A 144,179-nucleotide genomic window follows, 5' to 3' on the forward strand; every position below is an offset into this window, starting at 1 on the left:
AGGGCATAGCAGAAGGAAATGGTTGCAGCTGAAAAGAGAGCTCGAGAGCCCGTTTTCACTGGCAGGGCACTCGGGCCCCCACAGATGCCGTCAACATGAGTGAAATCAACCTGGCCACACCCATCCTAGCCTTAGCCACCCTAGCCCGCCCCCTCCCAAGATCAAACACAACCCTGATGCGGCCCTCAATGAAATCGAGTTAGACACCCTATGATTGATTAGTGTCAGGTTCTGCTACAGAAGAGACTTGTAGAGGACTTGTAGAGGTAACTAACAACTCTTTATTGTAGAAGTCATGAATGCAGCAAAGGAACCAGCCGGGAAGCTCTCTCCTTAGATAGAGGGCTTCCGGCTGGTTGAACCAATCAACTTTCTTAGTTTTCCCGCTTCACAGAGTGGATCTTGGAGTGAACAGGTTCATTCAATTCAAACCAGAATGACTGAAGTTAGCACACACACACACACACACACACACACACACACACACACTGTGAAAGAAGGAATTGTTTTGCTTGAAATTTTAAGCAATTATGATTAGGATTATTGTAGTTTCCTATTCAAAATACCAAATATCTACTTCCAATTCCCTTTATGGACTGTCACCTTGTGGTCACCTTGGAACTTGTATATCTCAATGATACTATGAGTTAAATCATTGGGAGCATATACTCCTGGAAGTGTCACATAGAATAGGCAAATCATAGAAGATGGTTAGACTAAATATGATTGACTGGAATGGGGGAAAATAGACCCCACTCTAACATTCAGCCAAGGAAACAAAATTAGCATTTACAACAAGGAAGATACTGAAACATGAGCCTTGCAAATAAGAAGGTATGAAATGGGCTACTAGGGAAGATCAAGGATCTAAAAGGGGTAGCATTGATGTTTATGATGTGGTTGAATTAAAGCTGAAAGTGTCCCAGAAGCCAAATAAGTTTAATACTGCAAAGATAGGGATACCATTGGTACCCAGAATGTCCGAATTTTGAGCCAAGGCAAATTTGATGTTGACAGAACAGAAATGTCAAAACTGATCATTGACATTCTGGAAATCAGTGAACTGGAATGGATCACTTCACTTCATGGTAATGTCAACATTTCTGTGGATAAGAGTATTATAAAAGAATAGAGTAACTATCAAACTTTGGGGCATGTGAAATTTCAAAATCTGAGCAAAAGATTGCAAAGAATGAGTTGTCTTATGAATATTTAGGCTCCATTGTTCTTCGATTATTTCTTGAATGTTTGATAAAAATGAATGATACTGAAACATTACCACCAGAATAATGGAAAACCACATTAATGAGACTAATATTACTTGTACATCTCACACGACGTAGTGCATTAATTCTACTGCTAAATTATTCAACTCGAAAGTCTTGAAAAACCTGCAGAATTGTCAGCACATTCTTCACATACTTTAGTCAGCCTTTTTGAAGTCTGAAAAGACATTGAAAACACCAGGGAAAATCTATCTACCTACCTCCTATCACCTATCTATCTATCTATCTATCTATCTATCTATCTATCTATCTATCTATCTATCTATCTATCTATCTCTCTCTCTCTCTCTCTCTCTCTCTCTCTCTCTCTCTATCTATCTATCTATCATCGTTCCATCCATCCATCCATCCATCCACCCATGCAGAGCAAAGCCCAGGATGATGAATGTGATCTGATCGAAATGTCGTAAAAACACTCTTGATACTTGGGGGAAAAAAACCCTGAACACACCATATATGGAGAGAGACTTACGTTGTGTTGTTTAAGTTTCCCTTTATTTTTTTTGAGCAGTGTGTGTGTGTGTGTTTGTGTGTATATACATATACATACATGGTGTGTTCGGGTTTTTTATATATAACCTGATACCCATGCTTCGCTAAGAAACTATATCATAGGACTTGATAAATTGAAACTTAAAACTTGAAAATGAACGAATAGTTATAAAAGGGACTGTATTATTTCATTAGAGATGGTAAGCTAAGTTTCTGTTACAGATGAAGACATTATTTGCATAGCATATACTTTAAATTCATCCTTCAGATGAATTGCTCAGGACCTTGGTGTAAACAACATTCCTGGTTTTGCTGTCTGGCTGGAGGATGACCAGGCTGTCAGGTGAACTGACTCTGGAGTGTGCCATATAGAACTGGCCATGGGAGAAACAGGCAGCTCCCCCTACTTGTGTTTTCCTAATGCCATATGTAAATCTTTTCCTGTGTTTTTTGCCTCTTTTCCCTTTTGGTGTTGCAGTAAAAGGAAGAGATTCATCTGAACTGAGGAGGAAAATAAAGGGGAGGGGGAATCTATCTCTGTCATCAGCATCCACTGGTATTCATCAGGCTAGCATCCTGTTACTGTATGAGAGAGTTGAAGAGTGTTTGGAAACTCAAACAGTATTTGCTGAGTGAGTCTGTGTTTAGCTCAACTGTTCTGTAGTAAAGCTGCTTGCTGTTGTGAAAGCAAAAGCGAAACTAAAACTTCTCAACTTATGTTTTGCATTTGGATCAGATTTCTTTTCAGGCGAGGAGGGGAGAGTAGAACTCCTTAGCATCAGAGCTTATTAATAATAATATAAGAAATACTCATGCTCTGATGATCATTTTGAAAAATCCTTTCTTAGTGAGCAACTAGAAGGCAAGATGAACATATATGGCAAATTTCAAGTTTGCAGGGTTTAAGTTTCTGGAGAGTTTGTGATTAATGTATGACACACACACACACACACACACACATAGAGAGAGAGAGAAGGAGGAGGAGGAGATGGAGGAGGAGGAGAAATTGAAGTAATAGCATAGTGTAACCTTACTAGAAATCGTAGCATTAGCCTGGAGTAGTTTTTTGTTTATCCTTGCCTGATTTGGTGAGAACTCTGTATTATACAATTGAATTGTCTCACATATCTGCAGCAAAAGTATAGCTTTTCCCAATGGTTTTGCTCAATAGGCAGAAATGTGAAAAGATTGCTTGGCAATATCTCTCTGGAACTGATAGGTAGTTTAAATGGCCAGTTTAAAGTCCCTTGACAATCAAGCAGTTGAAAGAAACTACTTTACTTTCATAATCTCCTGCCAAATTTATCTTGTTTAGTTGTAAATCTCTTACATATTTTAAAGGATTAAAGTTAAAGATGAGATTAAAACTTTCCTCTTGGCTTCAAAACGAGAGCAGAGTTCTCCATACATGCATTAGCAAAATTTCCCTCGAAGGCTAGTAAAGTCAGTCCAAAATGTCTTCCCTTTCCCTTAACTATTTACTTCCATTTCAATATTTGGAGCCAGCTGAAATGACTCTATTGTAGACGCAGTTAGATTTTTATACAAAAATTGCCTTTCACATTTTGACACTTAAGCATTCCTTTCTTTTGAACTGCCGTTTCAATCTTTCTTTCCAAAAAGAGCATTTTGTTTGACAAGTTGTGGCAGTTAATGATTGTTACCACAACATCAGTTCGTCCTAATACATTTTCTTCTGAGTGGGTTTCGAGGCTTCAAAGATGATACCATACATATTTGGATAACCAGACGATAAGGTTTCACGGATGCAACAGGAGCCCAATGATTATTTCTGAATCAAGCTATAATTACGAAACTTTCAGTTAGAAAACTTTTGATCCACACAGAAGTTGCAGAATGAAATTCAAGAAAAACATGACGCGATGAGGTTCAAAGTTAGCAGCCCATTTTTGACTTCACAGCTGCTATAATTACCAAACTCTGTAACTGGAAAGCATTTATCCTCTGCCAACTGAGATAATTAATTTTCTCTTCAGTTAGCTGTGGAGGACAACTTGATCTTCCTTTTTTTAAAAAAGAAAATTTTCTCACACAAACTCTAAATAATGCATTTATTTATTTACTGGTAGATGGATACCCTTGCTTCACTAGGAAACTATTTGATTGGGCTTTATAAATCGACAGTTAAAGCTTGAACATAATGAGTAGTTACAATCAGCCTTTCCCCTTCTCTCCCTCAGGCTTGCCCCACAGAAACCTCTCCTATCTTCTCTCCTTCTCTCCCTTTCAGGTGGGGAGTAGAACATCTAACTCCTTAGCATGGATTAGAATGTCTAAACTCCCATATACAGTTGGATGAGGCATGTTCTGGCCATACCACTGGCAGTTGGAACAGAGCTCTTTTTAGGTGGGGAGGGGGAGTAGAATGTCTAGCTTCTTAGCATCAGAACATGTTAATAATAATATAAGAAATAACTAAAGAAGCACCTTCTTGCATTCAAAATTATACAGTGAGTTGGTTTATAATCTTAGTGTTGCAATATTAAGTTGCATAAGCAGAAGCATTTCTCCTAAATACTGAAATTTAACCATCTGAATAAGCTGTTGGCCAGCGTATTCAAAAGCTTTCTTCCAAAAGGCCTTTCAATGATTCAGAGTTTCCAGTTAGATAATTTCTGTCAAACAATATGGAAATATTACCACAAATTAATACGATAAAATAGTCTTGGTAGAACTGACAGATAAAATACAGTGATACCTTGTCTTACAAACTTAATTGGTTCCGGGATGAGGTTCTTAAGGTGAAACGTTTGTAAGACAAAACAATGTTTCCCATAGGAATCAATGGAAAAGCGATTAATGTGTGCAAGCCCAAAATTCACCCCTTTTGCCAGCCGAAGCACCCGTTTTTGCACTGCTGGGATTCCCTTGAGGCTCCCCTCCATGGGAAACTCCACCTCCGGACTTCTGTGTTTTTGCAATGCTGCAGGGAAATCCCAGCAGGAGAATCCCAGCAGTGAAATCGCAGCATCACAAAAACACCAAAGTCCTTGAAACCTGTGATGCTGCGATTTCACTGAGGCTCCCCTCGCTGGGAAACCCCACCTCCGGACTTCCGTTGCCAGCGAAGCGCCCAGTTTGCGCTGCTGGGATTCCCCTGCAGCATCAAAAAAACACGGAAGTCCGGAGGTGGGGTTTCCCATGGAGGGGAGCCTCAGGGGAATCCCAACAGTGCAAAAATGGGTGCTTCGCTGGCAACAGAAGTCCAGAGGTGGGGCATCCCAGCGACAGCGGTGGGTTTGTAAGGTGAAAATAGTTTGTAAGAAGAGGCAAAAAAATCTTAAACCCCGGGTTTGTATCTAGAAAAGTTTGTATGACGAGGCATTTGTAAGACGAGGTATCACTGTAACAAAAATCAAGGGACTATGGTTAGGATCCTGTTCATAAAATCAGCTATGTTTGTCAGACACCTATACAGTCAATGTACATGTTCATCATCTTTGCTCAAAATGTATCATTTTGTTGGAACAAAAGTGGGGGGAAGCAATCAGAATCCTTAAATTAATGATCTGTATAACTGAGTATCTGTGGGAGGAACAAAGGAATTTGAAAAAAGAGCTAATTGTTTAATTAGTAAATGTCTGCTTGGTTAATGACATATTAATGAGTTTTTAAGACAGTCATATCATTTACCATAAAAGACCCATGTGCATATCCCTGAATGTACTTTATAATTAAGTAATGTGTCCCAAAAGAGTTCATAATTTAAAAACCTGTCAACTGGTTTAAACTTGCAAGTAGATGACTTACCTCAGGAGAGATTGACTTCGTGGAACTTATTGGATAGTTTTGTCTCTAAATGTCCCCCTCTTAAAATCCCCCTAATCTTTTAGAAATGAAACATATATGCACACAGGCAAAAGAAGGTATTGGCTGGGATGAAGTGTTAGATATTCTGGTTCTTTATCACTTAGAAAAATGCTTGACATTTTCATTCTAACTACGAGACAGTTTCATTCTCACTCTTAATGACTTGCAATAATGGTGAAGACAGGATAAAGGATCCTGGATTCATCTAGTGAATTAAAAAAAAAGCCAGATTAAGTCCAAATGATTTATTGTTACTATTATTGATTTCAGCCTAGCTGGAAGCTTCCTACTGTTTCTGGTGGTTGTTTTAGCTCTTCTTACAAAAAATAGATTCATTTCATTCATTGTTCATTTCTTTGCTCATGCTGTAGTAACTTCAAATGATCATTGAAGTCAGGGACTACCCATATATGAAAAAGGGCCAACGGTGACAAGGAAGACATTGAAACAAGATGTAACGTTTACAATAAAGGTTAAACCAAGAAGGGTGATGATTCTATAATTTGTGATATTTATAAACATACTGGGAGCAATCAAACAACTTGAAACATTAACACGGGGAAGAAACGGTGTTTTACACAGCTTGGCTTCCAAACTGTGATTCAATGTTCAATGTTCTTTCAATGTCATTTGTGTTTGCAAGCATCCTGCTGGTTATAGATTTTGTGTTAAATCTGTTTAGGATTATAACCTACCTGCATCTTGGCATTTTCTTATACTAACACACTTGTCGCTGTTTTTAACAGCTAAGAAAAATGTGCAATGGTTTTTTTTGGTTTGTTTTTGCTTGTTTATAAAATACACTTTCAGTCTTTTAAAGAAACTCACTTTTTTTCCTCATACCTGAAAGACAGAGGAGAAATCCTGGATATTTGTCATTTAGGTCTATCATAACTGCTTTGTGGGATTCTATCCATTCGTCTCATGTTGTTTAACCATTAAAATGAATTGTGATACAGCATTACAGTAATAGCTGATTGTTTGCTTTGCGTCTATAATGAATTTAGTAAGTATGAATAAACAAAGTTTTAATACTAATTTGATCCAGTTTTAGATAGAACTATATTTTTCTTAAGAGATTACATTTGCATCTTTACAAAACTATTTTAAAGTAGCCACTTGAACAGTAAAATGACTAAAATGCCAATAAATTGTCATTATTACTACTTCTACATCAATTGGCATGGCACCTGACACTGTGTTGATTGCATTTGACAAAATATGTGCATTACAACCTATTCCTAGAATTTTCTTTTGGAGTAAATCTTGTAATTTTACATAGAGTTGGAAGGAGTTGGAAGCCAGCTAAAATAAAGTTGGAAGGAGTTGGAAACCAGCTAAAATAAAGTTGGAAGGAGTTGGAAGCCAGCTAAAATAAAGTTGGAACTGAAACTGAAAAAGTACAAGGAACTAAGGTGACCAATTTTTTTTACAATGAAAAGGAGGATGAAAAAAATTAAGAAAAAAGTACAACATAAATAAAGGAAACATTTTATTAATTCAAACAAAAATACACTAATTATGTTTACATTTATTTATTTATTTATTAGATTTGTATGCCGCCCCTCTCCGTAGACTCGGGGCGGCTAACAGCAGTAAAAAAGGCAAATATAACAAATTTAATATAAAAAGTAATTTTAAAAACCCCAATTTAAGAGACCAATCATACAAACAGACATACCATGCATAAATTTTATAAGCGTAGGGGGAAAGGAATATCTCAATTCCCCCATGCCTGACGACAGAGGTGGGTTTTAAGGAGCTTACGAAAGGCAAGGAGGGTGGGGACAACCCTGATATCCGGGGGGAGTTGGTTCCAGAGCGTCGGGGCCGCCACAGAGAAGGCTCTTCCCCTGAGTCCCGCCAAACGACATTGTTTAGTTGACTGGACCCGGAGAAGGCCAACTCTGTGGGACCTAACCGGTCGCTGGGATTAGTGCGGCAGAAGATGGTCCCAGAGATATTCTTTTAATTATTTAATTAAATGAGTATTTTTCCATTGAATGAATTTTTTTTGTCAATATAGCGTTTCCTAACAATATATTGGAAATTTCGGAACAAGAAATATCCTTCATACTGAATTTTACAGTAAGTGCTGCAGCTAGAGTATCAACATTCAACCTTGATTTTTCACTTGTCCAAAAATCATTACCAATTGAAAGAACTCTTTCAACTGCTGCATCAGTTCCAGGGTAGCACAACGTAAATTCAACAAGAATAACTAAATGTTCATATGGAATGTGTTCATTTTTGAAATGGTTAAATATTTCCAGCCATCTTTTATCAATTTCAACATTGATAATAACATGTTGATTTCCCCATCGTTCTAATTTATCAGAATTTAAATATACATTCAGTCTTCTAATTTCTTCAAACAGACAATTGTCATCAATTTTAATATCAGGCATTTCTTTTGATAAAAACTCGACACAATTTTAAATATCTGCCCAATTTACTTGCGATGAAGTCAAAAAACACCATTGAAAACTGTTATTTCCTGTGATATTTGTTTCAGACCATTTTTCGACACACTGGAAACATGTTTGGTAAAAATTCTGCACTTCTTTGGTAAACTTTTCCATTATGCCAGCATTCGATTCCTCTAAGTTTGACAATTTTCTTTTTATTATTAAAGGAATAAATTTTCTTTAAATCTAATTAAATATAATTGAAGAACAAAATCATTCAAAATAAGACTAACTTCTGTAGCTGAAATATGTTCACCTTCAATCTTTTGAATTGTCTTGTGGAAAATAGACGCCTGATTATGTACAAAATACATTAATATCTCCAATAATTCATAATTGAAAAAAGATTCCAGAACCTTCTCTATCTCTATGGAACTCATTACCGGACTCCATAGTGTCATCCCCAAACCCCCAACACTTTACCCTTAGATTATCTACAGTTGACCTATCCAGATTCCTAAGAGGTCAGTAAGGGGCGAGTACAAGTGCACTAGAGTGCCTTCCGTCCCCTGTCCTATTGCTCTCCTATATCTCCTATACCTTTCTTCTATTCCTATATCTCTTCTTCCACTCTTTCATTGATATGTTCTATTACTATATCTTCTTTTCTATTATTTCTTAGATATATTTTACTATGAGTATCTCCTCTATAACCTTCATCATGTATTTTACTATGTGTATATAGATATATACCCACTAAAACCCTCATTGTGTATTGGACAAAATAAATAAATAAATAAAATAAAAATTTAAATTTTTTTTGGACATTTGTCTAAACTTAAAAAATATAAACGTAGAGGCTCAAATAATTGGAAAACACACTCTATAACAGGTGTTAGAGTGAGCAATCTAACTTTTGAATATCCTAAACGTTTTTTGTATTCAACATTTGCATCTTTACAAAACTGTTTTAAAGTAGCCACTTGAACAGTAAAATGACTAAAATGCAAATAAATTGTCATTATTATTACGTCTATATCAATTGGCATGGCACCTGACACTGTGTTGATTGCATTTGACAAAATATGTGCATTACAACCTATTCCTAGTATTTTCTTTTGGAGTAAATCTTGTAATTTTACATAGACATTATTCACTCCTTTGAATCTTCGTCCACCAAAATTTGTGTTTGTATTATCAGTTGTGCAACAACTTTAGATTTCAAATAGTTTTCATTTATTACTCTGTATAGCTGGCTTGACAAAATATCAGATTGAGCAGACTATCTCAACCGCAGAGGGACCAGTAGGATTCAACAGACTCACCTGTCCTTGTTAAATTGTTTTCCCTGGGGCTCATCTTATAGATTTATATTTTTAAAATTCTTGTTTGAAATCTGCTATTGTTAGTTGGAAATCCTTTTTGGATTTGGTTTCTTTTCTTTTCTTCCTGTTTAAATAGCTAATAAATGGTTACCACTATTTATTTTCTAACTAATTAGCTTGGTTTAATTCAAGTGGTGTTTATACCTTGCACATCTAATCATTCAACTGATGCTATGTGATCATTGCTTTTGATATTTTAACTTTATTTTTTAAATTTTGTAATACTGTACTTCTATTTTTAGATAATCTGCATTGGCAACACATCTGCAATAACTGAACTGCTGCTAAATCAAATAAGACTACTAAATTTTTACTTGTTCCAATACATGACATCTGACATCCTTCCCTGATTTTTGATGTTCTCACCTGTTTAGAGCAGCAGCCAAATTCTTGTACTACAGAAATCTGTGTTCTAAAGGATCAGCAAACTGAATTGATATATAATACTGCAGTTACATTTGCTTGGCAGCCTTATAAAGAGATGGGGACAGAACCTTTCTTCTCGTGCTAAAAAAAAGGATGTTTTAACATCAATTATAGGTCTAAAGTTAATTTATTGAAGTCTGACAGTGAAAAATGACCTAGTTGCATAGTTTATTTTGCTGTTCCATCTAGATTGTTGAAACAACTATGAATCAGAAGTTATTGGATTGCTTATTGAATTTATTGGATGTTGCTCCACATTTGATTAATTGATGAATTTCTTAAATGACAAAAAGTATGCCTGGACATTACTAATTTCCTAGTATGTTTTATTATTCTGAGTAATATATATTATTTTCTTCCCTCAGTTCTTAATGTTGATTGACACAGGATATGGTGGATAATTGCTCAGAAAACCATGTGAGTTGTGTGTTGAAAATATTATGTTGTTGATTTTAGGTTCAAGCTTTATTTTTTGGTGATGATAGATGTTTCACAAAACGAAGTTGACACATACAGAGCTGGAGTTTAAAAATAATTGATGTACTAGTTGTGAGTATATAAGAACCTTCTTCCTCTCTCAAAAGTGCATTATAATATTACAATGCGTATACAGATGGCATTGATTGAAGAGGAATTATCTTAGGCCTCATATAAACTATATAATATGATTAATGTATTTAAGTAATAAACTTCCTTTATATTTTTATTATCAGGCACAAAAAAGCAAGGTGGTTCAAGCAACTACATGTTTTTTGCACACTGATGTTCTTTTATAAGAAACTGTACTAGATTGTCAAAAAGATTGGTGGTAGATAAGAGCCAATGGAATTTAAGGAGGGCTGGACTTAAATCTCTTGGGGATACAAAGTGTTAAATCAGTTTCATCTTGGTCATATGGAACGCTCTCTACAACAATCAACTCCCAACAAGGGCAACAGCTAATCCATTGCCCTATTTATACATTCCTTTTAGGCGGGAATATTTTTAGACAACCGTTTAATTTTGGCGGTTCTTTTAATTCAAGCCGCGTCTTAACCAATCAGCGATTTTACTGCTTATTTCTTTTTTGGACATAACACAAAGGGTCTCAAGAATGAAGATATGCTTAGCCTGATTATCTCCTACATTTTTAAAAATATGAACTTGTGGGCCTATATTACTAGCTGTCCAAGACTGCATGGGGCCCATGGGCCATGGATTGGACAGGCCTGGTTTACATGATGTGAACATCTGGAAAGAGAAAGAAAATAAAAGGCTCATATTTTTATGCCTGCAAATAATACTTTCTGCACTGATTTGCTTGCTGAAGCTGAACTAACTCCTCTGCCCAGCCCTGCAAAAACCACCCACCTAGGAGGGAATGGGTAACCCAAAACAGGGCCTCTGGCAGCACTCTGAGCATCTCTGACATCACAATTCATTTCTCTTCTAAATACCAGCTGGCATTAGAGTTAAACCTTAACAGCATAAAAAATGGTGTTTTAATTCTGGTACTGAAGAAACTCACAGACAGAAGTAACTGATAGCCAGTGGTGGGCTACTAGCCGGAACGCTAAATGCACTCGCCGCTGCAGCTCGTAAGTGTTTGCGGGGCCAGCGTGATTTTGCTTCTGCACCTGTGGAGGTAGCAAAATCGCACATGGAGCCGCAGGTGTGCCCCTGTTTCGGTGAGGGATTTTTGCTTCTGCGCATGCCGAAACACGGGCACACCTGTGGCTCTGTGCGCAATTTTGCTACCTAGGTGCAGAAGCAAAATTGCGCTGGCTTTGCAAGCACTTACGAGCCACAGCAGCGAACACAATTTAGAAACATAGAAGATTGACGGCAGAAAAAGACCTCATGGTCCATCTAGTCTGCCCTTATACTATTTCCCCTATTTTATCTTAGGATGGATATATGTTTATCCCAGGCATGTTTAAATTCAGTTACGGTGGATTTACCAGCCACGTTGTTTTAGCATTAGATATTCTTTGGTGTTCATAGAAGGCCTCAGGATAATAATGTAGCACTTGGGGATAAAGATGCAGCCAAGTAAACCCAAGCAGGAGGCCAGGATGGAGAAGATCTGTACAGCTACCATGTATTTCCCCTTGGTACTCAGATATGTGGGAACAAAGGAGATCCAAACACTACAAAAAACCAACATGCTGAAGGTGATCAGTTTGGTTTCATTAAAGGCCCCTGGCAGATTTCAAGCCAGAAATGCTACCAAGAAACAGATGCCAGCCAAAAAGCCCATTCTGGCTAGTAGCCCACAGCTGCTGGAAAGCTCTGTCTTTAAATAGAGGGCTGCTGGCTGGTTCAACCAATCAGCATTCTTTGCTTTCCCACATCGCAGAGCAGACCTTGGAGTAAACAGGTTCATTCAGTTCAAACCAGAGATGGGTTCCTACTGCTGTGCCCCAGTGCGGTAATCCAGTAGTGGCCTGTCAATTGAACAATTTGCATGCGACACCTCTGGTGCTGTCTTTCCCAGTCCGTGCACAGCGCCATTTTTAAAATCTAATTTTGAGTTATTTTCTGCTTCTGTGCATGCATGCGCCCATATCCTCTCGCAAGATTTTGCTTCCGTGCACACGCAGAGGATGCGGGCATATGCCAATTTCAGCAATTCTTTGCTTCTGCACATGCGCAAAATCTCTCAAGAGGATGTGCACATGTGTGAGAGTAACAAGCATGTAAACACATGAAACATTGAGATGCGTGTGCAGTGCACTGATATGGACAAAAAAGCAACCCGCTTCTAGTTCAAACCTTTCAGACCTTAATACATAACAGAAAGCCTTTCAACCTAGATAGAAACATATTTTAACCAGCAATAAATTCTGAGCTTCAAAGTGATGAAGAATCAGGCGCTTCAGTCTAGTTTAAAGAGCAGAACTACGATAAATATGAACTTAGAATGAACTTTTAATTTTTGAACTGAATGTCAGACAGACAATTATCCTGTGAGATAACTTTCTCCTGCCATTTGGAAGCCTGGGAACCTTAAGCACATTATTGTCGAACCATAATTCTTATAATCATTTAGATTTCCCCTCCACCTTGCTGCCATTTTGACACTGACCGGAGCCGGAGGAACCATATAAGTGATGTGATGATACTTGCAGCCCTATTTTTCAAGTCATACTTTGGCAGCCAGCAGTATAAGAAATAGGAGCAGAAACCAAGCACGTGAAACTGGCAATTGGATGGAAGTCTTAGAAACATAGAAGACTGACGGCAGAAAAAGACCTCATGGTCCATCTAGTCTGCCCTTATACTATTTCCTGTATTTTATCTTACAATGGATATATGTTTATCCCAGGCATGTTTAAATTCAATTACTGTAGATTTACCAACCACGTCTGCTGGAAGTTTGTTACAAGGATCTACTACTCTTTCAGTAAAATAATATTTTCTCATGTTGCTTCTAATCTTTCCCCCAACTAACTTCAGATTGTGTCCCCTTGTTCTTGTGTTCACTTTCCTATTAAAAACACTTCCCTCCTGAACCTTATTTAACCCTTTAACATATTTAAATGTTTCAATCATGTCCCCCCTTTTCCTTCTGTCCTCCAGACTATACAGATTGAGTTCATTAAGTCTTTCCTGATACGTTTTATGCTTAAGACCTTCCACCATTCTTGTAGCCCGTCTTTGGACCCGTTCAATTTTGTCAATATCTTTTTGTAGGTGAGGTCTCCAGAACTGAACACAGTATTCCAAATGTGGTCTCACCAGCGCTCTATATAAGGGGATCACAATCTCCCTCTTACTGCTTGTTATACCTCTAGCTATGCAGCCAAGCATCCTACTTGCTTTCCCTACCGCCTGACTGCACTGTTCACCCATTCTGAGACTGTCAGAAATCACTACCCCTAAATCCTTCTCTTCTGAAGTTTTTGCTAACACAGAACTGCCAATGCAATACTCAGATTGAGGATTCCTTTTCCCCAAGTGCATTATGTTACATTTGGAAACATTAAACTGCAGTTTCCATTGCTTTGACCATTTATCTAGTAAAGCTAAATCATTTACCATATTACAGATCCCTCCAGGAATATCAACCCTATTGCACACTTTAGAGTCATCGGCAAATAGGCAAACCTTCCCTACCACACCTTCCCCTATGTCACTCACAAACATATTAAAAAGAATAGGACCCAGAACAGACCCTTGTGACCCTTGTGTCTTCTATTCTAATCTTGCAAGAGACTTAATTAAGTAGCATTCTTATATTCATTACATAAATGATTAGGATTATTAATGGACTGGCATGCAGTTATATAAAAGCAATAAATGTTATATATATATAATTTTATGTAGCTTATCCACTGTTATGAATTATGCATATAGGTAAACTTAGAGATTTCATATTAAACCTTGTCTGTCATGCCAGATTACTGAGTTAAGGTTTTGGAAGTGTGAATAGAAAATGCCTTCGCTCAGTAATAAATGTTCAGATTTATGGGTTTGGGGGGTTTTGTTTTTTGCTTTTTACTTTTCCCGATGAAAAAAAAAAGATAACACAAAGATCAGATTCATGCAGTAGGTTCTCAATAACTTCAAATAAGGGATGAGTATCAGATTATACAGAGGCTTACCTGAAAACTGAATGGTGCTGAATTTACATAATACAGTATTCCCTCGCTTTTCACCGGGGATGCGTTCCGAGACCGCCCGCGAAAGTCGAATTTCCGTGAAGTAGAGATGCGGAAGTAAATACACTACTTTTGGCTATGAACAGTATCACAAGCCTTCCCTTAACACTTTAAACCCCTAAATTGCAATTTTCCATTCCCTTAGCAACCATTTAGATTATTATTCGCCATGTTTATTTATTAAAGTTTATTTTAAAAAATATTTATTAAAGGCAGACGAAAGTTTGGCGATGACATATGACGTCATCGGGTGGGAAAAACCGTAGTACAGGGAAAAAACCTGCGAAGTATTTTTTTAATTAATATTTTTGAAAAACCATGGTATAGACTTTTCGCGAAGTTCGAACCCGCGAAAATCGAGGGAACACTGTAGTAAATAAATATTAACAGATTTTACTGAATTAAAAGGGCAGGAGAACACGGCTGAGAAAACCAATCAGAGCCTGGTATTGGGATCACATCATACATAGTCAAAGTGATTGTGTGCATCCTCATGAAGGGAACAGAAGTTTTTTTTAAAAAAAAAATACTTTGGGAAGACGTTCTTTGGGTGCAATGAAATCTTGATTTTGGAGGAAAAAATTTGGATTTCAAATCAGGACATCCAGACTCTCTATTTTATAACGAACAAGCTTTGTTTGAAGAAAGCTATAAGAATTATTGATCCATTTGATAATTTATAGTTTCCTACTCCTAGTGAGTATGATAAGCATCAGCTTTATATTTTTATATTAAAATATTTTGTGGTTTCTCATTCAATACTTTATGCATTGTAATTTATCCATGGACCAGTGTTCAATTTAGAAATCCCTAAGTTTTTAAATTACATTTTATAATGACTAAATTTCTATACCTGTTCAAATTCCAATGTCAGAGCACATCATACCTGGTTGGTTTCTTGTAAAGTTGAGACGTACTTCCTCCTATTGTATTGTGAATGTTGCAAGAATACATTCACACTGTGGATTCTATTCCATCTTTTCATTAATCTGTGATTTCTTATGACATGCATTAAAATCATTTCCCCCCCCAAAATTAACCTCTGGTGAAATACACAATTAGCTTTTTTCAATGAATGCATTTTAATTTTGTAAATAACTTTCACTGGCAGAATACTCAGGCCACTACACTTAGCCTCGATGCTGCAGAGATTAGAGTGCAGTAGTGCAAGCTACTTCAGCTGGTCATTGGCTGCCAGCAGTTTATCAGATCGAATCCCAGTAGCTCAAGTTTGACTCAGCCTTCTATCCTTCCAAGGTCGGTAAAATGAGGACCCTGATTGTTGGGAGCAATATGCTTACTCTCTGTAAACTGCTTGCAGAGGGCTGTAAAGCACTGTATATAAGCTTATGAGATCATAGCCCCCAGAGTATATAAGCTTACGAGATCATAGCCCCCCAGAGTATATAAGCTTATGAGATCATAGCCCCCTGATCAATGAATGTTTAGCATGTTTGGTTGAGTGAATGGTGATGAATGTTTTTTCTTTCTTTCTTAAATTATATTAGAGTTTTTAAGTCTGTTTAGCTATATTAACTGGATTTTTAGATGTATTGTTATGTTGTTCTGATATGTTATGAGCCGTCCCAAGTCCTTGGGCGACCGGTTTAATGGCTGCCTGAAATTGCGCCAGGGCCAGTGTTCTGTCGGGCTCTCTGGTACACTCCTCCCAAAAATTTACAGATACAAATTTCAGACACACACACGTTTGAAAATTCCAAACAATGTTCTTTATAATGAAAATTCACATAAACTAAGCCCTCTTTTGGTATAGCACTGGTCTCCAAACAAACTGGTAATTTGTACAAGTCCCTTATCAGTTCTGTGATACTTAGCTTGCAGCTGTGAGGTAATTCACAGTCCTTCTTCTTTCACAAAGTGAAACACACTTTGCTCTGGTTTAGTTTCAAAGCGGGGAAAAATCAGCACACAAAAGGTCAAAGTCAGTAAAGCAGTCAGGAAACACAACAATCAGATAATTCTCCACAATGGCCAAACCCACAGGCTGCTATTTATAGCAGCCTCACTAATTACCACAGTCCCACCCAACCACAGGTGGCCTCATTTTCTTTGATAATAATCTCTCAGTTGTTGTTGCCTATGCATCGCTCTCTGCATGCGTGGCTGTATCATTAACTCTTGTTCCGAATCCAAGGAGGAGCTAGATAATTGATCTCCTTCTGAGCTGTCTGCCACACTCTCCTCCTCCCTGTCACTCATGTCTTCTTGGTCAGAGGAGCCTTAATCATCAGATTCCACCGGGGGCAAAACAGGCCTGCAGCATGTGGATGTCTCCCCCACATCCACAGTCCTTGGGGCAGGAGCTGGGCCAGAGCTAACCACAACAGCCAGGAAGAACTCAGCCCAGCATTGTCCCAGCCAGCGTGTAGCCTTCTCCAGCCAGGGGCGTGCCTAGGCGAGCCCTATAAAGAGGGCTGCACACAGGCATTTCTTCCTCTTGCCCCTGGCTCCAGAAGAAGCGGACACCCTCCCGCCCTCCCTATCTTATAGTGTGCCTTGAAGGGGTCATCCAAGGAGGCCAAATATGAGTTTTTTGCAGTCTCAGCATTTTAGCGGTGACCGTTCTTTTGCCTATTCCACACTGGAGAGTGAGGATGGACTGGTTAGGGGGTGTGGCACATTTAGTCACAATTTGGTAATTGGCTTCCCCTTTGGTCACTGGGGTTGGCAGGTTAGGGGCGGAAATGGGCAGTGGTAGGAACTGCGTGTTCTCCTTTAGGGCATCTTTTGGAAGATGATGGGCAATCTCTCGCCAGGAGCTCAAGGTACCATGCGGTTGGGGCAATTGGATAGGGAGTGCCATTGGGACTCACCTATCCCAATAACCGGACGGGGATTGGACGGTGAGCCCTCCCACACGCCAAGGCATGGCCAGGAACCATGTGAAGGCATGGTACCTTCACCTTGTTCAGCAAGGAGCTTCTCCCATAGTTGCCCAGGAAGGTTATTCATGAATTATTTCTGCCCCAAAAAGTTTTAGTGGCCTCTGCAGGTTCTGGTTATTAGTCAATAATCATTTAATGTTCATTTATGGTAATAAAGTGACCCATTTAAACCCAGCTCTTAGTGTCCGTGTTCTTATTCCGCCTCTGGTGCAAATATAACAAATAAGTCTAAATGATATTGCTACTAAGGTGCCTCCCACATTAATGACATGAAGCTGGCCATGACCCCTTCGTCATCCCAAGGCCAAACACCACCTTGATGCAGCCCTTAATGAAATTGAGTTTGAGAGCCCTGGTCTAGAACTTTATATCCTTCTTCAATAAAACACAGTTTTGCTTCTATTTTGTGATCCTTGCTAAAGGAAATGGTAGAATCCCCACCCCTTCTAATGCTATTCTGGGATTAATTACTAAATGATATGTGTGTGAGAGTGTCTATGTATAGCTGCAGAGAGAGACAATGTTCCTAAGTCAAAATAAGTGTAATAAATGATAATTGCTGCTTTTTCCTTGACTGTGACATGGCATGGATGAATTATATCCATTATCCTAAGGTTGCTTTAGTGACATGACAATTAACTCATCTCAATAACAAATTCTGGTGGCTCAACGAACACAAGTAATTTGTGAAAAAAGGTCACTGGATCTGGGTTACTGAGTGCATGGGGCTGTCTAAATTATCATTCGAAAACTAATTTTGATGCAAAATGTGCATTGATTTGTCTGTTAACTAGTTTCAATTGCTTGTTGAATTTGTTCCAATTGGCCTCAGAATAGACCGTGAACACCCATGATAACTGTAATGTTCTAATATTCCTCCCATCTCTCAGCTGTTTTCATCTGCAAGGAATATAGAAGCTCTCATAGCTTTATTGTCATCAGATAGTACAATATATATGTATTGATGATAACTGTATCTACAGTGACACAGAAATTTGGAAATGGATGCTTCTGGAACACATATATAGTTTCAAACTAAGCCTTACTTTTTTTTATGAGTCCACAAGTGAAGAATACTCACCATAGATTTTAGAGTACCTGAACCAGGGAATGGGGATTTTGCAGTATCCTTCTTCTGGAGTGGGGTGGTAATGGGGATTTTGCAGTATCCTTCCTCTGGAGTGGGGTGGGAATGGAGATTTTGCAGTATCCTTCCTCTGGAGTGGGGTGGGAATGGAGATTTTGCAGTATCCTTCCTCTGGAGTGGGGTGGGAATGGGGATTTTGCAGTATCCTTCCTCTGGAGTGGGGTGGGAATGGGGATTTTGCAGTATCCTTCCTCTGGAGTGGGGTGGGAATGGGGATTTTGCAGTATCCTTCCTCTGGAGTGGGGTGGGAATGGGGATTTTGCAGTATCCTTCCTCTGGAGTGGGGTGGGAATGGGGATTTTGCAGTATCCTTCCTCTGGAGTGGGGTGGGAATGGGGATTTTGCAGTATCCTTCCCCTGGAGTGGGGTGGGAATGGGGATTTTGCAGTATCCTTCCTCTGGAGTGGGGTGGGAATGGGGATTTTGCAGTATCCTTCCTCTGGAGTGGGGTGGGAATGGAGATTTTGCAGTATCCTTCCTCTGGAGTGGGGTGGGAATGGGGATTTTGCAATATCCTTCCTCTGGAGTGGGGTGGGAATGGGGATTTTGCCGTATCCTTCCTCTGGAGTGGGGTGGGAATGGGGATTTTGCCGTATCCTTCCTCTGGAGTGGGGTGGGAATGGGGATTTTGCAGTATCCTTCCTCTGGAGTGGGGTGGGAATGGGGATTTTGCAGTATCCTTCCTCTGGAGTGGGGTGGGAATGGGGATTTTGCAGTATCCTTCCTCTGGAGTGGGGTGGGAATGGAGATTTTGCAGTATCCTTCCTCTGGAGTGGGGTGGGAATGGAGATTTTGCAGTATCCTTCCTCTGGAGTGGGGTGGGAATGGGGATTTTGCAGTATCCTTCCTCTGGAGTGGGGTGGGAATGGGGATTTTGCAGTATCCTTCCTCTGGAGTGGGGTGGGAATGGAGATTTTGCAGTATCCTTCCTCTGGAGTGGGGTGGGAATGGAGATTTTGCAGTATCCTTCCTCTGGAATGGGGTGGGAATGGAGATTTTGCAGTATCCTTCCTCTGGAGTGGGGTGGGAATGGAGATTTTGCAGTATCCTTCCTCTGGAGTGGGGTGGGAATGGAGATTTTGCAGTATCCTTCCTCTGGAGTGGGGTGGAAATGGGGATTTTGCAGTATCCTTCCTCTGGAGTGGGGTGGGAATGGGGATTTTGCAGTACTCTTCTCCTGCCCTGCCCACTAAGCCACACCCACAGAACCGGTAGTGAAAATATTTGAATTTCCCCCCAGTCTGAACTAGCTTGCAAAGGGCTATCCACATAGCATATATATTTTAGAATATATGGCAACTTATACATTACCATGATGTGAGTGACCCTTAAATCAAAAAAGGTCCTATTTAACAAATAAATAGAAAAGCAGGGCAAGCAAGCCACCTTCCCCTAGCAAACCTGGACATTAAAAATGACAAACTGAGCTTTCTAACCCCAATAGTAGTGGTCTCACTAGGATAAACTAAATCATCTGTACAAGCTGGTTTCAATAAGCCATTGAACATGACAAAGAGGTACTATTATATTATAAAGCCCAGAAGCTCTGGCACTTCAACTGAATAGATTAAAAATATTTTAATGGGACTGTCATTGCTTTGACGATGAAAACAAGACTACAGGCAGAAAATAATCTTTTATTAATATTATGCAGCAGGTCACCTGAACAAATGATCAGGAGATAATCTCATGATTCTTTTCATCTTGAGCTATTGCTGTTTATCTAAAAAAAAAAAACACCCCAAAAGTTTGTGCTCTTAATTTTATGATAACCTCAGTAAGCTTATGGTCAGTGCTATTCTAAAGCAAGATTGAACATTCAACTATAGTTTAAGAGTGTCCAGATTGGCTAGGAATTTGGAAGATTGTAGTTTATGCATTTGGCAATAATTTCATAGGGATATGATATAAAATTATGTACAGTGATCCCTCGATTATCGCAAGGGTTCCGTTCCAAGACCCCTCGCGATAATCGATTTTTCACGATGTAGGGTTGCGGAAGTAAAAACACCATCTGTGCATGTGCGCCCTTTTTTTCATGGCCGCGCATGTGCAGATGGTGGAGTTTGTGTGGGCGGCGGGGAAGACCCAGGGAAGGTTCCTTCGGCCGCCCAGCAGCTGATCTGCTCGGCAGCGCAGCAGCAGCGAGCAGACGAAGATCGGGGTTTCCCCGCCGCCCACGCAAAGGGGAAACCCCGATTCGGCTCCTCGCTGCGCTGCCGAGCAGATCAGCTGCTGGGCGGCTGAAGGAACCTTCCCTGGGTTTTCCTCGCTGATGCCCCCGCTCGCCCGCCCGCCCGCCGCCCGCCGCCCGCCAGCAAGAGGGGGAGAGATAGAGAAAGAGAGAGAAGGAAAGAAAGAGATGAGAGAGGGAGGAAGAGAGTGTGAGAGAGGAAGAAGCAAGATAGAGAAAGAGAGAGAGAAAGAAAGATGAGAAAGGAAGGAAGAGAGTGACGTCATCGGGTGGGAAAAATCGCGATATAGCGTTTCGCGAAGAACGAGATCGCGAAAATCGAGGGATCACTGTACTTCCATTTTTTCCAATGAAAAATCCAACAGGAACACAAAACCTCTGATCTACAGGGGCAAATGTAGCTAGTTAGTATCTCTTTTGCATCTCCACTGCTCTACTAAAATAAGCGGAGCCAAGCGATGTTTATTTTTTATCAATTTTGGGAAGGTAGTGAGTGGGGTGGATTATGGGGAATATACCCATTTCCCTCTCAAAACATTTTAATTATGAAGCCTCCAATGTATTTCATAAAACCTGGGTGGTTCTTTTTTTAAAAAAAATATTTTATTGGTTTTTGCACATACATAACACAATACAAACAACATACAACAGTGCTCTGTGCATGTGTTCCCATCACCCGACTAAACATACATTCCCCACCACCAATTGGGGGGGGGGTTTCAAATATTTACAAGTATATATTCTGTTATTTCCTCAGGTCTGATTTGCATTTATTTACAATTCAAAGAGTGATTGGAGTTTATTTTTCACCTTTTCGTCACAAATTTTACTTAGCATATAATCTTTCACCTTGTCCCATCGTTCCATCAGTTTCTCCAGTTTGTTTTTATTAAAGTTGTTTAATCTTATTTCCATAATTTCAAAGTGAATGTGATCCACCATGTACCAGTACCAATTCTGTAATGTCCATTTTTTAGCCTCTTACCAACCCAATACCACTACTGCTTGAACACTTTCCAATGCTGCAGTTTTTATTTCTTTAAAATCTCTCAGTTCTCTTTGTTTAACTAATACTGCTATTTCTTTTGTAATTATCCACTTCATGTTTAACATCTTGTTTATTTCATTCTGCACTTCCTTCCAGAATTTCTGAACTTCAGCACACTCCAGAACATATGCATGAAAACTCCTTTCTTTTGACATCCATGCCAACAATTACCTTTCCCTTTCCTCTGGAAGTGTGCAAGTTGTGATGGTGTATAATACCATTTATATAAGATTTTCCTTCTCATCTCTCTAACTCTTTATTCTTTATTTTTTGTATGTTTTCTACTATATCTTTCATCTCTCCTTCATCAATTTGTAAAAACCTGGGTGGTTCTTGAATTGATGCAAATTGTGTCTCTCTGACTTAGAACTGTGTCTAACTATGTCTAAATATGTCGACGCCGTGGGCGGCTTAGCAAACACACCAAATATGTATGGCACATGATCCGAGAAGTGTGCAGTTTTGTACCATAAGAGAGACGAGCCATGGAGTTGCTCAAGGTGTCCAAAGACAAGAGAGCTCTAAAGTTCATAAAGAAAAGGGTAGGGACTCACATTCATGCCGAGAGGAAGGGTGAAGAACTCAGCAATGTCCTGGCTGCAATGAGTAAAGCAGCACCAAGAATGACTGAATTCTGCATCCTGGTTCCTAATAAAGCTTATTTCAGAAGCCCCCCCCCCAAAAGAACTATGTCTAAGGAGAAATTTCCTGACAGAAAAATTAATCAGTGGAACAGCTTGCCTCCAGAAGTTGTGAATGTTCCAACACTGGAAGTTTTAAAGATGTTGGATAACCATTTGTCTGAAGTAGTGTAAGCGTTCCTGCCTAAGCAGGAGGCTGGACTAGAAGACTTCCAAGGTCCCTTCCAACTCTGTTGTTGTTGTTGTTGTTGTTGTTGCTGCTGCTGCTGCTCTTCTTCTTCTTCTTCTTCTTCTTCTTCTTCTTCTTCTTCCTCTTCCTCTTCCTCTTCCTCCTCCTTCTCCTCCTCTTATTATTACTATTACTATTACTATTACTATTACTGTTACTGTTACTGTTACTGTTACTGTTACTGTTACTATTACCGTGTTTCCCCAAAAGTAAGACAGTGTCTTACTTTCTTTTTATCCCCAAAAGCCCCACTATGTCTTACTTTCGGGGTATGTCTTATATTGTCCCGGGCACCGGGGCCGGCTCGTCTTCGGGCTTCGGCCCGGGCGAGGCCTCTTCGGGCGCCGGAGCCGGCGGCGACTTCCTGATGCGCTACCGGCTGGTGTCGTCTAAGCTCCGCTGCGCCCAGAGCTTGGGCCACCCGGCGGGCGAGGCGGCGGCCCTGGCCGAAGCGTCGGAGCAGTTCACGGCGCTGGCGAGGGAGCTGCGCGCCCAGGAGAGTCTCCCTTACACAGCCTGGTGCCAGCTGGCGGTGGCGCGCTGCACCCAGAGCTTGGGCCACCCAGCGGGCGAGGCGGTGGCCCTGGCCGAAGCGGCGGAGCAGTTCACGGCGCTGGCGAGAGAGCTGCACGCCCAGGAGAGTCTCCATTACGCAGCCTGGTGCCAGCTGGTGGTGGCGCGCTGCGTAAGGGAGACTCTCCTAGGCGCGCAGCTCCCTCGCCAGCGCCGCGAATTGTTTCGACGCTTCGGCCAGGGCCACCGCCTCGCCCGCCGGGTGGCCCAAGCTCTGGGCGCAGCGCGCCACCGTCAGCTTGAGCCACCCGGCGGGCGAGGCGGCGGCCCTGGCCGAAGCGGTGGAGCAGTTCGCGGCGCTGGCGAGGGAGCTGCGCGCCCAGGAGAATCTCCCTTATGCAGCCTGGTGCCAGCTGGCAGTGGCGTGCTGCGTAAGGGAGACTCTCCTGGGCGCGCAGCTCCCTCGCCAGTCCCGCGAACTGCTCCGCCGCTTCGGCCAGGGCCGCCGCCTCGCCCGCCAGGTGGCCCAAGCTCTGGGCGCAGCGTGCCACCGCCAGCTTGGTGCCAGCTGGCGGTGGCGCGCTGCGTAAGGGAGACTCAAGCGAAGGACGGCGCTGGTCCGAAGCGAGCCAAGTGGGCAGCGGCTTGCAGCGAAGGTGCTCATCCCAGCAACCGAGTCCTGCCGAGGCTCGGCTGCAAGTGGCCAGCGAGGCCGACCGGCTCCTGCTGGAAAGGAGGCGGGCGAAGGAGGGCGCAGCTCCGGCCGCTCGCCTCGGAGCCGGTCGGCCTCGCAGGCCACTTGCAGCCGAGCCTCGGCAGGACTCGGTTGCTGGGACGAGTGCCTTCGCTGCAAGCCGCCGCCCGCTCGGCTCGCTTCGGACCAGCGCCGTCAAAGCGAAGGACAGATAAATGCCTCCCGGGCGGATAAATGCTTCCCGAGCACTCCGCATCCACTTGAGTTTCTCCTTCTTCCCTCTCGCCTCGCCGAGTCAGGCGCAGAAGGCTTAGCGGGGGTCCCTGGGCGGCGGGACGACTCCCTTTCCCTGCCCCCGCCGTCCCGAGGCCATGTCCACGGGCTCGCTGAGCGATGCCGAAGACCTCCCCGAGGCAGAGATCCTGGGCAGCCTGAAAATGGACCGCTGCTGCTCGCTGTCCGCTCCACGCCACAGCCCCGCGCAAGGCTCGGCCGGCGAGCGGGGCTCCCCGGGCAAAGGCCGGGGCGCGGCGTCGGGCAAGGCACATAAGAAAACCCCAGGCAAGAAGAGCCCTCCGGGAACGGCTCCCCCCGGCAATACCCCCATGTTTCCCCGAAAGTAAGACATATGTCTTACTTTCGGGGTACGGCTTATATTAGCCGACCCCCCTGAAACCCCCGATACGTCTTACAATCGGGGGTGTCTTACTATCGGGGAAACACGGTACTATTACTATTACTATTACTATTACAAAATGAGTCCAAATTAGGTGAACCCTTTGAGGCAAACCGGCTGCTAGTATTGCCTTCTTTCTTTCTTTATGGTGATATGATGATAATAAGGATGTTATAAGACATGCACACATTTGGCATATTAGGAGTGTCATATGAATGATTTTTTCCTACCGTTGACTGATATCCTGAAGCAAGATTTCATATTAGTCTAGTTGTGTAAAGAATTTACCTCCGAGTGTGCTTTTATTATGACAATAGCTTCTATGGCATCGATCATAAAGTTTTTCTCCCTGCCGCCTTCATTGGTTTTCATCAGCTGCACTGATGTAAGGTCTTGGCAATTAAGAAAAAGAGCAATAGAAAGTAGTTATGTTTTAAATTATACCACTAAGTAATCACACAAAATTTAATGGTGAACTATTCCCAAGATGCTTGACCAATTGTTTAATGAATTAATTTCAGTATTATGGGTATAAAAATGACACTGAGAGTATTCAATATGATTTGGAAGAAGTTTTAAATAACTTTTACTTTCCACTTTTCCATCCCAATCCTACATCATTTCTGGCAACGTGCCAATAAATATTTTATTTTTCATGGTGAAATTTTGTTACATTTTTAAAAATGGAGTCCCATGTAACCAGTGGTGGGCTATCAGCCGGAACACTAAATTGCACTTGCCATGGCGGCTTGTAAGTGCTTGTGGGGACAGCGTGATTTTGATTTTGCACCTGTGGAGGTAGCAAAATCGCACATGAAACCGCAGGTGTGCCCGTGTTTCGGCATGTGCAGAAGCAAAAAAATCTCACCAAAACATGAGCACACCTGCGGCTCCATGCATGATTTTGCTACCTCCACAGGTGCAGAAGCAAAATCGTGCTGGCCCTGCAAGCACTTATGAACCGTGGCAGCGAGCACAATTTAGCGTTCCGGCTAGAAGCCCTCACTGCATGTAACCTTTTTGGGGATTGGTGGATTGAAAATTCTGCCACCCTTAAACATATTTCTTGGGAAAATAGTCAACATTTTAAAAATATTTTGTTTCATACTTATTATTTATAAAGTTGTTTTTTTTCTCTCAAAAAACAATTACAGTAAGTGCCACATATTAAATGAATTGACAAATATTAGGTACAGTAAAAGGTACCTTCTTTTATCTATAACAGAGGTATCAAACTGGTGGCCCGTGGGCCACATGTATCTCACACATAGGCCACACCCACCCCAGCTCTGGGAATTGAGGGAAATGTCACGAAAAATCATATGACAGCAACATGACATGGCAAGTTTGATACCCATGATCTATAAAGAGAAATTAAATTTTAAAAAGCAAGTTTTAGATTGGAAAGGTCAGATTTATGATCATGAATGTTAAATGTTTTAATTGAAGTGTGAAAAACCATGTTTTCCTTTTTCCTTTTCCAAATTTGATATGCTAATCAGCAATCACAAGCCATATACATTGTTTATACATTATGTCAATTTCAAACTGAAGCTGATAAGAGAAATGGAGCATAAACTTGAATTACAGTCATATTAAAAGATGTCCACAAAGCATAATCAATATTATTCAATCATCGATTGCAATGTAGCCAGGTACTTTCTATACCCTTATTAACTATAAAAGCAACACCTGAGTAATAAATTGTGTCATCTACTGATTGAATATATTTGATCCCAGTCCATCTCAATTCACTGATGCCTAAATATTAATTTGTGATTGTTTCACTTCATTTTTTTTACTGTGTTAAGTTCTCCCATATTAAGGCACCTTCCTACATCCCACCTTCCTATTGTAATTCTATCTTTGCAGTTTCAGATTTTCTTTTTCTGATATTACTGAATAGCAATATCGCAATTAGGCATCTTGAAGGCTTTACTCTAGATAAGCCATAAACACCATTAGTATTCCAAAAGATATATGTGGTTTTCTTGGAGTGGTTTACAGTTGCCTTCTCATGCATAGTATGAATTGATGCTCTTTGCCCAAGGAGCTGCTGATACAGTTCTACAGAGGAATCATTGAGTCTGTCATCTGCACCTCTATAACTGTCTGGTTTGGTGCTGCAACCCAACAAGACCGACACAGACTTCAGAGGATAATCGGAACTGCATAAAAAACAATTGCTGCCAACCTGCCTTCCATTGAGGACCTGTATACTGCACAAGTCAAAAAGAGGGCGGGGAAAATATTTACGGACCCCTCGCATCCTGAACACAAACTGTTTCAAATCCTACCCTCAAAACATCGCTACAGAGCACTGCACACCAAGACAACTAGACACAAGAACAGTTTTTTTCCCGAACGCCATCACTCTACTAAACAAATAATTCCCTCAACATTGTCAGACTTTCTACTCAATCTGCACTTCTATTCTACTAATTTTTCTCATCAGTCCTATCATCCATTTCCTCCCATGTTGACTATATGACTGTAACTTGTTGCTTATATCCTAAGATTTTTATTAATATTGCTTCTTCATTGCTTATTTGATCCCTATGACAATCATTAAGTGTCGTACCACATGATTCTTGACAAATGTATATTTTATTTTATTTACGCTGAGAGCATATGCACCAAGACAAATTCCTTGTGTGTCCAATCACACTTGGCCAATAAATTCTATTCTATTAAAGTGACCATCTGCCTCTAGCATCTTTTTATCTCACTGCTGCCCAATATAGATGCCTGCTAACTTTAAGTTGCCCCTCATATCTTCGCTGACCTTGCTGGATATATATCCTTCAGCAAACACTCCCCATTCATCACACTCACTCACCCATCCCACCATGATGAGGCAAGACAGCAGTACCTGGCAGGGGAGACGTGCATTTAGTGCAACATAATTTTTACACTAATATAAAACTGGCTAGTTCCTTTCCAAATGGCTTATTTCTTGGGTTTCTTTATGACTTCCTTCTATAAAATAGGACAGAACCAAACAATAGCTGTATATCCTGCTCAGTGAAGTGATCAATGAGCATTATAATTGAAAGATCTTCCAAATTAGGAGCCTAATTGCAACCAAGCTCTGTACAATATCACTAGAAAGACACCGTTCCGAAGCCCAAAGGCAGAGCTTAAACACAGGAACAATCTATTTTGTCAGTGAATGAGTATATTGTTCATTCTTTGGAAAGCTGACAGAAATGCTTGTTGCTGGCTTTTCCTATAGACCGAAGGAAATTATTAAGTATATCCTGCAAATGTTATTTCAAACAGTAATGTAAAACAAAGTTAAATCAAAGAACATTAAAAAAAAACCCTTTACTGCAGGCAATGTCCTGCAGTTTCAACTGACTCAATTCCTTTTTATTTTATTTTATGTTGTGCCATTCAAAAGCATTTCACTTCAGGTGAGATAAAATTATGTACAATGTGAAAAAAGAAATTAAAATGTAAAAAAATATAGAAGGAAATCTTGTTGGTGTAAGGTAGCCCAAAATTAGAAGGATTTGAGTAGCATCTTTTTCAATAAATAAATAACAAATACAAATATTTATTTGTAAAACAAAATAATACTCATACAGCTGCTGAATTATTGCTCTTTTATTTTTTTCACTGAAAGAGTTGAATGGCACACATATAATTGTGCCAGTGACTTTAAAATAAAGTGCAATTTTCACCTGACAACATTGCATTATGAATTTGCATAAATAGAAATGTGGAATGTTATTATTTTTGACTTTATTATTGGCCTTGCTGGTAAAACTAATTCAACTTTTTTTAAACTTTGCGACCTGAAAAAAAATTAAGTGTACAGTACATCCTATTTATTAAAACCAACTGAAATATTCAAACTATTTATTCATTAGTTTTATATTTTGCTTTTATGTTCAGGAATTTAAAGCAGTGTATGCAATGTCTTCTAGTCTGTTAGATGTCTTCTAGTCCAACTCCCTGCTCAGGCAGGAACCCCTGCATCATTTCAGACAACTGGTTGTCTAATTATTTTTTTAAAACTTCCAGTGTGGGGGCATTCAAAACCTCTGGAGGCAAGTTGTTCCATTGGTTAATTCTTCCAACTGTCAGGAAATTTCTCCTTAGTCCCAAGTTGCTTCTCTCCTTGATTAGATTCCATCCATTGCTTCTTGTCCTACCCTTGTTGTGAGCACTCCTCATGCACCTCTGGTAATATTAGATTTGGAGGAAGATGAGCCAGACCCCTCTGGATACCCTGGGCCAGTGGGTTTGCCAGCTGATGCAAAGAGTGAGAGTGGGGGAGAAATAGACTCGGATAAACCTGAGGAACCACCAGAGGTGGCAGATATGTCAAAGGGGGATTGGTCCCAGTCAGAGGATGAAGCCACTCTTAGATGCTAGATTCAGGAGGTTACAAAGCAGACAACAACACTTGTATGGTAAAAGGAAGTAATTTGTAGCTTTACCTCTATGGAGTTTGCTGACCACTCCCAGCAGGTATATAAAAAAGGATCTTGGGAAATTCTGAGTGGAGTGTCAACGTTGATTTCATGGACGCTGTGTTAGATTTGGGGCTCTAGGAAACCCCCCCCTAAAGACCTGATTCCTGCTTTACAAAAGTCCTTGGCTAGAAGCTGCGTGCCTATCAAAATCTGGTGAACTGATTTTTATACTCTATGATTCATTGTCTGCCTTATCTTGTTGGAATGCCAGAAGTTCTGAGCTTATCTGATAACTTCATAGCAGAGAAGAATATTCCCTGAACTTTTAAAAGACTGAATCCTGATCGTAATGTTGCTTTTTCAAATGAGGAGTGTAATTCAAAGCTTAATTTGTGGGGTTTAGCTATTTGTTTTAATCTGAAAAGCCTGGGATAGAACAACCCTCAGGTGCTTTGGAGAATAGCTTGACTCCCTCTTCTTCGTGGAAATTGGAACACTGCTATCACGTCACCCTTCATCTTCCTTTTAATCAAAAACTTATTGAGTTAGGCTTGTGTGGGGAAGAAGAACTAGAAGAAGGACAAAACCACCCAGTGAGCATCAGTGACTGAAAGCAAACTAAAACCTGAGTTTCTCTGTCCTAATTCAGTAATTCACTATATTACATTCTCTCTCTCTCTCTCTCTCTCTGTGTGTGTATGTGTGTAGTGGGTTTCTCTTACCTTCCCTATCAGTTCAGAAGTGCACTCATTATATTTTATTTATTTATTTATTTTGTCCACTACAAATTGAAAGTTAAGGAGAATAAAAATGTGTAGTAGTAAATATCAGGGAAGGGATAGAAGGAGAGATATAAGAATAGAATACATCAATGAAGAGTAGAGGAAGGATATATGAATGGGAGAAAAGATATATAAAATATAGGAGAGACAATTGGACAGGGGACGGAAGGCACACTAGTGCACTTATGCTCGCCCCTTACTGACCTCTAAGGAATCTGGAGAAGTCAACCGTGGAAAGTCTAAGGGAAAAATGTTGGTGGTTGACACCATGGTAATGAGTTCCATGCTTCAACAACTCGATTGCTAAAGTCATATTTTTTACAGTCAAGTTTGGAGCGGTTGATATTAAGTTTGAACCTGTTGCATGCTCTTGTGTTATTGCAGTTGAAGTTGAAGTAATTGTTGACAGGCAGGCATATGATCTTGTGGGTATTAACCCTCTGCATATGCGCAGAAGCCATTGCACATACAAAGGATGTTATTTGCCACCTGCTTTCAAGCAGCGGCAACTGAGGGACCTGTTTGGGGCCATGGCAACCAGTTTGCATGAATCGGTCCAAACTGGTAGCAACCCACCACTGGTGTGTGTGCCTTCTTCAGTGGTGAATCCTGGTGACTACCTGGACCAACTGCTTGCAGTTCTCTTGGCAAGATTTCAGTAGTGATTTGCCAATGCCTCCTTCCTTGGCTGAGAAAGTGATTGACCCAAGGACACTGAACTGACGTTGTGCCAAAGGTGGGACTGGAACTCGCAATCTCCTGGTTTCTAGCCTGATGTCTTAACCACTAGACCACATTAGCTCTTTTTGTAAAAGATAACCCTCTTCATTTCTTTTGCATATCTTTATCTCTTTGTTTCCTGAACGTGATCACAGCAGCTGTTAATAGTAAGTTGAAAGTGTTATTAAGTATGCACAACTAATATTCCAGTGATGTGTTCAACAATTTCAACATGCTGATCTTAGCTATTCTCATTTAATATCCATTTGTTTCAGTTTGCCTTCATGAGCTAGAGACTTAATTTTAAAACCTAAGAGCTCCAGTGTTAATAAAAAATAGTTTGGGCACTGCATCTGTCAACAGTATATCACTATGTGATTTATCAAGTCTCCAAATATGATATAATAAAGAATTTACAGGAATATACAAAAAAAAAATCAGTCACAGGAATATCAGTATTGCAGAACATATTTTTAACTAAAGAAATATTCTGATTTCAGGACTGCCTCATTTATTTTGAATTTAAAAAATATATGTTTCTGGCTAAAGAAATAAGAGCTGGTGTCATGACATAGTTGGACAGATATTTACTCCTTTCTTCTCACTCCCCTATTTATAGTTTCTCCTCCAGCTATGTTCCTGCCAGCTCCTTGCATTACATCTAGTGATGGGCGAACCCAACAATGTTCGGGTTCGGCAAGTTCGGACAAACTTTACGCAAAATTCGGCCGAACCCGAACTGAACCCGAACCTGAACGGGGAATCCCACCCACAAAGAGATTCTGGGGGCAGAACTTTGATGTCACCGGCAGGTTGCTAAGGATGCCAAGATGATCACTTCCTGGATTCCATGGAATCCAGGAAGTGATCACCTTGGCATCCTTAGCAACCTGCCGGTGACATCAAAGCTCCGAACACCGAACACAACCCTGAACTTTGCCCGAAGTTTGAAAAAATTTCGGGTTCGTGTTCAGCATACTGAACACCGCAAAATTCGGTATGGACCCGAATTGTGCGGGTTCGGTTCGCCCATCACTAATTACATCCCATTTTTTTTCAATGAAATGAGAGTACATGAAAATAGAAAGATGAGGGAGGACTTAGTGCTACCTAGGGAAGGACGAGGGTGGCCCACTGGCATGGGGGTTAAAAGCTCTTGAAAGCATCCTTGTAAAGAAATATTATACAATATACAATACAATACAATAAGGTTGTGTATGTCAACCAGGACTTGGGCATGTCTTGCTCTCCTAAATATGCACAAAAAACCTACCATTGCAAAATGTATTATTAATTACTAACAGGTAATAAACAGTAAATATATATTTATGTATAGTGATGGTTCCTATATAACCACTGCTTCTTTCCTTCATATTATTTTATTGTAATTTTTTTGCCACATAAAGAAAAGTTGAATCCAGTCTCAAACTAAGCAGCGGGCTGCTGCAGGGTCCCATGAATGGTTAAATTACTGTGTCTGGTTGTGACATAATATGTGATATAGAAGCAGGGGTGGGTTCCAGTGAAGGGCTGCAAATTTTTTTTCTACCACACTGTGGGCATGGCTTATTTTGTGGGTGCGGTTTGCCATCCATGTGACCAGGTGGGAGTGGCTGGATGATCATGTGACCGGGGGTGGCTTAAAGGTGGTCACTACGTCAAGGGTTAGGGTGCCTGGCCTCTCCTCGCCTCAAAGAGATACAATTTCCCTATCTATTTACTATTACTGAACATCCAAAATATGCTAGTTAATTCTATGTATGTATGCCATATGTGTACATACATATTACATGCAGGCACACAAAATATACATTATCTAATATATAAACTGTATGTGTGTATATATATATATATATATACACATATGTTGTGGTTGGCTCTGGCCCAGCTCCTGCCCCAAGGAATGTGGAGGTGGATGTGGGGGAAACATCCACATGCCACAGGCCTGTTTTGTTTCCGATAGAATCTCCCGACGAAGGCTCCTCTGACGAAGGAAGTATGAGTAGCAGGGAAGAGGGGAGTTTGGCAGACAGCACAGGAGGAGATCAATCATCCTTATCATCCCTGGATTCTGAACAAGAACGTATGACAGATAAACGCATACATAGAGTGATGCTTAGGAGAGAACAACTGAAGGATTATTACAGGAGATAAGTGCGGCCACCTGTGGTTGGGTGGGGCTGCTATAATTAGTGCTACAGATAAAAAGAACAGCACGCTGGTTTAGCCTTGTGGAAGTTTATCTGATTCATAGTTTCGTCAAGATCATGGTTTTTGCTGTTTTCCTGTTCAAGGCTGTGTGTGGACTTTCTGGACTTTGGAATTGGACTCAGTTTTCCCAGTTACTGGGTGAGAAATTTGATTGCATTTAATCCCTTTGACATTTAAAAAGGGAGTTTTTCCTGCTTTTCTGTTGATAAAGACTTTTGGTTTTCTTTCTATCATGTGGTGTGTGTCTTTCTGGACTAATTACGCTGTAATTATGGGTGGTTGGGATACGCCGGCAGAACACACATACAAGCAAGCATAGATCTTCTAAAATTATACACATTCAACCTCATTTACTGCAATAGGAAAAACATACCCAGAGCCCAGAAGGGGGGGGGGGATCATTTTTTCCCTACCAGTTCTGTGTATCTGACCAGATTTTTTCTTCTGGTTCTGCGTATCTGGCCGTACCCATAGGAGCCCATCACTGGTGGGTTCCTACAGTGCAGTCTGGTGCAGGTGCTCCAGTAGCAACCTGCTGATGATGCAATTTAGGCTGATGGCTCCTGTGCAGTGTTGCCTTTCCTGTGGGCCGCCATCTTTTTTTGGCTTGAAAAGTCCTTCTGCACATACGCGGAAGTGGAATCTGTACTTTTTTCCTGGTTTGGATGGCTTCCCAGCTGTGTTTCGACTTGAAATTTCCTTCTGCGCATGCACAGAAATAGAATCATGCAGCGATGCTTACTGGTAATGAAAGGTAAGTGGAACCTACCCCTGCATAGATGGAATATGCAAACAAAATGTTCTCCTCAAGGAAATAGGCTTTTGTTTGGTGATGCAAATAGTTCTTACCAGAAAACCCCATCAAAACAAAAAAACAACAACTCCCTCACCTCCTATGAGTGCACTAGACTGAAAGTATAAATGACTCTACAAGGCACAAGTCACTACTTGTGTGTGGTTCTGGATGTTTCAAGTGACAGTCTATTGATTCAGGTGAAGCATTGTTGCCATTAACTGACATTGCAAGATTGCAACGTGGCCCAAATAGCAGCCGAAGGGTTAAGGAAAACCTTGTGAGCCTGGCAACAGTCCAGGTGATCTAATCCACAGAGGAAGGAATATAGTCTTGTGAAAATGATCTAAGAGGCATCTGAGGAAGTGTAAGTCATAATGGAATGGCTGCAATGGATCAATAGTTGTCTTTAAAAAATAAATACAAGTTCAGACTGTGCTTGACGGTGAACTGAAAATGATCTTCGCACAGCCATTTATTTACTTAAACCTGGTAGAAACTGTCAAGCTCTATTACAGTTATATATAAATACTAGCACCACACTATTATAATCAGGTGCAGTCAGCTAAGGACTTTTCTATAAAAAAAATGTTATTTTACAGTTCCCACATTTTGGCCATAACCCTTGGCTATCTTCACAGGAATGATTTCTGTTCTTCTGGATGTAATTAAATGATTATGCTTATTTCAAAGCCATCACAGCAACTTTGTTTTCCTTTTAACTTCCTTCCTTCCTTCCTTCCTTCCTTCCTTCCTTCCTTCCTTCCTTCCTTCCTTCCTTCCTTCCTTCCTTCCTTCCTTCCTTCCTTCCTTCCTTCCTTCGTCTTTCTTTCTTTCTTTGTCTCTTTCTTTCTCTCTCTCTCTCTTTCTTTCTTTTTTTTCTTTTATAAGTTCAAGCAACATGGATGGTTCCTCATGCATTTCCTATGACATTAGAAAATAAGCATATTGAATTTGGCTCGTGCATGCTTTGAAATCAACCATCTTTATTAATAGAGAAATCAAAGATGCAGGAACGAGAGCCCAAATTATCTCAAGAAGGTGTGATTGGCTATCTTCTGACCATAGTTCCCTCTAAGCTGAGCAGTGAGCAATCGCTCACTTAAAAATCATCATCAACTCAGAGTTTTCCAAACCTGCCCAGAAGCCGAGAGGGAAATTTTATTATTATTTCTGTGTCGCCCAGTCCCAAAGGGACTGTCGCTCAGACACTATACTTTTCCGCCCACCCCAAAAAAAATTTAGAGAGAACACTGCTTCTGACTATCAAAACAAAGCCAAGATGGACTGGTCATCTCTACCAATAGTGATATGGACTGTGTTGTGTTTGTTTAAAAATATTCGCAGAAAATCTGCGATTGGTTAAGACGCGGCTATTCAGAAAATAGCCGCGAAAGTTAAATGTGTGTCAGTTGGTAAAAGCCCGCGTTAAAAAAGAGTATAAAAGGGCAACGGGTTAGCCGTTGCCCTCATTCCGGCAATTCTACCGTTCCAGTGTTTGTATTCTCTCTTGCCATGAATAAACCAGTTTGATTTAAGACTACCGGAGTCCAGACTTTTCAGTGGCGACGAGGAGGTCGAACTCCCGCTAACGCAGCCATGAACTCGGCCATGGCTCCACCGCCGCCCGTATTCAACTCCGAGACGGAAGCTTGGACCTCGTATATGTCCAAATTTACATTTTTCTTGAAAGCAAGCAATCTACATGACGCCGATGACGAGAGGAAGAAAGCTATATTCCTCGCTTATTGCGGCACAGAAGTCTACAGCCTAGCCTCTACACTCGTTGACCCAGACACCCTGGAAACCGTCGCATGGTCAACTCTACAAGCAAAACTTGCCGCCCATTATCAGCCGACGACTCCTGTCCGCGTATACCGCCATCAATTCGCTCAGATGAGGCAAGCGGACGGAGAATCCACCAACGATTTTATAACTCGCCTACGCGCACTCCTCCCGAAGTGCAAATACAAGGATCCAGAGGAACAGCTCATGGACCGCCTTATTTTCGGTCTAACCAATATCACGCTCCAGAAGAAATACTTAGTTGATGAGGATGCCTCTCTCCAAGACATTCTTAAGGCAGCAAAAGCCTCCGAGGTATCTGAAACATCTGTTGCCGAAATTAAACGCGCAACCTCAACCGTTCATCACATTCCTGATGAATCACCTTGGCACGCCTGCCCTTCCGATGAAAAACACTCATTACTGGGACTTCGATGGTTACAACCTTTAGGTATTGAAATTTCAGGGGTTAACAATGTATGTGACTCTTTTGACCCAAATGATTTATTGAAAGAATTTCCCGAAGTTTTCTCTAGCGCTCTGGGTAAATATACAGGCAGCCCCATTTCGTTTAATTTGGACCCAAATATTTCGCCCATCCGATTAAAGCCCCGCAGAATCCCCATTCCACTTTTGCCTAAAGTGGATGAACAATTGGACAAATTAATAGCTCAGGGCATTTTAGTTCCCACTGACCACGCTAAATGGGAAACTCCTATTGTAACGCCCGTTAAGCCGGATGGCTCTATTAGAATTTGCGCAGATTATAAAGCCACGATTAATAAAGCACTACAGCATAATGCCTATCCAATCCCAGTAGTGCAACAACTCTTGCACACCTTAGGAAATGGGTCCATCTTCGCGAAGTTGGACCTGGCACAGGCATATCAACAGCTCACCGTAGATCAAGACACCTCTGAAGCCCAGACAATCGTAACTCATAGAGGTGCCTTTAAATGCACCCGGCTCCAGTTTGGAGTCTCTACCGCCCCAGGTATTTTTCAGGGTTTGATGGAACGCATTTTAAATAATATTCCTGGGGTCGTTCCATATTTCGACGACGTATTAATATCTGCCACATCCAAATCTGAGTTATGGGACAGAATCAGGCGCGTTTTAACCAAATTTAAAGAAACAGGACTCCACTTGAAAGCAGACAAATGTTCTTGGGCTGTGCCCAAAGTTGAATTCTTGGGGTTTACAATAGATCGTTTTGGGATTCACCCCACAAATGACAAAGTTGATGCCATAAGAAATGCCCCCACCCCTTCAGATAAGACAGACTTACAAGCATTCCTAGGACTCCTTAACTTTTATTCCGTCTTTCTTAAACAGAAAGCGACGGTGGCAGAACCGCTTCATAACCTCCTAAAGAAAGACTCTGCCTGGACGTGGGGACCAAAAGAACAAGCCGCTTTCCAAGCAGTAAAAAATTTACTTTCCTCCAATAGTGTCCTAGTGCAATATAATGTAGCTATGCCCTTATCCCTAACCTGCGACGCTTCACCGTTCGGCATAGGAGCCGTCCTCAGCCATAACTTTCCGGACGGCACAGAAGCCCCAATAGCCTATTATTCTAAAACTCTTTCGGCAGCTGAAAGGAATTACTCCCAGCTCGACAAGGAGGCGTTAGCCCTTGTCGCTGGAGTTAAACGTTTTCATTATTACCTTTGTGGTCGGCCCTTTACGTTAATCACCGACCATAAACCGCTTTTAGGCATTTTGGCGGGAAACAAACAAACTCCCGCCTTTCTTTCTCCTCGCATGACTCGCTGGACTATTTTTCTAGCCGCTTACAATTATACATTAATCCACAGGGGGGGGAAAGACATAGGAAATGCTGATGCATTAAGCAGGTGCCCCCAAACAGAATTAGTCAATGATCCAGCCCCTGCCTCAAGCGTTTTATTAATTGAATCTAGTAAACAAACGTTATTAACAGCAACAGAAATAGCCAATCAGACACAAGCAGATCCAATTTTGAAATATATTAAACAATGGATATTAAAGGGATGGCCAATTGAACAACAACCAAACCAATTTCAACCTTTTAAGAATAGACAGTTTGAATTAAATGTGTTAAAAGATTGTATATTGTGGGGAGACAGGGTTGTTATTCCAAAAGCCTTACAGAAGCAAGCATTGCAGTTATTGCATATAGGTCACCCAGGAATAGTCAAAATGAAAACTATTGCCAGAAGTCATTTATGGTGGCCAGGGTTGGACAAGGACATAGAGTCATGGGTGGGTGGTTGTATACCCTGCCAGAGAACAAGACCCAACCCACCAAAAGTTACACCATCAGAGTGGCCAACACCAAGAGGGCCCTGGTCTAGAATACATATTGACTTTGCAGGACCAATCAGGGGCCAATCCTTTTTACTGGTTGTGGATGCATACTCCAAGTGGCTGGAAATTGAACTCATGGCATCCACAACTACTAGTGCAACTATAAAGGCATTAAGGAAAATGTTTGCCACACATGGTATTCCAGACATTTTGGTATCTGACAACGGGCCTCAGTTAACAGCCCGTCAAATGGAACTATTTCTTGCAGACCAGGGCATAAAACATGTGCTCACTCCACCTCATTTTGCCCAAGCTAATGGGCAAGCAGAACGAATGGTTAGAACCACAAAGGAAGCATTAAACAAAGCACCACTAGGAGATTGGCAACAACAAATTGATGAATTTTTAACCATTCAGCATATTACGCCGTCAGCGTCAACAAACAAAAGCCCGGCAGAACTTTTAATGGGCAGAAACCTTCGTTCTAAATTAGACAGAATTCACCCAAATTACCAGAATGACCAAAAAGAAATAAAAATACAAAGTGAGAGACAGTTTAACATCGGGGATTTAATTTATGCCAAAGACTATGATTCAAACGATAAATGGAAAGATGGCACAGTATTGGATAAAACAGGTTTAAAAACATACGTTGTAATATTAACAGATGGGCGCAGTTGGCATCGGCATGTCGACCAACTACGCAAAAGAATGAAGACTAACCCAGACATTTTACCTACTGTAGACAAACCAATAGAGGACTTACCAGAACCACCTCGAGACTCCAGCGATGGCTGCTTGTTGCCCCTGGCGGCCGGCGAAGATCAAAATGCATCATCGCAACCAGGCCCGTCAGAGACTAGCCTTAGCGGAGCAACGGAGCCAGCCGTCCAGGCAAGCAGCTCCCAGCAAAATGAACTGCGCAGGTCCCAGAGATCTGTGAAACCACCAATCCGCTTGCAGGACTATGTGACGTGGATTAACACGTAATCATGGTCTCAGCCGAAGAGGGAGGGGTGTTGTGTTTGTTTAAAAATATTCGCAGAAAATCTGCGATTGGTTAAGACGCGGCTATTCAGAAAATAGCCGCGAAAGTTAAATGTGTGTCAGTTGGTAAAAGCCCGCGTTAAAAAAGAGTATAAAAGGGCAACGGGTTAGCCGTTGCCCTCATTCCGGCAATTCTACCGTTCCAGTGTTTGTATTCTCTCTTGCCATGAATAAACCAGTTTGATTTAAGACTACCGGAGTCCAGACTTTTCAGACTGAAGGTGGTTTCTTAGCCAGAAGATGGCAGTGTGAGAGTGCAGTTTAGGAACCAACAATTCCTTTTCACACAGAACAAGCTGAATAAAAATGGATTTTGACTTGCAAGCATTTATTAAATAAGCCATTAGCTATAGCATTGTCACAGAGCCAGTCTGCTTCTCCCTGAAGATTAGCCAGCTTGAAAGTGCTGCCTAACAAGGCTTCCTTTCTCCTCCACATCCCATTGGAAAGAAAGATTGCCACCCAAAGAAAACTTACATGGAAGTAAAAACTGTGGAATATGGATAGAATCTGAATATATGCCAGATAATGGCTTTAAATTTTTTTTAAAAAAATAATAAAGTTGTGTGTAATTTCTTCAAATTTGTTCTGGTGTGGATGCTGCCAATTTTGTTTAATTAACCCTAGCCTAAATACAGAAGGCCTGATCCTTGGACTTTCAATTTACATACACAAAAGAAGACTCAGATCTTCTAAATCAGTGTTTCTCAACCTTGGCAACTTGAAGATAGCTGGACTTCAACTCCCAGAATTCCCCAGCCAGCATTTGCTGGCTGGGGAATTCTGGGAGTTGAAGTCCAAATATCTTCAAGTTGCCAAGGTTGGGAAACGCTGTTCTAAATAATGCATGCAAATCTTAAGATATTTTCCTTGTGAGAACCAGTAATGGGTTGCTACACACTGCATATTGGTAGAGAAAATGGAGCTGCGCATGCAGCTCTGGGTAACCAGCAGTCAGTTGAAGTAGGCTGCAGTACTGCACTTTAACCACTGCACCATCTCTGCTCTAGTTACCTTACAATTATGGTTATAAGTACAGTATTCCTGAAGTATATTATTCTAGTTAATATATTAACTTCTCTGAGTCTTTGGAGAAGGGCAGCATACAAATCTAATAAATAATAATAATAAATAATAATCTAACAGCAATATAAATATGCTGTGAAAATGATAGAAGAGGAATAATGACGAGTGAACATTAAACAATGTTATGTCCGAAGTTTATATAAAGAATTGTATCTAGGCAAAGTTCTAAATAGTTGTTGTTAAGCGGAAATCATCAAATGTAATAAGAACTGTTTACCTGTTTCCTATTGGCTGGTGTAGTTTGGCGCCAATATCAGATAGCTGTCAGCCGCCGCTTGTTGCTGGGCTAAATGTTATAAATAGGAGTGCTCCTGGTCTTACGCGTCTTCTGCTGAGCGCGAGCCGGAGTGAAAGTGTTACAGCCGCTCGTTAACCTCCTGCTGTGAATAAAGAAGAAATAGTTAGAACTTGTGTATCTCAGTTATTACAAACAACACCTGCAATAAAATGTATTTCCAATCAGAAACATTAGCACGATTAAGGATAACTTAGAATATCTCAAAGAGGACCAAAAAAGTAACAAATCTGTATGCTGCAAGTTTTATATACAGATGCAGCTTTAGAAATAATGTCTAGAAGTGAAATTTTTCAAAAGGGATTTTCAAAACCCATTCAATCACTCTTCATCCAAAACATTAATTGCTGGCCAAATGATATTTGTAAATTGTGGAGGTTATACAGAGCAGTCTGAGAATCTGACATAGCAACAATTCAGTGATTGGCATTCAGGTCTCTAACATCACCCAATAAATTTTAAGTTATATTTTCTCTTATTTGAAAGGAAGCAGTTTTGGGGGGAAAACAACAACAGACTTTGGGGCACTCAGAAAGGGGAAGAGGAAGGGGAAGATTTAATACTCTGTCTCCAATATCAAGCAGTAGTAGATGGATAGCTGTGCTTTGCTATGAAACTGTTCTATCCCAGTGATGATCCTCCCATGCTTTTCAAGATTTAAGCATTTAATTCTATCATTTTAGGAGCAGTAAGGTTTGGATTTAAAAGTTCAGTAAAAATCAGGAAATAAGTCTTTTTGGTGCCAGCTACTAATTAGAGTTCCCACAATGGGCCAGAATCCGAACAGAAACCAAAACAAACCATTTCTTTGATCACACAGATCTCATTCAAGGACTCATTGTGAGTTGACAGGCAAGCCCAACTTGCCAGTTTGTAATTCATCATTGAAAAAATAATTTCCAAAGAGAGAGGTTCGAACGAACAGCTGAAAGTTGACTTCCGCACTGAAGTGCCTTAAATAGTCTAAGGGTTTGCTAATTGTTCTACAGATCTATTCACGCAGAGACCTCCTCTTGCTTAGCCACTCCTGCCTTCTGGCAAGTCTGTGTGCCTTAAAATCTTCTCCTGAGTCACTCATGTGCACCTCGGAGGTGCAGAAGGCCCTGTTTGGCTTTCAGCCTTTGCCACCATATTCTCTCTGACCTCCTTGGTATTGGATTCGGGAGCCAGGTACATGGGCCTAGGGTACCGCGCCACAACCATCTCTCGATCCTCGGGATCTGTGACCAGCTGTGTAGGATGTGGATGGGTCTCAACATTAATTATGTGATTGGGCTTGATAAATTCATAGTTAAAACTTGAAAATTTATGTAGAATGTGCAACTTAGCATCAGAGGGTGTTAATATAAGGCAACTGGCAGTTGGAACAGAGTTTTTTTTTCAGGGGAGTAGAATGTTTAAACTCCCAGGTTTATCTTCAGGTTTACCTTCTTTTTCTCTGATCCCATCTGTCAGGCTTCCGGACAGAATAACAGTAATAGGGAATGGGAGGAGTGAGAGAGAGAGATAGAGAGACGTTGGAACTACAGCACATTCTTTGTGCAGAGCTATAGATCCACTGTACAAGGGAAGCTAGCATTCCTTTCCCCTGATTGGTACATGTGATGCACTTGAGGGGGTGGGAATGAACTTTAACCTAAATCACGGAAGTGAAATTCAGTGCTGATATTATCACGGCAGAATCCAGACATGGTTCTGATAATAAATGGAACTTTCTGTGTTTACACAGCAGTGGAATTGAATTTATTTTTCCAGATGCTAGCTGGTTCGCTGACACCATCTTTATCTTATCCTCAAGTCTTAATTATAAAACCATAAGCAGAGTGAAAAGAGTCACCATAAGTCATTGTTACAGTAGCAGTTCTTTTCTGTCACTCTATCAATGTCAGGGTTCTGCTAGTAAGGACAACTATTAGTGGATATCAATTTAATTCCTCAATACTAGATAATTCTAAGCCTGTTCCTTCCTCTTGAGAATGCCCATTGCCAATGAAGGAAAAATGTAGACAACACTTTCATGACAAGGGTGCCTTAGTGCTGGTGCATATACAAGATATGACAGGGAATCAATGACAAGTGTTAACATACTTCAACCCATAAACTGATTGTTGGCTGCCATTTTAACTTTCAATGAATTAGCGTTTACCAAAGAATTGAATGAATGCAATGACATTAGAGGAGGAGAAGAGAAAACTGTGTTTGAATGCTAGTTTTTCCATGACTAGGCCTAATGCCTTAATCTCAAACGTTGCCGGGTTGGATATATTTTGTCTATTTTTCTTGCAAGCAATAAGTATCCATTTCCCACCACTTTTCTTTTATTAACTTAAATTACATTTCGAGAAAAAAAAGGTACTGACCATTTGAGACAACAAAACATCAAATTTAACTTCAAGGGAGACCAGGACATGAGATTTTTTGTCATCTAAGGCCAAACATCTAAGTTCTTATTTATGTTAACATTAACCCATTTGTCCTTATTTACTTGTCACTTTTATTACTGTCTGCTGTGCACATGACAAAAATTTAAAGTATGATTTAAAATGAAATGAATTGGCTATATATACAAAATAGAGTTCTTTTAATTATATGTTTAAATTTCTACGTAGCTAACTCAAATGGAAGACATAAATTATAAGGGTAGCAGCTACTGTTCTTCATTTCAAGCTGAGAATAGAGTTTTTTTCCATGTAAATATCAACCGGATAATGTGGGCTTATTGTAGATGTTATGTACTTCAGTAAAAAGTATGCCACAGATTAAATTGTTCTGGAAATGGTCCTGATCTTGTATTTATTTTCATCAAAACTTTTCTTGTCCCATTTCTGCCAGATCTAGAATCTCATAATGGCATAGGAAGTATCTCAGACAATGAGTCAGTAAATTTACTACAAGGCATGATCACCCTCCCCCTGTAATTTAATAAAACTCTGACATCTATTATGGCAGTTCTTCCTACTCATTCCGACTGTCCTTCACTTTAGGCAACTAACAAAGTTTTATAAGAATTTATATAAAGTGCGAAGTGGATAAAACCATTTCCTTTCACTGATTTTCAGCTGGGAGTTCTAAGGAAATGGATGGTCTTGTTTTAGGGAGGAGAATTATTTTGCTCTTGACTTTACCCACCCTCTAGCAAAAGGTATTGTAGATCTACAAACAAGTGTTCTCGTCTAGACTAGTCTAGTGGGACTAGACTCATTCCTCCCTGCAAAAGAACTTTATCTCCATTTGTCCCCAAATCTGTGACAATTTAACAGCAGGCAGTAGTGAATACTGGCTAGTTGATACATGTCTGAGTTTGCCTAGGTGGACTCTATATTTGATGCTATTGTCTTTTTTACCTTCTTGTTAATGGCACTACAGTGGAACCCCGACATAAGAGCTGCTCTACTTAAGAGCAACTCGAGATAAGAGCTGGGAGGGGAGAGATATTTTTGTTCTACTTACAAGCCAAAATTCGAGATACAAGTGCCAAGGAGCTGTCTCCTGAAGCCAAACGCTAACTTCCGCGTTCGGCTTCAGGAGACAGCTGCGAAGCGGCGCGCGTGTTTTTGAAAAGGTTGCAGCCGGCCTGGGGGGCTCGGGGGGGGGGTGCTTGCAGCTTTCTTTCTTGCTCTTTTTCTTTCTCTCTTTTACCTTCCCTTCCTCTATTTCTTCTTTTCTTTCTCCTTCCCACCTTCTTCCCTCCCTCCCTCCCTTCACTCATTCCTCTCTTACTCTCCCCTTTCATAAGTTTCCTTGCTTCCTTCCTCTGTTCCTGTCCCTTTCCCCTTTCTTTCTTTCTTTCTTGCTCTTTTTCTTTCTCTCTTTTACCTTCCCTTCCTCTATTTCTTCTTTTCTTTCTCCTTCCCACCTTCTTCCCTCCCTCCCTCCCTTCACTCATTCCTCTCTTACTCTCCCCTTTCATAAGTTTCCTTGCTTCCTTCCTCTGTTCCTGTCCCTTCCCTCTTTCCTTCCTTCCTTCCCACCCTCCGTCCATTCATTCACCCATTCCTCTCTTGATCGCTTAAAGCCGGTCCCTGGTGCAAAAAGGGTTGGGGACCTCTGTCCTACAGGATTGGGTGGCAGAGAAGTTGAACATATGTAAATTTAAAAGTTTAAGAAAGTTTACAAGTTAAGTGAAAGAAACTTCATTATTCATTTATATGTACATGTACATTTCTTCATTAAAAACATGTCTTTCTGCATAATTTAGACTAACTTTGTGAGTTTTTTGAGGGCTGGAACCAATTAAAATTATTTACATTAATTCCTATGGGGAAAAGTCGTTCGAGATAAGAGCTGCTCGACTTAAGAGCCCAGGTCCGGAACGAATTAAACTCGTATCTCGAGGTACCACTGTATAAGGTGAGGAAGTGTCTAGGTGCATACGCTGAAAAGGAGTTTGTTTTATCGATCCTCTTTCTCTTGGAAATGGAGTAATCAAGGGTGAGTCCCATACTGCTGGAGGGAGCATACTGCTCCCTCCAGCATACTCCCATACTGCACCAGTTGCGGCCCTATTTGGACTGGGACTCACTACTCACAGTCACTCATGCCCTCATCACCTTGAGGTTCGACTACTGTAACGCTCTCTACATGGGGCTACCTTTGAAAAGTGTTTGGAAACTTTAGATCAATGCAGCTGCGAGAGCAGTCATGGGCTTCCCTAGGTATGCCCATGTCACACCAACACTCCACAGTCTGCATTGGTTGCCGATCAATTTCCGGTCACAATTCAAAGTGTTGGTTATGACCTTTAAAGCCCTTCATGGCATCGGACCAGAATATCTCCGAGACCACCTTCTGCCGCACGAATCCCACAGAGTGGGCCTTCTCCAGGTCCCGTCAACTAAACAATGTCGGTTGGCGGGCCCCAGGGGAAGAGCCTTCTCTGTGGTGGCCCCGACTCTCTGGAACCAGCTCCCCCCAGAGATTAGAACTGCCCCTACCCTCCTCGCCTTTCGCAAACTCCTTAAAACCCACCTTTGTCGTCAGGCATGGGGGAACTGAGATATCTCCCCCGGGCCTATACAATTTATGTATGGTATGCTTGTGTGTATGTTTGTTTAATAATGGGGTTTTAAAATATTTTATATTGTAAATTATTAGATTTGTTATAAACTGTTTTTATTGTGTTATGAGCCGCCCCGAGTCTATGGAAAGGGGTGGCATACAAATCTAATAAATAATAATAATAATAATACTGCTGAGGGAGAAACCTTTTGATATTTAGTCGGATGGCAAAGTCATTGATGGATTCTTCATCAGCCTGCCATATGTGGGCGAACTGGTTGCGGCTGATGCGAGCAGGAGTGGTAGGCTGGAAATGTGCAGCCAGCTTCATCTGGAGGGTGGACCAAGCGACGGTCTCCACGGACTCAGGGTTGACTAATGTGGCGGACAGGCTGTAGATGGCGGGGCCACCATAGTTCAGGAAAATAGTACGTTTCCTGTCGTCGGATGCGTCGTGGAGGTTGCTGGTTTGGAGGAATATTCTGAATTTGGACATGTACGCTGTCAGGATAGAAGAAGGCGGGCCCCTGTGCCATAGAGGAGGCCATCTGGAATGCGGAGGTCGGGCACCCTCATCGCCACTGTTAAATCAGAGGCTGGAGTCCACAAGTTGGTAGCAGCTCTTTTTATTGAGAGAATAACCGGGAGTGTTCAGCTCTGCTAACAAACTTCAACTGAGGCAGCGGAGAAAGCCACGCCTATTTATACCTTTTAAAACACGGGGAAAACATTTGACAGTTGTTTGTTTTTGGCGGCAAGTCTATTTTGATTTGCTGCATCTTAACCAATCAGCGATCAGCTTTCAACTGTTCGAATAGGACATAATAACTGCAGTATGCACATATCTCAGTTCCACCGATGTTTGTGTAGTGGCTTCTGTGCTCCTTTATTATCATAAAAATAGGAAGACCCCAGTCTAATTTTTATATTTCCCACCTAGGACTGCGTGATGTAGCGGTGAATTATGTGTGCTGATCCCAGTAAATCGGCCTTTTGCAATTGACAGATGGAGATTTTGTCAATTCTGATGGTTTTCAAATGTCTGCTGAGATCCTTTGGCACTGCGCCCAGCGTGCCAAGTACCACTGGGACCACTTTCACTGGCTTATGCCAGAGTCGTTGCAGCTTGATTTTTAGATCTTCATATTTCACTAATTGCTCTAGCTGCTTCTCCTCAATTCTGCTGTCTCCTTGGATTGTGATGTTGATTATTACTATTATTACTATTACTATTATTTTTATTACTATTATTATTTATTTTTATTATTTTTATTATTTTTATTATTTTTATTATTTTTATTATTTTTATTATTTTTATTATTTTTATTATTATTTTTTATTATTATTATTATTATTATTATTATTATTATTATTATCATTATTATTATTATTATTATTATTATTATATTAGGGAGGAGGAATCTAAAACCAAGGATTGTGCATTATATTTGACCACTTCTGTTTCCCATACAACCTCACTGCATATAGTCAGAAATAATAGCCTTGAAGCAGTAATGGGTTTCAATTATCTTCAGCTACCCATTCGCTATTGCAAGCGTGCGCGCCTGTGATGCCTCTGTGCATGTGCAGAGATGTCCAGGTGGGTGGGTGGAGCGCCCCCTGCCGTTGCTACCAGTTCGCCTGATCTGGGGCGAACCGATAGCAACCCACCCCTGTCTTGAAGTCAAACAGCTAATGTGGTCTGACTCTAATTTAAGCAGCCCATGAAAACTATTTTATGTTTAAAGAATGCTGAGTTTATTTTCCCTGTGACAGTGTTTCTTTTGGATGTGTGGATTCAAAGTCTTATGGATGTATGGAGTTAAAGTACTGGATACACCACCATCACTACTACTCATCCTGTAATGCTCTAACCAAGAGGACATATTTTGCTGCTCAATTCCGATGATTTTGTAAAAAAAAATAAAAATCTTACATTAACTTTGTTCTGCCGGGCTCTCTGGTATGAGCCTCCCGAAAATTCAAGGGTACAAATTTCAGACACACACACGTTTGAAAATTCAAAACAATGTTCTTTATCACAAAATTAAAAATAAACTATGCACTCTTTTTGTATTGCGAAGAGCACTCATCCCAAAACAACCTGGTAGTCTGTACAATTCCCTTAATCAGTCCTTAAGTACTTAGCTTGCAGCTGTGAAGAAACGTCACAGCCCTTCTTCTTTCCCAAAGTGAAACACACACACACACACTTTGCTCTGCTTTGGTTTCAAAGTCGTGAAAAATCAACAAAGTCCGGAAACAGCAAGGCAGTCCTGAAGAACAATGATCAGATAATCTTCCACAACGGCCAAACCCACACGCTGCTATTTATATCAGCAGCACTAATTACTGGAGCCCCACCCAAACACAGGTGGCCTCTCTTATTTCTTGTAATATGTCCTCAATTGGTCTCTTCTACGCATAACTCTGCGCCTGCTTGGGTCCAAGACTTCCGCTTCCGAATCGACCGAAGATAATGGAGATTGATTTCCTGGGCTGTGTGCCAAGCCCCCCTCTTCCAACTCACTCCCACCTTCTTCTTCGTCCGAGGAAACTGAACTACCTGACTCTGTCGGCAATAAAACAGGCCTGTGACATGTTGAAGTTTCCCCTGCATCCACCTCCACATTCCCTGGGGCAGGAGCTGGGCCAGAACCAACCACAACAAACTTGTACCCATCAGGGCTAAATTTTGATGCAGTCAATGCAGTGATGGGCTACCAAAATTTTTACTACCACACTGTGGAAGTGACTTATGCAGGATGCCCTGCATTTTCTTTCAACATCTTTCAGTGCAAATTGGGTGCTTTGGGGTGGAGCTCTATTTTTGCTACCCCGCTGCATTCCTCCATCTCCGGGTAGCAGCCCACCCCTGAGTCAAAGTATGGCATGACAGCAGACTCTTCTTTGGCTATCAGGCTTCTGGGGTGTTTTGGTCTGCACATTCTCACTTTTCATCTGATGTCTGGCATAGAGTTTCTGTCTACTGTAGTTGTTTAGCAGCAGATTGCCACAGTGACATTTCTGCCTTCTGGCTTAAGTCTCCTAGTGGCCTTTACACAAACTGGCAACACAGTATGTACGTTTTCTTTAGATGAGGCAAATGAACCATTGTTTTCCCTGTACAAATTATAAGGCCAAGCTGTTTTATGATAAATGGTTTATGTCTAACCTCCCTTACACTTCATAGCCATAAGTGAATATAATAAAAGCCAGTGATTTTATTGTAGAACAACAATATGACTGCCCAGTGTGCTTTCATATAATTGACTCCAAGATACATTTCTGCCAACTGACATCTTGTTATGTAGCAACAAACCCAGATGGTCTTTTCAATGTTGCATATTAAGCAAATCAGGGCAATTCCCCCCCTAAATTCTGATTTGAAAAGAATAATTTAAATTATTAAATTGAAAGTGCTTTTTTTTTTTTTGCTTCATCCTGATAGTATGGTCATAAATTCCACTGAATTTTAATGGAGATTATCATTATATAACTGGATATATATAAGCGTACTAGGTCCTATTCTCTTCATTCTCTACATCAATGACCTCTGTGACCATATCGAAAGCAACTGTGTTCTTTTTGCCAATGATGTGAAACTTTTCAACACCACTGACAACACACTCACTCTCCAAAAAGACCTGGACTTTGTCTCAGACTGGTCTAACACCTGGCAACTTCAAATATCAACCAACAAATGCTCTACCCTCCACATTGGCAAAAAGAATCCAAACCGCACATACGAACTGAATAAACAATCTCTCACTGCTAACCCACACTCAGTAAAAGACCTTGGAATACTAATATCGAATGACCTAAGTGCTAAAGCCCACTGCAACAATATCGCCAAAAAAGCTTCTAGAGTTGTTAACCTGATCCCACGCAGCTTCTGCTCAGGCAATCTCACACTACTCACAAGAGCCTACAAAACTTTTGCCAGACCCATCCTAGACTACTGATCATCTGTCTGGAACCCATACCACATCTCAGACATCAACACCCTTGAAAACGTCCAAAGACATTTCACCAGAAGAGCCCTTCACTCCTCCACTCGAAACAGAATATTCTACGAAAATAGACTAACAATCCTGGGCCTAGAAAGCCTAGAACTACGGCACCTAAAACAAGATTTGAGTATTGCCCACAAGATCATATGCTGCAACGTCCTAACGGTCAATGACTACTTCAGCTTCAACCGCCACAACACAAGAGCACGCAACAGATTCAAACTTAATACGAACTGCTCCAAACTTGACTGTAAAAAATATGATTTCAACAATCGAGTTACCGGACTCAATTGTGTCAACCCCTAACCCCCAACATTTCTCCCTTAGACTCTCCACGATTGACCTCTCCAGGTTCCTAAGAGGCTAGTAAGGGGCATACATAAGTGTGCCTTTCGTCCCCTGTCCAATTGTCTTTCCTTTCTGTCACTTATCATATATATTCTCTTTCTTTCAAATATCCTTTCCTCTAAGTTCACTTTTACCCTTATATATATTACGACATGTCTATTTTTCTTCCTATGTATTTGTGTATTGGACAAATGAATAAATAAATAATTAATAAATTAATAAATAAATAAATATAGAGCTGTAATCTGAATATTTATTTATTTATTCAATTTTTAAATGCCGTCCTTCTCCTTAGACTCAGGGTGGCTTACAACATGTTAGCAATAGCACTTTTTAACAGAGCCAGCATATTGCCCACACCATCCGGCTCCTCATTTTGCCCACCTCGGAAGGATGGAAGGCTGAGTCAACCTTGAGCTGGTGATGAGATTTGAACCGCTGACCTGCAGATCTAGCAGTCAGCTTTAGTGGCCTGCAGTACTGCACACTAGCTGCTGCACCACCTGGGCTCTATGCAAAATATGCAAAAGCATCAGGAAAGAAACACAAATCAGGTTTGCTTTATCAATTATTTCTATAATTCTAGCAAATTAGGTCTATCCCTGTGTTAGAAGTCTGTTGGTTTCTATCCTGCTAATAATCCCCTAGTTCATTAAAGATTCCTCTTCTTTTAGGCAGAATTTCTTGCTGCCTTAAAGAAAGCAACATGAAGTTATTTTGGGGACACACAATTTTTTAAAGTTTTATTGGGTTTTTAAAATATATACATCAGTATCAATAGACAGTGTGGTCTCTGGGTATAATTCATTTTGACACAAACAGCAATAATAGTAATAATAATAATAGTAATAATAATAATAATAATAATAATAATAATAATAATAATAATAATAGTTGTTGCATTAATCAAGTTTATGTAATCCGAGTATTGATATACATGATTGTTTTTAGAGTAGTTATTCAATATTTCAATGTTCCATTTTAATGCTAATGATATTATTAAGCATACAGAGTAATACCGGGCTGCACCTATTGGTTCTGGACCATTCTGGACCACTTTATCTCCTCCTATCTATCTCATTTGGAAATTACACTGTCATATTTTATTTTATTTTATTGGGTTTTATTGAGAAGGTTGGGTTTATTGAGAAGGCTAATCAATATTTACAAAGTCTGCACTTTACTATTACTACTATTTTTTTCTCTCATCATGTCTCCTACCCATCTCCTTTCACTTATGACTGTAAGACTGTAACTTGTTGCTTGCATCCTTAAGATTTTTATTAATATTGATTGTTTCCTGATTGCTTATTTGACCCCTATGGCAATCATTAAGTGTTTTACCTATGATTCTTGACAAATGTATATTTTCTTTTATGTACACTGAGAGTATCTGCACCAAAGAGAAATTCCTTGTGTGTCCAATCACACTTGGCCCATAAAGAATTCTATTCTATTCTATTCTATTCTATTCCATTCCATTCTAAACAAATTACTATTACTTTTTCATCAATATGCTGATGATATGCATTTATACTTTTCCCTAACAGGGAGTTCCTTTTGACACGTCAGTATCCTCTATGTATTATCTCCTATAAAGAATTGGATGCAGAAGAATAAACTGCAGATGGATGCAAAACAGATGGAACATTTGCTGATTCAGTATCTGGAAGATGTATCTGTCCTGGATGGTATTATATTCCCCCTTTAAAATGTAAATTTGGAGTGTGAGGTCCCCTTGAATTCAGAAGCAATGTTCAACAGCCATGTAACACAATAGATTTGATTACTAAATCTTGGAGGAGACCTCAATTGATTAGTATTCTCATGGGCTGCTGCTGAGTGCTCTTTGCAGGACTGCCTTTAAGATGGTCTGTAATAGCAGATGGCATAAAATATGTCAATAAAAAGGGTGGTTGAAAGTAGTTCTGGATACCTGCTGCACCCAATTCAAAGTGCTTTTGCTATTACATGTATGACTTAAACCCAAGCTATCTATTCTATTCTATTCTATTCTACTCTACTCTACTCTACTCTACTCTATTCTATTCTAGGCTATTCTAGGCTATTCTAGGCTATTTTATCCTATCCTATCCTGTCCCATCCCATCCCATCCCATTAAATTTCACAAGACTTCGAATGCTATTCATCCTAGACACCAATGGGACATTTCTTATGAGTTTTGAGGTGTGATTGATTGATTGATGTTAATAAGAGATATTATATTCTTAGTTTTATTATAATGAATCAATGAACAAAGTCAATAGTCTAGAACACATTGGAACTGAACAGAATCCTATTTATTTGAGGAGGAAGATAAAAAAAAAAATTTAACAAAGTCTTCCATTGCCACTGTTTTAGTTTGTGTTTTATATCTGCCATGCTTCTAATATTATTTTTATGGAAGTTTTATTGTATATATTCGAGCTATTTAAAACCATTAGCCGGGTGTGTAGCATAAAAATTATTTAAACAAAATAATGAAAATAAATAAATCCTGTTGGATAGAGATCTCCTAACTACCAAGAAGACAGAAAATCTGATATACCCGAATCCTTAAAATACTCAACATATACAATAGAAATCCAAACAAATGAATATGCTAATTTGATCTCTACCTATTTAACCAAGTTATGTTTAGCGCTTGAAGTCATGTTTATACCTTCTTTAGCATATTTTTTGTAATCAACTATTAGCAGGAAAAAGCTCAGGTTTTAGTTTGAATTAACTAAAAAGGGGCAGAATTAATTAATGAACATTAAAAAACACCTATGAAAAGTTACAGTTAGCATATTTCCTCCTGGGACTTTTTATTGGTGTCAGAATGGAATTGCCAGTGGGATTAATTCTGAGGCTGTTCTGTCAAATGTTAGATTCTAGTACAGATATTTGTGTATATATGAACAACTGTTTTTTTTTTTTAATAATCTGCCAAGAAGCTCTAATCTTCCTTTGCAGTTCTCCTGGGATTTAATTAGAATGGTTTCCTACAGCCTGACATGTTTATGAGGCATAGGTAAAGAGACAGTTCATAAAACTGTCAATTTCCTGAGAAATTAAAGAAAAATTGGGCTCCTTAGTGTCTTGGCAATTTTGCGCTGCTGATATAGTAGCCTTGCAAACAATGAAATCAAAGATGCCATAACAAGGTACTGATGCATTACGTATAGGCAGGGTTTAAAAACTATATACAAGAGCATTTGTCAATCTGAATGCCTAAAGAGAGAAGTATGGGAAGTAAAATAGAAGCTCAGGTAGTTTCAACTAGACTGTTCAGATTTCAACAGTGCAAGGATGAATAATAGCCTCTTCATTGCTCAATGATAGTTGCAAATTTGCCTTTCATAAGACAAGACTTAGGGAATCAAATCTGGAAGATGAAAAGGAATGACACTGAGAGCTCACATCCCTTGCTAGTATCACTCCTCTGCTTACCTAAAGCCTGTAGAAGTAGACATTATAACTTAGACCATCATATTGGGGGTGGGGTGGGGACGTGTTCTTTGCAAAGGCTTGATGTAATACTCCAGCTGCTGCTAATAGGATGATCCTTTTTAATATACTGTTTCATTACATTCTTTTTAATATTTCATTCAAAATGAATGATAATGCACTCCTATGTAGAAAGTAACAAGTATTATTTAAAGAAAATATTTAAGATTTAAACCTTAAATTAACAGGGGGGGGAAACAAAGACACATAGAAGACTGATGGCAGAAAAAGACCTCATGATCCATCTAGTCTGCCCTTATACTATTTTCTGTATTTTATCTTAGGACAGATATATGTTTATCCCAGGCATGTTTAAATTCAGTTACTGTGGATTTATCAACCATGTCTGCTGGAAGTTTGTTCCAAGGATCTACTACTCTTTCAGTAAAATAATATTTTCTCATGTTGCTTTTAATCTTTCCCCCAACTAACTTCAGATTGTGTCCCCTTGTTCTTGTGTTCACTTTCCTATTAAAAACACTTCCCTCCTGGACCTTATTTAACCCTTTAACATATTTAAATGTTTCGATCATGTCCCCACTTTTCCTTCTGTCCTCCAGACTATACAGATTGAGTTCATCCAGTCTTTCCTGATACATTTTATGCTTAAGACCTTCCACCATTCTTGTAGCTCATCTTTGGACCCATTCAATTTTGTCAATATCTTTTTGTAGGTGAGGTCTCCAGAACTGAACACAGTATTCCAAATGTGGTCTCACCAGCTCTCTATATAGCAGGATCATAATCTCCCTCTTCCTGCTTGTTATACCTCTAGCTATGCAGCCAAGCATCCTACTTGCTTTCCCTACCGCCTGACTGCACTGTTCACCCATTTTGAGACTGTCAGAAATCACTACCCCTAAATCCTTTTCTTCTGAAGTTTTTGCTAACACAGAACTGTCAATACAATACTCAGATTGAGGATTCCTTTTCCCCAAGTGCAAGATAAGAATAAAAGTGGAAGATAACAATAAAAGCAAAATCAATAAAATGGTTGTGGGCTTAAAAGCAAAGAAGTGAATAAAATAATAGAAATCACTAATTTATTTCTCCTATTTTCTTGGAAAAATATTTGACAATTGAGAAGTGTGCTTTTTCTGCTTTCTTTTTTTTAAATGGACCAGAGGTGGGTTCCTCCTAGTTCGGACCGGTTCACCCGAACCGGTACTGAACCGCTGGTGATGTCATAATGACATCACTGAACCGTGCCAGTCCATGGGTGCCGCCATCTTTTTTTATTTTTTATTTTTAATTCTTTTGAGCATGTGCAGAAGCTGAGTTTCTGGCACTGTGCGTGTGGTTGCCATCTTGTTTTCGACTTTCTTTCTTTTTTAATTTAAAAAAAATATTTTTCTTCTGAGCATGTGTGTCAGGCCAAAGCCATCATTGGGAGTTGTAGACTTTGGCCTGCCACAGTAGAATAGTATCATGGGCATTGGGAGGGGTAATTGCATGAGAAGGAAAGTTACTAGCCACAACAAATTCATTTCTTCAAGTCCAAGGTCATCCTTTGTTCTGCACCAGCGGATGTAAGGAGGAGATCAATGGAATCCTGCAACCGGACTGGTCCTTGTGATAAACTTGTGGTGGTGGGGATGAGGGATGAACCTTAACCTGAGTGGGGTACTGGAAGGAAGTTAGTATTGGGATGTCAACAGTGTGAGCAACATGGCTCTGATAATAAATTGCACCTTGGATGAGAGCTGCAAGAGCAATCATGGGCTTTCCCAGCTTTGCCCATGTTACAGCAACACTCCGCAGTCTGCATTGGTTGCCGATCAGTTTCCGGTCACAATTCAAAGTGTTGGTTATGACCTATAAAGCCCTTCATGGCATCGGACCAGAATATCTCCAGGACCACCTTCTGCCGCACGAATCCTAGCGACCAGTTAGGTCCCACAGAGTTGGCCTTCTCCGGTCCCATCAACTAAACAATGTCATTTGGCGGGATCCAGGGTGGCCCCAGCCCTCTGGAGCCAACTCCCCCCAGAGATCAGAATTGCCCCCACCCTCCTTGCCTTTCATAAACTTCTCAAAACCCACCTCTGCCATCAGGCATGGGGGAATTGAAATATCTTCCCCAGGCCTATATAATTTATGTATGGTGTGTTGTATGCATGTTTTTTAAATTATGGGTTTTTAACTTCGTATTATTAGATTTGTATTGTACATTGTTTCTATCACTGCTGTGAGCTGCCCCGAGTCTATTTATTTAAATAATTAACTAACTAACTAACTAACTAACTAACTAACTAACTAACTAATCACAGATAATCACTCCCTTCCCACTCTTTTTGATATTTCAAAAACACCTTTTTCCTTAGGAAGAAATTTACCACTATAGGACTACTTCCATAATTCAGTTTAAAATCTGATAGCATGTTCAAGTAGTGCTATTATGTAGTATCGCACATTTAAATGGGAAAGGGAAATCCTTACTTGAAAATATGCAAAGTTGCTTTAAGTAAGCATTCACAGATTTGTATGGGTGTGTAGATATCGACACTTTCAAGTTTTAATTTACTTTATTTCCTGTCTTCTTCAGACCGACATATGAAAGTTGGTAGTTAATCACTGTCTAAGTGTCTTCTGGTAGATAGGAAGCTAATATGACTCTTCTGCAGGATGCAGTAGTTTATAACAATATTTTAAAAAAACAAGAACCAGATCACTAAAACTATATTATTGGGAGACTGTAGCTTGAGAACATCAGCATAGCATTTTTAAAATGTCTAATATAAATATACATATCTAGTCAATATGTAGGTGGTGGATTGTTCTTTGGGACAGTGGCCACTCCAGGGAATTCTCCATGTTGCATCATTGCTGAAAGATGGTTTTCGAACTGGAATAAGGTTGTTACTGGCATTGGTTTCATTTCTGTGCTAAATGAGATCTGGCTGCACCCTGGGTGTTGGGATCTTAGTGGTTGTCACTCTGTTTGAACCAGATTTCTGAGTGTATTGGGTTGGATTAGGGAGTCTACTCTTTCACAGTGGTGCGTTTTTATTGTTTTATTAGTTTTTTTTTATTGTTTTCACTGTTTGCATCCTACCCTGAGAGCCATTGCTCTAGGGTGGGTTATAAATATTTATTTATTAAATATATATAAAATATTTTGAAAGAGTGACATTTAGTCCCTTTGTGTCAAGCTTTAAAAAAGCTTGATCCTTTATTTGACAAGTGATATTTTATTTGTGTACTTAATGCCCACACATTGAATGGATGCTTGATATTCATTTTCTACCTTTTGCCTTTCGGTTTCACTCCCCTGTTGTACATTTCCTCCTTTCCTACATGCATTTGTCTTCATTAAAGTTTCTTCTCCTTCTCCCTCTTCTCTGGTAAGAGTCTATTTTTTTCCTAGTTGTTAAAATTATAGTCATTACTCCTATAAAAGATCGTGTAGAAGGCACCTGATACCAAGTTTCTCCAATGTGTCTTTTATAAACCACCTGAGGGAGAATTCTTTCTCAGATTTGAACATCATATTTTTGTCTCTTGCACAATCATTTAACGTCCTGTCTGATTTCTTTCCAGGATTTCTAATACGCTCTCTTGATATGTATACACATATGTCTATAAAACAAAAAAAACTTCTGAAGTATAGTTTTTATTTTTTTTATATTCTCCTACACATATGACGAAAAAGAGAAAATAAAAATTTATAGGCAGAAAATTAAAAAAAAGAAAATGTGAAAGGCCAAGTGTGAAAGGCAAAGCGTCAAAGAAAGTTAAAAATTATTTGACAGCACTTGATTTAAAACAGGTATTCTTAGGAAGCTTCTTGAAATAACATGTCTTAAACGCTCAATCACAGTTAGCTGAGCTGTCCTGAAAGAATTTTTCGGACTACTGAATGTGGGTGCGATAAGGTTTTATTTGTAAGACAGAGTGTCAGTGTATGATTTAAATATCATCTGCTCTATTAGGATTACCTGGTTAATCTTTTGAACTTTTGTGAGTTAATTGAAAAGCAGACATTGTCTTTTATTTCATATATGTGCTATATGAATATGTGGAATAACTTCTTGATACATCTGTATAGTCTGGAGGACAGAAGGAAAAGGGGGGACATGATAGAAACATTTAAATATGTTAAAGGGTTAAATAAGGCCCAGGAGGGAAGTGCTTTTAATAGGAAAGTGAACACAAGAACAAGGGGGCACAATTTGAAGTTAGTTGGGGGAAAGATCAAAAGCAACATGAGAAAAATATTATTTTACTGAAAGAATAGTAGATCCTTGGAACAAACTTCCAGCAGACGTGGTAGATAAATCCACAGTAACTGAATTTAAACATGCCTGGGATAAACGTATATCCATCCTAAGATAAAATACAAAAAATAGTATAAGGGCAGACTAGATGGACCATGAGGTCTTTTTCTGCCGTCAGACTTCTATGTTTCTATGTTTCTATACAGTACTTCTCCAAGTACTATCAAATCTGGCACAAGTCAGAATTTCTTTCTTACAAAGACATTCAGATGTTGATATGCCACGGGCTGATAGACAACTCTGAAGAATTCTACTGGGCAGGTCTCTGTAGGCATAATGGGGCCAGAAATTCATGCTTTCTATTCTCCTTTATTGTCATAAGTTAAACCTGACAATGGCGCTATATGCTTGTCTGATCTGATTGATCTCTAGACCAATGCCACAATCACTCAAGGTACCTGCTGTCACGTTTAATTGTCTGCAGTTGTTCCATATACCTGACAATCACATAACCAGGGTACAATCTGTCTATTTGTCTGTTTGTCTATCTGTCTCTATTAGATTCATAAGGCTACTCAATTTAAAACTTAGTCTGGATAGTGTAGAATGTTAAAATCATTAAAACAGAAATTGATAGTGGCAGAAGAACCATAGAGGCAAAAGCAAGTTATAGGATCTTATCATCCAAATTAGTCCAAGGCCTAAGTGGGGAAAATAGGTTTCAAGTAGTGATGGGTGAACCGAACCCGCACAATTCGGGTCCGTACCGAATTTTGCGGTGTTCGGTATGCCGAACACGAACCTGAAATGTTTTCAAACTTTGGGCAAAGTTCGGGGTCGTGTTCGGCGTTCGGAGCTTTGACGTCACTGGCAGGTTGCTAAGGACGCCAAGGTGATCACTTCCTGGATTCCATGGAATCCAGAAAGTGATCATCTTGGCATCCTTAGCAACCTGCCAGTGATGTCAAAGCTCCGTCCCCGGAATCTCTTCATGGGAGGGATTCCCCATTCGGGTTCGAGTTCGGGTTCGGTTCGGGTTCGGCTGAATTTTGCGTAAAATTCGGCTGAACTTGCCGAACCCGAACATTGTTGAGTTCGCCCATCACTAATTTCAAGGCTTTCTCTAAAAATAAAGCAATGGGGGAATCTGTGCAAGTTTGAGAGGAATGCTGATCCAGAATTCAAGAACAATGAGAGAACACTCATGCTTCCTCGGTCTCTTTAGATTGGTGGTCTCCAAAATTGGCAACTTTAAGCTTTGCTTTGCTGGCTGAGGAATTCTAGTAGTCAAAGTCTTAAAGCTACCAATATTGGAATCCACTGCTTTAGATGATACTGTTTAACAGTGGAACTTGGAACTTCCTGACTGTCAAATTGAATATGTGGACAGTTCTTCAGGTAACTACTAGTTAGGTCATCAAGGGTTTTAAAGATGATATTCAGCATCTTGAATTGCAATTGGAAGTCTACTGGTGACCAGTGCAGCTCACAATGTTAAGTGGGCATATAAGACAAGTTCACATTTGATCAAAACATGACTGAATGTCTAAAGAATCTCCTGGTGCAGAAAAGGGTGTCATTAGCAGACAGTATGAATCTATACAAAGGTCTTATTGTCCATATCTGCCATCTGCCCAATGAGCAATGAGTCCATGAAATCTTCAAAATTGCTCACCAGTTGCAAATAGACAATGTCATGCACTCAGGACTAAAAATAGTTGATCTCCAAATTTAGGAGGTCCAAATAACTACAGCCATTGGTCTTAACACTATTGAGCTTCAGATTGTTTCTCCCTATTCATCTAACAGTTTCCAGACAATGAGATTGTCTGGCCTGCACCAGCTCAGGTCCTTAGGAAAGAAAGACCCTCAACTCCATTTGTTTGATGTGATAAGTTCTTTTCTAAAGTTGCAATGAAACAAAGGCTAGATCTAAAGATTCCTGAGAAAAAGTTTACACTTTTCCATTTTCCTTGGTCCTACCCACTTGGTCAGTTCATCAATGTCCAATGGTGTGCTATTTAGATGTTTTGGGAATGGCTTGGATGTTTGGCTCCATTCGATGCACTTTTCCATTTTCATTCTCAGGCCAGGTATCCTTGAAGACAGGTGTATTCTGGTGACATGTGGACTGTATATAGGAGACATGCTAGGCAATTGAACCACTTCCATGTGACCTGCCTGGTGTTTACCAGTGGCAGGATAAGGTGCCTGACACTGAGGTCCTTTCTAGAGCAGGCCTGCCATCAATTCCCACCCTGCTGATAAAAGCCCAGGAAAAGCGATCGCATGGAGGACAAAGGAAGCTATACAAAGACACATTGAAAGCCTTCTTCACGTCCCTCAATATCAACACCACCTCCTGGGAAACCCTGGCACAAGATCAATCAACATAGCACATGCTGATCCACCAGAGCTGCCAAACATCTGAGGCCAGAAGAACATTCATAGCAGAAGAGAAACAAGCACTCCGCAAAGCCAGAGCTGCAAATGCTGCGACAATGGTGCTCACACATGTCTGCCCAACATGTGGCAGAACATTTTGTGCCTGTATAGACTTTACCAGACACCTGCGGACACATCGTGTATTGCTCACAATCCATTAGATGTCAAGGTCCTCTTTGAACACAATGGACGAATATCATCATTCTGGTACTGGTACTTCTGATTTCTATCAAGGCTATTACTTCTCTTCCCTTGGTGTGTCTCTACTTTCTACATTCCATTGCCCCCTCTTCCCCCCTTGCATTTTACGGCAGGATGCCAGCAAAGCATAGAAGCTGAAGATAGTAGATCTGATACAGATAACTCATTGTCAGCATTGTCTAGATTGCTTGGAGATAAGATGTATGGGACAAACAGCACATTGAAGGTATGCCTTCCATGTGGATAGGTTCAAAAACAATTCAAAAACAAGGAGAGGACGGAATATTGAACTGCACTTATCATTGTATCCACAATGTTAATTTTGAAGTCTGCAAGACCCAAGTGATGAGATTTCCTAACGTCATGTCCAAAGCTACCTGAATCCTCTCGGGTCGAATGTTTTATTAATCAATAGGATCTCTCATTGAGTAGTACATAAGTGCACTGGTGTGCCTTTCGTCCCCTGTCCAATTGTCTTTCCTTTCTCTCACTTATCATCGAATCTACGGAGAGGGGCGGCATACAAATAAATAAATAAATAAATAAATAAATAAATAAATAAATAAATAGATAGATAAATATATATATATATATGTGTGTGTGTGTGTGTGTGTGTGTGTGTGTGTGTATATATATATATATATATATATATATATATATATATATATATATCACATGTTTTTTTGCTGAATTTGAAAATTAAGGGAGACTAGGATAGATCTATTTCAGCCTTATTTTGGCCTCATCAGCTAGCCATACCCACTGGGACTTGAACCTGCAACCTTTGCCTTGTAAGGCAGAGAATTATGCTCTAGGCTACAGTATCCAATCCCTTCAGCTCTGCACCAGGGAAGGGTTACATATTTTGTGTCGAATCACCCTGGTGTATCGAAGGAACATCACAGCTCCTTATTTGCCTCTCGGCCCAACCCAGGGCCATTTCCAAGGCAGTTAATTTTATTGATAGCCGACAATTCTATCTATATGTGTCACATGTTTTTTTGCTGAAGTTGAAAATTAAGGGAGACTAGGATAGATCTATTTCGGCCTTATTTTGGCCTCATCAGCTAGCCATACCCACTGGGACTTGAACCTGCAACCTTTGCCTTGTAAGGCAGAGAATTATGCTCTAGGCTACAGTATCCAATCCCTTCAGCTCTGCACCAGGGAAGGGTTACATATTTTGTGTCGAATCACCCTGGTGTATCGAAGGAACATCACAGCTCCTTATTTGTTTGTTTTCATAGATTTTCACGGGTATATTTATGTAGATTGTTCTGAGTTCGGGTTTTGCCCCGTGTAATATTTTGAGTGTCTATACGACGTTTCGGTGAAATCACATTCACCATCATCAGGCTGAAGTTATAAGCTCCGTGCTGCTGTAAATATAGAATATATATATATTTCTTTCATATATCCTCTCCTCTAAGTTCACTTTACCCTTATATATATTACTACATGTCTATTTTTCTTCCTATGTATTTGTGTATTGGACAAATGAATAAATAAAATAAATAAATAAACTATTGACTGCCATACATACCGGTACTTCCACATTAAAAAAATGCAGACTTACCTGCCCTGCTTATTGGCATACATAGATGCACATAAACTTTACTCTTAGAATTAATTGCTTTACGTTGTTTATCGTGGACTCTTTAGCAATGTCAACAATGCTGGCAGTGCCATAAATGAAGTGAATATAGACTCAAAGGAATTTATTTATTTATTATTTAGATTTGTATGCCGCCCCTTTCCGCAGACTTTTCATGTCTTTATGGTTAGAGTTTTTAGGGTCATCAGTGCTCTTCAGTTTGGTAATAACTTATTTCTCCCCCATCCATCTTTTTCTTGGTCTGCCCATGTTGACATTTCTGATACAAATAGCCTTTATTATAGCTTAATCTTGCTTGTCCCAAAGATGCTTTTTCAAGAGGTGACTGGACTTTCTGGTTTGTTTGTATTTTTCCTTTGAAGAGGTTTTGCTTCTCATCCAAGAAACTTCTTCATCACTCATGAATGAAAGTGAAACATTTTCAAAGGAAAAAGAGAGAAAACCCAAAAATACCAGTTACCTCTTGAAAAAGCACCTTTGGGACAACCATGACATGGATGACTGATAATCTTCATAGACACTTACTCTTGCTTATTTTTTCCTCATCATTTGCTAAGATTGCTACTCCAAGTGAATTATGAATCCTAAATAATTCCTAGACATGTTGAGACAGAATGGGTGATCAGGATTAATACAATGGCTTTAAAAATGACTTAAGCGTGACTTTTTCTATTTAAAAAAATGTTGGTATACCTTATCAGCAACCAGACAACCGAAAGCATCCGGAAACATTTTTATTTTCCATAAGTTCAGTTCATTTATGCAATTCACAGAATTATCAGATCATCTATCTATCTATCTATCTATCTATCTATCTATCTATCTATCTATCTATCTATCTATCTATTTAGTTTAATACATAATACACATTGAAGAGAATAGATATGTAGTAATATAAATAAAGAAAAGAATAGAAGAAAAGATATAAAAGTATAGGTGAACATATTTGAAAGGAAGAAAAGATAAATGAGATAAGGAGAGACAATTGGACAGGGGACGGAAGGCACACTGGTGCACTTATGCACGCCCCTTACTGACCTCTAAGGAACCTGGAGAGGTCAATTGTGGATAGTCTAAGGGAAAAATGTTGGGAGTTGGGGTTGACACTACTGAGTCAGGTAATGAGTTCCATGCATTCAGTCAAGTTTGGAGCGGTTAATATTAAGTTTGAGTCTGTTGCGTGCTCTTGTGTTGCTGCGATTGAAGCTGAAGTAGTCATTGACAGGTAGAACATTGCAGCATATGATCTTGTAGGTCATGTTTTAGGCATCGTAGTTCTAAGCTTTCTAGACCCAGGATTGGTGAATAGTGTGAGATTTCCAGAGCAGAAGCTGCGTATTGAAGAGGATATCTTGAGACACTTTCCTGAAGGCACTTATATCATTTCCCCTTTCTATTAAACTGCTAATCAAGTTAGAAATGGAAATAAAACCAGTCTGATATGTCTTTTTCTATGAAATTAAGCTGGTGCATGTTAATTCTCCTATCCGTATCCAAGGGCACACAAGCATGCGATGTAATAATCTCTTTGAGATCTTGCAAATTTCCACATTCTAGATAAAATAAATAATATTTCAAAATTGTCAATTTGGACCAGCTCTTGAACCAACTGCATTTCCCCCAATTGAATCTATTTTATTTATTTATTCATTCATTTGTCCAATACACAATACATATGGAAGAGAATAGATATATAAAGATAATATGTAAAAATAGAGGAGAAGATATATGAAAGGAAGAAAATATATGTGATATATGAGATAAAGGAAAGACAATTGGACAGGGGACGGAAGGCACACTGGTGCACTTTTGCACGGCCCTTACTGACCTCTTAGGAATCTGGAGAGGTCAATCGTGGATAGTCTAAGGGAGAAATGTTGGGGGTTGACACTACTGAGTCCGGTAATGAGTTCCACGCTTCGACAATTCGATTGCTAAAGTCATATTTTTTACAGTTAAGTTTGGAGCGGTTAATATTAAGTTTGAATCTGTTGCGTGCTCTTGTGTTGTTGCGGTTGAAGCTGAACACAGTGCAAGCATGCCCTGGTGACATTTGTTGTTTTTATCTCATTCCTCGGTGGAGGGGAAATGCTTCAGTTCTGGGATTGAATAGTGCCTGAGAAATTAGCTTCCCTTGTTGCTTCCCCCCTACTCGCCCCCAACACCCTTCACTATAAATAAGTTTCTCCCTGCATATCATCCCTTTAGAGCAGTGTTTTTCAACCAGTGTGCCATGCCACACTAGTGTGCCGTGAGACACAGTCAGGTGTGCCCTGGGGAAATTAAACATGGGTCCCCAAACTATGGACCGCGTGCCGGATACGGCCCGTGGAGACCATTTATCCGGCCCACAGCCAGCCACCTCCATCCAAACATAAACATTCCCCTCACAATCTTTCCAGCTATCAGCGACAGGAAGAGTGGAGGCACAGGGACCAATTAGCTTCCAGGATTCATCCCAACCACTAGTAATGAACCAATAGCAGGCCGCCTCTCATTCACAGCCAGGAAGATCCCCACTCAGGCTGCCGTGCACGTCATTGTGTGGCTGTGGCGAGTAGTTGAAGCTGCTACTCCTCCCCGTGGTCCCGATTTCTAATCCTGGTCAGGACTGGAGGTAAATGTTGCCTCAGCCTCAGCTGGTTATGTCTATCCTGATTGGTGTATATAGATATTTGACCTTTTTCTTTTTATAAGAGGTCCCCACAGAGGGTGATACTATATTATTAATTATATGTATACAGTGATCCATCGATTATCGCGAGGGTTCCGTTCCAAGACCCCTCGCGATAATCGATTTTTCGCGATGTAGGGTTGCGGAAGTAAAAACACCATCTGCGCATGTGCACCCTTTTTCCATGGCCGCGCATGCGCAGATGGTGGCGTTTGCGTGGGTGGCGGGGAAACCCGGATCTTCATCTGCTCGCTGCTGCTGCGGCCGCCCAGCAGCTGATCTGCTCGGTGACAGCAGCGAGGAGCCGAATCGGGCTTTCCCCTTTGCGTGGGCGGCGGGGAAAGCCCGATTCGGCTCCTCGCTGCTGCCGCCGAGCAGATCAGATGCTGGGCGGCCGCGGCAGCAGCGAGGAGCCGAATCGGGCTTTCCCCTTTGCGTGGGCGGTGGGGAAACCCCGATTCGGCTCCTCGTTGCTGCCGCCGAGCAGATCAGATGCTGGGCGGCCGCGGCAGCAGCGAGGAGCCGAATCGGGCTTTCCCCTTTGCGTGGGCAGTGGGGAAACCCCGGCTCCTCACTGATGCCCCCGCTCGCCCGCCCGCCCGCCCGCCAGCAAGAGGGGGAGAGATAGAGAAAGAGAGAGAAGGAAAGAAAGAGATGAGAGAGGGAGGAAGAGAGTGTGAGAGAGGAAGAAGCAAGATAGAGAAAGAGAGAGAGAAAGAAAGATGAGAAAGGAAGGAAGAGAGTGACGTCATCGGGTGGGAAAAATCACGATATAGCGTTTCGCGAAGATCGAGATCGTGAAACTCGAGGGATCACTGTAATATGTACTGTGTTAGTGTGTCATTTTGTGTCATTTTGGTTGGTGGTGTGCCCCAGGATTTTGTAAATGTAAAAAATGTGCCGCGGCTCAAAAAAGGTTGAAAATCACTGCTTTAGAGAACCAGCAGAGGGTTTAAGAGAAATCCTCTGACCACTTATCAAAAGAAAATCAAAATGAGGCTGGAGCTCAGCCAAGCTGAGATTGGTGATAGAAGGCCACTGGTCAGAGGTAAAACAAAATATAAAATTTCTTCTAGGTCAGTGATTCTCAAATTGGGGGTCGGGACCCCTTTGGGAGTCTAATGACCATTTAACAGGGTTTACCTAAGACCATGGGAAACTAAAGCTTCTATTTTGGCACTTTGGAACATACTTCTACAATCCAACCAATCAGGCATTTACAGTGGGGGTGTTCCTCTGCCCTTCCTGCCAATCAGCTCAAAGTTTTGTTGGGAGAATTGGCGCTGGACTTACAGTTGGGGGTCACCACAACATGAGAAACTGTATTAAGGGGTTGTGGCATTAGAAAGGTTGAGAACCACTGTTCTTAAGTACTCAAAGTTTCCATAAGTAACTTGTATATATTTGAAAATAGGTTTAAACATAACAAAGCCAAACACAATTCTAACTGCACTAACTTTCAACCTTGCCTTAAACCACTTTTTATCCAGGACTCCCATCAAACTTTTCCTGCAAAATCCCGACAGAACCACCTCCTTTTCTCTGTTCACTCTCAGGGTGGGGGCAGAAGATGACTTCCTATGGGCATATCAGGATGGCTTTTGATTAAGGGCCAGCTGCGCCCCACTATAGCGTCTCATTCCCAGATTCCCAGTTAGCTGTATTTTTACTTGGATGTAAGCAAAAAACTACAGGGTTTTTACTTTTTCTTTTTGTTTTGGTAAAACCTGGTCACCCAGCAGGGTTTATGCCAAAGATGGGACTAGAATTTACAGTCTCCCAGTGTCTAACCATTACAGCAAATTGTTAAAAAATACATACCAGTTGGCTAATGTCCGAATGTTGATCATACGACCACAGGGATGCTGCAATGGTCATAAGTGTGAAAAATGATTATGTCATTTTTTCCCAGGGCTGTTGTAACTTTGAACAGTCACTAAATGAATGGTTGTAAGCTGAGGACTTACATATTTTTGCTGATAAATGAAAAGGAAGGGAGCCTGTGTTAGGTATCATCAGACAGACATACCCTACCAAAATTTTTACTACTACACTGTGGGCGTGGCTTATGCACTTTGTTTCAACATCTTTCAGTGCAAATTGGGTGCTCTGGGGTGGAGCTCCCAATTTTGCTACCGGAACTGTGTTCCTGACCGTTCCCATAGGAGCCCATCACTGCCCTACTGGGATTTGAACTTGTAGCCATCTGCATGCAAAGCAGGATATTAACCTCTAAGCCACAAGCTCATCTCCAAAACAGGCTTTTACCAGGGAAGAGTTATATGGTTTTTTTCTGTTGAAATAACCCTGGTATTCCCAAATGTTGGAGGAAGCAACTTTGCTTCCTCTCAAATTTGGGAATACCAGGCTTATTTCGACAGAGAAACAGTTGTGTGTGTGTGTAGATCGTTGTGAAATTGGTTTTTTTCCCCATGTAATATTTTGAGTGCCTTTGCGATGTTTCGGCGAAATCACATTCGCCATCCTCAGGCTGAAATTATTGGCTTCGTGCTGCTTTGAGTATGGTATGGTACCATACCATATGGTACCATACTCAAAGCAGCCCTTTTAAAAGCATATATAAATTTTAAAAAAACACACACACAGAAGCATATCCAAGCTCTATTTTTAGACCCGGATATCTATATACCTAAAACAATGGGGCTACAAATAATTAGCAATATAATGAAAATGAAGGGAGACTGGTATAGATCTATTTCAAGCTATTTAGCTCTCATCAGCTAGCCAACCTTTCAGCTGTGGTGAGAGGGGCGTTCGCCCAGGTTCGCCTGGTGCACCAGTTGCAACGCTATTTGGACCGGGAGTCACTACTCATAGTCACTCATGCCCTCATCACCTCGAGGCTTGACTACTGTAACGCTCTCTACATGGGGCTACCTTTGAAAAGTGTTCGGAAACTTCAGATCGTGCAGAATGCAGCTGCGAGAGCAATCATGGGCTTTCCCAAATATGCCCATGTTACTCCAACACTCCGCAGTCTGCATTGGTTGCCGATCAGTTTCCGGTCACAATTCAAAGTGTTGGTTATGACCTATAAAGCCCTTCATGGCACCAGGCCAGAATATCTCAGGGACCGCCTTCTGCCGCACGAATCCCAGTGTCCAGTTAGGTCCCACAGAGTGGGTCTTCTCCGGGTCCCGTCAACCAAACAATGTCGCTTGGCGGGACCCAGAGGAAGAGCCTTCTCTGTGGTGGCCCCGACCCTCTGGAACCAACTCCCTCCAGAGATTAGAATTGCCCCCACCCTCCTTGCCTTTCGTAAGCTGCTTAAAACACATCTCTGCCCCCAGGCATGGGGGAACTAAGATAAACTTTCCCCCTAGACCTTTAAAATTTTATGCATGGTATGTCTGTATGTATGATTGTTTTTTATATAATGGGTTTTTAACTGTCTTCTAGTATTGGATTTTGTTGTACTGTTTTACTGCTGTTGTTAGCCGCCCCGAGTCTGCGTAGAGGGGCGGCATACAGATCCAATCAATCAATCAATCAATCAATCAATCATATCCTTACCAGGATTTGAACCTGGGCAGTCTGCCTGCCCGTGTTTTCCCGAAAATAAGACCCTGACTTATATTTTTTTTGAACCCTAAAATAAGTGCTTGGAATCATTGCTATGCACCCAATATATATATAATATTATTTTGGAAAGACAATTTGTTCTTTTTGTTCTGCTTCCCTCCTTTCTTTTCTTCCTGTGTGTTCCAAGACATACAACATTTTGATCTCGAAATAGTTTAGTGCAAGAAAAGCACTTGATGCATGCTGTATTTATAGGGGCCTGTCAGAGCTACAACAGGTACTGTGATTATAATGGAAGGTTTTAAACCTGAAAGAGGTGAAGTATATTGTGGAGGTGGAGGGGGGGGGGGAGAGAGGAAAGGAAAGGCTGTCTTTATTTCTTCTCTTTTTATCAAAGCAGGGGTACCAAATACCTTCTCCAGAGGAATTAAACCACATATCTATGCTGGGGAAGTGGATGTAAGAAAAATGCCATGGGTACGGAGAGAATGGGGGGAAAGGCTATATATTTCAAGAAAGAATATTGTTTACAAGGAGTGTTAATAGGTTTCAGGGGAAATGTTAATTTTCTTTTCCTAGGCTGAAATAGCTACTGTAAGTTTTTAATGGTTAATCATTCATTCTTGAATTTTTATATTAAGCATTTCATATTACTTTATTGACTTAACTTTTATGCTCTTCTTCATTTTGACAGTAAAGAATGACCAGGCAATACTCTTTGAAAATTGGAGGCCATTTGCAGCTGCTCTCTGCTGAGAGAAGTGAATAATAGGGTGCCCTCAAGGAATTTCAAAGGTATCACTCAACAGAAACTTTTGTGTCTGAAGAAAACTAGACCATTTTATCATGGTAGGCATGCTGATGTGTTTGCTTTAATAAAATGCCATATTTCTGCCTTTAATCTCTTGTCAAGCAGCTATTAAAACCCCAAAGTATATGCGTGCAGCACATGTAAACACTTTGCGGTTTTCTGAAACAGCCACAGAACGCACCAATAAAGGCAGCAATTTGTGTTTGGTGAGCGAGCTATAATAATTTTCTTGAGTAATGGAAAGAAATAAGAATCCTTTCCCCCTCCCTACGACGTCAGGCCCGAAAGTCAATTTGATTTAATTCAGTGATCCATGCAATTAAATGGGGGTTGGGGGTGGGATGTGATGGTACAATGTGCACCTTATGAAAACCTTCCATAAGCTATAAAACAGTGACCTTAAGAAATACTGCTTAGTTACAGATAGTAGCAGAAAATTGCCATTTACCAAACTAGTGTCAGGAGGTAATCATTTATGAGAGCCTGTCTTAGGAGGCTCCCTTGTTTTTTATACTTTTTGATACTGCTGCAAATTCTTATTTTTCTTTTCTCTGGCATGGGGGAAAAAAATCCCCCCATGGGTCCTGACCTGCTGGGTTTAATGGCAATGTTAACACTGATGTTAGTGAGTTGAAGATTTCCCTGCCAGTTAAGGATGAGTCCGAAAATGATGCTTATGACTAATAGAGCAAATTATTTTTGACTATATAAAATTACTTATGGCTAATAGAGGAAGGAAGCTCTCCTTTGTTTGGGGGGACGGACAGAGGCTGGTTTTTGTGGAAATAAAAGCAGCAGCCATTTGCCTTGAGGCAGAAGCGTTCCAGGGGGAGCCATTTGCCATCAGGGCTGAGGCCTAACCTGCTTCCCTTTGACCTTCTCAGAGCTTGTTAACCACCCATACCTGACTTTGGTGGATTTGGTAGGTTTATCCTGAACTTTGATGTGGCAGCCTATCAGTTTTGTGATCATACACTGTTCTTTCAACAGTCTAACCAGCTACATCTCTTTTCCCTCCCCTCTTTTGCTATGCCATCTCCCCAGTGTCTTTCTGCTTAACTTCTCTTTGCCTTTGCAATCGTGAGTGAAAAGTTTTTCCTGGCTTACAATACAAGAAAATAAGACATTTACTTCAGTATGGTATGGGACATATAGTGCTGTCTAAATATGACAGAACAGTGATGGCAGACCTCTTTTGGTTTCCATGCCAAAATGTGTGTGTGTGATTTGCATGTGTACTTCACTATGTACACAGGCCTTTCTGAAGCCTGGTAGGTGAAAATAATGCCCAAACGGGAAAACCGGAAGTTTGGAAAACACACTTCCAGTTTGCCCATTGTGCTGGTTTTTTACACACTGGGGCTTCAGTAAGCTTATTTTATTTTATTTTATTTATTTTGTCCAATACACAATGAGGGTTTTGGGGTGTGTGTGTGTGTGTGTGTGTGTGTATATATATATATACACACACACACACAGTGGTAACTCAAGATACGAACTTAATTGGTTCCAGGGGGAGGTTCGTAAGGCGAAAGGTTCGTAAGACGAAACATTGTTTCCCATAGGAAACAATGTAAAGTCAATTAATCCGTGCAACAACAAAAAAAAAAACCCACAAAAAAACGCTGCCGCCCGGCTGTCACCTTTTAAAACAGCTGGGAGGCTTCCCAGCAGCCTCCTGAACCCCAACGCCAAACCCTCCACGCACTTCGCCCTGAATGCCTCCTGGCTAAAGCCGGCGGCGGCAGACTGCCTTTGGGTTTTCGGCTGGGGGGGAGCAGGAGGACCTTTCTAACTCCCTCCTCCCCAAGCTGAAAACCCAAACGTGGTCTGCTGCTGCCCGCCTGAGCCAGGAGGCATTCAGGGCGTGGAGGAATGGGAAGCTCAAACGCCAGTGGCTTCAGCTTCCCATTCCTCCATGCACTTTGCCCTGAATGCCTCCTGGCCGCCTGGCAGAGCGCTCGCAGCCAGTGGGCGGTGGCGGCGGCGGGGGACAAAAGGCAGGCCAGCGCCTGGCTCATGCCTCTCCGGAGCCGCCGACCGAGTGGAGCAGTGGCGCGGGGAAGGAGAGAGAGAGAAGCAGGTGGGGGGGGGGGACAAAAGGCAGGCCAGTGCCCGGCTCCTGCCTCTCCGGAGCTGCCGACCGAGCAGAGCGATCTTCTGCTGGCCACGGGTGAAGGGCGGGGAAGCCTCTTGCACCAGCTGCTACAGCCGCTGGCTTCCCCGCCCTTCGCCAGCAGAAGATCGCTCTGCTTGGTCGGCGGCTGCCCAGAATCGTTACCCCTCTCCCATTCGGATCTCCCCCCCTCCCCGCCCAGGGGGCTGGCCTGGGAGGGGCGGGAAAAAGAGAAAGAAGGCGGCGCTCCCCTCCTGGCCATGATGGTCCCTTCCTTACGGCTCACGTTGGCTGACGGGGAAGGCTAACCTAAGTGGTGCCGGAGGGGTTGGCGTGGCGGGGGCAGCAAAGTCGGTGCCAAGGCAGCCTAACCCCACCGGTGACCGCCAAAGGGTTGGCGAAGGGAGGGTGCTGCGGCGACCTGGCCAAGCCTATGGATGCGCCTCCTGCCGCTCTGCCCAATCGCAAAGCCGAAGGAGGCACGGGAGGCGGTGAATGTCATGTCCTCTGGCCAGTCAAGCGAAGCAAGGCGGGGAATGTTGGGGGGGGGGAGTGAAGAAAATTGAAACAGATTACGAAAAGCTCGGTGGTGGATGGCACTCCTTCCAAGAAAACGCCCAGCTCAGCCCCCCGGAGGCGTTTTCCTTTCAGTCGAGCCTCCCCGGCCAAGCGGCTGCCTTCCGACGCAGCAGGGAACATCAGCGCGGGAGGCAGGAGAGGAGCGGGTGTCCGGAGAAGCAGCCCCGCCGCCACCACGCCCGGCTCAGCTTCCCTGGCTGCTTGGCCGGGGAGGCTCAGCCAAAAGGGTCTGGAGCGGCAGAGCCGAGCATGCCTTCCGCCCGGGGAGTCCTGCCCTTTCATCCCCGCCGGCCACAGGGGTGAGGGACGGGGCAGGACTTCCCGGGCGGAAGGCATGCTTGACTCTGCCGCTCCAGCCCCTTTTGGCCGAGCCTCCCTGGCCAAGCGGCCGCCTTCCGCCGCTGCACCAGCCCCGAGTCGGACACACCCTCACCGCTGCTGCCCCCAGTCGCTCCCCACCCCCTCTCGCTGGAGGTCTAGCCGGAGCCTGAGCCGGGCCCACTTGGCCACGCCTCCTTGCCCGCCCAGGATACTGACCTGCTGCCTCACCCCGCGCCCCGTTGCAGACCGTCTTTGTGTTTTTGGCTGGGGGGAGGGAGTCAGGAAGGTCTTCCTGCTCCCCCCCCCAGCGAAAAACACAAAGAAACACACACAAAAATGCACAAACCGCCGGCGGTTTCAGCCTCCCTTTGCCCCACGCTGCTTCGCCCTGCCTGTTGTCCTGGGAGAAGTGCTGGGGGGAGACGACAGCTGGGCAGCGGGGCTTCTCAGAGGCCTCCCGAACCCGAACTTCCGGGTTCAGCGTTCGGGAGCCCGCCGAGAAGCCCCGCCGCCCGGCTGTCACCTTTTAAAACAGCCGAGGGGCTTCCCAGCAGCCTCCCTAACGCCGAACCCGGAGTATTCGGGTTTCTTCCCATGTAGGATTTGGAAATTTCTGGTGATGTTTCGACGAGGTCCCACTCGTCATCTTGAGGCTGGTGTTTCTGTCCTTGTTCTAGGGCGAACACAGCGAGACCTGAGCTGCCTTCCTTCTATAAATACTAGTGGCTGGGTGTGGTTTGATGGCTTAGCAATTGCCTGCTGTGTAGAAACTTCCTGGTGTGTCAGTGGGGTACCACCTGGTGTCGTTGATTTAACTGAGGTATGCTGATTAGTTAATGATTGTGGATTAGGCATAATGGGTAGAGACTGATCAAGGAGAGATTCCACCTAGAAATAAGGAGGAACTTTCTGACAGTGAGAACAGTCAACAAATGGAATAGCTTGCCTTTGAAAGTTGTCATCACACTGGAAGCTTTCAAGTAGAGATTGGACTGCCATTTGGTGTCGGGTCTTTTGCTAGAGGGAGGTGGTATGCGTGGGTGGACTAGATGATCTACAAAGTCCCTTCCAACTCTGTTAATCTGTTAAATCTGTTATATATTTCTCTTCACGCAGCTGGTCAAAACCAGAATTCTGAATGTAAAAAAACCAAAGAGGTGAAACTAGAGAGAAATGTATTCAGAACTCATCTAATTCAACCCAGCTCTTCTCATCCTATCATCATTTCGAGGTGGCGCAGCAGGTGCTGTACTGCAGGCCACTGAAGCTGACTGAAGATCTGTAGGTCAGCGGTTCAAATCTCATCACCGGCTCAAGGTTGACTCAGCCTTCCATCCTTCCGAGGTGGGTAAAATGAGGACCCGGATTATGGGGGCAATAGGCTGGCTCTGTTAAAAGGTGCTATTGCTAACATGTTGTAAGCCGCCCTGAGTCTAAGGAGAAGGGCGGCATAAAAATAAATAAATAAATAAATAAATAAATAAATAAATAAATAAATAAATAAATAAATAAATAAATAAATAAATAAATAATGAATGAATGAATGAATGAATGAATGAATGAATAAATTTCTGTCTTCATGTATAGTACGGTCCTTGTATTCTGTAAGCAGCTCTGAAGTTCTCAGTTCTCATTGTAAAATAATGACAAATTTGATTTATACCTTATCTTTTAGCAGAAACTCCTTAGTATGAAAATCAAAGCAGGAATGTTGCTCTCATCTGAGTGTTTTGAAGGAAACACTACTTTGGTGTGGCACTTTGCTTTGAAGGAGAGTTTCAGCCGAGGTTTCGCTGAGTTCAAACCCCTTTGAAGCTTCCTATACACTACTTTTATAATACAATATAAATTTCATGATATAAAGTTGTAGCCGTAAAGCTATAGTTACAGTTAAACCTTTCTGTTATAGTAAATAAATGTAAAGACTAAATAGCATCTTGTATAAAAAGGGCAACTTGTCTGGAGGGAGAATTATTTAGCACTGTCTATGTTCTGCGCCACATCTTGATTCAGCAATTGTTTTTAAAATGTATTCAAAAACAGGGGAAAGAATCTGTAAAGTAATAGTGAAAAAGTTGACAATCTCAAATAGACTTATAAATGTAGTGCACAATGGAAGAGGCCTCATTTTTTTAAAAAAATAACTAGTTTGCAATATTACAAAAAATTAGCATTTTTGGAATTAAATGATTTGAGTTCAGAAATAACAAGGATTGGGATTCCATTGCGGCGCAGGCGGAGTAATAGTCGGACACAAGGTGTGGGTATAACGGGGTCACTTTTTATTCAAACAACTTAACTTCTTAACTTATTAACTTATTTAAACCATTAACCCCACATGACCTGCAGGGTGCAAAATCAAATGGGGGCGGAATAACATAGCCAATTCAGACAGAGCAACCCTGGGGCGAAAACTCCTTGAAACTGGGTGCGGGTCATGGTAAACTACACCTACCCCCTGCACCCTTACTACGCCACACCTGGCGTGTGGGATGGCTCGCTACTGGTCTATGTTAAACTCCAGCAAGCGAGCCACAGGAGCGACTCACTCCCCGAACCCAGGCCGGTCGAGCCCTGTAATCCGAGAAGGAGCTCGCCCCTCACCTCAGTAGAGGTGCCCCTAAAGGAGCTCACCAGTTGCTATTTATTTTATTTTCCGCCCCCTATCGGCCACCCCTCCCCCCCCAGTGACCCTAAGGGGGGGGGCACTAGATGGTGGGGCCACCCCCTAACCACACTCCCACGCACAGAGTGGAGTAGGCGAAAAAACAATCGCAGCTCGTCCAATTCTGCTGCGACTGCAAAAAATTCCTACTCGGCCCCCCGGAGGGCGACCCATCATATGCACCCTGTAACAGAGGGAGGGTGGGTGGGTGCCTCACGATGCTCCGGGCGAGACTGCTGCGCCACAAGGCAGCCCCCTTTTATAGGGCTGCCCTGCTCGCCCGGCCAATCGGTGCCCACGCACCGCACCACGTGGTCACGGCACCCCAACGTGGGTGCCGTGACTCCGCCCCCCAACATGGCGGCCTCCATCCCCGCCGATTGCCGCAAACCCCACCGGCCGGTAAGTCGGCTGTGGGAATTGCGGCGCAGGCGGAGTAATAGTCGGACACAAGGTGTGGGTATAACGGGGTCACTTTTTATTCAAACAACTTAACTTCTTAACTTATTAACTTATTTAAACCATTAACCCCACATGACCTGCAGGGTGCAAAATCAAATGGGGGCAGAATAACGTAGCCAATTCAGACAGAGCAACCCTGGGGCGAAAACTCCTTGAAACTGGGTGCGGGTCATGGTAAACTACACCTACCCCCTGCACCCTTACTACGCCACACCTGGCGTGTGGGATGGCTCGCTACTGGTCTATGTTAAACTCCAGCAAGCGAGCCACAGGAGCGACTCACTCCCCGAACCCAGGCCGGTCGAGCCCTGTAATCCGAGAAGGAGCTCGCCCCTCACCTCAGTAGAGGTGCCCCTAAAGGAGCTCACCAGTTGCTATTTATTTTATTTTCCGTCCCCTATCGGCCACAGCAGGGGGTGAAATTTTAATTTATTCCCCCTGCTCCCCCCCCTGCACATATATGTGCAGGCACCTCTGCAGGTCGGCTATAAATTTATCGTTCCCACTATCGGTCAAGTGTACACCGTCCTGTCTGTACAAGTCTATGAGGGATGCCCTGATGTCTGGATGGTCTATCACTCCACCCCCAGCCTGAATCACCCACTTCTTAACCGCTCTGTTTACCCTCTTCCTAGCCTTATCCACTGCGCTAGGGCTTCTAGCCTGCCTCCAACTCCTCCTGGGCAGGATGTTGGACCACCACACACACGTATCTGGCCACCGCTCACAGATCACTTGCAAACTCTCCCAAATGTGCCACAGCAGCTCTACACCTGTCATCGCTCCCAGATCGTTCCCACCAACATGCAAGACCAAACAGCCCGGCACCCCTCGCACCATCCCACTGTTGAACAACAGGGGAAGAACTTCACGCCAACGTAGGCCTCGACGGCCCAGCCACTGAACAACCGCTCGATCAATCTCCAAATTCGTGCCGGGCGTCGTCTCACGGGCCCTCCGCTCGGCCCAGTACACCATGCTGTGGCCACATATCAGGATTCTGCGGCGCCAGTCAAGTCGTCGGGCTAGAGAAAGGGAGGAAGCAGAGCAGCATCAGACTGGCGGCCCAGCACAACCCCCCCGCCCCGCCCCACTCACCTAGGGGCGGATGTACGTCCGGAAGGCCCCAGATCTCCAGCGGCCCACTGTCTTTATATCCAGCCTGCTGAAACCTTCGACTGCTGCCAACGACGCTGCACCTATTCTGAATGAGTGTGTCCCGTAACGTCTGGGGTCCAAGCCCAGCCTTGCCAGCGCCCTGGACGTGACAGCCCAGAACTGGTACCTGGTCAGGGGTTCACCGGACACATGACAAAACAAAAAACCCGGCTCTTCACCCCTGTGGGCCCAATACGCCACCAGAGCTGCCACCGGGCACACCCGCCGGTTGTTAGCCCGGGAAAGTTGGACCGTCACACCTCTACCCCTCTGGTCGGTCTTGGACCGTCGAAGCCTCAAGGACACCGAGCTACGACCTAACTTGATATCCCTTGTGGTGAACGCCTGGCCGGAGCTATCGGCTCGGGAAGCTGCTAGAACCTCGCTAACCCGAAAAGCCCCGAAAAACAAGGTCACCGCCACCGCGTGGTACAGTGATGCCTCATACTCAGAGCGGCAGAGCCGACCCCACAGCTCGTAAAGCCCCCTCAAGTGGGTGAGCTTTAGGGGACGCCTGCTGTCACCCTGGGCCTGACCTTTCTCCCTGATCCACCCCTCCAATGTCTTCCTAATCCTGAAATCCCCTGTGGTGTCCGAAAAACCCCGAGACTTGGCTACGAAGGCCAAGCCTGCCAGCTTGCCCCTAATAGTCCGGGCAGACAACCCACGGCGGCGGTTAAGCGCGCAAAATTCGAGCAGGTGTTCGACCGGGGCCGGCCAAAGCTGATCGTATCTCCTATCATGACGAAAAGCCCAAAATTCCCTACCTGCCCGCTGGTATGCTCTCCTGGTGCTGGGAGCTATGGACAAATCCATGGCCTTGCTTACGTCGGCCCTCCAATTAGCCACAGATGCTGTGGGGCTGCTTCCGGGTGCTCCTCGGCCTGTGGGGCAAGCAGCCGGAACCTAGCCAACTGCCCCCTTGACAGTGCGTCAGCCACCCCGTTTCTTACCCCTGGAACATGATGTGCCCGGAAGAGCATATTATTGGCAAGACATCTCGTTACCATATGCCGGACCAAACCCATAACCCGTTCGTTCCTAGAGGAGAGTGTATTCACTACGTGTACTACCGCCATATTGTCGCACCAAAAGTGGACTGTCCTACCGGCAAAACTGGATGCCCACAGCTCGATGGCCACGACAATTGGGAATAGCTCCAAAAATGTCAAATCCCTACAGATGGCCTCCCCGCGCCACTCCTGCGGCCAGTCAGCCTGAAACCATTTGTTCTGCCACACCACACCGAAACCGGTCGTGCCCGCCGCATCGGACTTCACTTGAAAGTCCGCTTTCAGCAGCATATCCTGTCTCCACAATGACACACCGTTGTACCCGTCCAGAAACCCTTGCCACACCACGAGGTCCTCCCTAACACTCTTCGATAACCTGATCCTGTGGTGCGGTTTTGTCACACCAACCGTTGCCCTGTACAGTCTAAACATAAAGGCCCTTCCCGGCGCAATCACACGACAAGCAAAATTCAACAGGCCAGCCAGCTCCTGAACCTGTCTCAGAGTCACCTTCTTAGCGGCTCGGGCAACCCTCACCGCTTCCTTGAGTCTAGTCAGTTTGTCATCGGGTAGCCTACACGTTTGTGCAATGGAGTCCACCTCGATGCCTAAAAATGTCAGTCTAGTCGAAGGCCCCTCGGTCTTTTCGTGAGCCAAAGGTACGCCTAAATCCGCGCATAAAGCCTGGAAACCCGTCATTCCCTGCTGACAATCCACGGCGCCCGCCGGCCCCGCGAAGAGAAAATCATCCAAATAATGTACGACAGACGCAAAGCCCGTACTTTTAACATGCGCCCACTCCAAAAATGAACTGAACTTCTCAAACAGCGAGCAGGATATAGAACAACCCATTGGCAAGGCCCTATCAACAAAGAACCCGCCCTCGAACTGAAAACCCAACAAGTCGAAATCCCCCGGGTGAATGGGCAAAAGCCGAAAGGCCGATTTGATATCACACTTCCCCATCAGTGCCCCCACTCCGCACGCCCGGACCATCGTGACAGCCGTCTCGAATGGTGTGTAGCGCACCGAGCAGAGCTCCTCGGGAATGTGATCGTTCACCGATTCACCAGGGGGGAACGACAGGTGATGTATGAGCCTGAACTCTCCCGCGGCCCTCTTGGGCACCACACCGAGTGGGGACACCTGCAGGAAGGGCAGGGGGGGCTCCGCAAAGGGGCCCAAAACCCGGCCCTCGCGCACCTCCTTCATAATTTTGTCCCGCACTACGCGGCCCATACCTGCCACCGACCTCAAATTGTCCGCCATGCAGGCCCTGCGCGGCCCCCCGTACGGGATCCTGAAGCCCGCGGAGAACCCCGCGAGCAGGAAATCAGCACCCTTCTTGGGGCGGTAGCCGGTGAGCCAATGCTGCAACCTGTCCAATCTAACGGGGGTTGGGCCCCTTACCTTGAGCTCCCCCAGGTTGGGGTTTGGCGGGGGTCCCGGCGTCCTTGGAGCCGGCCCCTCCCCGTCCCCTGTAACAAGCGGAGGTCGGGTGTCTACCACTACACAAGGCGCAGGCGTGGCGAAAACGACAATATGACCTGGAACAGGCCCCCCTGGCGCCGTACTCGTAACAGTACGGCTGGCCTCGAAAGGACGACCCAGCCGTGCTGCGCTGGCCGGAGGCCGGGGTCCCCGTCCCCACCGCCGGGCGGGGAAGAGTAGCCTCCTTGCCCGTTGTTAAGAGAAGATGACCTGTGGGTGTTCGCCCACTGGCCGGAGTTGACGCTTGCTGCGTGGCCTGCAGCCACAAATCGTTATGCCGCATATCCCACGGCCAGTGTCTATTGTGGGCGGCGAACCTGCGAAAGTCCTCGTCATAGCGCTTCCAAGCCTCCCCCCCAAACTCCTGATACGCTCTCAGAATCATGTTCATGTACAAGATGAGCTCATGTGTCTTATGGACATCGTCTTCCACCACCACAGAGTGGTAGGCCAAAAATGCATACGCCCACGACAGAATCCCCTTGTCCATTTTGGTGCCTTTTGGGTCATCCGACCCCTTCTTGCCCTCTTTATCCTTCTCCTTCTTAGACTTTTCAGGTAGCAAAATCTGAAACATGTCCACATAAGCGCCCCGCCAAATTTTACGCTTGAGGGACTGGGACATGTGCATACTAAGCGGAGTGTCCGGTAGGCCCGGCGCGAAAGGATTATCGCTGTCAAAAGAGGTACTGGTGGACCCAGAGGTGGTTGACCCTGAGCTGTCCCTCGAGGTATCCCTCTTCCGTTTGTGCCTCCGAGCCACTGCCCTTCTACGCCCCCTCCTCCAAACTTGAGCAGCTGTGCGGGAGCGCCAGGTCCTCTGACCCCCCTGTGTCGTGCGTTTTGTAGCCCGTAGCCTGCCGCGAGGCCCTCTTGGGAGGGACCACCGGTGCCTAGGCACAGGGCACTCACCCCAGTGAGAAGAGTCGTCGTCTGCATCCTCGGAGCCGGACACTGCTCTCCTGGCCTTCCGCCGCCTGCTGCGCTGCTTCGCGCGCTGAGTCCCGCGCGCCCTCCGCGGGCTCTCCGCAGACCCCGACGAGCTGCGAGACCCCTCTGTATTGTCCACGCCCGTGGCACGGCCTCGCCGGGACCTGCCCCGCTTCCTTGGCCTCTCATCAAGTTTCTCAAGCAAGGAAGACAGTAAATGTGAGGAAACCGAAAGGGAATCCCCATCCCTCTGCCCCCTCCTGGTAGGCCCTGCAGCGGGGGCCTCAGCCCCAGATAGACCAGTTTCAGACCCACTGGGAGTGACCTCTTCTGCCCCAGTGGCCTCGCCCGCTCCCCCCGGCGCAGCCACCGGCCGGGCCCGGCCCTGGCGTCGACCCCTCACCACTGAAGAGGCCCCCCTATGGCCCACTGAGCGCCCCCGGGGGCTCACCTCCCCGCTGGGGCTGCCTTCCCCTACCGGCCTCCCGGACTGCCGAGCCCCCGGGGCTTCTCCCCAAGTCCGCTTGGGGGCCCGCTTCCTCCCGGTGCGGCGTGGCTCAATGGGGGGGGGGGGCCCGGCCCTCCGGCCTTCCCCCCCGAGGCCCTCCGCCGTGCCCCCGATCGACTACGTCCACCCCCCGCCATGCCTCCATGCTCAAATGCGCCTCCAAACCCTGTGGGGGGTGTCGCCGAAGCGAACTAAGGCTCCAGCCGCCGCTCGCGGCTCTTCTGGCCTCGAAGGCCTGACGCTCCGGCGACGATCGGCTGCGCAGCAGGCCTTCAGGCCTGTGACGCAGCAAGCTGGGAGGAACGACAGCAGCAGCCTCGCCTCACGATGCTCCGGGCGAGACTGCTGCGCCACAAGGCAGCCCCCTTTTATAGGGCTGCCCTGCTCGCCCGGGCAATCGGTGCCCACGCACCGCACCACGTGGTCACGGCACCCCAACGTGGGTGCCGTGACTCCGCCCCCCAACATGGCGGCCTCCATCCCCGCCGATCGCCGCAAACCCCACCGGCCGGTAAGTCGGCTGTGGGAATTGTTTGCACTTTATATCCATACTACTATATCAACAAATGCAATAACATTTTTCTTTCTGGAGTGGCTACCCTGTTTTCCCCAAAATAGGACATCCCCTGATAATAAGCCCAATCAGGCTTTTGAGTGCCTGGCAATAAAGTCAAGTGCTTATTTTAGGGTTCAAAAAAAAATATAAGACAGGGTCTTATTTTTGGGGAAATACGGTATTTAGTTGGTATAATTTAGTTTCATTTAATTCAAAAAATATAGTATAACTACATGCAATTATTTGTTCACTTCAAATGGATCATCCAAAATATATGTTCTTAACAGGAAATAATTTTATATTCCTTAGTGAAAAGGTGATTATAAGATGATTATATCATCTAGTTTTATCCAGCAATAGTTCTGCTGCTCACGTAATAATAATTTTTTCTTTTACCTTATAGTTCCAACAGTTTTCCATAGAGTATATACAGTTGCACTAGAAATTCCGCTATGTTAAAAACTTTATTGCATAATGCCGTATCTAAACTAGTAATTACATTTTTCTGGACATCGGTCATGAATTGGGGGAAAAAAGCCACCAATGAAATACTAGTCAACTTGGAAGAGGCCATAATTTATTTCAACCTCTTACTCTCTTTCACTTCCTAGCCTTGTATCATGTTATAGATGTTCAACTACCTCACTGTAGTCCATGTCCTATTAAAATTGCTTCTGAACTGTGCTGCTCTGTATATGGGTTTATCTTTGAAGATAATCTTGAAGTTGCAACTCATGCTAAAATTGCTCACTTATTAAGCAACACAGAAACATAGAAACATAGAAGATTAATGACAAAAAAGGACTTCATGGTCCATCTAGTCTGCCCTTATACTATTTCCTGTATTTTATCTTCAGATGGATATATGTTTATCCCAGACATGTTTAAATTCAGTTATTGTGGATTTACCAACTATGACTGCTGGAAGTTTGTTCCAAGCATCTACTACTCTTTCAGTAAAATAATATTTTATCACGTTGCTTCTGATCTTTCCCACAACTAACCTTGTGCCCCCTTGTTCTTATGTTCACTTTCCTATTAAAAACACTTCCCTTCTGAACCTTATTTAACTAACATATTTATGTTTCAATCATGTACCCCCTTTTCCTTCTGTCCTCCAGACTATACAGATTGAGGTCATTAAGTCTTTCCTGATACGTTTTATGCTTAAGACTTTCCACCATTTTTGTAGCCCGTCTTTGGACCCGTTCAATTTTGTCAATATCTTTTTGTAGGTGAGGTCTCCAGAACTGGACACAGTATTACAAATGTGGTCTCACCATCGCTCTATACAGCAGGATCACAATCTTCCTCTTTCTGCTTGTTATACCTCTAGCTATGCAGCCAAGCATTCTACTTGTTTTCCCTACCACCTGACCGCACTGTTCATCCATTTTGAGACTGTCAGAAATCACTACCCTTAAATCTTTCTCTTCTAATGTTTTTGCTAACACAGAACTGTCAATACAATACTCAGATTGAGGATTCGTTTTCCCCAAGTGCATTATTTTACATTTGGAAACATTAAACTGCACTTTCCATTGCTTTGACCACTTATCTAGTAAAGCTAATTGATATCAAATAATGTTCTTCGGCTGCCTGTCTGCTGTTGAGCTAATTGTAGGTATTGAGATTAGTCTATAAAGCCATAAAGTGTATGGGACAGAGGTATTTCAAAGATTACCAAAGAATACCCACTATGTTAATATTAGCTGGGGAGACCTTGCTTTCAATTCTACTCATGAAGGTGTCTCACAAGAACATGGCTAGGAATAGTGCCTTTTGCCCTACCGCAATTGAAACTGCTCACCAATTATGTGTCTCTTTTCTGAGGGAATTATATCTGCTCCAACAAGATGAAACTTTTCCAAAAAGAAAATTTCCTTTTAATTTGTTTTTTTTAAACGAGTTTCAGATTTTCTTTAAGCTTTATTATTTTGTTTTAGCATTACTTGTTTTTATTTGACAGAGGTTCTTTTTTTTTTTAGCATTTCTCGAGGAGAAAGAGCAATAGATGAATGAATGAGCCAGTGAACAAGTGAACAACTAACCAATGGTAAATGTATGCTGTCTAAATGCCACGTACTCCCACCTTGTGCTGAATTTGGAATGAGATGTGTTATTTGCACATCTTGCTAAAAAGGTTACCTCCTCTTCTGTAATTTGGTATAAATCACTGATTGCAGAACAGTAAGCCTAAAGCAGCAATACATGCTATTAAGCAGCCTCTATTAGAGCAGTGTTTCCCAACCTTGTCCACTTGAAGATATCAAGTGGCCAAGGTTGGGAAACACTGATCTAGTGTAATCCCCTACCCAAGCATGGAGACCCTACACCACTGCGGACAAATGGCAGTCCAATCTCCCCTTGAAAGTCCCAAGTGTTGGCGTGCTCACAACCTCTGCAAGCAAGCCATTCCACTGGTTGATCGCTCTCACCATCAGAAAGTTCCTCCTTATTCCCATGCTAAATCTTTCTTTGGTCAGTTTCCATCCGTTATTCCTTGTCTGGCCCCCTGGTGCTTTGGAAAACAGCCTGACCCCGCCCCCTCCTCTCTGTGGCAGCCCCTCAGGTATGATGTCTCCCCTGGTCCTTCTCTTTGCTTAACCACTTGCATCCCCTGCAATGGGGAATCAGCTCTCTCCAGAGATTCGTACAGCCTCCACCCTCCTCGCCTTCCGCAAGACACTTAAGACTCATCTATGTCGCCAGGCATGGGGTAGCTATGCTCCCTTCTTCTCTGACCATTAAATGTTATGTGTGGATGTTATTGAGTAGACTGATTGTTTTGTATATAATGGGATTTCAGTTTACTGTTTTTAACTATTAGATTTGTATATACAGTGTTCCCTCGATTTTCGTGGGTTTGAACTTTGCGAATAGCCTATACCACGGTTTTTCCCAAAATATTAATTTAAAAATACTTTGCGGGTTTTTTTTTCTATACTACGGTTTATCCTGCCCGATGATGTCATACGTCATCTCCAAACTAATAATTTTTGCAAATAAATAACAAAAAAAATAATTATTGTTAATAAATAATTATATTTATAAATATCAGGATCACTAAGTTTCTTATTCAATGGTGAGTACCACTAATAATGGTGAGTAAGTGGTTGGGAAATGGTAATTTAGGGGTTTAAAGTCTTAAGGGATGGCTTGTGATAATATCCATAGCCAAAAAGGCTGTATTTACTTCCGCCTCTCTACTTTGCGGAAATTCGACTTTTGCGGGCAATCTTGGAATGCATCCCCCACAAAAATTGAGGGAACACTGTATATTGTTTGTATTGCATGTTGTGAGTCGCTCCAGGTCCTCGGAGAGGGGCAGCATACAAGTCTAATAAATAATAATAATAATTCCTTCATTCATGTCCTCCATACAAAAACAGGACAGAATCATTGCACTCTAATACAGTGTTTCCCAACCTTGTCCACTTGAAGACATTTGGACTTCAACTCCCAGAATTCCCCAGCCAGCGAATGCTGGCTGGGGAATTCTGGGAGTTGAAGTCCAAATATCTTCAAGTGGACAAGGTTGGGAAGCACTGCACTAAATTACCTAAAAGGTCTCTTCCAACAAATAAATAAATAAATGAATGAATGAATGAACGAACGAACGAACGAACAAACAAACAAACAAACAAACAAACAAACAAATAAACACAAATAGCTTAGCATTTCTTAGCTCAGAAAAAAGTAAGGCATCCTACAAACTTCAAAGGAACCCCATTCTAAAGATGTGGTGTTTTACATTTGCAAAGATGTCTAATGATTTAATTAACTTCTTACAGTAAGAAGATTCAGTAAAGAACTCTAGCTCAGTTATGCCGTTCTATCAAAAGAGAGAAGCAGGCAATTTGTTGTATATTGTTCAAGATCACCAGTCAGTCTCAACAAAAAACAAAATTTGCTACTTTAAAAATACATGATTTTCCATGAATTGATATTACAGCTTTCCAGGGACAGAGTTTCTGATAATAGTGAGAAAGAAGTTGGACTTTTATAAAAGTACAATCGATAATTATGCATTTTGAAAATAGTCAGATGGGAAGAACATTTCTGGGGGAAATGTCTTTGAAGGTTTTGAAAAAAATGAAAACTGGAGTGTCAATCAACGCAGTTGTTTTGCATTTTTCAGGTTTGTGCAGACAAGGACTTCTGGGGATTGCCTTTAGCTTTTGAGAGATTAAAAAAATGCAATTTTATAAAATGAATGATTCTTCATGGTGACAGTCTCAAAGTACTGCTACCGATGAATCATTTAGTAATATATTTAGTACATTTTGGGATCCATAGATGTGTGTGTTTGTGTATATACATATACATACATACATACATACATACATACATACATACATGTTCAGCCGGGCTTTATGGTTTGAGCCTCCCGAAAATTCAAGGGAAAAAATTCAGACACACACACACACTTGAAAATTCAAAAACAGTGTTTTTTATCACAAAATTCAAAAGAAACAAAGCACCCTTTTTGTATTGCAAAGAGCACTCTTCCCAAAACAAACTTGTAGGCTGTAAAAACCCCTTAAACAGTCCTTAAGTACTTAGCTAGCAGCTGTGAAGAAACGTCACAGCCCTCCTTCTTCCATGAGTTGAAACACACACGCTTTGCTCTGCCTTGGTTTCAAAATCTTGAAAAATGAACAGAGTCCTGAAACAGCAAGTCACGGTCCAAACCAGTACGATCAGACAATCTCTACACTACGAGGCCAGCACACTGCCAATTTAACAGCAGCCCTAATTACTTGAACCCCACCCAACCACAAGTGGACTCAATTATCTCCTATAATACTTTTGAAGCTGTTCACTCCTAAGCATAACTCTACGGATGCATGGGTCTATCATTAGTTCCTCATCCGAATCTAAGGAAGATCAGGATGATTGACTTCTTCCTGGACTGTCTTCCAAACCCCCCTCCTCCATCTCACCATCACTTCCTTCTGCAGAGGACAATTCCCCGTCTGACTCTGTCGGCAGCAAAACAGGCCTATGACATGTTGATGTTTCCCCCGCATCCACCTCCTCAGTCCTTGGGGCAGGAGCTGGGCCAGAGCTAACCACAACACATACACATACACATACACACACACACACACATATGTATCACATGTTTTTGCTGAATTTTTAAAATTAAGGGCGACTAGGATAGCGCTATTTCGGCCTTGGCTGTAGCCAAAATTCTATGAGACTTTATAAGAGGGTTTTCAGAATGGTGTTAAAATATATTTTTTAAAATTAGAACAGCTTATATAAACAGAAAGATACTGTAATCCTAGTAATCTACCCATCCCAGGTTATTGAGAAAGATTTGATATGCCACATGTCTCATTCATGCCAAGCTGGGGGTTGCAACTTGCAACCAGGCAATAATAATAACTGGTAAGGGCATAATTTTAAAATAAAAAAGAATCATTTTAGACTATTTAAGATGACTTTGGAAATACGCGTATCAATTGGCAGGCACTTACAATACCTTTTGCCCTTTCTGAACTGTGTAGCTGGATGCCCAGATGAATGCATTATCTCTTCTAAAAATATGTTGTGGTTTTTAAATCTCTTTTCAGATTTAGCAAAACGAAATTAGTCTAGAATGAAATAAGGTAAGAAGGAAATCAACTCCTTGAAAATCAATGAATCTGTTGTATTAACTCAAGTGCAAAGGTTACAGTGGAGGAATGTTCAGTTACTAATCTCAGGGGGTAAATTTGACTTTTCCTAATCATAGTCAAAGTAAGTTTTACTCGACTCATGCAGTTTTGCATTCCATAGAGAAAAGCCAGATTTGTAATAGGATTTTTAAAAATATTCCTATTGTACATTTCGCATGTTATTGGACAATTAAAGCATTGCCCATCTCTTAAACAGGGTGACTAGGATGAATCAAACGATCCATTATGAATTTCACAAGTTATGCATCTTCTCTCCCCTTTCCTGTGACCATCTCATCCTCTGACCTCCTTCTCTACCTTCCTTTCTATTCTATCTCCTTTCTCTTCTTCTCACCTTTCCAACTACTATATCTTCTTCCTTCCTTCTTCCTTTCTACCTCCCCTTCTACTCTATCTCCTGTCTCTCCTTCTTTCCTACTTCCTCTTATGCCCACTTAATCATTCCCTGAGTGGACAATTCTAATTACAAAGGGTTTTTTAAATTATTTCCCCCCCACTAAAAACATACATAGACTATCATATACTTCAATACAATTTAATAAACATGTATCATCCATTAAATATAATCATTAATACAGTAATACCTCATCTTACGAACTTGATTGGTTCCGGAGGAGGTTCGTAAGGTGAAAGGTTCATAAGATGAAACAATGTTTCCCATAGGAAACAATGTAAAATCAATTAATGCGTACAAGCAAAAAAAAAAAATTGCAAAAACGGCGCTCCACTGGGCGGTGCTGCCCAGCTGTCACCTTTTGAAACAGCCGGGTGCTTCTCAGCATTCTCATGAATGCCAAACCCGGAAGTTCAGCAAAAGTTCAGGTTCCAGTTCCGGTTTGGGAGGCCGCCGAGAAGCCCTACCACCTGGCTGTCACCTTTTGAAACAGCCAGGGGGCTTCTCGGCGTTCTCCCTGGAAGTTCGGCAAACGTTCGGATTCGGCGTTCGGGTTTGGGAGGCCACCGAGAAGCCCCGCCACCCGGCTGTCATCTTGCCAGAAGAGCCACGGAGCTGTCGGCCGGTCAGGAGGCTCAAATGTAGGTGGGGAATCCCAATAGGGAATTCCATGGGCGGAGCTTTGATGTCATGAAGACGTCCTTCCTGGCCAGCTGAAACATGGCCGACAGCTCTGTGGCTCTTCTGGCAATGTGACAGCCAGGTGGCGGGGCTTCTCAGTGGCCTCCTGAAACCGAACGCCATGGAATCCAGGAAGTGATCACCTTGGTGTCCTTAGCAACCTGCCAGTATACGTGACATCAAAGCTCCACCTCCGGAATCTCTTCGTGGGAGGGATTCCCCAGCTCCTTCAAAGGGATGTCTTTTCAAGTAAAAATAAACCTTTTTATTTTTACGAAAAAGGATGCTGCAGTGGCACTGCAAGCAAACGGCGGTCCTTTCATTTAAAATAAACATTTTTATTTTTATGTGAAAGGACCGCCCTTTGCTTGCAGCACCGCTGTGGTGTCCTTTTTCATAAAAATAAAAATGAATAAAAGTAAAAAATCCGTAAAAATAAAAATGATGGGATTCCGGGGGGCGGAGCATTGACGACACGTAGCGTTCAGAGTTCGAGTTCAGGTTCGGTTCGGGTTCGGCCGAACTTTACGCAAAGTTCATCCAAACTTGCCGAACCCGAACACCGTAGGGTTCGCCCATCACTATTCATTACCACTGTAACTCTAAACGTTCACTAAACAAGTGATCATAACTCCCAAGTGGCTAAACCTGTCACTTGAGGCAAAAGGAAAGATAGTGTTGCCGGCTTCACAAACATAACTAAAACCTAATCATAGGCTTCCACATAGTTTACATGATTATGTAGAAACCTGCACTGTATACATTTAAATTGAGGATATTTGTGCAACAGTGCTTCCGTGTAAACATATAATTTAATTGCTTCTTAGTTCTTTTTAAAGTTGTCATGCTGAAAATACTTTCCCTCTAATACTTGGAACTTAAGCAATTCCTTTTTGGTCATTACGAAAAAGCATTCTACTATATAGAAATTAGTACAGAGGATAGAAAGGGACCTTACCTGCAGGTGCTGAGGTGCCTAGAAATGCCTCTGCATGAGAATATATAATGCAAACCTATCAACTGAAGTAAAGCGAATTTGAAAGAAGAAACAGGACCTTTCACTTAAATAAACAAAAATGACCTTGCTTGTTGTTGTTTATGATGATTTTAATCCAACACTATAAGCTTCCATTAATGTAATTCTCAAGCTTTGCAGGAAGAGCCCAACTAATTTGGAATCATCCACAGACCTCTTCAGTGTGCCAAGATACAGGTTTAATGGCTTATGGCAACAGAACATAATTTAATGAATTGAAATGCATGCCACTCATAGTGGAATCTAGGCAAAAAATTGTTCTACTTCATTTCTATGGGAAAAGTTTAATAGAAGTGTTCCTTCCTTTGTTTGCTAGCCTAAGGATCAAAAAGGTGTATTAGAAAAAGAACTGATAATGTTCTTAAAGACCAGTAGTTCACTGGTCTTTGAAATAATCTATATTATAATATTTATTTATTTATTTATTTATTTGTTTGTTTGTTTGTTTGTTTGTCATACAAATATAGTATTGTATATGTTGTTTGCTTTTTTAAACATGATAGGGTTTTATGTGCTTTTTAATATTAGATTTGTTTTCATTGGAATATTGTTTTTATTATTGTTGTGAACCGCCCTAAGTCTTCAGAGAGGGGCAGCATACAAATCTAATAAATTGAATTGAATTGATACGTTTAACATAATATAAGTATAAAGTAGAGATAGAAAAGATAAAAAGATATTAGGACAGGGACAGTAGGCACGAAGGTGCACTTATGCTTAAGACCCTTACAGACCTCTTAGTAAATAATGTAAGGTTGAAGATTTTGGGATTGGGGGAAGAAACAACAGAGTCCGGTAGTGAATTCCAGGCATTGACCACTCTATTGCTGAAATCGTATTTTCTGCAGTCTAGTTTGGAGCGATTTACATTTAGTTTGTATCTATTGCGTGCTCTTGTGCAACATTATCCAATGTTTAAAGAACATCAGCTTTTTTAATAGTTATATTTATAAAACTACTTAAAGGTATTTGTTGCAGGAAACAGGAAAGATCTACTGCATAATGTAGTTTGCAATGATATAAACACCATTTTAATTTTCTGAGTTTCTGAATTATTGAGTTAAATCCACATAATTGAAACAGTGCATGAATTTTATAAATAGATATGGACATTCTGAGCAACATCGAATATCTCAAATTAATGCAAGAAAGAGTAAGATATCTTATTTGAAAGATAGCAAATCTGGTCGATTAGCTAAAATGTAATGTCTGTATGTGGAAAATGTAGCTTGGTATTTTTCTTCTATGCATCTAGAAATCACAAGGACTTGTTTAATTGAACTGTGGCATATCAACTATACATGTACAATTGCATAAAAAAAACCCAACCCACGGATGTTCCAGCATAGCTATTGGAATTTTTTCTGCAAAAGTGATCAGTTAAAGAAATGTAAACCCCAGTATACATTTGTTGGAAATAAGAAAATTCAAAAATAAAATAGTACAGTGGTACCTCATGATACGAACCCTGGTGATATGAACCCCTCGTGATACAAACCCGGGGTTCGGAAATTTTTTGCCTCTTCTTACAAACTTTTTTCGGCTTACGAACCCACTGCAGATCACAAAATGGCGCTCTGCTGGGTGCCACCGCCCGGGTTCGGGAGGCCGCCGAGAAGCGCCCGGATGTTTCAGAAGGTTACAGCCAGGCGGCACTGCTCAGCGGAGCGCCGTTTTTGCGATCGGTGGCAGCGTTTTCAGCCGATCTGGAGGCTAGAAAGGAGGTGGGGAATCCCAATAGGGAATTCCATGGGCGGAGCTTTGACGTCACGAAGACGTCTGACCGGGTTCAGCGTTCGGGAGAACGCCGAGAAGCCCCCCGGCTGTTTTCAAAGGTGACAGCCGAGCAGCGGCACCCAGCGGACCGCCATTTTGCGATTTTTTTTCTTTTTCCACGGATTAATTGCTTTTACATTGTTTCCTATGGGAAACAATGTTTCATCTTATGAACGTTTCACCTTACGAACCTACTTCCGGAACCAATTAGGTTCGTAAGATGAGGTATTACTGTATATAGAAATGTATATAAATGTAGGTGATCCAATTCTGCCTGGGCAGAGGGTTGGATTGGATGACCTACAGGGTTCCTTCCAGCTTGAACTTGTTAAATATTAGTTGTTTTTAGATAGGAGAAAATATGCTGACATACAGTGTTCCCTCGATTTTCACGGGTTCGAACTTCGCAAAAAGTCTATACCATGGTTTTTCAGAAATATTAATTAAAAAATACTTTGTGTTTTTTCCCCCTATACCATGGTTTTTCCCACCCGATGACATCATATGTCATCATCAAACTTTCGTCCACCTTTAATAAATATTTTTTTTAATAAACTTTAATAAAGAAACATGGTGAGTAATAAACTAAATGGTTGCTAAGGGAAAATTGAGGGAACACTATATATCCTTTTTAAAATTAAGAACGAGGTCCAACTAAGGGATATTCCTTAATGCTAAGCGCAAGACATATAAGAACATGCTGTATCCACAAAATATGTCTTAGAAGAACTTGAAAGATTAAAGATAAATAAGGCAATGGGTCCAGATGGCATCCACCCCAGAGTTCTTAAAGAACTCAGATCTGTCATTGCTACCCCCCCTGACTGATTTGTTTAACCAATCCCTGTTAACAGGAGATGTTCCTGAGGATTGGAGAATGGCCAGTGTTGTGCCTATCCACAAGAAGGGCAGTAGAGAAGAAGCTGGTAACTACAGGCCAGTTAGCTTGACATCAATTGTAGTTAAAATGATGGAGACCCTACTCAAAAAGAGGATAAATCAGCATCTAAAAAACAATAACTTATTGGACCCAAATCAGCATGGCTTTACTGAAGGCAAATCGTGTCAGACTAATCTCATTGAGTTCTTTGACTATGTCACAAAGGTGTTGGATCAAGGTGGTGCCGTGGATATTGCCTATCTGGACTTCAGCAAAGCCTTTGATACGGTTCCACATAAAGAGCTGATAGATAAATTAGTGAAGATTGGAATTAATCCCTGGATAGTTCAGTGGATTTCAAGCTGGCTGAAGCATAGACATCAGAGAGTTATTGTTAATGGCGAGTATTCTGAGCAGAGACAGGTTACAAGCGGTGTGCCACAAGGGTCTGTTCTGGGTCCTATTCTTTTTAATATGTTTGTGAGTGACATAGGGGAAGGTTTGGTAGGGAAGGTTTGCCTATTTGCCGATGACTCTAAAGTGTGCAATAGGGTTGATATTCCTGGAGGGGTCTGTAATATGGTAAATGATTTAGCGTTACTAGATAAATGGTCAAAGCAATGGAAACTGCAGTTTAATGTTTCCAAATGTAAAATAATGCACTTGGGGAAAAGGAATCCTCAATCTGAGTATTGCATTGGCAGTTCTGTGATAGCAAAAACTTCAGAAGAGAAGGATTTAGGGGTAGTGATTTCTGACAGTCTTAAAATGGGTGAGCAGTGTGGTCGGGCGGTAGGAAAGGCAAGCAGGATGCTTGGCTGCATAGCTAGAGGTATAACAAGCAGGAAGAGGGAGATTGTGATCCCCTTATATAGAGCGCTGGTGAGACCACATTTGGAGTACTGTGTTCAGTTCTGGAGACCTCACCTACAAAAAGATATTGACAAAATTGAACGGTTCCAAAGACGGGCTACAAGAATGGTGGAAGGTCTTAAGTATAAAACGTATCAGGAAAGACTTAATGAACTCAATCTGTATAGTCTGGAAGACAGAAGGAAAAGGGGGGACATGATCGAAACATTTAAATATGTTAAAGGGTTAAATAGGGTTCAGGAGGGAAGTGTTTTTAACAGGAAAGTGAACACAAGAACAAGGGGACACAATCTGAAGTTAGTTGGGGGAAAGATCAAAGGCAACATGAGAAAATATTATTTTACTGAAAGAGTAGTAGATCCTTGGAACAAACTTCCAGCAGACGTGGTTGGTAAATCCACAGTAACCGAATTTAAACATGCCTGGGATAAACATATATCCATTGTAAGATAAAATACAGGAAATAGTAAAAGGGCAGACTAGATGGACCTTGGGGTCTTTTTCTGCCGTCAGTCTTCTATGTTTCTATGTTTCTATATGTTATTGTAGAGGTGTTGAAAGAGATGCTGTGGTGTCTGAGGCATTACAGAAAAGATGTGAGTGGTGACTATATCCAATAGGAGGGGCATGGTGGGGGCGTCGAGATAGAAATTATAAAATGTAATGCTTTGGAAATATTAAGTGTGGCTTTTAGCTCAAATCTCAATTTAAGGTCAGTCTGAATAGTCCACCACACTTTGCAAACTACTACTATTACTACTACTACTACTACTACTACTACTACTACTACTATTATTATTATTACAAATAATAATACAAATCTAATAAATATAATAATAAATAATTATTATTATTATCATCATCATCATCATCATTATCATTATTATTTCTTTCCAGTAAATACTCTTTGTTTTTTTAATCGATCCAAGTTTCTTTTGTTATTTCCAACACTGTTTGTTTGTTTATTTAAAAGAACTTTTGTGGCTGCCTATCTCATACTATGATTCTAGTCAGTTCACAACAATCCATAAAAAACATTGTTGAAAATCTCAATTCACATTCATTTTGAAATCATGGAAATAAGATTAAACAATTTTGACGAAAATAAATTGGAGAAGCTGATGGTACGATGGAATAAGGTGAAATATTATATGCTGAGTAGAATTTGTAACAAAAATGTGAAAAATAAACTCCAATCACTCTTTCAATAATAATCAAATGCAAAGTAGAGCTAAGGAAATAAAAGAATATAAACTAGTAAATATTTGAACCCCCCGCAATTGGTGGTGGTGGAATTGTCAGTCGGGTGATGGGCACATGCACTGTGCACCGTTTTATGTTTGTTTATGTTAATTTCAATGTGCAAAACCAATAAAAAAATATATTTTTAAAAAAAATCTCAATTCAGGAAACCCTCCTCCATCCCTATCCAATACTTTAAGGGAAGATCCAGAAGGCTAAAAACAGAGATCCCTTGGAACACAAGTGGGAGGATTTTGCAAAGGGCCAGGGAAGCATAATTCAGGTGTCCCCGTCCCCCCCGCAATATTTCTATTGTTACTGAAATAAAAAGAAAAAAAAAGAGATCCACATCTTTTAGCAGAATATAACAAACAGTAATGACTACTAAATCTACATAAAAACATTATGAGCAAATCTTTTTTCCCTTCCCTTTGATTTGTTTCCGCCCAACTGCTGACCATACTGTAGCTTAGATATTTACATTTTGAACATTGAAGATACTGTATTTTCCAGAAATAAATCACCTGGCTTGCTTGTATGTAGTCTGTTAGGGCCTGAAAAATTGGCTCTTACGCGATACATGGCTGAGAAATTGAATGTAGAACTGTGGGCCATAGATTATGCAGGTTTACTGTAATTTATATATTTTGTTTTTCAAATTCTGGATATCATTATCTTGCTTAAATTGATTGATTGATGAGATTTCTATGCTTCTCTGAAGACTCGGGGCGGCTTACAACGTTTAAAAATAAAATAAAAATCAAGCCAATTAAATTAAAAATTACATGACTATTTTAAAATTCCTACCTATGGTCGATGGAATCGAAAGCTGTTAAGAGGCCGAAAAGTACCAAGATAGAGGATAAACCCCTATCCTGGGCCCGCCAGAGATCATCCATCAGTGTGACCAAAGCAGTTTCCATGCGGTAGCCGGGCATGAATCCTTACTATTGAGGGTCCAGATAATCGGGCCCTCAATAATTGACATCTCTAAGGTGTTAGATCAAGGATTCTCAGATTTGATCCTGATTCCAGTTGAGAAGATATGTAACAACAGGAAATGTGGTACAGTGAAAATGTACACACATTGTCATTGATAGAATCATAATATGATTCCATGAAACATTTATTCAACGATAAAATACACTAATTTGTTAGTCATTATCTACATCAGCTTCGTTGTCATAATTTAAACAGTATCTTTTAATAATTTCTGACACTTCCAACACACCTCCAGCTATTTTTTTTTGCAAATCTTCTCTAATTACCAGTATATAAAGAATAATATATCCCTTAACATATAATCTCCAAGATAGGAATAACTTCCTACTTAAGGATTAATTTTTAGTTCTAAAAAGAAAAAAAATTCAAAAGCCAGATTTAATACCATAGCAAAGTATTATTATAAATGTCTGTTATTCCTTGCTTAATCACCATTTTACAGAAGAACACAATGCATTTCAACATATGTACTTGGACCTTTTTAAATGTACAGTTTATTTGCTCCCATATTCAAATAAATACCCAGAAACTAATTTCCCTATAAGGAAATGTAGTGAGTCACAAGGCAGCCAATATCAACAACTTCTAGCTAGTCCATTGATTATCAAACAAACAATGAGTGCCAGGACAAAATTTTCACATCAAAATGTGTTGAGTTTCAAAGCAGTTGAGTATCAAGGTACCACTGTAATTGTAATGTATTTAATATGCATCATCCTATTTTGCCACCCTATTAAGCTAGCTATATATGTCATTTTTACTGAGATAAATACAATGTGAGATTCATTGGCATTGCAAGGGGAGGCAAATAACATGTGCAGCATGATGACACTGTGCAAATGATATTTGCACAGTAAATATGTACTGTGTACTTGTATTGGATGTTACAGAAGGAGATCTATAGTGATGGGCGAACCCAACGGTGTTCGGGTTTGGCAAGTTTGGACAAACTTTTCGCAAAATTCGGCCGAACATGAACCAAACCCGAACTGGAACCCAAACGGGGACTCCCTCCCACAAAGAGATTCCGGGGGCGGAGCTTTGACATCACTATCAGGTTGCTAAGGATGCCAAGGTGATCACTTCCGGAATTCCATGGAACATGTTTATTTTTACGTGAAAGGACCGCCCTTTGCTTGCAGCGCTGCTGTGGTGTCCTTTTTCAGAAAAATAACAATGTTTATTTTTATATGAAGACCTTCCTTTGAAGGAGCTGGGGAATCCCTCCCACGAAGAGATTCCGGGGGCGGAGCTTTGATATCACTGGCAGGTTGCTAAGGACGCCAAGGTGATCACTTCCTGGATTCCATGGAAGATGTTTAATTTTTACATGAAAGGACCGCCCTTTGCTTTCAGCGCCGCTGCGGTGTCGTTTTTCAGAAAAATAACAATGTTTATTTTTATGTGAAGACCTCCCTTTGAAGGAGCTGGGGAATCCCTCCCATGAAGAGATTCCAGAGGCGGAGCTTTGACGTCACTGGCAGGTTGCTAAGGACGCCAAGGTGATCACTTCCTAGATTCCATGGAATCCAGGAAGTGATCACTTTGGCGTCCTTAGCAACCTGTCGGTGATGTCAAAGCTCTGAATGCCGAACACGACCCCAAACTTTGCCCGAAGTTTGAAAAAATTTCGGGTTTGTGTTCGGCATACCAAACACCACAAAATTCGGTACAGACCCGAATTATGTGAGTTAGGTTTGCCCATCACTAGAGATCTATAAATTGTATAGTTATATCATCTGCATGATGAGGTCATAATGGAAGCCTATGGTTTCCGTAAAGTTAATGTCATTTGCATCATTCTGTTTCCTTCTCTTAGCACCTCCCTTATGAAACCAGGTTGGTCTTTTCAGCCTTGAAAGACGGCGTTTAAGGGGTGACTTGATCGAAGTGTATAAAATCATGCAGGTGGATAGAGAAAAATCTTTTCTCTATCACACAATACTAAGACAAGGGGGCACTCCCTAAAGCTCATAGGTAAGAAAGCGAGGACAAATAAAGGGAAATATTTCTTTACCCAGAGGGTCGTTGGTTTATGGAATTCACTTCCAGACGAGGTCGTGACAGCTGTCAGCCTAGATAGCTTCAAGGCAGGATTAGACAGATTCATGGATGCCAGGTGTATCGGTGGTTATTGAAACGGATGTCCATGTGCCGCTTCTATGTTGGTTGTGGTAGGCAGGATTCCCTTGAGTACCATTTGTTGGAGGTCAAGGGAAAGGGAGAGTTTTGCCTTCTCTTTCTACTCAAGATCCCCATGCACAATTAGTGGGCCACTGTGTGACACAGAATGCTGGACTCGATGGGCTTTGGCCTGATTCAGCATGGCTCTTCTTATGTTCTTATGTTCCTTTTTTCTAAATTTCCCATAGCTTAACCCATCTCAGCCAATGTTTATTGAACTCCCTGAGTTGTCAAGGTGCTACTTGTAAGTGGAATTTAACCGTGTGTGAGCTGTACAAATGTAATAATATTAGCCAACTCTTGTTTAATTTTGAAAGCTCCATTCTTGACACTACAGCTCATAACGGATAGTTCGGGCTGAATTATCCATTATTGCTCCCAAAGTCTACAATTAAACTATCGATCAAAGCTGGCAGAGAGGAAGAAAAGGCTCAAGCAGGCTGGGTGCTGAGACACCAGTGATTATGTCAGACACGTAGCCTTCAGCTAATCCTCTCAGTTACAACCGCATTGGGTGGAATCCTGATTATGTATTGCGGTTATGCAGCTTTAATAGGACGGGTCTCATGAAATTTGCAGCTTCCTGTTTTGCCCGGGAATATTGGGAACTTAACGGGTTCAGCTCCACAGGGAATCAGCACTGGCTCGCCGACTTCTTCAGAAACAGCAAAATGCATCTTTTCTGGGGAATTCCACAATAAAATGACTGTTATTTATCATTACAAACCTCTTTATCATTTAGTCAATAAAAGGCCTCTCTCCCTCACTTTTTTTTTTTTCCTGTGCTGTGCTCAGAGTCAGAAATCTGAATTAGTCTCTACTGGCCTCCAGGCAGGAGATGTCAAAAGCTAAATCATGATCTGCCCTGGCTTTCTGGCTAAATTGTGTATGAAGGCCTGAGGCAGAAAGGTGCACATGCTCATTATTTGAAACAGAATTATTTCACCCCATCCCCCCTTTCTTTCCCTTTCCCCCTTTAAAAAAAAAAAGATATTGAGACATATATGGTAACAACAAGGTAATATGTGCTTCTCCAAAATATCTACCTTAGGAAGAAATAAAAGGCAAAACAATAACCCAACCTGGGCTAAATGCACAACTCGGTGTATTTTTCAAATGGCAAAGGAGGAAAGGGAATATCAGGAAATTGTCTCCTTTAACCTTTCCAGGAACTCAGAGTGTACAGTATATGCTTGGGATATCTAGGGAAAAATGCAGTGAACATATCATTTACACCTATGGTGAAAAATCAGTGCACCCCGTAAACCTGGGGTTGCAGACTTCCTGCAGCTATTTTATTCCCATTGCTGGGAGAGCTCCAACACCAAAGTTGCAAGTGTTGTTAGAGGTTAAGCACAGTTTCCCTTGTAGCTGAGTGTTCGCACATTCGTTGCTTGTTTGTTCTGTAAGATGACTATTGTTCATTTGTCACAGGCATAGGATTCGACAGTATCCGTTGCATCAGTGATGATGTAATTCAGTTCTTCATCATTTCTCCCTCTACCAATATATTTACTTCACTATGATAATTCTTTGCATTTTATTTTCTTTGTTTTTGTTTTAATTTTTTTTAAACTTTTCAGTTTTAGCTCTAATCTACCTATAGACAATGGTAGACAGTTAAGTGATTTTAAGATCAATTTTTTCATGTCAGTGTGATCACTTAAATTCTTGCCATAGAGTTGACTTCTCTTCTCTTCTCTTCTCCTCTCCTCTCCTCTCTTCTCTTCGCTCCTCCCCTCTCCTCTCCCCCTTTTATACACATAAAACACATACATAAACGGTACAGACAGACATATATACATGTAGGTAGAATTGCTCTCTACATAGGGCTGCCTTTGAAGAGTGTTCAGAAACTACAGATTGTGCAAAATGCAACCACGCGAGCAGCCATGAGCCTTCCTAGAAACATAGAAACATAGAAGACTGACGGCAGAAAAAGACCCCATGATCCATCTAGTCTGCCCTTATACTATTTTTTGTATTTTATCTTAGGATGGATCTATGTTTATCCCAGGCATGTTTAAATTCAGTTACTGTGGATTTGCCAACCATGTATGCTGGAAGTTTGTTCCAAGGATCTACTACTCTTTCAGTAAAATAATATTTTCTCATGTTGCTTTTGATCTTTCCCCCAACTAACTTCAGATTATGTCCCCTTGTTCTTGTGTTCACTTTCCTATTAAAACACTTACCTCCTGAACCTTATTTAACCCTTTAACATATTTAAATCCCCCCTTTCCCTTCGGTCCTCCAGACTATACAGATTGAGTTCATTAAGTCCTGATAGGTTTTATGCTTAAGACCTTCCACCATTCTTGTAGTCCGTCTTTGGACCCGTTCAATTTTGCCAATATCTTTTTGTAGGTGAGGTCTCCAGAACTGAACACAGTATTCCAAATGTGGTCTCACCAGCACTCTATATAAGGGGATCACAATCTCTCTCTTCCTGCTTGTTATACCTCTAGCTATGCAGCCAAGCATCCTACTTGCTTTCCCTACCGCCTGACCGCACTGTTCACCCATTTTGAGACTGTCAGAAATCACTACCCCTAAATCCTTTTCTTCTGAAGTTTTTGCTAACACAGAACTGCCTAGGTATGCCCATGTTTCTCCAGCACTCCGCGGGCTGCATTGGCTGCCAATTGGTTTTCGGATGCAATTCAAAGTGTTGGTTATGACCTATAAAGCACTACATGGCATTGGACCAGATTACTTATGGGACCACCTCCTGCCGGCATGAGCCCCAGCGACCGGTCAGGTCCCACAGAGTTCGCCATCTCCAGGTCCAGTCAACTAGACAATGTTGTCTGGCAGGGCCTAAGGGGAAGAGTCTTCTCTGTGGAGACTCTGGTTCTCTGGAATCAGCTCCCCGCAGAGATTCACTCTGCTCCCATCCTTCTCACCTTCCACAAGAGTTTGAAGACACATTTGTGTCGTCAGACTTGGGGCCATTAGATTCTATCCCTCTGGCTGATGAATGAAATGTATGTTTGCTTATTTGAATGGGAATGATGGATTTTTAAGGAACTGTGTTTTACATTAGCTAGTTTTAAATTTAATTGGATCTAGGATATTTTGTATTGTTTTTATATGTTGTAAGCTGCCCCGAGTCCTCAGAAAGAGGTGGCATATAAATCCAATTTATAAATAAATAAATTTTCCCATGTTTACAAAAAGCCATCTCTCATATGAGAAACGTTGATGAACTGCTAAAGAATCACTCAAGAGGAAATTAATTTCAAAATGAGCATTTCACTGGAATGTTTTAGCCACTTTATTGATATCTTCAATACCAGAAGGTTTGTAGAAGATAGGTTTCTTGTACAGCAACATTATTATTCTGGATGTCCTTGAACCTGGCATCAGTAACTGTTGTGGTTCAGCCTGAGGCTGCTCAGGGACCGGCTGTGTCTCTGCTGGCTCCATGCCTGGAGGAGGATGACAGCGCAGAGGAGGGGGCTGAACAGTCGGACGGGGGAGAGGAAAATCAGGAATGGGATGAAGGAGAACAGCATGAGAGCCCCGGGGGGGGGGGTGCTCTCCCCAGCCAGTAGTTTGGAGTCATTAGGTGATGAAGCTCAAGCCGTCATTGACATGCGACAGAGACGGTCAGATCAAAGAAAGGAGCAATTAAAGAAGTATTATCAGCACTGAATTAGGAACAGCTGGGTTTGGGTGTGGTTCTCTTTAGCAGGGTTTAAAAGGCAGGCAGGCCCTTGAAGCCATGTGGAGTGTTATCAGTTTGGAGTTGCATTATCCTGTCTTGTTTCTCAGCGTCTCTGTTCCTGGCTTGTGGCCCAGCAGCTTTGGAAGACCCGTGGGAGGTGTAGGTCTGCTATCTACAGCCTCGGCTTGGCAGCAAGAATTCTGTATTGCTACATGGACTTTTGCCTTTGTGGATATATCTGAAAATACAGCATTTTCCTGTTTGTAAGGACATTTTCTGTTACCTGTGTTTTTCTTGAATTTTATAAAACTGCCTTTGCCTTTTACCAGTGTGTCTGGCTTTTCTTTTTGGGTTGGTATTGGCTTCTGGGGTGACCCAGACAGAACAAGTAACAACCCAAAAGTGCTTCACTACAACCTTCTTAAGTTAGAAACAATGATTAAGCATAGTTCAAAAGCAAAATAAAGTTATTTTGCCACAATTGGACCAAACTAGGCCACATAATCCATGAACGGCTCAAGAGGCAATTCTGAAGTTTGATCTCACTGTATTACCCCATTTGTTTTTGTAAATATTGGTCTGACTCAAATGAAGGAATAGTGGAAAGTGTTATCAAAATCAGTCTGAAGAGATAAAGTATGTAGCTTTTTCATGACAGCTTTATGAAACTTGTCCATCATTGGCAAAAGTGCTGTAGGAATAGTGGTGAATGGAGAAAAAAAAAAGCAAAACAAACAAACCTCAAATTTTTCCTGTTTTGTGTATTGATATCCCCCTATTTTAAAAATATGAATGTAGAGACATACATTTTATTCAACTTTTACGTGCTTAATTCCCCATACAGATTTATTTTAAGCAAAATAAAGATCAGGTGTTAATATGCAATAACCCATACCACTGTCCTATACTTCATATTTTGTTCAATTTCACTTAGACTACATACCTTTAAATTTTAGAAAGGAAAAGCAGAAATGAAACTAAGTTCAACTCAGGTTTTGATATTTTTTATGAAACTGACAAATATATGAATTAATAATTTTTGTTTACACACATATTTGGGATATTATTCCATTCCTAAATTTGGATTGAATATATAGTATCTACATTTGGAATTTTCAAATTGGCATAGCTTCTCTTTACTCCTTTCTCTATCTGAAAAAAATTAGCTAGGCTCATAGAAATTACGTCAGGTTACATGTGTTTATTATTCATAAAAGACTCCAGGAACTATGATATTTAGACTTATATACAGTGTTCCCTCGATTTTCGTGGGGGATGCATTCCGAGACCATCCGCAAAAGTCGAATTTCCGCAAAGTAGAGATGCGGAAGTAAATACACCCTTTTTGGCTATGGACACAAGCCATTCCTTAAGACTTTAAACCCCTAAATTACCATTTCCCATTCCCTTAACAACCATTTACTCACCATTATTACTGGTACTCACCATTGAATAAGACACTTAGTGATCCTGATATTTATAAAATAATTATTTATTAACAATAATTATTTTTTTTGTTATTTATTTGCAAAAATTATTAGTTTGGTGATAACATATGATGTCATCTGGTGGGAAAAAACGTAGTACAGAAAAAAAAACCCGAAGTATTTTTTAATTAATATTTTTTGAAAAACTGGTATAGGCTATTCGCAAAATTTGAACCCGCGAAAATCGAGGGAACACTGTAATATGATTTGGGTACAACATGTTGGATTTTAATTAGTGTTAGAGGAATGACTGACTGAATGAATGAATGAATAAATAAATGAAAGTACAGATGAGAAATGAATTGCAACATGGCATTAGCTACAATCATGAATGTAAGGAGGGCAGTTTACAAGTTTATACCAAGATCTGTTTTTACAGCTTTTATTACTATTGCTGTAGTGCTGATATAAATGCTCAAGCAGATACCTTGTTTTTGTACCGTATGCAGAAAGTATGTATATAAATCTTCAATGGTAACAAAATAGAGTTTATCCCCCATCTGGGATATAATTAAATTCACGACACCAGTTTTAATACCATAGGGTACCTCACAATAAGATATATACAGAGAATGAAGAATACTGTACCAAGATACTATCTTAAGCAATTTTATTGAAAACTATTTCAGCTTAAGGTTACTATCCATTTAATTTTTTGTACATATAATATAGTGTAATATTTCCTTTTCAAAGGCAGACATCAATTCCACAGTAAAGGGATTACTGTATATGCTTTATGAAAGAAGCAATTGCATAGAAAACATTTCTTCGATATCGCTTCTCATACGCTATTGGAAAATGGTTATGAAAAACAAGTGGAGGTTGGCAGTGGCCCCATTTGAAGGGGAGGTTTTGTTTGGGTTTTGCTCAGTGAAGGGCTACCAAAACTTTTACTACCACACTGTGGGTGTGGCTTATACAGGACGCCCTGCATTTTCTTTCAACATCTTTCAGTGCAAATTGGATGCTCTGGGGTGGAGCTCCAGTTTTTGCTACCCCATTGCATTTCCCACCGTCTGGGTAGAAGCCCACCCCTGGTTTTGCTCTTGAGTCCTTCCTCATCATGACAAGGGACAAGAGGAAGGTCTTGCCATCTTTAAGCAGTCACCCCAATTTCAGGTCTGTTTTCTATTATACACGGCCCTCCTTTAGGTTGGGGGAGTCTGCGACTAGCTTGCCACATCAGGCCTGGATTTCAGGGTGACCGCTCCAGTTACTGTGGTAGAGGCAGAGGACAATTCCCAGGAAAGAGGGCCTTCAAAGGCAACACCCAGTCCTTTCGTCCAAGATTCGCCAACGTTTCTTCAATACTCCGTGGCTTGCATTGGCTGCCTATCAGTTTCCGGTCACAATTCAAAGTGTTGGTTATGACCTTTAAAGCCCTACATGGCATTGGACCAGAGTACCTCCGGAACCGCCTGCTACCGCACGAATCCCAGCGACCGATAAGGTCCCACAGAGTTGGCCTTCTCCGGGTCCCGTCGACTAAACAATGTCGTTTGGTGGGCCCCAGGGGAAGAGCCTTGTCCATGGTGGCCCCGGGCCCTCTGGAACCAACTCCTCCCGGAGATTAGAAATGCCCCCACCCTCCCAGTCTTTTGTAAACTACTCAAGACTCACTTATACCACCAGGCATGGGGGAGTTGAGACACCTTTCCCCCAGGCTTTTTTATACTTTGTTTTATGTTTGGTATAGATAGATAGATAGATTTTTTATTGGCCAAGTGTGATTGGACACACAAGGAATTTTTCTTGGTGCATATGCTCTCAGAGTGCATAAAATAAAATATACATTTGTCAAGAATCATGTGGTACAACACTTAATGATTGTCATAGGGGTCAAATAAGCAATGAATGTGCTGTTTGGTTTTTAAAATAATGTTAGGGTTTTATATTTTTTAAAATATTAGATTTGTTCTACTATTATATTGTTTTTATTATTGTTGTGAGCCGCCCCGAGTCTTCGGAGAGGGGCGGCATACAAATCTAATAAATAATAATAATAATAATAATAATAATAATAATAATAATAATAAATGAGTGCTGTTCCCTTCCCCCAATTGGAAGTCATCTTGATTTGTTTTCGGACCACTGGAAGGACGCTACAATGGATGCCTGGGTCTGGGAGACAATCACTCACAGTCTCTCCCTGGAATTTCTCCCCCCCCCCCAAGATTTTTCATCTGCTGTCCCATTTCCAGGAACCCTGCTCGGCAGGCACTCATGGAATTGGCTATCCAGCATTTGCTGGATATTCAGGCCATTCAGCCAGTTCCGCTGAATCAGCGGGGGACAGGATTCTATTCAATGTTATTCATAGTACCAAAACCTTGGGGGGATGGAGGGTGATTCCGAGTCTCAAGGGGCCTCAACAGAGATCTGATTTTAAACCAGAGGTTTAAAGTGCACTCAATCCTCTCAGGCTTTCAGGAAGGGGATTTCCTAGCCTCAGTAAACCTTACAGTGGCCTATCTTCATGTTCCAATTCACCCAGGCCTTAAGAAATTCCTGAGGTCCAGCATTTTCAGTATTTGGCTTTCCCATTCGGGCTGGCTTCACCCCCCTGAACATTTACTAAAACCATGGCCATGCTGGCAGCCTATCTCATGTAGTTGTCTTTTCACATCCAGTGTTACCTTGATGACCTTCTGATTCAGGCATCCCCTCAGTCAAGCCTTTTGGGACTTAGACATCCAGGACCATCCATGTCCTTTGGGACCACTGTGAATTTGGACATGTGCCAATTAGTCCCATCTTCCAGATTGATTCACCTAGGAGCCCTTATTGACACTGCCAATACTTGTCTACCTTTACCAGGAGTGACGGACCAGCATCCAGGTCCTGTCTACTCAAGTCATCAGTGACAGAGTGGCCACTTTGCTCTCTCTGTCCAAGCTCCTGGAGAAGATGATATCCTGCACTGATGTCAAGCCCTGGGCCCATTTCTATGCTAGACCACTTCAATGGTTCCTGCTTCCTTTTCAGATAGTAGAGCGTGGTTCCTTCTGGACACAGGTTCGAGTGCCTTTAAAAGTACTCCACTCACTCCACTGGTGGGGGTCCTGGGCCCTGCTGATGGACATATTACTACCCCTGATGCCAATCAATTCAGCTGAGGGGCTCACCTAGGCTCTGGGTGGCACAAATCTGTGGAACCCACAGCAGCTCCAGCATAACATCAATTGGCTGGAGCTCAGGGCATCTCATCTAGCTCTCAGGACCTTTGAGGAGGTGATTTCAGGCCAACAAGTCCTTCTGCTCATGGACAATGTGACTACCATGGCTCATGTGAATAGGGAAGGGGGGGACCAGGTCTTCGGCCCTCATGGGGGAGGCAGAGTTTCTGTGTGAATCTTATTGCCTCTCAGGGTGGCTCATATTGCATATACTTCCAATGTGCAGGTGGACTGGCTGAGCCACCATGGACCAGTGAGAGTGGTGACTCCACCCAACTTATTTGAGGACCTGTCATGGAGGTTCATGCACCTGATCCTAGACTCTTCACCTCTCTGATGAATGCTCACCTCCCAAGGGTTTTTTTCATGGTTTTCAACCCAGGGAGTGGAAGACATATATGCCCTTAGAAACCCTTGGCCAGCGGGACTCTCATTTGCCTTTCCTTCCTTCCCTCTGATTCTGGTGGTGGTCAGGAAGGTGGAGCTCCTTCTGGTGTCTCCCTATTGCCCCTGCAGACCACGGTTCATCTGGTAAGCCTGTCCATCACCAGACCATAGAGTATTCCCCCAGAGATTTTTACAGGGGGAAGAGTTGGTTCCCTCTCACATCATCCCAATAGGTCCACCATTATCTTGACCAAAAGTTTTGCAGGCCCTTATAGAAGTACCTGTGTTTGCTCTTGTACAAGGTGGCACTCCTGGTGGCCATCACATTGGCCAGGTGTATTTCAGAGTTGGCAGCTTTATCAGTGAGAAAGAACCTGTGCATGTTTTGCTCGAACAGAGTGGTTCTTCTGCCTTTCTTCCAAATGTCAATTACTTTTTTTCACTAGGCACATGAGTTGATCTTGCTAGACTTCAGTCCCAGGCCACAGCACATATTGGAACAGACCTGGCACACATTGGATGTGAGGTGGGCCCTTCGCATTTACATCTCTAGAACCACTTCCTTCCAGAAGACCTAATCTCCATTTGTGTCCTTTCAGTCATTGACTCTACATCACAAGGTGATACCTTTTATGGTGGGGTGTTGGCTGTGGGCAGCGATCACCTGCACCTATGAAGTTCATGTGCTCCCAGTGTCCCGGGTAATCACTCTTTCAACCAGGAGCATAGCTACTACCATTGCCTGGGCCACTCAAACTTCAGTGGAAGATATTTCCAGGGTGGCGACGTGGACGCCTCCTTTACCATTCATCCACCATTATAGACTAGATTCCTTTGCTTCAGTGGAGGCTCTGTAGAGGGTCTATGATCACGAGGGGGGTCAGGCACATTTAAACACCCACCCATAGGCATGCCAAGCTTTGGTATGTCCCATCCTGGCCTCTCTGGAGGATGCCATGGAGAAGGGGTGTCGGTCTTACCTGATACACCATTCTCATGGCGATCCAAAGGAAAAGCCAGACTCCTCCCCCTAAGTTTTGTTTTGTTTTGGGGGTTGGTTGTTGTGTTCCTTGTCCCAGACAGGGTTTCCATAGGACTCGATAGGATTGGCACAGACTTGGTGACCGAGGGCAATGCTGTGGAATCTGTTGGTACAGGTGATGTTTGGAAGGCAAGGCTTCTGGGATACCTTCAGTAGCGGGTTGCTACCGGTACGGATAGCTTTCTAATTATTGAATTTGTATTATATATTGTTTTCTGTTGCTGTTGTGAACCGCCCTGAGTCTGCGGAGAGGGGCGACATACAAATTAAATAAATAAATAAATAAATAAATAAATAAATAAATAAATAAAGAACGAACGAACGAACGAACAAACAAACAAACAAACAAACAAACAAACAAACAAACAAACAAATAAGGACATCACACCAGTAGCCAAAATTAAGCTGTGCATGTAGCTTCACATTCCCTGCGAATTGAATCTAGCTTCCTGATTGACTTTGCTTGTCGGAAGGTGACACTGCAATGGTCATAAATATGAAGCAGTTGCCAAGCATCTGAATTTTGGTCAGATAACCATGAGGATGCTGCAAAGGTCATTACTGTAAAAAATGATCCTAAGTCCCTTTTTTTTAGCGCTATTGTAATTTTGAGCAGTCACTAAATGAACTGCTGTAAGTCAAGGACTACCTGCAGTAAAGTATCTGCAGAGTAGAGCAGCTTTTACAACATTTCTGATTCACAGATACAGAACATAAAAGGAGGATTTTTTTTGCTCTTTTTCCATGGCCGACATTGACTTAGGTCTCTTAGGTGATGAAGATGATAAGGATGATAGGTTGATTACCCTGCTATTGTGTTTATTGGGCTGTGCTGATGCATCTTTCACAGTTTTTACTATCCTAGTTCCGCGTTGCTGGGGAGAACAAGCAAGACCCATAAAGATGACATGTTTGCCATCCTGCTCCCTGATGGGACTTCAATGTATTACCTGGATCTAATTATCTCATCTTCAGCTGACAGAGAGGCTACCATGGAACATTATCCAACACTGGGGCGGGAGGTCGGGGGCTCAGAAAAGCTTCCAATGGGCTGTCTAATATAATGATATATTTTTGAACCTCTTGCTCATTGGATGAACAAGCAGAGGTAAATCATGTATTGACCTTCAAGCATTTGTAAACTGTGGAACATCACATTCTCATCAGAGCCATAGGGGCAGTAAACTATAGTTCCTCTGCTGTGAAACATGGTTTTAGTTATGCACTGTGTTACTAGGGTTTGTGCCTAAACAACTATATATCATTTGTGGCACTTGTCGCCTTCTTTATTGAAAGGCAAAACAAAGAGTTGAGGACAAAAATCATTACTACTTTAGCAATTTTTCACAAAATGCTTTTGTTTTGTACTTGACATACAGATGGGACACAATACCATAGTATGAATGATGAATGGTACTCTGACAAATTTAATTTCCTTTATAAAGCAAGGATCAGAAGAGTATACCAACGTGGGTGAACACATTGCAAGGGGGTGCTTTAATATTAGAAGAATGAATAGAATGATACGTAGACAGACAGATAGATATAGATAGATATGCAAGGTTTAATTGGCTTATTTATCTGGTCAGTTAAAATTCAACTGTGTATCAGTTGTGCCCAAGTTTATTTAATTTTTACTGCAAACTAATAGCACACGAGCGTGCTCTTTTTCTAATCTATATTAACAAAGAGAGGAAAGAAGAAATAATGATGAATGAATACACACTTCTTCTACAATGTACTTTTGTTTAATTGATGAATCATTTGCTTTATATGTATTTTAATATTTCAGAAATAGAAATAAATATTGATATTGTAATATGAAGTTGAATCATTTGATAGTTATAAGTCAAAATATTAATCAATGAAAATTATTTACTGGCTAGCAGCATTAATTTGCTTGGTGTTTTTAAGTGGGATTTAAGAAGAAAAAAAGTGTCTTATGATATGGGTTAAAAATATTTGAGGACTTTGTGTTGGCAGATATTGATTAAGGTAGTTAAGAAAATATTGGAAACAGTAGATGTGGCTTAAATTAATACCTATTTATGACCTTGATAGTTATAAACCTTGGCTCGAAAGGATATTAATTTAAGATGAATAGAACGGAGTAACCTATGTCATATATAAAAAGAATGTCCTAAGGAATAAATTAATGGATTGATATTCGGTAGGTGATCATTTAAAAAATGGTAAGTTTGTAAGCACAGATACGTATATTCACCAAAAACAGGTTGATTATGAGAATACAGAAGATCTTTGTGAAAACTATGAGCTGCTAGAAAAATAAATCATAATTTGAAATCACAATATTTGCAACTCTTCCCCTCAAAAAACACATGGTTTAGACATTTTATTTGTTTGTGTTTGTGCTTATGTATTATTACACACAAAGAGGGAAGGAGAGAGTGAATATTTTTTCTATAGGATGCTTATAATACTGTAATTTCAACATTGTCTAATACAATATATAATATGCAATATATAGTACGTCATTTTAATGAATGAATATGATATAATGTATATATTTACTTTTTAAAAAAAATGTTTTATTAGAATATATACAACATAAATAATCTCTTTTGATTATAAATAGATTATGCTGGTGATCTAACCACTGCCCCCTTAGTGCTATTTTGTTCTAATTTGCCCTCTCACCATGGTACAAAGAAACCTAGCTATTTTCTATGGGACACAGGTGACTGAACTTATAAAAATCACTACAGGACAAGATGTATTGAGGCCTGGCATAGAATGACAAATTCTGGCAAGGTTCACTAAGAAGAGACATATTGATTTTTAAATGATTAATAAGGAGAATATAATTGTATTTCATTAAGATGGATGGGATTTCATTTAGTCCGTCTTTCGTCCTTTTTCCACTTCAGATGCAAAAGGAAATCAAGTTATCATCAGTCGAGCCTCATGTTAGCCTTTCACGGCAAAAAAGTCATTGATTGAATCAAGAAGTTTCCAAAAAGCTAGCTTCTCTTTTGAATAGAAAGGACTATAAATGTGACAAAGATAATAGAAACCCTTAGACCAGGGGCGGGCAATTAATTTTGCCATAGGGCCGCATGAGAAATTGGGATGGTTTTAGAGGACTGGACTAATATAATTAACTTAGTTCTACCCAATACTGTATATTATGGGGTAGAACTGAGTTAATTATATTATAATTATATTATAATTATATATTATATATTATAATTATATATTGTATATTGTATGTTGTATGTTGTATGTTATATATTATAATATATATTATATATAATATATATATATAATATAATATACATCCTCTTGCTATATGTTCACCCACATTGAGATACTCTTCTGATCCTTGCTTTATAAAGAAAATTAAATTTGTCAGAGTACCATTCATCATTCATATATATTATTATATATTATATATCTTGAACACACAGTTCTTATTTAGAAAAGTTGGAGCGACCTTCGCGGGCTGGTCGCAGACAGCGGGCGGGCCACATCCGGCACTCGGGTGGCATCTTGCCCAGGTCTGCCTTAGACAGTTTAGAGAATCTCTGGGGAAAACATGATGTTTTACAATAATTTTGTAAAATCAATTTGCAGATGACCCCTTATGTTGTAATCAAATTTGTGAAGCTTGGGTGTCTTGTGATTGCTTGTAAGTTTTCTCTGATTTAAAAATCCTGATGCAGTTTTCTGCACTTTTATATTTAACCTGTGGAAAGACTGAGGAGTTAACAAAGATAATTTGTGACTTACAACAGTTTGAGTGACCACTTGAAGTTACAACAGTATGACCATTTTTCACACTTATGACCATTGCAGCATCCCCTTTGGTCATGTGATTTTTACATTCAAATGCTTGACAACTGGTTCACACGTTGCAGTTGATGGTTGCAGTGTCCCAAGGTCATGTGAGCCCATTTTGTGACCTTCTGGCAAGCAAAGTCCATGGGGAAGCCAGGTTCACTTAACAATGGTGTAACTAATCTAACACTGCAGCAATTCACTTAACGAACATGACAAGAAATGTTGTAAAATGGGGCCAAACTCACTTAACAAGTTTCTCATTTAGCAGCGTATAATTTGGGCTCAATTGTGGTTGTAAATCGAGGACTACCAGTATTTTCTTCTGGATTTTTATTATTATAAAATAATATAAAACGACTTCTGATGGTATTTAGAACCTCCCCCTCAATTAATGCCCTGTCTCACACTACCTATATTGTTTGAAAACAGACTCCGCTGAGGTCAAGATTATTTCAAATCCTTACTGTAGATTAGGAAGTGGATTTTTAAAAAAAGAAAGAAAGAAAAGCATAGCCTTCTGAATGGCAGTGTAGGAGAGGATTAGGCTGACCCTGAGGAAGGAGGGCAAGCATATCATGTTTTGAGTCCCTTCATATAAATAGTGGGTTGTATATCCCATCGCTACTGGTTTGCTTGTGTGCGTGAGAGTGCTTGCATGGGTGGTGGAGCCTTCCACCGCTGCTGATACCGGTTCTTAGATCCGGGCCCAACTGGGAGAAACCCACCGCTGTTTGTACCAATAAGAGATATAAGCCCAGCCCACCTTGGATTCTGTTGATTCGTATTTACCAAAAAATTGCTTTAACCATTAGTTTGATTCTTGTAGGAAGTGTTAGCATGCATTAAACATGTATTCATTTGACCCGTCCTGGCTCCTGGTTTGTTCCTTCTGACAGGCAGCGTTAACTTGTCCAGCATCCATCCATTTTCTCTAAACAACCCTGTGCAATTTCATTACCCTCCACATATAGATGATGAGGAAAGCTTCTGTTGTGATCCGCCAGTGGCCTGTGCAGCTGGCAGCAGAATTAGACAGCGAGGAGGCTGGGGAGGAACCGGGGCCAGTCCTGGAGTCTGGAGAAGGCTCAGTGCCAGAGGCAGGGATTCAGCCAAGGCCTCTAGAACCTTCAGAGGCTGACATGAGCAAGAAGAACAGGAGGAGCCTGTTCTAGTGCACGCATGCGAAGATCTGTGAAAAGGCAGGAATGGTTCCAGAGGAGAAGGACTAAGTTGGGAGTAAGGATTGGAGATAATTTGTGGGTTATGTTGTAAGTCACCCCGAGTCCTTGGAGAGGGGCAGCAAATAAATAGATAAATAGATAAATAGATAAATAGATAAATAAATAGATAAATAGATAAATAGATAAATAGATAAATAGATAAATAGATAAATAGATAAATAGATAAATAGATAAATAGATAAGTAGATAAGTAGATAAGTAGATAAGTAGATAAGTAGATAAGTAGATAAGTAGATAAGTAGATAAGTAGATAAGTAGATAAATAGATAAATAGATAAATAGATAAATAGATAAATAAATAAAAAATGATTGAATGATTGATTGAATGAATGAATGAATGAATAAATAAATAAATAAATAAATAGCCCCTCCCATAGACTATTTAAGCAAAGAACAGGAATGGGTGAGTTGCAGGAAGCAACACCATTCATTTCCCGATCTTATCTTTACAACTGAAGCCGCCGTTTTTGTTCCTGTTTAAAGTTTCCTGCAAATTGTTCCTTGGCAGCTTGCCAAAGAAGACCAAGGTGTGTGTCTTATCTGCTTTTACATGAAAGACTTTTAGTTAGATTTGTCTGATTTTGCTTGGACTTATGCGGACCGCTAATGACAATAATTAGCAGCCGTTGAAAAGAAAAGACTCACTTTATTTGAACTTAGGAAGACTGCTGATGCAAACAATTAGCAGCTGGTTAACAACAACAAAAGGTTTGTGAGGCCCTGTTTGTGCTCTTCTGCATTCTTCCATGTCATGTCTCTCATCTTTCTCTTGGCAATGCCCCATATGGGGTTCAGGTCAAGCCAGTTTGCTAGCCAATCAGGGACAGTAATCCCATAGTCACTGAAGCAAGTTTTGGTGCTTTGGGCAATGTGGGCAGGTGACAAGTCCTGCTGGAAAATTTAAGTCACCATCCCCATAAAGCTCATATGTGGATGGAAGCATGGAGCGCTCCAAAATCTCCCATTAGACAGCTGCGTTGACCCTGGACTTAATGAAGCACAGTGGATGAATACCAGCAGATGACATGGCTCCCAAAATCAATATGGACTGTGGAAACTTTTGCATCTCATTTGGAAACCAAGGACCCAGAGATCGAGGAAGAATGGAGAGGCACACACTGCAAGATGCTTGAGGTCCAGTGTAATGTTTCCACAGTTTGCAAATGCTGCAGTGATACTGCTATGATCAGTACCATAGATGGTTGACGCATTCAAAAAGAGCATTACAATAATATTATCAGTAAAATCAGCAAAATCATGTTATCAGTAAAGAGTCCCACATCTTCAGTGATTCATAACAAAGAAACAAAATCAGAAAGTGATTGCAATAATGTACATGGGGATTTACAGGTGTTAAATTGGTAACAATTCAGTTGCTGGATTTCTTAACTCTCATTCACCCCAATATCCTTTGCTGGTTGTAAAAGAATCACTTTCAGGTTTAGATAGTTGACAAAGATCCTGAAGGACACAGCCTAACAGATTCTTAAAAGTAGAGGAAGGAAAGTTGTGCCTTCAGATTTTCAAGGTTTAGTTAATGTAGCCCACAATAAAATAGAATTATTTTATCTTGCAATGTTTCCTGTCTGGTTTACCTGTGAGGCTTCTCCCAGGTAATTTTTTCTTCTCCCAAAGAAGAGGAGATTTTCTACCATAATTCATTTTCAAATATTTTTTTGATGTTGATTTATTCTTCAAGGGTTGTAGAATGATATTCTATTCTATTCTATTCTATTCTAATCTATTCTAATCTATTCTATTCTATTCTAATCTATTCCACTCTACTCTACTCTATTTCTAATTCACCAGATTGCACAGCTTCTTACAATTTAAGACTTTGTCATAGTTGGTGTGGTTCCCATTCACACTTGAATAGCTGGCCCTCTCAATCAGTTGACTCTTCATACTTTCAAAGTAGAGTTATCTTCTATAATGTCACCATTTCTATGTTACCTCTACCATAATAAAATGTAGTACTGTACAAAAAACATGGAAAACAATTCACAGATGGTCTATAGAAATCACCAAAGAAGAAATAGAATACACTCCAGAAGGTATGCTTCTAGGAATTTGGAAGAGACACTATTCTAAACAAACACTTCTTCTCATAACACACATAAATACAGCAACCAGAATAGCGATAGCGTAAATGTGGAAAAATGAAAAGACTCCAACAGAAAATTCAATAATAGACAAAATATACACATGTGCAGAAATGGATGAAATTACAAACTCAATTAAGAGAAATAAAATTAATGAATCAAGACGAACATGGAACAAATGGTGTGAATGGATTCAAAAGAAAACATAAAAATAATACAATACAAAGTACAGTGGTACCTCGAGATACGAGTTTAATTCGTTCCGGACCTGGGCTCTTAAGTCGAGCAGCTCTTATCTCGAACGACTTTTCCCCATAGGAATTAATGTAAATAATTTTAATTGGTTCCAGCCCTCAAAAAACTCACAAAGTTAGTCTAAATTATGCAGAAAGACATGTTTTTAATGAAGAAATGTACATGTACATATAAATGAATAATGAAGTTTCTTTCACTTAACTTGTAAACTTTCTTAAACTTTTAAATTTACATATGTTCAACTTCTCTGCCACCCAATCCTGTAGGACAGAGGTCCCCAACCCTTTTTGCACCAGGGACCGGCTTTAAGCGATCAAGAGAAGAATGGGTGAATGAATGGACGGAGGGTGGGAAGGAAGGAAGGAAGGAAAGAGGGAAGGGACAGGAACAGAGGAAGGAAGCAAGGAAACTTATGAAAGGGGAGAGTAAGAGAGGAATGAGTGAAAGGAGGGAGGGAGGGAAGAAGGTGGGAAGGAGAAAGAAAAGAAGAAATAGAGGAAGGGAAGGTAAAAGAGAGAAAGAAAAAGAGCAAGAAAGAAAGCTGCAAGCACCCCCCCGAGCCCCCCAGGCCGGCTGCAACCTTTTAAAACACGCGCGCCGCTTCGCAGCTGTCTCCTGAAGCCGAACGCGGAAGTTAGCGTTTGGCTTCAGGAGACAGCTCCTTGGCGCTTGTATCTCGAATTTGGGCTTGTAAGTAGAACAAAAATATCTCTCCCCTCCCAGCTCTTATCTCGAATTGCTCTTAAGTAGAGCAGCTCTTATGTCGGGGTTCCACTGTATCAGTACAAACAGAAAAAATAATAGATACCTTGCAAATGTTTTTTTTTCTTATTCAGAAAATGTATTATATTAATGAAATAAATAAATAAATGTATACTATTAAATGTAAGATGTAAAAGAATTAAGATATACACAAAAGGTGATTAAGATGGATTAAGATCTGTAAAACCGATCAAATCATGTGATAAATATTTTTGAAAACAATAAAGAAACTTTAAAAAAAAATTAGTACTGTACTATTGAATTTCTACTTATGACTACATTGCTGTTGCTGTTAATACTCTTGTTAATAGCCAATGAACAGCACACAGACAAAGATATAGTTACCTCCTGAGAGTGATTTTGAGTGCCAGTATTGCCAGTGTGATGTTTCCTTTGCACAAAACGCCTTGGGCTATGCATAAAATCACTTGATAACCAAAAACTATGCATGCAGAAGAAATTTGAAGTACCAGAATTAGACCATCGCCCTCATTTAATTCTGCAGCATTAAGCAAACAATTGTTTTATTGCAAATCTTTTTAATTAAACATTAGTCACACATTCTCCCCAGCCCTTGCTTTTCCATGTTAAACCTCCAAATCCTAGGGGGAAAGAAAGGGTAACAGTAGCCTGGATGTTACATGAATGGTATAATTAAGCACTAGGCTGGCCTTAAGAAAACGCTACTCAAATAAAAGATTAAAAACTCTGCTCTTTTTGCTACAGTGGTTCTCAGCAAGTCTTGCCACAGTCCTACCAAGGGCAAACTGGCAGAGAGAGAGTGTGTGTGTGTGTTTGTGTACATGATATATGTAGCAACCTCTGTCTGCAAACAGCAATTCAAACATGCAGTGGGGAATGAATGAAGAGATTGTACCAGAGGAGAGGGATTGGGGAAAGGGGGAAGGGGGGGGGAGATAAAGGAAAACAATAGGTACAGATTTCTACTAGTTTCCTCAGGCATCCATAGCAGCTGCTTAATGATACATGTATCATTATATCCTGGAGTAGTTGGAGGGCAAAAGCAGAGTTGATTACACTACAGACAATTGTTTCACAATAATTCCAGGCCATTTTTCATTAGCTGCCTCTCCTCCCAGCAAAAGCAGGGATAATTTTTTAGGGAGGAAAAAAACTTCTACCTCTCAAAAGGTTGTTCAGCAGTTAAAGATTTTTAATAATTCATCATGCGAAACATTGAGAGCCCAATGCTAAATTTTCCCAGCAATAACAACAAAAAGATGAATGGAAGGGAACTGAGGTTAACTTGCTTTGATAGAAGCAAAGGGGTAAATAAAAGGAATTGTGCGATCGCTTTTCCCCATGATTTATTGGTACATTTCTTTTTTATTACTCTGCTCTGCTTTGAAATGTGTTGTCATTCAGTCTGTTCAGTCAAACCACTCCATGCTGAGCAAACTGATTAAGTAACTGATTAAAAACAAAACAGAGTCTGCCCTTAATCACTTGTGCTCCATGGCAAGTGGTGGCATCACTTCTAAATTTACCTCTGGGAAAGGTAGGGAGTTTTCTGTGCCAATAGGCTTAACTCATAAATTACTTCATTAGATGTTAATGTTGACAATTACCTTGTTTGCAGGGAAGTGGGAAATCTTCTCTCCCCTCCTCCAGCAAAATGATTTCCCTACTACAGCCAGACCCACCCTAACACTCTCCAGATGTGCTGCAGGGAAATTCCCATTGCAATTCCAGCATGACCATGGACTCAAAGGCAATTGAGGAATGACCTGATCGGGGAAGTTGTTGTACTAGGCACTCCTGAACTAATATGAGACAAACCCTTACGTGCAAATGGCCCTTTGAAGTCAACCATAATGCTGATGAGCAGGGAAGGGCTGCACAGAAATTTACTGCCACACTGTGGGTGTGGCTTATTGTGTGGGTGTGGCTTGATGGTCATGTGACCAGGTAGGAGTGGCTTGACAATCATGAATGGGGGATGGCTTAAAGGTCATGTGACTGGATGAGAGTGGCTTGCCAGCCAAGATAAGTTTTCAAATAGGTGCTTGGACACTTTTTCAGTTGATTACCGTATTTTTCAGAGTATAAGAGACACCTTTTTCCTCCCTAAAAGAGGCTGATAATTTGGGTGCATCTTATACTCTGAATGTAGCTTTTTTTCAGCCCTAACTAGCTGCTAACGATCTTCCCAGCTCTTACCATGCAGTTCTTTCATTGTTTCTCTCTGCAAAGAATATTTTCTAAGCCCTAAGTCTTTGCAGGTTTTTTTCATTGCTCTAACTTGCTCTGAGTAAGTTTCTTTCCAGCCCTAACCAGGTGCTAATGATATTCCCAGCTCTTACCGGCTTGCAAGCTCTTTCATTGTTACTCTCTGCTAGGAATGATTTCCAAACTCTGTCTTTGATTTTTTTTCTATTCTCTATTTGCTCCAAATGTTTCTTTCCAACCCTAACCAGGTGTTGATGATGTTCCCAGCTCTTACAGGCTTGCAAGCTCTTTCATTGTTACTCTCTCAGAATAAATTTTTTAGAGCCGTTAACCTGTTGTGGTTAGCTCTGGCCCAGTTCCTGTCCCAAGGAATGTGGAGGTAGATGTGGGGGAAACATCCACATGCCGCAGGCCTGTTTTGCTCCCAGTAGAATCTGCTGACGAAGTCTCCTCTGACCAAGGAAGCGTGAGTGACAGGGAAGAGGGGAGTTTGGCAGACAGCCCAGGAGGAGATCAGTCATCTGTATCATCCCTGGATTCTGAACAAGAATTAATGACACATCCATGCATGCGTAGAGTGATGCATAGGAGACAACTGAAGGATTATTACAAGAGAAAATGAGGCTATCTGTGGTTGGGTGGGGCTGCTGTAATTAGTGCTACAGATAAAAGTGCAGCCTGGTGTTTTAGCCTCATGGCAGTTTATCTGATTCATTGTTTCATCAAGATCGTGGTTTGTGCTGTTCATGATTGTGTGTGTGGACTCTCTGGACTTTAGAATTGGACTCAATTTCCCAGTTATTGGGTGAGCAATTGGACTGCATTTAACCTGTGCCTTGTGTGTACCAGAAAATCCCTTTGACATTTAAAAAGGGAGCTGTTTCTGTTTTTCTGTTTATAAAAACTTTTGGGTTTTCCTTTTATCGTGTGGTGTGTGTCTTCCTGGACTAATTACCCTGTAATTACGGGCAGTTAAGACATGCTGGCAGAACATAACCAGAGGATAAAAGAATGTGCTGAAGCTGACCAGACTAAGGATGCTAGCCAGATGAATACCTGGTAAGCAGATTCTTTTCCCCATTTTCTTCCCCAAAAACTAGGTGCATCTTATACTCAAAAAAAATACAGTAAGTCACATTATTTGAATAGCCACAAAAAGGACAAACATTTTAAGGTTTTGTACTGAACCCACAAGGCTCAGTATGATAACAGATTAGGGAAGTAGCTCAATTTTCTTTAATTGCTATAAAAGTTCAGTTCTAAATAATGATTAAAATGATTAAAGTGTTTATGGGTAAAAATATACTATTTAATTATTTCCTATTTTAAAAGTAATTAAGGATCATACTAAGGTACTAGAGAAGGAAGGCCAATTAAAAAATGATTAAGTATTCAATAAATAGTGCCCATGGGGGCAGCAGCCCATCACAGTCCTCAATGAAATTGAGTTTGACACCCCTAGAATAGAGTATTTATTCCTGGGTAATTCATAGCTAAGCACATTGCATGGACATAGCCTATATGGTACCTACATTTTGCCACTCCGTCTTGTCAGGGTTGAGTTTGAGCCTATTGACACCCATACAGACTCTAACAGCCTGCAGGCACCGGGACATCACTTTCATTTCAAAGGATCATTTCAAAGTTATTGTTACCTGTGTAATAGATGCAAATACACGGTTCCAATGAATTTCTCTTTATTTTCTACAGGCGTTAACAAGCGGCTGTAACACTTTCTCTCAGCCGCACTTTCACTAACAGAAGACGCGTAAGACCGGGAGCCACGCTATTTATATGAACTCGCCCAGCAACAGCGGCGGCTGACAGCTCCTTATTCTTGGCGCCAGAATACAACAGCCAATCAGCAACAGGTAAACATTTACAGTACTTCTACTTAGTTCTGCTTAACAACAAGTGTCATATTCTACCCAGGAACAATTCCTAATATTATTATCTAATACATAACACCCCTCCCCTTCTGGTTACTTTATTGTATAATGATTTATTCAGACAAATAGGTAATGTAATCATTTAACCGCGCAGGTCTTCTGGGTGTTCTGTCGGACCGACGAGGCTCCTGGAAGGCTTGTGAATCAACGGAAGAGGACGGCTCTTCCTGTCCAGAGGAATACGAATCTCCACGGCTGGCATGCTGCACAGAAGGGGCTGCGCTGGAGAGGGCAGTATGTCCAGGTAAGTCCCAGTCTATTTGTTCGGTTTCTGCCCGATTCCTGCTCAGCCTGTTATAACTCCCTGCAGGGAGTGAATGATTAGAGATCCCATTATTATTATTGTCCCCCTGTAGTGGAGTCCCTGGTGTCTCTTGCCTGCCCCTAATATGGTCTATATGACGTTGCCAGAGATGACCATCTAGTAAAGTAATTTTGTAGATTTTTGGTCCAGTTTTGTCAATTACTGTACCACGTTCCCATTGCTTTCCCCTGTCAAAATTTTTGACAAACACGTGCTGGCATAGATATAATAACACTTTTATGTTGCACATAAGAGGGGTGCAGTCTGTCCAGAGGGGACCTCAATCTCCTCCCCATCAATAGCTCAGCTGGACTCTTGTTGGTAGAAACACTGGGTGTAATGTGTTGAGCCAGAAGGAAGGTGTCCAGCCTCTCTTGTATTTCCCCTGGCGCGGACCTTTTAATGGCCTCTTTGGCCACTCGGACATACCTTTCAGCCATGCCGTTAGCCCACACTGCATGGACTGATGTTAATGCTTGCCTGACCCCCAAGTGTGCTAGGAACTCCCTGAATTCTGATGACGTGAATTGGGGCCCATTGTCCGACACCAGGACGTCTGGGCACCCGTGAGTTGCAAACAATTTTCTTAAAGCCCTTATAACCACATGTGATGTAGTGGATCCCAATACCATAACCTCCAACCATTTGGAGTACGCATCTACTACAATGAGGAACATAGTATTTCCCACTGGCCCTGCTAAGTCTATATGCACTCGGGACCAAGGGCTTTTAGGCAAGTCCCACTCTGCAGGGGAGGTTTTAGGAGGATTTGGCCGAGATTCCTGGCATTGTGTGCACGTGGCCACCCAATCTTCAATGGCCTTATCCATTCCCGGCCACCATACATATCCCCTGGCCAGGGCCTTCATCCTGACCACTCCTGGGTGACCTTTGTGTAACATTTTCATAACCTGTAACCTGAGGTTGGGGGGAATGATTACTCTGTCTCCCCACAGAACACAATCATGCATTACAGAGAGCTCTAAGCATTTGGTCTTGTACTCTGAAACACCATGGTCCTCTCCATTAGGTGGCCATCCTTTTAGAATAAATTGTAATACTTTATGCAATAATGGATCTTTCCTGGTTTCAATGGCTACTTCATGTGCAGTCACTAAGGGGTCAGTTTGTAAGTCTATAAGCAGGACATCAGCTACCGGAGCGGGGTCTTCAACTCGCAGACCTAAGGGGCAGCGGCTAAGTCCGTCTGCGTGGTTGATTAATGAACCCCCCTTATGGACAAGTACATAGTCATACCCCGCTAAGAATATTGCCCACCTGGACATTCGTGGAGACATGAATGGAGGGGTAGGGCGACCAGTGGCTAATAGACCCAATAGAGGCTTGTGGTCTGTAACTAATTGGAAGGGGCGTCCCAATAAATAATGGTGAAATTTTTTCACCCCAGCCACCAGTGATAGTGCCTCTCTATCTATCTGTGCATAGTTTCTTTCAGCTAAGGATAAAGTTCTTGAGAAATAAGCCACTGGGGCTTCTTGCCCATTAGGTAAAACATGGGCTAATACTCCGCCCACGCTGTACGGTGAAGCATCGCAGGTGAGCCTGAGTGGAAGGGTTGAGCTATACTGAATGACAACACTGTTTGAAGACAGGAGATTTTTGACAGCTTGGAACGCTTCTTGTTCCGTGTGTCCCCATGTCCACACTGCCCCCTTGTGGAGGAGGCGATGAAGCGGCTCAGCTGCAGAAGCCTTTTGACGCAAGAAAACTGAATAGAAATTTAAAAGTCCCAAAAAGGCTTGTAGCTCAGCTTTGCAAGTGGGGGCAGGGGCATCTTTGATGGCCTTCACTTTATCATCCGTGGGGTGAATACCCTGCGAATCTATGCGGAACCCCAAAAAGTCAATAGAGGAAGTTTCCCATACACATTTCTCAGGCTTTAAGCGCAATCCCTTATCACGTAACCGGGATAGGACTTGTCTAATGCGGTTATGAAGTTGGTCAGGGGTGTCCCCACAAATTAATATGTCGTCGAAATAAGGGACCACCCCCTTGAGACCCATGAGAAGTCTTTCCATTAATCGTTGAAAGATACCTGGAGCCACACTGACCCCAAACTGTAAACGAGTACATTTGAATGCCCCTCGGTGAGTGACAATTCTCTGAGCCATTGCTGTGGCATCATCTACGGTTAACTGCTGATATGCCTGGGCCAGGTCCAGGCGTGCAAATAGGGACCCCGAGCCCAGGGTGTGCAGCAGCTGTTGGACAACGGGTATGGGGTAGGAATTATGTTGCAAAGCTTTGTTCAATGTAGATTTATAGTCTGCACACACTCTGAGTGTGCCATCTGGCTTCAATGGTGTCAGTATAGGAGTCTCCCAGGGTGCGTGTTCAACTGGCACTAAGATGCCTTGATGTTGCAGCTTTTGTAGTTGTGCATCCAACTTCTCAAGTAATGGAAGTGGCACCCTTCGCGGCTTTAGCCGAAGGGGGGGGACATTAGGATCCAAAGAAAAAGAAATAGGGGGTCCTTTGTAGGTGCCCAAACCCTCCTGAAACACCTCAGGAAACTCGCAAACAAAATTAGGCACCCCCTATGTTCCTTGTGCAGTAATCTTGTGGAGGCCAGTGACAGCTAAGCCTAACGGAGCCATCCACTCCAATCCCAACAATGAGTGATTTGCTCTTTCCACAACTAACAATGGAAGAATGACATGTACATTTTTAAAAGTGACTGGCACATTGGTTCTGCCTAATACCCGAATAGGGTGTCCCTGAAAGTCATTTATAGAAATGTCCAGAGGCTGCAAGGAGTCCCGAGAGAGGGCTGGCACATAAAGGTGCAACTTGTGCCAAGGCATTAATGTATATTTGGAGCCAGTGTCAAGCTCCATGGGACATGGCTTGTGATTAAGTAGGATGGGGACAACAATTTTATTAATGGGGGAGAAACAAGAGCCAGAGTTTGGGCAGTAAATGTTACCTCGAGGGTTCCATGGACTCCGGTTCCCTCTGCCTTGCAGTCTCGGGGGCTGAGAAAAGCGCTGGGAAGAAAATGTAGGCAGGAGATCTTGAGAGCCCGAGAAGTCATCTGGAAGGACGGCTCGGCAAACAGGCGCGATGTGTCCTCGCTTGTCACAGCGTCGGCAGAAGGCGTCCTTGAAAGGGCACCGAGATCTTGGATGTTGTCCTCGGCATCCGGCACAAGGCTGGTACGAGGGACGGGGCTGTCTGGATGTTGGTCCACGAATCTGACAGCAGTAGTCATCAAACGGGTCTTGATCTTGTAGCTGGTAGTCGTACGTTCGAGACATCTGGGCATGGTGGCTGTCCGAGATTTTGCAGACCGTCGGTAGTTTATCATTAGTTTTAAGATCGGCTGCAGCGGCTTCGGCCACCTCAGCCGTTTGCGCTGCTTTGATGACATCTTGAAGTGTTGACTCTTCAGTTGCCAGCAGTTTATTGCGAATAGTAACATTTCGCATGCCAAAAATTATTGCATCTGTCAATCTCGCCTCAGGATTTTCAAACTGGCATTTCGCTAAAATTGTCCTGAGGCGAGTTGCAAATTGATTAATTGACTCGCCTTCAGCCTGTGCTGTGCGCGAGAATTGGTGCCTGTAAACTCGAGCAGGCTTCGTTGGCTTAAAATGAGAAGCCAGTTTTTCTTTTAAAATATCCCACTGTACAGAGTTAGCGGGCTCAGGATCTGTTAAAGTGCCCGCTAATTCAAAAATTTGAGTCCCACAATAATTAAAAAAGAGAGCCCTTTTTCTGCTGTCTTCAGCATCACGCATGCCTGCTGCTTCCAGAAAAATGTCAAATTTCGCCATATAGGCTGTCCAGGTAGACCTCTCGGGGTCAAAGAGCTCGGGAGGCTGGATGATCGAAGGGGTCGACATTCTATATTTTCTCTAATTTTTTCGAGAAAAAAAAATGACCTCGAGACCCTCGTCGCCAATGTAATAGATGCAAATACACGGTTCCAATGAATTTCTCTTTATTTTCTACAGGCGTTAACAAGCGGCTGTAACACTTTCTCTCAGCCGCACTTTCACTAACAGAAGACGCGTAAGACCGGGAGCCGCGCTATTTATATGAACTCGCCCAGCAACAGCGGCGGCTGACAGCTCCTTATTCTTGGCGCCAGAATACAACAGCCAATCAGCAACAGGTAAACATTTACAGTACTTCTACTTAGTTCTGCTTAACAACAAGTGTCATATTCTACCCAGGAACAATTCCTAATATTATTATCTAATACATAACAACCTGGACCCTAATTTTTGTATGATAATCGTTTTTGCACTTAGATTGGGAGAGTCAGTAGTACAATTAAGACGCTTCCATTCGGGGTGGTGGTGTTCTAACATACCTCGCTGCTGGTTTGCTTCTTCCCGTGCCATGCGGCTAGCCAAAGTGAGTGCTGCATTGCCGTATGGGTGTATGCGAATGCACAGTGCTGAAAAACAAGCAAAAAATAGCAAAAAAGTAAAAAAACAAGATGGCGGCACAAGCACAGTGCCAAAAACATGGCTTTTGACCATGTGCAGAAGCAACAATAGAGTCAGCTGGGCAAACACTACCTTAACAATGAGCCGGGGTGGCGCAGCAGGTAGAGTGCTGTACTGCAGGCCACTGGAGCTGACTGTAGACCTGTAGGTCAGTGGTTCAAATCTCATCACCGGCTCAAGGTTGACTCAGCCTTCCATCCTTCCAAGGTGGGTAAAATGAGGACCCGGATTGTGGGGGCAATAGGCTGTCTCTGTTAAGAAGCGCTATTGCTAACATGTTGTAAGGAGAAGGGCGGCATAAAAATTGAATAAACAAACAAACAAACAAACAAACAAACAAACAAACAAGAAGGTGCATTAAGGAGGGTTATATATGCTTCAAATATGATTTTTAAAAAAACATTCTCATTCCCATGCAAATAAGATGGTCTCTCCCCTACTCATTAAGGCTGCCCAAACCTTGGTTGACTTTCCTACTGATTTGTGCCTTCTTCTAGTCCAGAATCACTTATGTTCATACTCCTGGATTTCTACTGTTGTTCCTTGGTTCCCCATGATGCTATGCTCTTCTACTGTGCATAGAAGACACCATACAATGTCTTAGTAAGTAATAATTCAGAAGGAGATCTATTATTCTTCTAGATAGAAATAAGATCCATTATTAATTGACTGGGAATATGTCACTGTATTTTGCATCCTGGACTGAAGCACTATTGGCTGTATTTCTTCACCTATTATTATTATTATTATTATTATTATTATTATTATTATTATTATTATTATTATTATTATTATTATTATTATTATTATTATTAATTGGATTTGTATGCTGCCCCTCTCCAGAGACTCGGGGCAGCTAACAGCAATAATAAAACAGCATATAATAATAATCCAATACTAAAAAAACAGTTAAAAACCCATTATTATAAAAACCAAACATACAGACATACCATGCATAAAATTGTAAAGGCCTAGGGGGAAAGAGTATCTCAATTCCCCCATGCCTGGCGGCAGAGGTGGGTTTTAAGCAGTTTACGAAAGGCAAGGAGGGTGGGGGCAATTCTAATCTCTGGGGGGAGTTGGTTCCAGAGGGCCGGGGCCGCCACAGAGAAGGCTCTTCCCCTGGGTCCCACCAACCACCTAAGACATGTGGTTTTTGCATTTTGTTATAGCCTGACAAGGCAAGACTCATTAATAACCTTTTTTAGATGTCCTTTTAATGCGTGAAATGCAACTGTAGAATCTCTTGCCCCTGCTCCTGCTCAATATGCATTATTAACGCATTGCACTAATGTGGACATCAGAACATATGTTTGTTCAAGGCCTATTCAGTTGTCTGTTGGATAGGCTTTGCATTGCCTCTCCAATCCTGCTATTCCACTTATATATTTTGGAAAGAGTATAAAGTCAGCAATGAATATTGGCATTAGTGCTTAACTTTATCCAGGGGTGCATAATGTGATCTTAATATTATTAGTATTAGTATTATGCGATCTTAATACTATTAGTATCTCCCCTAGGCTTTATATTTTATGTTTTTCGTATGTATGTGTTGCATGGGTTTTAAATTGTCGGGGTTTTATACATTGTTCTCTTTTAATATTAGATTTGTTTGCAATGTTATATTATTTTTGATTATTGTTGTGAGCCGCCCCGAGTCTTCGGAGAGGGGTGGCATACAAATCTAATTAATAATAATAATAATAATAATAATAATAATAATAATAATTAGTGTATAACAATGTCTTTTAAAACAACGATCACCAACTGGTAGTCCATGGACCATTGTGGTCTGCGAGAAAATTTGGGTGGTTCCCCAGAAAAAGTATTTGCATTTTATATTGCACTAAACCAGGGGCCCTCAAACTATGACTCCTGGGCTGGATATGCAATGAATGTTTCTGTTGCTGCAGAGACTCTCCCCCTTTGGGGTCTTTTTGTGTAGGTCAGAAGGGACAGAAATTCCAACTTGGAGTCTGCTTCGGCTTCCTGGTGAGGGGCTTTGGGCAAAGGCTGGAGGGAAGCACCGCTGGTGGCAAAGAGTCGGAGGGCCTCATTCCAGTGTAACTGCTTTATGGCCTGGAACTGGCGGACCATCTCAGTTCGCTGAGCCTCCAGGTGCCGGTACATGGTCTTCCCCCTGCTTGGAAAGGACTATGCTCCCAGTCCTCAGTGAAGTGCTTCCGCTGAGCCTCCTTCTTAGTCAGAATCAATTTGAACTGAGCCAGCTGTTTTGCCAAGTCTTTCTCATGGTGGCTGCTTAGCTCCAACAACTGTTTCCTGTTGGTGCCCTAAGGCAATGTTTCCCAACCTTGGCCACTTGAACATATTTGGACTTCAACTCCCAGAATTCCCCAGCCAGCATTTGCTGGCTGGGGAATTCTGGGAGTTGAAGTCCAGATACCTTCAAGTGGCCAAGGTTGGGAAACACTGCTCTAAGGAGCCCAGGCAGGCAATCGAGGAGTGGTTGGGAGGAGAGACGCAAATAGAGACCAATGAGGCACCTCTCAATGCGAGTGATTATCAAGTTGACCATGCCCACCAAGTCACATGACCACCTAGCCATGCCCACCCAGACATTAGGCAGATCATATTAATGATCCGTGGGATTTAAAATTATGAATTTAGTGGTACCTGAGGTCTGAAAGGTTGGGGACCCCTGTTTTAAGAGCCTCTTAAAATCCATGAATAAATGATTCGCCATTATACTGTAAGGAAGACATTGTGATAGATATTTTTTCACCCATCCGCAAATAAAGCATAATGTTAAAAGTTAATTTATTCCAAGGAAAGGAACTGAAATTAGTTACTGGCATGCAATAATTCATTTTGCATTTTACCAACAATAATTAAATTGCCTGGAACTGTTGTCATTTAACAGCCGATTAATTGACTAATGTGCATTACTTTCATGTAGACTATAGGTAAAATCCAGGGATTAAGGGAGGAAAAAAAGACAACTTTTAGCATAACCTAATCATCCTGCAAAATGGTAAATTTACCTTACACTGGAATATTATTTATGAAGACATTAATGTCTTGTCCTGGCAAAGACATATGTGGTTCCATCAAAGATGGTTTTAAAGACATGATAGAACTGCAACATTTTATTTACTGGTGATAGCAGTTAAATGGCTAATTAACCATAGAGACTTTTTATGATGTCAAAAGACTGTATAATTCTACTTTGAATCCAATATTTATCTGTTCTGCCATTCATAGGAATATTTTTCATCTTTGGTATCATCTGGAAACTTCAGATCGTGCAGAACGTGGCCGTGAGAGCCATCGTGGGGCTCCCTCGATTCGCCCACGTTTCTGCAACACTCCGTGGCCTGCACTGGCTGCCGATCGGTTTCCGGTCACAATTCAAAGTGTTGGTAATGACCTTTAAATCCCTACATGGCATTGGACCAGAATACCTCCGGAACCGCCTTCTACTGCACGAATCCCAGCGGCCAATAAGGTCCCACAGAGTTGGCCTTCTCCAGGTCCCGGCAACCAAACAATGTTGTTTGGCGGGCCCCAGGGCAAGAGCCTTCTCTGTGGCGGCCCCGGCCCTCTGGAATCAACTCCCCCCGGAGATTAGAATGGCCCTACCCTCCTTGTCTTTCGCAAATTACTCAAGACCCACCTTTATCACCAGGCATGGGGGAACTGAGACATCCTCACCCAGGCTTTTATATTTTATGTTTGGTATGTATGTGTTGTATGGTTTTAAATTGTTGGGGTTTTAGATATGTTTTATTTTAATATTAGATTTGTCTCACTGTTATATTGTTTTTGTATTACTGTTGTGAGCCGCCCCGAGTCTTCGGAGAGGGGCGGCATACAAATCTAATAAATAATAATAATAATAATAATAATAATAATAATAATAATAATAATAATAATATAATCATCTCAGGCGCTATCTTGATTTAGAGTGCTTTAGAAATATCATAATTGTCCATTTGGTTTGTTTGAAAATATTATGGACTTCCCTTTACAAAAGCAAAATTCAACCCCTTTAATAAATGGAGATGCTGAAAAGCTTATATTGCTTGCTTTATATGGATCCTTCCAAAATCACTACTTCTTGATAAGGTGGGTGGTGAATATTATTTGCATGCAAAAGAGAGAAATGGTCCTGATTCATTTATGATTTTTGTTAAAAAATAAACCTAGCTATATCAAAATGAGGAATCATGTCATAACCAGATTTCAAGGACTAGGTTGAAAGTAAGAAGCAAGGAGAAAGTGTAAGTGTATTGGATTGTGCTGATGATACAAAAATTACCTGAATCTGTAACAGTGAGAGATATTATTATTATTATTATTATTATTATTATTATTATTATTATTTATTAAATTTGTGTGCCGCCCCTCTCCGCAGACTCGGGTTGGCTCACAGCAGCAATAGAAAACAATGTACAATACAAATCTAATGTTACAAAGTTAAAAACCCATAATTTAAAAAACATGCACACAACATACCATACATAAACTATATAGGCCTGGGGAAGATATCTCAGTTCCGAGGTGGGTTTTAAGAAGTTTACAAAAGGCAAGGAGGGTGGGGGCAATCCTAATCTCTGGGGGGAGCTGGTTCCAGAGGGTCAGGGCCACCACAGAGAAGGCTCTTCCCCTGGGTCCCACCAGATGATATTGTTTAGTCGACGGGACCTGGAGAAGGCCAACTCTGTGGGACCTGACTGGTCGCTGGGATTCGTGCGGCAGAAGGCAGTCCCGGAGATATTCTGGCCCGATGCCATGAAGGGCTTTATAGGTCATAACCAACACTTTGAATTGTGAGCGGAAACTGATCGGCAACCAATGCAGACTGCGGAGTATTGGTGAAACATGGGCATACCTAGGGAAGCCCATGATTGCTCTCACAGCTGCATTCTGCATGATCTGAAGTTTCCGAACACTCTTCAAAGGTAGCCCCATGTAGAGAGCATTACAGTAGTCGAACCTCATGTACTACAAGTGAAGAAGTGATGTAAGTTAGCTACAGTATATAAATCATACTCCCCCCCCCAAAAAAAAAGATAGAATAAGCAATATGCACCAAAGGTGCTTTTTCAAGAGGCAACTGGGTTTTTTGTAAGATGTTTTGCTTCTCATGCAAAAAGCTGCTTCTGCTCTTTGAAATATGTATTCAGAGTTGAAGAAGCTTATTGGATGAGAAGTGAAACCTCTTCAAAGAAAACCCAAAAAATCCAATTGCCTCTTGAAAAAGCACCTTTGGGACAACCATGACCTGGATGAATGAGAATCTTCATAGACATTTAGAACAAACAATAGTAATTCTATCATTTTGCTGAATCCATGGAGTGAATACAAAAATATTCCTTTCTGCTCAATTACAGCATTAATTCTGGCTTCACATTTTTTTGATATCTGCATATGACTTATTCAAATATATTGAAATTGCAGTCAAATTTCTGGGGAAAATTTGGCAATCAAGTAAATGCTATGTAGATGTTCTATGGCAGGGGTAGGCAAAGTTGGTTCTTCTATGACTTGTGGACTTCAACTTCCAGAATTCCTGAGCCAATCATTCTAGCTCAGGAATTCCGGGAGTTGAAGTCCACATGCCATACCCCTGTTCTATATGCAAAACCGATACAAGGACAGACATATGGTTGAGTTCTATGCTTATCTTCTGGTCTCACTCACTGGTAGGACCACGTGAAGCTTCATACCCCCCCCCCCCAAAAAAAAATATTTCACAACAGAATTGATTTTCCAAAATTATAAGGACAAATGTATTTTAACCCCTCCATCTAAAGTTACAAAATATTGCTCTTCTTTCTATTATCTATCTAGATCACAAAACGTTTCTTTTACATTTTTATGCAAAGAGCAAGAATAACTGTGAACCACTTCTTTATATTTTTCCCTTTTTTTTAACTTTTCAGCTTTTTGTTTTCTTGTACTTTTTAACTTCTTTTTTTATTTATTTCTTTTCTTTTTTCTTCTTTATATTGTGTGTTAGTTTTTATCTTCTTGTTAAAAAGGTTAATGAAAATTGTATATAGCAAATCAGATTAAAAAGTTGAAATGAATTGCTAAATTTGATGCCTGAAACATTAAATGGTTTATTTTCTAAACTGAGCCAAATTGGAGTTGGATCAAATTGATAATCCATACTGAACTGAGAATTCAAATCAAATGACAGTTATTCTGACTAGCCCAGAATACATTTCAAAAAGACCAACATGCAATATTTAAAAATCAATTTATAACTAATGTACCTTTAAATTGCAAATAGAGAATTGATTTCAATGAAAAAGATTGGGAACCAATCTTATTTTAAAATTTCAGTTATGTGTAGAAATATGAATAAAACAGATCTGTTTAAAAAAAAAATTAAGAATCCGGCATTTATTTTCTTTCATTAATCCAAAGTATCTTTAAATTAAGGTAATCTACTGGAAGATTATCATCCTTTAACTTAAAGTTTGCGTGTCCTGTTGGAACAATATATTGGAATCCTGACAATATGGTTAATAAAATATAAAGTTTAGGAAAATGCTTTTGTTAAAAAAAGACCAAAAGTTCAACAATTTTGTGTTTAATCTAATTAATGGGACCCAGTAGCAAAATAGGGAATCGGTAATTTGAAGGTTTTCATGAGTTAGCAAATAGTTTTTATGGCAAACACCCAGTATAAATGCTTCTAGATATGGACTGATTTTTATTGTTCAATTGTCCTTCCTTCCTCAAAATTTTCAGTGTCCTGGATGATACTAATATGGTAATTTTTTAAATCATATTTTCTTCAACTTTATTTCTTCCCCATATTTCAAAAATAAATTGTAAAGACAAAAAAAAATCTCCACAAACCCTTCCCATTGCAAATAAATAGCTAAAATAACTGCATTAAACATGATGAAGTCCTAAATTATATTATGATTCAGTGACTGTGAAAAAAATTAAGAATAATAAATATATTACATTGTAATGGAAACAGTAATGAAAACAAAAATCATATTTGAAAATAAACACATGCAAATGCTGTGAAACAAAATAAAACAAAAGAAGAAAATAAAACATACATCTTGCAAAACACAGGCATTAGCATTAAATATTTCTATGTTATATAATATAAGAGTATTTACAAAAATTGGAATTAGTAGTATATCTTACAATGAAGTATTGGTATTCTACCCAAAACATATATCCTGCAATAATTGTATCATATTAATTGTAAATGTGAATATATTAGGATTTCTTATTGAGCATTAGAATTTCTTCCTGATCTTTATTGTACAGGTCAGTGGTTACTGAAAAGATGCAGCGAAGTTACATAATTACATAATTTGCATAAAATTACATAATTACATAATTTGCATAACATTTAAAATTTAAAAGAGCAAAATTAAGGATGATATTAGTTGACAAAGAATAAAACCAACAATTTTATGTATACATAGTGTTTAATATAAAGTGACCAGATTTTCACATTGGTAAAGAGGGACACCATTGACAGGGGGGAGGGTGGTGGTGGTGGTGGTTCTTGATTAAAAATTTGGTCTACATGGAGAAAAAAAAATTCTCTTTCTTTCTTTCTCTCTCTCTCTTGCTCCCTCCCTTTCTCTCTATTTCTCTCTCTTACTCTCTCCCTCCCCATCTTTCTTTCTTTCTCTCTCTCTCTTCCTTTCTCTCTTTCTCTCTCTCTCTCTGTCCCTCTTTCTTTCTCTTCGTTCCTTCCTCTCTCTTTCTCTCTCTCTTTCTTCCTCCCTCTCTCTCTTTCTTTCTCTCTCCCTCCTTCCATCCCTCTCACTCTCTTTCTCTCTCTTTCTATTTCTTTCTTTCTCTCTCTCCCCCACTATCTCTTTCTTCCCCTCTCTCTCTTCTTCCCTCCCTTTCTCTCTTTTTCTCTCCCTCCTTCTTTCTTTCTTTCTTTCTTCCTCTCTTTTTTCTCTCTCTTTCTCTCTCTCTTTCTCCCTCTCTCTTTCTCTTACTTTTTCTCTCTCTCCCTCCTTTCCTCCCTCTCCCTCGTTATCTCTCTCTTTCTCTTCCTCCCTCTCTCCCCCATTTTTTCAGCAAGGCAGGGCTCAGCAAAGGAGCTAAATGGAGAGTCACTTTGAAGATTCTGCCCTGGTCGAGGGAGGTGTGTGGGAAGAAGAAGAGGAGGAGGGAGAAGGGGCTCAGAAGTCCCCCTCTCTCTCCCTCCTTCCCTCCCTCTCCCTCTTTCTCTCTCTCTTTCTGTTCCTCTCTGTCTCCCCCATTTTTTCAGCAAGCCAGAGCTCAGCATCTGGGCTAAATGGAGTGTCCCTTTGAAGATCGTGCCCTGACCGAGGGGTTGGAGGTCAGAGGAAGAAGAGGAGGAGGGAGGGAAAGAGAAGGTGTTCAGCAGCTGAGGCGCCTGGGCTTTTGCACCGAAGGAGCTGGCCAGAAGGACTCACATGGGAGGCGAAGGAAATGGAGAACTTCCTGAGCTGCCAAGAGTTGTCAAATGCCTGGCTGCTTTGGCTTTCTCCTACTGGCTGCCAGCTCTGCCTGCCTCTTCAGGGAGGGGCCCTGATCAGCTGGACTTGGAGGCTCCCACCCGAGTGTTATCCAACAGGTGGTCTAGGCCAGTGGGGGTGGCTTGACGGGAGGCTACCCGGCCTGGAACCGCTGATGACTGCAGCAGTGACTGTCGTGCCGGCTACCTGATCTTTTAGAAAAGCGGGACATTTTTCAAACGCCCTGGGACACGGGACAAATTATCAAAAAGCGGGACTGTCCCTCCAAAAGCGTGACATCTGGTCACCTTAATACCACCAACTTATCCGAACAGCTGATCTTCTGTAATTGAAGGAATTGGGAGCTCCCTAACCCAAGTTACCAGGGCATGTAGGTAACCAGGGCCTTCAACCAATGCAGCTCACAAAGCAGAGGTATTATATGAGCATACTGCTTACATTGTGCTTATCACTGCCTGCACTATAGAGTGTGTTGCAGTAGTCAAGCTATAAGGTGACCAGGGGGGTGAAGGGCCCACTGGCTAAGTAGCAGCTCGACTGGCTCAGCAGATAAAACTCTGCAAAGTTCTTCCTGAAAATATAAAACAATACAATATTATTTTCCAAATCAAATAGTCTACATAGAGAGAGATGTTATATTTCATTATCGCACAACTAGCCGAAAAAGGAATGTTGATTTAATCTAGTGTGCACTGGATATGTCTTTTCTACTTAATTTTGTTAAATAAAAAAGTTAGGAAAGAAGTCAAACGATTCATAATTCATAGATTGCCTTGTTTTAAACATGAATATGCAAACACCTGTTGGATGCATTTGCTCATTATTAATATGCATTCATCTGCTGTAACTTTTCAAAGTTCTTAATGTCCTTCTGTATCTTCTAGATAAATGTCTAGGCATGGACTACTTTAAAAAGAGAGAGAGAGTCTGCTAATTTGCTGTCCTGACATTCAACAGCTTTGGTACTCATAAATTTAATAGCATTAAGCACCTGCTGGCTTGAGTAGCAAAGCTTGCCAAAAAGGAAAACAGGAGCATGAAGATATAGTCCTAATGTTTTCCTTTTCGTACTGTCAGAATTAAGGCTGGGAGTTGATTCTCAGCACAGCAGTGGCACCTCACGCAGAGCAAGTTTCTCTGTCTTTGTGTGCTAAACCTTGGAATACTACACGGAGCAATTTTTGCCTGCCAAGAAGTAAGGCCATGGGGATGGAGGGTATTCTCCTGCTGTTATTGAAAATCAAGGAGCCTTCAACTCATTAGCTAAAATTTCAGAAAGTGCTGGAAGGCAGTACAAACTAATTGAGGGCAGATCTTCGTGTGGTGTAAATCTCCTTAAATGCTAGAAAACCAATGGGACTTTGCCTGGCTCACTGTTTGCTTGAGAGGATTTGGGCCAGCATGTTAGAAAGAGATTAGAGGTTCTCAACTTTTATGTAAGGGCAGCATTTGGTGATCTTCAAAAGGGTGTATTTAAAAACTCGGATGAAGTTAACTATTCAGAGCACTGGCTATGGGGCAATTTTTCAAGAAATACTTAAGCAATTAAATTTAGGCATTAATTATCCATATTGTTGCCATTGCATAAAGTTATTGGAAATTACAAATGGAATCAGCAATAACTAATTCCACATTATCCTTTCACATTGGAAAGCCCAAACCCTCAGAAGTTTAATCCTAAATACACATAGATATTCCCTAATACAATTTTGATTTTTATTTGTTCTTAAATGAATAATTTATTTGCGATGCTTATTGGAAAGCTGGATTATTTAAATTTTCTTGCGATTTGGACATGCAAAACATAAGTTTTTCTGTTCAACAGAACTGGTTGTTTGTGACTGTATAATCTAAAAGACTTTTTGATTAATGCATCCAGCTTTAACTAATCTAAATCTTTGACTGTATTGTTATCTGATGCTAAGGGTGTTGGCTAAGGGATGAATGAGTCTCACTGGACTTTAAAAATTATTAAACATATAATTTCACTTTAACGTTTTAAATATTAAAGCATATCTCACAGCAAATTAACAATTATATATTGCCAAAGAACATAATCTTGGCATTTGTGTAATATATCATTGTACACATGTTACCATTTTGGCATCATTGTGGCTTATTTCAGAAATTGCTGCTTCACACTTAACTTTGATTGGAGCTTTACCGCACATGGGAGATATAAAAAAATATTATTACATAATAAGTATCTGGTAAGATCCCCAGTGATGAAATGTACACTCCAACATTATGTGAATCCTGTCTTTTTCTGCTTACAATTACAAAGTCAGATATAAGTGTGTAATGTTGGGAATTGCACCATGACATCATAAATCTTTTTTCAACCCTCCTTCTTATCTTGTTTTAATGTTTGAATTAATCAGTTTTTCATAAAGACTAAGGAAGGGGATTTTTTAGCAATGTACAGTGTACTATAACTTTCCAAGTCATCTTTTTTATTATTTTAATATTGCATCTCATTATCAAAAGTTATATGCATGCATAAATTTCTGTTAATTGGCTTAGAAAAACAGTAGTAGTGGTAATCATAATATTGGTGTACATGCCATCTTTTTGCCCAGAACAGAATAATCTATATCTTTTGTTATTCTGTATAGTGGAAGTGATGTGCCGGTGTCTGGAGGCTGTTGGGGCCTGGATGGGTGTCAACAGACTCAAACTCAACCCTGATAAGACGGAGTGGCTGTGGGTTTAGCCTCCCAAGGACAATTCCATCTGTCTGTCCATCACCCAGGGGGGGGATTATTGACCCCCTCAGAGAGGGTCCGCAACTTGTGCATCCTCCTCGATCCACAGCTCACATTAGAGAAACATATTTCAGCTGTGGCGAGGGGGTAGTTTGACTGGTGCACCAGTTGCGGCCCTATTTGGACCGGGAGTCACTGCTCACAGTCACTCATGCCCTCATCACCTCGAGGCTCGACTATTGTAATGCTCTCTACATGGGGCTACCTTTGAAGAGTGTTCAGAAACTTCAGATCGTGCAGAATGCAGCTGCGAGAGCAATCATGGGCTTTCCCAAATATGCCCATATTACTCCAACACTCCGCAGTCTGCATTGGTTGTCGATCAGTTTCCGGTCACAATTCAAAGTGTTGGTTATTACCTATAAAGCCCTTCATGGCACCGGACCAGGATATCTGCGAGACTGCCTTCTGCCGCACGAATCCCAGTGGCCGGTTAGGTCCCACAGAGTTGGTCTACTCCGGGTCCCGTCAACTAAACAATGTCATCTGGCAGGACCCAGGGGAAGAGCCTTCTCTGTGGCGGCTCTGACCCTCTGGAATCAGCTCCCTCCAGAGATTAGAAGTGCCCCTACCCTCCTTGCCTTTTGTAAGCTCCTTAAAACCCACCTCTGTCGTCAAGCGTGGGGGAACTGAGACATCTCCCCCTGCCTATGTAGTTTTTCTGCATGATATGACTGTATGTATGTTTTTTATATTGGGGTTCCTTGCTTTTAGATTTTGAAATGTAGAATTGTTATTTTAGATTCTAATTATTAGATTTGTCATTATATATTGTTTTTATCACTGTTGTGAGCCGTCCCGAGTCTGCGGAGAGGGGCGGCATACAAATCTAATAAATGAATAAATAAATAGTTGTAAAACCTCAATCTCTTCTTATTTGTGTGGATTGTTTTCTTTATCTAATATAAAGTAAATATTTTATTTCAATCATGGTCAAAAGATTACAAATAGGACTGATTTTGCAGTTTCCATTTTCTACTTTCTTTAATATTGAACTACATTAACTCTTCAGCTGCAGCAGAGCTGAACAGCTAGTGTTCTGTGACGTTATAAATTTATTATTCCTGACGATTCACTTCAGTCAAGGTTTTTGTAAAAAATTTCTTGTGATCAAATGTAGCACGGCTAAGATACATAGGCATACCATGCATTCTCTGTCATCACTTGCTGAATAAATGTGCCCATCTTTACTGTCTGAAATTCATTTTTTTTCAAAAGCATTGATTTTGATTTGATGACATAGAAACATATCAAATAAATCATAATGAAGACATATAACCCAAGTAGCAGGTCTGATATAAGGAATACTTAAGAAGCAAGAGTTTTGTAAAAGGCTTGTATCTAACCTCTTATCTTGAATCAGAAGTGGATGAATCCATCATACTTTATTTATTTATTTATTTATTTATTTACTTACTTACTTACTTACTTACTTACTTACTTACTTACTTACTTACTTACTTTAGTTTTAAAATTGATATCACATGCTTTTGCTATTATTGTTAACAGTTTGAAACTGAGGATCATCCAATACTTTAACTAGCTATGAAGTTTTAGAAAGCCATAACAAAAAAAGTCTTCGGAGAGGGGCAGCATACAAATCTAATAAATACAAATACAAAAAATATTTAAATATAAATATTTAAACTTTTCTCTTAAAATAGGTAAAATGTATGTTGATCTATCTCTTTAAATAAGAACTGAATTCAAACTTTTGGGAAACACAAAGTGAGTAGATAACTTCAGAGTCAATCAATCATGTCAAATGGTATCAGAGTTCACAAAAGATCATGTCCTTCAGGCAAAACCATTGAAACCGCAGTTCTGTGAAAGTCTGCAGCTCTGCAAAATAACCACTATTTAAAGTTACTGCACGGTTTACTGATTCAAACTTAGCACTTCCAGTCTGGCCAAATCTCTATTGTGTATAGTACAGAATGTACAGTACAGAAACACAAAATGTGTTAATCAATTTAGATGATTGAGCAAAATCATCTGAGGTATTCGCACAGCATATAATTTTCTTTTTTACGTTCAGTTCATCTGGTCCTTTCTCTTTAAAAATTCTTTTAATTATATACATAAAAAAAGATCAAGAAATATTAAACAAGACAATACATTTAATTTATAGATATATACCTCTAAGGGTATCTTATGGTAAGTTCTTTCGACGATCAATTTTTGCTTATGTAGTGTACTATAAATAGTATATTTTCATCACTATTAATAATTAAATATGCTTATTTATACTACCTAGACTTATTAAATAGATGATAATTTTAAATCCTGACTCTGAGCATGCGCGGAAGTGAAACTCTGCTAGGGGATGTCGTGGAACGTCACAATGCAAACCGATGGCAAACGTAAGTGGAACCCACCCCTGATCCAAGGTATGACTTTGCTATTCTCCAGGAAATATGTTCTTCCTCCCAAAACAAATGTGAAAAAAGAAGGGGCTACTGGCTAACTGAGGAATAACATTGTTAGTCAAAAGGTGAGGACATTTGGACAAGTCTGATTAAGAGGGAACACCAGTTTTCAATAGACGTGTAGAACTTTGTTTTAAAACTGCATTCACCTAGTCAATCACTCTAGTTAGAAAATTCATCCCAATATTTTTCTCATCATGCTTTTTGAGACATTGGGTACTTCTGTCATCCAGATGTTGATGGATCACTGACCATAGGCTATGCTGGATAGTACTAATGGAAGTAACAGTTCATCAACATCTGGTGAGCCCTAGTTTCCCCCTGCAGCTGAAGATGCCAGAAACTGAATCTTAAACTTTGCATTCAAACCGTTTGCTCTCCTTCTAATTATATATCTCTCCTTTTTTTGTTGAGTGATGACAAGCGGGTTGGGTCATAAAACATATAGTTTGCATGCTTAGTTCATATCATAGTAAACATAAATATAACTAACATAGTAATGTGAATATAAGGTATTTTCTGTAGTATATGTTGCCCATTTTTGTGGGAGCTCATTTATATATCTGACAAATTTATACAAAAATTCAGAAAGAATTTTGCATGTTTAACTCAGCGTTTATTTCCTTGAAGCCAACATGCGATGCATAAACATTTCAAATTAGCTTAAGTCCACGAGTATCACTGAAAGTTGTGGCTGTTTTAAATTGTGGGTGAAATGTGCACATATCAGCTTTCCCCACCCACCCGTAGTCCTCCATACTTGTGCTTAATGTATTACTTTTCATGTTGCTGTGCCAAGAAATCTGATTAGTAAAAATGCCAGATTATTTTATTTGATTTTATTTGATTTCATTAGGGACCGTCAGCTAGGCTGCTTAAGTGCCTGACTACTGTTTGCAGTTAAACATTCATTAGAGAATCCCCAGTGGGTTCATTTGTTTCGCTGAGGTCCAATTACAGTGGCACAAATGCAGTTTTTGCCGCAATTAGCTGATTTTTTTCCTGTTTATGTTCTGTCTCCTTACAAAGAGGACTAGTTTGCAGGGGTCAGATTTTTAATTAGGCACAATTTAGAGCCAATAAGAAAACTGATCATTTAGTAAATGAATGTGGTGGTCTTAAAAGCTCAGAGGTAAATAACACATCAGGGAAACCAGAAATATGCCCCCCTGTTGTGCACAATTCAAAACGCTGTATCCTGGGGAATAGATTACATGGTAATCACTTATTAGAAACTAAAAGTAGACATCAAAGTGGCCTCCAGATGTTTTGGACTAAAATCCTCATAAATCTTTGCTCTTGACCACCTGGGTGCCTGCATACATGCTTCTCAGGTGTGTAAGCCACCAACATTGCCATCTCAAAATCAAAAGCTAGAGAATGTGCTAGAGAAAACAGTTCATTCACATTTTGCATGTACTCTCTCATCCATTTATAACATTCAAATTAATGTCAATTACAATAGCTTTAATTCCAGTGTAATAAAAGGAGTGTTGGTCCTACCTGAATGCCTTTTCTCAGTGTATGTTGCAGGTAAGGACAGCAATGGGTGGTGACTTTGTCCTTCTGCCTGGAGACTGAGTTATAATTTTTATGACTTTCTCTCTGACTCCAGTTATCGATGAAGGCACAGCTGTAATAATAAAAACAATGCAGAGGTTAGATTCCCTGACTCCATCCATCTGGATCCAGACCCTACGGTCATTTTAGGATGGGACTGGCCTATCCTGCAACCTTCTCTAGTGAAGTTTCAGGATAGGACAGGAGTGTGACATATCAAAGCTTGCATTCCTAAGGGGGGGGGTTGTCTCTGTTGGGGCTGGATCATCTGTTTCCCAGATAACCTGCAGGTACTCTCCTGCCATAAGAAGCCTCCACTGGGGCAAACGTGTCCTGTCAGTAGTGCCATATAAATGGCATAGGAGATGCCCAGGTGGCCACCCTGCAGATCTCTTTCAGGGAAGCCTGGGTAGACCACAGTGGACTACAGTGGATGCAGTGCTGTGAGAGTGACCAGTCACCCATCGAGGTAACAGGAGAGATTGTGCTTGGTACAGGATCGTGACGCAGGCTCGTATCCATCTGCCAATGGTTGACGATGACATCCGAAGGAGGCTGGCTAGAAGGATACAAACAGTGCCTCTAATCATCTAGAGGAGGCCATCCCCTTGATGTAAACTCAGAGGGCCCTCCTCACATCCAGCAAGTGTGCCACTTATGTTCCAGGGCATTGGAAGGCCAAAAGTTGGGCAACACTATCTCTTGAGCCTGATGGAATCACATATTGATCTTCAGCACGAAAAGAATTAAGTTCGTAAGTAGAGGTATCACTGTATATATAACATACACACATATAAAGAATGTATATACAATGGTACCTCTACTTACGAACTTAATTTGTTCCGTGACCAGGTTCTTAAGTAGAAAAGTTTGTAAGAAGAAGCAATTTTTCCCACAGGAATCAATGTAAAAGCAAATAATGTGTGCGATTGGGGAAACCACAGGGAGGGTGGAGGCCCTATTTCCTCCCAGGAGATTTCCCAACGAGGTCCCATGGAGGCTTCTCACCACCTTTTCTGGCTCTGTTTCCTCCCAGGAGATTCTTAGAGAGGCCCCACAGAGGCTTCCTCCTGCCTTTTCCACCAAACAATATTGTTTAGTTGACGGGACCTGGAGAAGGCCCACTCTGTGGGACCTAATCGGTCGCTGGGATTCGTGCGGCAGAAGGCGGTCCCAGTATGTTTGTACTCTTTATGTGTATTTGTTTATATATTTAAATAAAATTATTTTTTTTAAAAAAAACAAAAACATAGTACTGGTAGTTGAGCCTAAAAACTATTAAAGTTAATGAAAGACCCATGGAACCTCCACTATGGAGATACATAGCTTCAATCTTGCATTTGGACAAGGCCTAGGTCCACATATTTGGAGATCTCTGTTGGACCATGTGGATGAGAACCAAAATATTATATGATTTCCACTTGGGTGCCATGATATGTTATGTTCAACTTGGAGCTAGCCATCATGTGATTCACTTATGTGTGAATCACATGAATCCTTTTTCTCAAGTTGCTCATGTTGTATTATTTTTTAGAGATGGGAAAGATACTGGTAAACCTTTTTATTTGCTATGGGGAATAGTTGGAAAAACTATTACTATTTTAATGCTTTCCTCAGTTAAAGATATACAGTACTGGTATCATAGAGTTGGAAAAAGACTTTTAGGCCATTTAATGTAATTCCAACTTATTGAAGCAAACCTCCTTGATCTGTGTACAAATCTTAAATTTGTAGACTAAAGTAATCCATCAAGGCCAAATAAGTGTTATCTTAATTATAACCACACTAATTTAGGCATTAAGGCTGTGGATATTACCTTTGACTCTTCTTATATTAATTCATTAAAAGTGGCCGTTTGGAAATGGAAGTGACAGCTACAGATGCTGCCTTTCTAGGAAAACATCATAGTCACCTTAAATCAGTAAAAAAAACAATTAACAAGGATTGTGAAGCAATGCTTTATTAATTACTGGTATACTGAATTAATTAGTACATAATTTGGCTGGTCAATAAGTCATATTTCAAGCCTAAGCTTATATGTAAATTGATACGAATATTAAACTATTTGTGAAGAGTGTGCAATAAACTAACTGTTAATTAATTTTAGCAGTTAATTCATAGATGTTAGAACTTCACATATAAATTATATAGCGATGACACTTCACACATGCCACTGGCTGTTATATTTTACAATGTATAGCAATGACTGTTTAGCTGAAATTATTTGTGACACAATCCATAATAGTACATTAGTAAATATTCTGTAACTCTTCACAATTAGAATTAATAATTAAACCTCTGATAGAAGGGAACTGAGACCTGGTGTTATTTTTGTGAAAATTAACTCTTTTCACAGCTTAGAAGTGAGAATTAGAGACTTCAGTTTAATTTTAAATTCCTTATGTGCTATAAATAAATGTAGTCATTACCATTCATAGTATTTGCTGGTATCCATTATCTATTATCTAACGTATTTATGTGAATAATATGCAAAATTCCAGTTTATATGATATAATAATACAATTCAATAACCAATTGCAAATTATACATTGGTAATTGAGCTTAATATCTAAATAAATTTCCAAGAATTCTACTCTTTGTGTAGTCAATCTAGCTCATTCTAAAGTTGGTTGTGGGTGGTTATTAAATATTTCTGCTCTTGCTGCTTTGTTGAGTTATATGTTCTTTGATACCTTGGTATATCCAGACAATTAATTATGCATATGATGTCAGTTTTTACTTGTTAGGGTTTGTATTCTTTTTGTTTACATAAGATTCTGTTGCAGAGTTGTTGTAGGCTTGTGGGCCACCATGATGACTAGTGACTGCTGGTATTTCTGATATTTTTTTTTTTATGTATGGAAGGGTAATTGTGCTGGTCCTTGTGGTTCTATTCAATTCCTATTTAGTTTTCCTGGTATGTATTTTATGAAATCTGAAGTTGTAAATGGATGTTCTTATCGAATATGCTGTGTGTGGAGTTTGTTTCATTCTGCTTTTCTGAGAACTGCTGAGCTGCAGTTTTTTGCCGGGGGTTCGTATACAGACCATCTTGTGTGTTGTGAATTGATTACCCTTTAGGAAATTTGAAGATTTGATCTCTGTGGGTGGATTTTCTATAAACCTGGTTTTGCAACTGGCCAGCATCTGGTTTAATGATGAGCATTCATAGGAATGGGAGTTTGTTTGATGTATAGTGAAGTGCAAGCTTCATAAATAGGGGATTAATATTGGAGACCTCACCTACAAAAAGATGTTGACAAAATTTAACAGATCCAAAGACGGACTACAAAAATGGTGGAAGGTCTTAAGCATATAACTTATCAGGAAAGACTTAATGAACTCAATCTGTATAGTCTGGAGGACAGAAGGGAAAGGGGGGACATGATCGAAACATTTAAATATGTTAAAGGGTTAAATAAGGTTCAGCGGGGAAGTGTTTTTAATAGGAAAGTGAATACAAGAACAAGGGGCACAATCTGAGGTTAGTTGGGGAAAAGATCAGAAGCAACATGAGAAAATATTATTTTACTGGAAGAGTAGTAGATGCTTGGAACAAACTTCCAGCAGACGTGGTTGGTATATCCACAGTAATAGAATTTAAACATGCCTGGGATAAACATATATCCATCCTAAGATAAAATACAGGAAATAGTATAAGGGCAGACTAGATGATGATGATGATTGTTGTTGTTGTTGTTTTTTATTACTATTACTATTATTATTATTATTATTATTATTATTATTATTATTATTATTATTATTATTATTATTAATTAGACTTGTATGCCACCCTCTTCCGAGAACCTGGAGCGGCTAGACCATCTGCCGTCAATCTTCTATGTTTCTATGTTTCTAATACCACAATAAAAAAGTAAATAATATTTCCAATGGGATTTATTGTAGATTAGAGGCGTGAAACTGAGGGCCCTCAGACTAGATGAATCACATGCAAGCCACACCCACTCCAGCTCTTCAAAGGCAAAAAATGTGATGATATATCATGTGACATGATCGACTTTGACACCTGTGCTGTAGGGTAAGTGTTCAACTTCATAAATTTTTAAAGTTCTTTCTGCTCCTTTCAGGAGCAATAAATTACATTAATGTTGTAAAAATAAAAGGTTTCCCGAGTAGCCAATTAATATCATAGAATTATGATGGTGAACCTATGGCATGCATGCCACAGGTGGCACATGGAGCCATTTCTGTTGGCATATGAACTGTTGCCCTATATGTGCGCATATGTGCACCGGCCAGCTGATTTTTGGCTTGCACGAGGGCTCTTTTTGGGAGGGCATTTTCAGCCATTGTGGGGCCTCCAAGGGAGCAGGGGGGAGGCCATTTTTGTCCTCCCTAGGCTTCAGGGAATGTGGAGGCTGGGGAGGGCCACAAATGGGCCTACCAGACCTACTGAAGTCAGGAAATGGGGGAACAGGAGATTGTATGCACATCCATGAGGGGGGGGAGCGGGCAGCTTGGGGGGGGGTTACATGTCCATGTGCAGGGAGGTAGGGTGCGGAGGGCATTAAATTATTAAACTATTGTGTATGTATTTGTATTTATTAGATTTGTATGCCACCCCTATCCGTAGACTTGGGGCGGCTAACAACAGTAAAAAAACAACGTAAACAAATCTAATATTAAAAAATATAAAAACCCCAATTTAAGAGATCAGTCATACATACAGTCATACCATACATAAATTTTATAAGCCTAGGGGAAGGGAATATTTCAATTCCCCCATGCCTGACGACAGAGGTGGGTTTTTAAGAGCTTATGAAAGGCAAGGAGGGTGGGGGCAACTTTGATATCTGGGGGGAGTTGGTTCCATAGGGTCGGGGCCACCACAGAGAAGGCTCTTCCCCTGGGTCCCGCCGAATGACATTGTTTAGTCGACGGGACCCGAAGAAGGCCAACTCTGTGGGACCTAACTGGTCACTGGGATTCATGCAGCGGAAGGCGGTCCCGGAGATATTCTGGTGTGATCCCATGAAGGGCTTTATAGGTCATAACCAACACTTATGTGTGCACAATATCGCATGTGTATGCACTTCTGGCATTTAAGGGATAATAATTTCTGACATAATTTACTGAAATAGCAAGTTAAAATTGAAGTTGTGTTCTTTGCACTTATGATGTACGGTTTCTTAGTCAAAAAGTCCTCAAAAGTATTAGATATCTATCTGAAAAAGGAAGACTGCATTTTAATCCTAAAAAAGAAACATATACGGTAAGACCCAATCCATCAGACATAGAGAAAGCTTTTTAATGGATAATCCCACATTTAGGAATTCTGCCCTGAAAGAAGTGCATATGAACCTCACCTTGATTAGATTAAAGAAACCATAAAATATTTATACTTTAATCTCCATTTGCTATATGACATTATATTAAACCTTTAAACTGTTTTTTAAAAGTTTTGTAACTAATATGTTTTAGAGAGGAGTAATTTTATACCTGTATTTGAAAGTACCCATAGTTGGGATTTGCTTTAAAAATCAGCCTATACATTTTTAAAAGAACAAATTTATCAATAATCTCCAGAAAGACAGAAGGGTTGTGATAATTAATGTAATCCAGATGGCTTCTACCCATAAACAAGAAACCTGTGGACAATTTATGAAGAGGGAGCAGCTAAGTAGCTTAACCATATTGAACGTGGCATGGCATAATAATAAAGGTTTTGTATCTGCGAGGGGATATCATTTTAGACTTTTGCAATTAATAAGCAAGAGGGGAAATAGTTAAGACTTCTTTCTTTCTTTCTTTTTTAAAAATCCATATTGAAAGGCTCTATGAAAAAAGGAAAAAGAGATGGAAGGAAAAATAATTTATGCAGGGAACTGCTAATCCAGCTGTTTGGCTTCTAGGCTTAATTGGATTTACCTTGAATTGATATTTGCTGTCAGCATGTGTTATAGCATCGGCAAAAGCCACAGTTATTGAAGGCTAAATTGTAGCCATTTTCAACCTGTTTTAAATGCTTAATGCTGTTATTTTCTGTGTCCTCAACACTGGAATATATGTCAATTTTACTTTATGATTCCTTTTAATATTCCAAATAGTTAAGGGATGTGAACAGTTTATAATGCCAATACAGTTGCAGGTAGGTTCTGTTTCTACCATTTCTCCCCAAAATAAGACACCCCCTGATAATAAGCCCAATCGGGCTTTCGAGTGCATGGCAATAAGGCTAAGCACTTATTTCAGGGTTCAAATATACACTAATACCTCGTCTTACGAACTTAATTGGT

Source organism: Erythrolamprus reginae, chromosome 3 (genome assembly GCF_031021105.1).
Source record: "Erythrolamprus reginae isolate rEryReg1 chromosome 3, rEryReg1.hap1, whole genome shotgun sequence".
Lineage (NCBI taxonomy): Eukaryota > Metazoa > Chordata > Lepidosauria > Squamata > Dipsadidae > Erythrolamprus > Erythrolamprus reginae.